The sequence below is a fragment of the Oryza brachyantha genome, chromosome 5, assembly GCF_000231095.2.
Source record: "Oryza brachyantha chromosome 5, ObraRS2, whole genome shotgun sequence".
In the NCBI taxonomy this organism is placed as follows: Eukaryota; Viridiplantae; Streptophyta; class Magnoliopsida; order Poales; family Poaceae; genus Oryza; species Oryza brachyantha.
Genome location: NC_023167.2, coordinates 10439558 through 10582480, shown reverse-complemented (window position 1 = coordinate 10582480; position 142923 = coordinate 10439558). Strand labels below are relative to the sequence as shown.

General features: G+C 40.1%; 12 protein-coding genes and 1 long non-coding RNA gene across 22 annotated transcripts in view; 8 read left to right on the top strand and 5 right to left on the bottom strand.

Annotated features, from left to right (window-relative positions):
• LOC102710409 (DNA primase small subunit) overlaps window positions 1-1266 on the top strand; it is a 5569-nt gene extending 4303 nt beyond the window's left edge. For both annotated transcript variants that reach the window (XM_040524279.1, XM_006655167.3), the window contains exons 15-17: window positions 76-124; window positions 221-300; window positions 588-1266. In XM_040524279.1, the coding sequence (XP_040380213.1) occupies window positions 76-124; window positions 221-300; window positions 588-650 (192 nt within the window). In that variant the 3' untranslated portion in view covers window positions 651-1266. The remainder of the gene's footprint in view (window positions 1-75; window positions 125-220; window positions 301-587) is intronic.
• A 7022-nt stretch (window positions 1267-8288) lies between these two features.
• On the top strand, window positions 8289-9652 carry LOC121054537. Its single transcript, XM_040524550.1, has one exon. The coding sequence runs from the start codon at window positions 8510-8512 to the stop codon at window positions 9020-9022; it is 513 nt and encodes a 170-aa protein (XP_040380484.1). The 5' UTR covers window positions 8289-8509; the 3' UTR covers window positions 9023-9652.
• Window positions 9653-17141: 7489 nt separating this feature from the next.
• Window positions 17142-20638, bottom strand: LOC102722014 (epoxide hydrolase A-like). The gene is made up of 3 exons (XM_006654234.3): window positions 20070-20638; window positions 18292-18527; window positions 17142-17601 (listed from the first exon to the last, which is right to left on the bottom strand). Exons 1-3 carry the CDS (start codon window positions 20553-20555, stop codon window positions 17343-17345), a joined length of 981 nt encoding a protein of 326 aa, XP_006654297.3. The 5' UTR covers window positions 20556-20638; the 3' UTR covers window positions 17142-17342.
• Window positions 20639-25510: 4872 nt separating this feature from the next.
• On the top strand, window positions 25511-30897 carry LOC102721735 (protein DEHYDRATION-INDUCED 19 homolog 2). Of its 2 annotated transcripts, none has more exons than XM_015837625.2 (5): window positions 25511-25728; window positions 25879-26039; window positions 29288-29365; window positions 29504-29851; window positions 30345-30897. In XM_015837625.2, exons 1-5 carry the CDS (start codon window positions 25653-25655, stop codon window positions 30396-30398), a joined length of 717 nt encoding a protein of 238 aa, XP_015693111.1. In that variant the 5' UTR covers window positions 25511-25652; the 3' UTR covers window positions 30399-30897. The 2 variants fall into 2 exon arrangements, with proteins under 2 accessions (XP_015693111.1, XP_006654296.1); XM_006654233.3 differs by having other exon boundaries at window positions 25521-25728; window positions 29504-29772.
• Window positions 30898-34293: 3396 nt separating this feature from the next.
• On the top strand, window positions 34294-39084 carry LOC102710127 (lysophospholipid acyltransferase LPEAT1-like). Of its 2 annotated transcripts, XM_015837624.2 has the most exons (9): window positions 34294-34898; window positions 35750-35869; window positions 35976-36013; window positions 36424-36488; window positions 36935-37003; window positions 37399-37532; window positions 38118-38258; window positions 38387-38450; window positions 38752-39084. In XM_015837624.2, exons 1-9 carry the CDS (start codon window positions 34377-34379, stop codon window positions 38769-38771), a joined length of 1173 nt encoding a protein of 390 aa, XP_015693110.2. In that variant the 5' UTR covers window positions 34294-34376; the 3' UTR covers window positions 38772-39084. The 2 variants fall into 2 exon arrangements, with proteins under 2 accessions (XP_015693110.2, XP_040379759.1); XM_040523825.1 differs by having other exon boundaries at window positions 34298-34898; window positions 38387-38765.
• A 1623-nt stretch (window positions 39085-40707) lies between these two features.
• Window positions 40708-43938, bottom strand: LOC102721448 (CAAX prenyl protease 2). Its single transcript, XM_006654232.3, has 8 exons — window positions 43530-43938; window positions 43372-43434; window positions 43067-43258; window positions 42686-42797; window positions 42444-42512; window positions 41636-41698; window positions 41196-41276; window positions 40708-41100 (listed from the first exon to the last, which is right to left on the bottom strand). Exons 1-8 carry the CDS (start codon window positions 43779-43781, stop codon window positions 40967-40969), a joined length of 966 nt encoding a protein of 321 aa, XP_006654295.2. The 5' UTR covers window positions 43782-43938; the 3' UTR covers window positions 40708-40966.
• Window positions 43939-49299: 5361 nt separating this feature from the next.
• LOC102721163 (developmentally-regulated G-protein 2) lies at window positions 49300-55269 on the bottom strand. Its single transcript, XM_006654231.3, has 12 exons — window positions 55157-55269; window positions 54193-54323; window positions 53674-53741; window positions 53402-53478; window positions 52337-52517; window positions 52183-52239; window positions 51688-51762; window positions 50760-50879; window positions 50512-50682; window positions 50188-50301; window positions 49936-50106; window positions 49300-49806 (listed from the first exon to the last, which is right to left on the bottom strand). Exons 2-12 carry the CDS (start codon window positions 54260-54262, stop codon window positions 49711-49713), a joined length of 1200 nt encoding a protein of 399 aa, XP_006654294.1. The 5' UTR covers window positions 54263-54323; window positions 55157-55269; the 3' UTR covers window positions 49300-49710.
• Window positions 55270-61136: 5867 nt separating this feature from the next.
• LOC102720878 (nicotinamide adenine dinucleotide transporter 1, chloroplastic-like) lies at window positions 61137-64985 on the bottom strand. Its single transcript, XM_006654230.2, has 9 exons — window positions 64535-64985; window positions 64333-64428; window positions 63132-63238; window positions 62865-62913; window positions 62673-62782; window positions 62246-62340; window positions 62061-62149; window positions 61807-61901; window positions 61137-61705 (listed from the first exon to the last, which is right to left on the bottom strand). Exons 1-9 carry the CDS (start codon window positions 64656-64658, stop codon window positions 61457-61459), a joined length of 1014 nt encoding a protein of 337 aa, XP_006654293.2. The 5' UTR covers window positions 64659-64985; the 3' UTR covers window positions 61137-61456.
• Window positions 64986-81217: 16232 nt separating this feature from the next.
• On the bottom strand, window positions 81218-87161 carry LOC102720327. The gene is made up of 11 exons (XM_006654229.3): window positions 86852-87161; window positions 85777-85945; window positions 84579-85260; window positions 84401-84485; window positions 84019-84106; window positions 83325-83509; window positions 82760-82892; window positions 82505-82641; window positions 82305-82379; window positions 81539-81652; window positions 81218-81457 (listed from the first exon to the last, which is right to left on the bottom strand). The coding sequence occupies exons 2-11, from the start codon at window positions 85922-85924 to the stop codon at window positions 81416-81418; spliced, it is 1689 nt and encodes a 562-aa protein (XP_006654292.1). The 5' UTR covers window positions 85925-85945; window positions 86852-87161; the 3' UTR covers window positions 81218-81415.
• A 545-nt stretch (window positions 87162-87706) lies between these two features.
• On the top strand, window positions 87707-90855 carry LOC102720145. 7 transcript variants are annotated; one of them, XR_001550251.2, is made up of 7 exons: window positions 87707-88473; window positions 88585-88661; window positions 88731-88838; window positions 89032-89112; window positions 90053-90128; window positions 90316-90416; window positions 90505-90855. It is a non-coding gene; the product is annotated as an uncharacterized LOC102720145 (long non-coding RNA). The 7 variants fall into 7 exon arrangements; XR_005811759.1 differs by having other exon boundaries at window positions 88588-88661; window positions 89032-90128; XR_005811760.1 differs by having other exon boundaries at window positions 88741-88838; window positions 89032-90128.
• Window positions 90856-95668: 4813 nt separating this feature from the next.
• Window positions 95669-96940, top strand: LOC121054463 (U1 small nuclear ribonucleoprotein C-like). The gene has a single exon (XM_040524285.1). The coding sequence runs from the start codon at window positions 95834-95836 to the stop codon at window positions 96284-96286; it is 453 nt and encodes a 150-aa protein (XP_040380219.1). The 5' UTR covers window positions 95669-95833; the 3' UTR covers window positions 96287-96940.
• Window positions 96941-105030: 8090 nt separating this feature from the next.
• LOC102709847 (protein trichome birefringence-like 33) lies at window positions 105031-107038 on the top strand. The gene is made up of 3 exons (XM_040524331.1): window positions 105031-105309; window positions 105402-106038; window positions 106128-107038. Exons 1-3 carry the CDS (start codon window positions 105069-105071, stop codon window positions 106660-106662), a joined length of 1413 nt encoding a protein of 470 aa, XP_040380265.1. The 5' UTR covers window positions 105031-105068; the 3' UTR covers window positions 106663-107038.
• A 26982-nt stretch (window positions 107039-134020) lies between these two features.
• Window positions 134021-135482, top strand: LOC121054434. The gene is made up of 4 exons (XM_040523956.1): window positions 134021-134061; window positions 134644-135003; window positions 135148-135255; window positions 135341-135482. The coding sequence occupies exons 1-4, from the start codon at window positions 134021-134023 to the stop codon at window positions 135438-135440; spliced, it is 609 nt and encodes a 202-aa protein (XP_040379890.1). The 3' UTR covers window positions 135441-135482.
• The last annotated feature ends 7441 nt before the right edge of the window (window positions 135483-142923 follow it).

Below are 142923 nucleotides of genomic sequence, written 5' to 3'. Positions count from 1 at the left end.
GATCAAGTTTATCTACCATCATTAAAAACAATCATTATGCTAAACTGACTCGTTGAAACTATTATAATTATCCAGCTTTTGGGTGAGCTCAATGCAGCTGGTCATCATACTGATTCTGAAAATGGTGAGTGATAAATTCTGCACTTTTAGAAATCTTGGTTATTTCATTTTAAAATTTTCAATATTCTTAAGGTTTTGATAAGCCTGTAATGGACTGCAGATTGGGAAAGAACATCCCTTGAAAAATCTGTCAGATTTTTCAGGGCATCATTTCTGCAACCACTGCTGAAAGCTTGCAAGGTTTGTAGTATTTCCTTCTACAATTATATGGCAGCATTGATATGCAAGTTGATGATATGGATAAAAGATTGCCTGAATTGTGATTTGACCTGTCCCATGAAAATTGGACACGCAACATGCTTGTTTAGTTTCCAGTCAAGGTCTTCCACTTCATAAACTGAATGCATTGAGCCCTATACTCATCTCCTCTCTTGCTACAGCACTCTACCATCAAGAAATCATCTGTGTCCTTTACGCTACGTCGTTTTCCAGGGTCAAATCTCAGTTTTTGCCGTCTAATATTGCAGGAGGAATTAGAAAGCGCATACAATGCAAAGCTCCAGCAGTCCAAGAATACGTTGACTTGGTAAAGTCTACTCTAACCTTCCGGCTGTTCTTGCCAAATACCAACTAGTACCCCATGAAAGCTTCTGCTCCATGAGACAAACCATTGAACCTGGCATTGGCGGTGTACATTGTTAAACATAACGATCTTGAGATGAGGGGCGAAATATTCTGCAATGCTTACGTGATCTTAGCTCCAAGGAACTTGCTGCGAGTTTGAATGGAGCAATCGTAGAATTTCCAGTGACCGTGTTAGAGTCAGCTTGGTGCTGGCTTGAACCTTTCATCTTTTCATTTTGAAGATTTGATGCTATTAGGATAAACTCCTTACTATTGTAAAATGGTTGTTATAGGATCCCGTTTAGTCGTTGAAAAGAATTATGATGGTTAAATGCTTCTATTCGTTAACCATTTCGTGTGAGTTGTGATTATCAGTGTGGGGCGCATGCCTTGAGAAATGGCCATAAACATCGCGAGATTGGGAAGATCGTCTAGAACATGTTCGGTTTGTGGTGGTTGTACTGTGTTGAGGTTATCTGAGTTGACATTGGGGCCCCATTACCTAATGCCGGATGGATTTTTACTCTATTAAGAAGGTATTTATAGTCTAAATGTTGTACACATGGGTATATAATAATTAAGCAAAAGGTGTATCCATCGGGTGTGCCGGGTATGAGTACATTCCCTCACTGCCTGAACCCATGAACTCGGGGGTGTAAAAGCCAAGTAGCCCAACCCCTTCTGTAGTTTTGCTAGTTGCTGGCGGTTGACCTGTGGCCTGCTGTTGTTCGCCTGTTCCAACTTTATCCGTGTGCGCGAGTGTGTCGTGTGCGGCTACGACTATGGCAAGTGCGACGGTGTGTGTTAAGAGTGTGTTTGGTTGTTGCCGGTTGCCGTGAGATCGCTGCAGGCTGCCGTGAGATCGAGAGGGGACCACGCCCACCGCTAGGGTTGAAAACGGTCGGAAAGCTATCTCTCCCATTTCCATTTCCATATTTTTTTTTTTAGAAACGGAAACGGAACGGTACAAATGGAAATGGTATCATCAGAATTCCAAAAACGGTATCACCGGAACGGAAATGTATCGATAGCGGTCGTAAGCGGAAATCATGTAAAAAATAATAATATATAACATTAAGAAAAACCGCACGACAGATTAATAGTACCAATTGTCCATTTCATACTCACATCGGATTAATTAATACCATACTAAGGATATGAAGAGTCAATGACCACGATAAGTCTATAACGACATAAATGAGTCATAACTTCATGAGACAGTACAAATATCAACATCACATAAGTACACGAATACGATAACATCATAAGATGACACCACAATTAGCATTCTTCCCTCGTAGGGGATAGATAAAATGATTAGAAGACAACCATTGAAGTATTGAACCATGAACCATGGGGTTGGAGTGATGGACTACCGGTCACAGGTCACTGCCTTTCTCCCATCAGTTCAAAATTTGCAAGCTCCTCAAGAGATATCATGACATCGTCAGTTGGGCAAGCCACATCATCGTCATCATCATCCTATAATTAAAATACTTTGATCAAAAGGTGACAGTAGGGCAGTAGGTAGTAGTAACAGAACTTGAGCATTGACATTAGTAAGTATAATGTAAGTACTGTTAAGTATAGGTTGTATATCTTTGCACTTGTTTCGAAGCCAATCTTGTGAGTATATTAGAGCTTCTAACATCTTTGAAGTGAGCCTTCTACGATGCTCACTAAGGACTCTTCCACTAATGCTGAAAGCCATCTAATGCAACTGTGCTAACGAGAATTACAAAGATTTCTCTAGCTATCCTCCTCAAAACAGGGTACCGACTTCCAGCCACCTTCCACCAATCCAAAAATTAAAGTTCCTTGCATGAATGTCCACCAGTTCATTATCCAAGTGGTGGTCAAGCTTAGTTTTATACTCCATGGATGTTGGCCTTTTACTTGTAACATGTGCACTAAAGTTGGATAAAAAATCATTTGTAGTACTAAGTAAATATGTCGACGATTCTATGTTACCTTCATCCTCATAACATAAGCAATGCTAGAGTTTTAAACCGAGGATCAAGAGTAGTTGCAATTCACATTAGTCCTTGAGTCTTAGATCAATGCTTGTCAAACTTGGCTACCATGGAAAAGGATATGGCTTGAACTAATGGATTGTCACAAATTGACCGTTGTGTGATGTTTTTTCTAATCTCAACAATTTTGGTGAAATAGGTAATAGTAGTGACATAATCAGTTCTATAAAACATCTCATTTATGTCATTAAACAATCTAAGCCTCTCCACAACATCTTCAACAAATTTCAATTCTATTTCAAATGGCAAAGACCCATATTGTTTGTCTATGATGCTTGTTGTGGTGAAAACAATCTTATAGGGCAATGCAATGCTTAGTATTTTAAAAGTAGAGTAAAGTACATGGTCGGTCCTTAAACTTGTGGCGCGGTACCACTTAAGTCCATGAACTTGGAAAATGCACGTTTAGGTCCACGATCTCGTTTTAGTGTACCATCCCGGTCCAATCCATGCTTGACCACGTCTAACCACCAGCGTGGCGTGTCATGCAGGCAGTACATTTGCATCTGCCCCCCTCCCACAACATGTAGTAGGCACTATGTCGCATTGTAGTATATCAGAACCCCAAAATCCATTTGGACGATAAGCGATGGCGAGGTCACGGCGAGACATGGCCTAGTGTAGCGTCAAGGGCGTGGCTAGAGGCAGCCTAGTGCGGTGGCGAGGTCGCTGAGGGAGATGGCCAAGTGCAGGACGTGCTCCCCATGGCTTCTAGCACAGCCTTTCTTTTGCAGTCGACGGAAGAAGGTACAAGTGTCGTTGATCCTCTGCCCATTATAAAGGATAAAACCATCGTTAAGCGCAAATCAAAAACCATTGCTAACCTGACCATATTTTCTACACTCAACTCAGACTCACCTCGTGATCAGAGCAAGTATAGAAAATACGGTCTTCGAAAGGAAAGTGCCACGTGGCCGAATAAAAAGCCCACAAAACCTCTGGCTTGAGAGATAACAAAGCTTAGTTTTTGTAGTCATGCATTTCTTGGCTCAAGTGAAGAACAACACGGCAACAGGTAGACAAACCTGAAGGCACACCCACTTTCATGCCTGTGGTACTAACAGCACGTTGCATTCCTTGGAAATAAAAGGTTAAATGACATTCTCTTCGGTGTCCGTTCACAATTATCTACTTAGTCATATCTAGATTCAGGTATATATTTGTATATGTATGTCTAAATTTATTGTATCTATATAAATCTAAGTAGTACTAGAAAAATCTTACGTCATCAAACGGAGGAAGCAGTAAATAGTAGTGTTAATTAAGCAACCCTGTTATACCCTGTTAATTAAGCAGCCATGTCTCTGTCTGATCTGTTATGTCATGAATGGAATCATGTGACCAGGGTATGATGTAAGATGGCAAAATAGTTGTCTCTTAAAAAAAAAAACCTCAAACACAGTGACAAGATCGGTAAGAAGAAACAAATAAAGGAATTGGAAAACGATCATAGTAGGCCAAAAGGGGCTACCCGGAGTATCTCAAAGGAATCCATTTAAGCATGCATTCAGTTGATGCTCTGTTTTGGCTGGGAGTTTCTTTTTTTTGATCAATCCATTATTTTTCCAAAGGATATATCCTCACCACATCTATGAGAAAAAAGACCCAACACTATATTGTGTTTTTGTCTTTCTACGGTATCCCACTGGTAGGCTTTCAGCTTATAAAACTCAACCAAAATTTGAAATTCAAATTTAGAGTTATTTTTTCGTTGGTTCCTACTACCTTTCGACTCAGTTTTTTTTTCACCGCTAAAGGTGGAAGTATAATAGTTTTACACTAAAATCATTTTTATTTTCTTTGTTTATCTTTTTTTCTCGTTTTATAAACTGCAGTTCAATTAATGGGAGCTGAGCTACTTGGCTGAGATATGAGTGTATTTCATTTCTTAAAAATATCCTTGTCTTGAGAGCTAGACTGGACTCATAATGCTTGCCCATAGTTCCAACACGCTATCACACAGTATACCAGTGCTAACCATTGTGATTGTTTGAGTTTTTCTTTTTATGAAAAGAGTCAAACGGCATATTAACAAAAAAAAAATTGTAAATAAAATTTTTACATACATATTCTTAGTAATCTAAAAACCAATGCTGAAAAATAAATTTTGCTAAATGACTATAAATTTAAAGTTGAAAGAACTTAATTTTTAAAATATAAACATAAACAAAAACAAAAAGACGAGAGACAACCTCAGCGATGCGTGTGTACTGTATTATCAGTGAATTTACACAATTATTACATAGTAGTATATACAAGCATACATCCCATCCGGCCATCACTACTTAGTGAAGTACGAGTACTTTGGAGGTGTACAGTGTAGAGCGTACATGTGATCCCATGTGAAAATATCAGGCCGATGATCCCCTGATCCCATCTGGACGTACGCACCTCCGTCGGCATGCACCCGGCTGGTTGGTACATTCATATAGACCCAATGCAAATGTATTTAGATATATAATATTAATGAATAAATTTAAATAAGAAAAAAAACTTTCACTGATTTTTTAATTGACATCATTGACTTTTTGATTTACGTTTGGCTGTTGGTCTTATTAAAAAATTTATCAAATATTCAAAATTATAAACAATACTTAAAATTACTTTAATAAATCAAATGAAAGCAAAATAATCAATAATTATATATTTTTTAATAAGATGAAGGGTCAAACCTAGATTAAAAAGTCAACGGCGCTAACAAAAAAAATAGAGACAGTAGAAATTAAGCAAAATCAGATGTCATTTCATACCACTGAACGAACGAAGTTAGTGGTAAATCATTTAGCTGAGGGAAAGTCAATGGTACGTATACACTAGTTTCTCTCCCAGAGAAACTCCCTAGTGCTATATACATTAGATTGTCGCGCAGAAAACTTGGATACTTGAATCCCTGCGATATTCTTTTTGTATTGCTCTGTATTTTCTATCGTGCGATTCGAATCAAAGGGTGCCTTTGTTACACTCGCACCGTGTCACGCCACGCACGCACGCACGGCGACGGTGGAAGAAGCGGAACACATGGGGGTCGTCACAAAACAAATGCAGCTAGCCTACGCGGTTGACTGCGCGTGTGCGGTCGGATCGGATTCAATTGATTGAATGCAACGCAGATGGGGTTGGTTGCTTGCAGTGGTGGAGCAGGAGCCGGTGAGCTTCTTCCGGGATTGCTTCCGCTACCGCGCCTACTTTCGGGCGCATTCAACGGCTCAGCTGCCATGCCTTCTTTATTTCTGCTCATCATGCGTACCCCCCCACATCTTTCTTGTTGGTTCTTGTTCTTATTCTTTTTTACACAAGGTTAAAAATCTCGAAGATTTTTCTTAAAAGAAATGGACTGAATCATGTAGTACAATTTTTCAGTTTTTAAAGGGACTCCTTTTATCGTGGGAAGGTTTCATGAGGCCTTGTTTTGGCCCCAAAGCTCCGGCTGCTAAAGAACAAACATGATAGAGGGGATAAGAGGAGCCTAATCTTTTATTATATTTGAGATGCATCCACCATCACTGCTATCACATAGATCTAGCAAGCCAGGGGCTAAATCTAGACGGCCTAAGACCAAATCTGGTGAGCTCAGTGGCGTAGAGTGGATATTGTCGCGTCATCGGGCAACAAGAAGGAGATGCAACAACTCTGACAGAGGAAGAGGAAAATGCGACACCATTGGAGGGGGGAGAGGGAGAGTAGCTTAGGCAGAAGGAAGGGGATAGGGGGAGCGGAGTAAACAGACAGAGTGACGGAGATGGGGAGGAGAGGGGTTATTTTCTTTTTAATCTTTGGGTTATGTATTGTAAATTATTTGAATTCTCTGTAAATTAAAAAGAATAGGATTGAAATAAGAAATAGCACGGCTAAAATTTAAAAGTGAAGACGTAACTTAAGCCACTTTACACTATGTTTGAAAAGGTGTCCCTTAGCCTACTCAGGCCGTGTTCGGCTGGGTAAAAAGGAAGGTTATCCGGCACGTGAAACATAGTAATTTATATGATTAAATAATTATTAATTATAAAAAATCATAAAATAGATTAATATTATTTTTAAAGCAACTTTACTATAGAAAATTTTTCACAAAAAATATACAGTTTAGCAGTTCGCGGAAAGCGTGCGCGTGAAAAACAAAAAATTTGAATAAATAGAGGGGGTGCCGAATGCGGCCTTATATGTTCTCACTCCTTGGGGGCCACTAAGGCCATTTAGGCCGCGTTCGACATGAAATGAGATAAGAATTAAGTTACTTGGCGTGGAAAAAGTAGTAGTAGATTAGTATATGTAATTAATTATTAATTATAAAAAAATATAAAATAGATTAATCTGTTTTTTATGCAACTTTTTTATAGAAATTTTTTTCAAAAATACACCGTTTAGCAATTCGAGAAGCATGCATGCGAAAAACGAGGGGAACTAGGTAACTTATCTGCCTTGCCAAACGGGCCTTATTTTGTAACATGCCACTTTGAGTCAGTAGCTCACGGTGCAAGTAGCCTCAAGTGACGTCTTTAATTTTACACGTCAATACCTAAAGTTTTCTAGTTTTTTCCTTATATTTTTTTAATTTACATATGAATCCAATTTACACTTATGAACCACCTAGAAACCAAAAGGTACTATTAAATCAATCCTAACTCATTACAATCCCCATCTTGACAAATCTGGACCCTTGTCGGCTCACCGTTGCTTAGCCCTCTCATTCGCATCGTCGCCCCACCCCTCCCTTACATGCTTAGTTGCCACCACCACCATCGCTAGCTTTTTCCTTCCCCTCCATTTCTCTCCCAAGATTTCCTCAACTAGGTTGACGACCACTTACAAGTTGAAGTTACGAAGAAGCTGATTAAGAAGAGGCGGGACGGGTCCAAGGCATTGGTTTGTTGTCGTTGTCTTTGGCCTTACATGCACCATTGTCTCTCTAAACAAAGAAACCAGTGAAGAGGAGGCAGTCACCATGCCAAGACGTACTCCTCGCTCCTATTCCACCGGCTATCAACCTCCCCTTCTCTTATGGTGGTCACAACATCTCCCCACCATATTTCCTGAAGCTTAGTGCAGATCGAGCTCGGGTGGCCTAGATCGAGCTATGGTGGTGAGGATCTAGCTATAGCAGCCTGGCTTAGATCAACCCACCACCTTGGTGGCACTCGTGAGTCGAATGTCGTGGTGGTCGTGGCTCTAGAACCATCGAATATGACTTTCACCTCTTTATTTTCTTAGTCTACTCTTTAAAAGTCTTGTTCGAATCGTCGTTGTGTTTACTCTCTCTCTGGCTTTTTCTTTGGCATCAAATGACGTAAAGAGAGGATTGGACCACATGCACCTGCATGAGGGCACACCCTCTCTCCTCATCAATGAGTGGATGACACCACCCTAACAAGCTTTAATGAGAAATCCATGTCCTCTAGAGGGCGCAGAGAGCTCGTCGAGAGTATGGGTCCGACTAAAGTTTAGACACCACATTGATATGGTGAGTCAGAGCCACTCGTCATACTGGTGTACCGTAAACGGCCATATAAAAGTATATTTTTACTATGAATGGTCTTAGAGGATAAAACCTTAAAGACGATTTTATTTGAAGGGCAGATACATGGCCTTCTAGAAGACAAAAGGGAATCAAAGCTGGAGTTTACCAGGGGTATCATGGGCTAGACTCTAGTACAAGTAGTGCAGCTACGTCATTGCTCGCTGTCCTCCCCATTTTTATACGCCACGCGAGAGCTCAGCTCGCCACCCACAACTCCACGAAGCCAACCTCACCTCCCCTTGCCCAAGAGAAGAAACCAACAGACGCCACCGCGCGCGCCATGGCCGGAGCCGGCGGCGCCACCTACAGGGGCGGCATCAAGGCCTACTGGAAGCGCCGCGGGTACGGCCGCCTCGACGCCGCCTCCGCGCAGCGCCGCCCGCGCCTCCCCACCGCGGAGCTCGGCAACGGCGGCGGACGAGCCCGAGCGGCGGAGCAGCCGGGGGGGCCCCCGCCGCGGCGCGGGCTCGGGTGGCGCGTGCGCCTGCGCCACCGCGGACTCGGGCGGCGGATCCTCCGCGCGCTCTCGCCGCGGCGGCTGCTCGCGCGGCTCCGCGACGCGTACGTGGGGGCCATGCTCCGCCTCGCGTCCTCCGCCGCCATCGCCGGCGCGGCGCCGTACGGCCCCTCCGGCGCCGACCCCTTCGCGCGGCCGCGGCCGCTCAAGGAGTACGACGAGAAGGCGCTGGTGGAGATCTACCGGTCCATCCTCGCCCGCGGCGGCGGGGTCATCCCCGTCGCCGGCGACGCCACCGCGGTGGTCGCCGTGGCGCGGCTGCCCACGGTGGCGTGACCGCCGCCGTTTTTCCAAAGCTTTGTCACGCTCTTTTTCTTCCTTTCTTTTTAATTTATTTTGCGCCCCTTAAATTCTATCATGCAAGACTTGTGAGGCAGAATTTTCGTACTGGTGTCCTAGTCGTGCCGGTTAACTAGAATTTTCCTTCAAGTTACACTTCGATAAAAATCTCAAAATCAACTTTAAATTTAAAGTTGAAAATTTAAATTTTAGCTAATAAGCATAAACGTAAACGAAACAATGGGACGAATGTTGGCACCCATTTACAACTAAACTGCTCAAAGCTACTACTAATTATAAAATGGAGGTAATTAGCAGCCGCACCCATTTACCTTTCAACTCAATTACGTAAGTCGTCACATTATTTTCGTGTGGGCTGTAAAATAAAAACGTAGACGCTTAAAATTACGGTGTATGGTCTGAGGTATTGATCTATGTTGTGGATCACTGGATGTGTGCCCAGATTATTTATTTAAATTCGACGATTCATAAGTGAATTTAGGTGTCTATTTGCTTTTTAATATGAAGTCACCTAATTGCGCTTGGATGTTCCCGTTGTTCATGTTACTCAAAGGATCAAAATCATCCAAACATTCCTGAAATTTATTTTTCAACATTGCTTTTTAGATCACCAAGTATACATATATATAAAAATTGTTTAAAAAATATTTTTAGTTTGTAAATATGATGTCACCCCTGTTGATTTTTTTCTTATGGTGGGACCTTATGTACTTCATCCTAGCCATATACATTATGGAATCTCTCATAACTATTACCACTAGAATGGATCCTACTCCCTCCGTTTTCTAATGTAAGACTTTCTACTCTTACCTCTTTACCTAGATTCATATGGATATTAATAAATCTAGACATATATATAAATTATATACATTCATCAATTGATAAATTTAGTTAAGACTAGAAAGTCTTACGATATGAAACGGAGGTAGTACACACTATTACCAAAATCCATCATATACATAATTGTTTCCCTAGTGGTTGGGCGAGCTACTTCCTCGATTTTTGGAAATATGAGCCGTTATATGATGTGTATTTTGTAAAACCTTTTTATTAGTATTTTTAATAAAATTTCAAATTCATCTTTCAACTCAATAGTATACCACACTTAATTAATATGACTTAATTAGCCATCGCAAATGATGATCTGCTAAGCCATAAGTTAAGTTGAACGGGCCTTCATCACGCTAGTCTTGCACCCCATCCGTTCTAAAATGTAGCTACTGAGGCTTAGAATGGGTCAAATCTCATCCTATGTAGCTATGAAGGGTACTTGTTTTATCCTTTGGGTAAAATGACCTACTTGTCCACAATTCGGACAAATTTCCCAAAATAACTGACTATTTTAACCAATTTCAGACAAATTACTCCTTGGGTAAAATGGTCTACTTGTACATATTTACTTATGTTTTCGGTGATGGAAAGATATGCTAACATTATTCTCCAACATGTGCAATAACTGTACATGTTTATATTTACTTTGACTTCTTTTCTTACAAATCTAAAAGTATTTTCAGATAAAAGTTTTGGCCGAAATGATCACTTATTTTGGGCCAGACAAAGTAAGGTTCTTTATTCTCTCCTCTCTTACTGGTGGCTAGCACCAATATCCTGATATCAGTTTATTCCCAAACTCATCAGTTCTAATTGGTTTGTGCTATGACTGATATATGCAACAGAAACATAAACGAAGTAACTAAGAATAATTCATCAGTTAAAGTTCTATATTTATATTATTTATGTTTTAGAGGTCAATGTTGATAGAATAAACTATGATAGAAAAACCTTTAAATCAATTGTAACACTGAGTTTCAAATTCTACAATTTTGTTGCGGCTAATAAGCTTGTAGGTCATGCAAATATATTTAAAATTTTGTTGCGGCCAATAATCTACGACCCACACCTCCAACTCCACATCCACCGTGGTACTAATTAATCCGATGGTGATTACTGGAGCATGGACACTAGAGGATCACATTAATAGCAAAAATGGGGTTGGAGAGGCTTGGAGCACAGTCATGTGGCAAACTAGAGGTGTAGGAACTACCCGTGTACCCACAGCAATTACCATGAATTAAACACATATCCTCTCTAATGGTTCTCTGTAGCCAGTAGAAGTCAACTCAATGTTTCTAGAGCGTACTTAAGGCGCGATGCCTTCTCAGGTTTATTTTAATTAAACTAGCAATATACCTGTGCTAACGCTATGATCTAATTTATAATTTAATAATGTAAATAAGATATTATAGATTCATTATAATGCAATCATATATAAACCAAACATTCGAATTTATTTGTCTACGACCATTTGTTAATTTGATTATTTAAAAAACTGACAATATAACAGCAAACCGCTAGTTAACAGTGACTATTATAGCTTTGTATAATTAATTATAGGTCGGACCAACTTGTAATAAATTAAAATTTTTCAAGTTTATACAGTAATTGCAGAACCTGTAATTACTAATTTCATAATCACTACAACATCAACAAATTAGAAGGATAATTTTAATGTATTGCAAGGATAATTGATGCACTAATTTTAGAATCACTACAATACAAAGTTTATATATTGCAAAGATAATTTTAATTAAATAATTTATTCACATTATCTAATATTAACATAAAATTTAAACTCTATAAAACTAAATTAATGTAAATTACTTTATACAAACATGAGTTGCATCCCATACAACTTTTTGCTTCCTATAATAAATGAAATTTTGCTGATGTTGTATATATAAAAAGTATAAAACAAGTGTACAACTCTTGAGTTTAAATTTATTATGAGTTTCAAAATAAATTTCTTCTTGTCTTTATATATTACATGAAAAGATATTTAATTAAATATTAAGTGATCATCTAATTCCTAGTAATTTATCGCACAAGTTCTTTGTATTTTTAAAAAATACATTGATAGTTTAAAAATTCAGACTTAATGCATTCGATTTAATGTGGGGGAAGATAGATGGAATGTACGTGCAGTTTGGGGAGCTGATAAATGGAAAGAGGGTAGATGGAACTTGGACATATGATTTGATACAGATGATTTGAGTCGTTAGATTTGTCTAATGAGTAAAACAAGTTTGTGCACTATAGGATAGATAAATTGAGCCGTTAGATTTGTCCAACGAGTAAACCAAATTTGTGCACTATAGGATAGAATATATTTTTAAAACACAAAAGAATACCATTTTTTCATGATGTGTATTATGTATGGCAATAGTTCCGTTGGGCAGATAAATACTACTCCCTCAATTTTATTTTATTTGACGTGTTTAACTTTTGAATATATATTTGATCAATCGTCTTATTTAAAATATTTGTTTAAATATTCAAAATTATAGGTTATGCTTAAATGCTTTTAGTAATAAATAAAATCATAATAAAATAATAAATAATTATATATATTTAAAATAAGAAATGATCAAAGGTAAACCAGAAGTGAACTATGTTAAATAAAAAAACAAAAAGAGTAATTTCTCATGACATTTGAATTCGTTCTCAACTCTCTCGCGCAGAGTGTCAGTGAGCATCTTTAAAATGAAGTGAAAATTGGCGGTTGTCGCCGAGTTTTTTTCTCGTGTGACTACCGAGGAGCCTGTAAAAGTTGCAGACTCGCAGGTATTGCAAAATCATCCTCTCCATTTACGCCCTTTATCCATACTGTCTGATGGAAAAGAATAAAAGGACTACAAATATACAAATAAAACCAGTTTCATATTGACAATGCCCCGTCTGAAATAACAACATAAATAAATTTATTGACCTCTTTCTCTAAATAAATGGATATAAAAATGATGATTTTGAGCCATCTGATGGAGCAGATTCCAAGACACCAAGGGGTTTATTTGGCAACTGTTGGGAAGGGGAACGACAGTTTAGAGAAGCATGTCAATGGAGAGGTTGGTTACAGGGAGTTTCATTTTTTACTCTCGGTATATTGTTTGGAAGTAGAGATACGAATAAAGAGAAGTTTATGTGAGAATTGGATTTTTAAATAACGATATATAACTCGGATTTATTCAGAGTAGGAATTTCCACCCAATTATCATCCCTCACAAGGTATTGAAAAGGTAGTAATTTGCTCCTACCCCTCCCCACTCCCAAAACTGCTACACCCACCCCGTCCTTCCTTGTTCTTTTTCTCTCTCTTTCCATTAACAAGCAAGCAAACAGTAGCAGCGCTAGATAAGCATACAATTTAGGTAACCTAATGAATTAAAATTTGCTAACTCAGTGCTAACTGCTTGTTATTATTATGTAGACATGAGATAGTTGTAGTACAAAACTCGCATCTCTTCTAGTATAGCATTGCACAGACAGCTCGACCGGATGGATGGCAGACCGGCTTGGGTCGTAGCAGTTCAGCTCTAAGGGCATACACCGGTGAGGTATCGTGTGGTTCACCTGAAAATGTCAGAGATTCCCTCCAGCTCGGCTCAACCTGTGCCCTGCAGAGCTCCTCAGCAGTTTTATTATCTCTATACTACTTCTTATCTCTTGGATTCCACTGCCGGACATAGAATGCCACTCTTTAAAATGGAAAAAAAAGAAGTAATCAGCTGTGACACGAAAAAAAGCACGCTTGCCTCGTCAAGGAGCGTAACTTTTGTCGCCGAGGGGAGAGTCCATCGTGTTAAGACGCCATCGGGAACTCACCGCTGCCACCGAGACTCCAGATCCACTGAGGGAGAGCGCTGCTGCCGGGACGCGCCGCCCCGAGCTCCGCTGTGGGGACACTAGATCCGCTGCCCCCGAGCTCTGCCGGGATGCCGCGGCCGTCGAGGGGAAGGGGTTGCCGTCGGGACGCGCCGTCCCGAGCTCCGCCATGGGGACGCCAGATCCGTCGCCTCCAAGCTACGCCGGGACGCCGCCGCCCCCAAACGTTGCGCTGGGAAGCGGCTGCCGCCGAGATGCCGCTAGGACCACCGCCAGGAGAGAGGGAGATGGAGAAACGAGGAAGAGGGAAACGAACGAGAGAGAGGAAGACGCAGATAAAGGAGAGAAAGGAAACTAGATATAAAAAAAAGTTTAGGTAGATTCTACTGGTGAGATAGCTGTCCTGTAAGAGTAGTATCTTATTTGTGTTTCATCCTATGTGATATTTTTTTGTTGAGACCACACGGTTGAGCCCTAGCCAGGGCCTATCTCGGAATGTTCATTTATTTCATCTAACACGTGAAAATCACTTAGTAGCCTAGTCGGGCCAGTAGCTTTTACAGGAGCCAGGCCAGAGATTTAATTCCAGCCCGAAAGAAAAGAAAAAAGGAACGCATTTAGGCTTCGTTTAGAAGGAGGGAAAAGGAGGGAAAGGGAAAATCGTCACCATCGCGAAAGGGGAAAAGGGAGGTGAAAGAGGCGAGGAGGAAGGTAGTGCACGAGGGCTAGGGTATTGATGCGATTCGACGCAACTCTGTAGCCATGAATGCCGGCGACGCATGGGGCCTCTCCTCCTCCACCTTTTCGATTGTTTGTCTTTTTCGTCAAAGAAAAAAACTAATTTTGTAAATGAAAAATAATTTATGAATTATATATATATATATATATATATATATATATATATATATATATATATATATATATATATATATACTCTTAGAGATCCAAAAGCTAATACTGAAGAAGTAAACTATAGTAAAAAACTCAATCAAATTCAAATTTAAAATTTAAAATTCAAAATTCAAAATTTAGCTTATAAGAATAAGCGGGAGCGAAGAGATGGGAGTGTATAGTCGTGCTATCAATACAACAAAAATGAGCCGTAGAGATATTTTGCAAATACTATAGAGACATTTTTTAAATGTCTCTACAATAATAAGACACTTTGAAAATGTCTCATATAAATTGTCACTATGATTTATGGCATATTTACAAAGACATTAAATTATATGACCACTATAACTAACCATTATAGAAAAATAGAAAAAAAATCCTTGCACTGAACTCGAGGCTTATTTGACATCAGAGTTCTTTATCTATCATTTATCTAATCATCTTGCTCTTAGGTAATTATTTATTTATCAATATATTGTCTTAACATATATTTAGTTATTTAGTACATATTAACCTGCAATTAAACATTTAATGGAGGTTAAAATGTCTCAATAAAATATTGATATATATAAGGCAGGTTATAAAGCACCACAAAGATACCTATATCTACTGTTATAAAAAATAAGTAGTGCTTCTAGATAAATGGATAAACATATATCTAAAAATCAACTGCGTGAATTTAAAAAAAACGGAGGGAGTACGATCCTACACAAAACATTCATCGTCTGCGCACGAAGGCCATGCAACCGACGAGAACAACACTATGTCATCCAGGAAGCCGTGTCAAAGCCTGCCTGCCCAGTTGACGAGTCTAGCAACATTCAAACATGGGTCTGGATGCTTAGTACTGCCTCCTTTCATAATCTTATATTCATAATCTTATATAATGTAAGTTGCTTAACTTTTTTAGTTGCAACATTTGACCATTCATCTTATTCAAAAATTTAGTATAAATATAAAAAATGATAAGTCGTGCTTAAAATTCTTTTAATAATAAAGTAAATCACAAGAAAATAAATAATATTTTTATAATTTTTAAATAAGATAAATGGTCAAACATCGTAAGAAAAAGTTAAACATCTTACATTATTTATGAAACTTACATTATTTATGAAACAGAGCTAGTATTTGCGAAACCCTCGTGGTATGGGCTGGCTTCAGCGTCCAGTTCTTGCCAAGTGGAAAAGGTCTACTGTAGACCGCTCAATTATACTTCGAGTTTCTTTCACAACCCTCAACCAGGGCCGTCTCTAACAAATTTGGGCCAGATGCTAAATAGTGACATTAATGTTTAAAAATACTAATTGTTTGATAGACTAATATTATACCTGCTTTCGTAGTATATTAGGATAACTCTCCACTAATACTGGTTTTCTTTTGTTTTAAAACTTATGTTTCAAATTATTTTTAAATTTACGTAATTAAAATTAACTTGACCTAGTGCAATGCATGGATATTTTTTCTAGTATAAGATTAATTTAGCAAATTAGGTTAGAAAATTGCCTCTAAAGTGTCTTTAGGGTAAAAACATTATAGACAATTTGAAAAATGTCTCTAAACAATGTCTCTAGGGTATAGGAGTAGTGTTTTTTTTAATTTGTCTCTAAAAGATATCATTACATAATATTTTTGTTGTAGTGTATGGTACGCATGATATTGAGGGTGACCTATTTCTCTTTAGCTCGTGGTTTCTCCTAGGCCTATTGAGTGATTGATTTATAATTTAGTTATATTCTGATCATACATGTTTCTTTAGGGTGCATTTGGTTGGTGGTCAATGTGGATAGGATATGACCATCCATTTTTTTAGGGATATAGTGATTCAGTTTTATATTTGTTTGGATGGATGAATATGAATGGATGGGGATATTGAATTACTAATAAATAATAATATAAATTAATCATCATAAATCTTGGTGTAATTAATACAAATAAACATATATATATAGATATGATCACTAATTTATATTGGTTAATTACTAATTTATGACAAAATAGACTAATTAATACTGAATAATCACTAATGATCAATGTTATCGAAGATAGCTGAGCTTATCCACCCAATTCGGCCGGCCAGATACACTCATCTACATTTTCATAAAATATTCTCTTCCTGGATCGTCATATCTAGCTTCATGCATGAACCAAACGCATTAAAAAACTAAGCGGACATCAAGGGATGTGTAGCCATCCGGGCACAAGTTTAGGTTGCCAGGACCAACGGGTGCTGATTTCAAGGGGTTTGTTTCAGGTTTGATATGAACAAGGATTATATACAACCTGCTTGCGAAAAATTTCACAAGCTATGGATAGTGTTATCTCGGTCTTTAGGATAGTGTTTTAATTAATTTTCTTGTTATCAATCAACCTGTGATATGTAATGCACAATTATTGGAACAAAAAACTTTCTAACAATTGATTGTAGCTTTCTGAAATAAAGGTCAGAACATCAAATAAACCTTGGTTACACTTGGTTCGTATGTTAGGCCTATCCAGGCATCAGCACCACCGTTCATATATGAATGTCATGAGGATCAATTGATACTTCACAAGACAATTATTAACTTGAAGATGTGTACAATTCCAACCAGAGAGAGACACTTCGAATGCAACCAAACATGTACTAAAATCATACACTGAAACATATGCATGTGAACTTACAATCAAGGTGACTGAACAATCATAGCGGGGGCACCGATTTCTCCACCCTTTTATTTCATCCCCTAAATTTCATGGTTGGTGATCACTTTTCAGCTGAGAACTTGCTTATGAAGCTGATTATATGCTCACTAACTTCCTCTGGTTTCTCTTCATTGATGAAGTGGCCGACACCTTCCATGACCACCACATCATCCAGTAGTGGCACGTATTTCTTGAAGCCACCTTTGTGAATAAAATCCTGTATGCCTGGAGTATGGTATGTCAAATCCAGGTCCCCAACAATGAACTTTGCTGGTACCTTTATCTGAGCTCCTGTCCAGGGTGCTGTGAGCTCCCATGTCCTGAAAAAAAGAATACAAAATATAAGAATTATATTTGCAATGTTTCATAATTAGTATATGAAAATTTTTTAAAAAAATTCAAAGTTCTTTTGGAAATTGAAATGGTTTATTTTTTTGTCGCAAATTTGACTGAACCATTTGAAACAGCTTAATAGTAATATTGTACTACCTCCCTTCCAAAATATGATACTTTAGATTTCAAAATTTTATATCACAATGAAAGTATTTGTATGCTAAATTCCAGTAACTCCAATCATTTATACACCTCCATCCTTTAGCTTTTGCTAATATTTATAAGATTTATATTTTTAACCTTAAATTTAGAGTTAATTTTGAGTTTTTTTCATCATAGCTTATTTTTCGGCCTTGGTTTTTAGATCACTAATTCGCTATAAACATATATATATATATATATATATATATATATATATAAGTTTTATTTACAACTTATTTTCCATTTACAAATATGTTATTTGACCTTTTTATTGAAAAAACAAAAAAAATGCCCCCCCTCCCCCCCTAATTGACCATTGCCACGCCAATAGGATGATTGGAAAGTGAATCTGAGCATTTTAACATTCCAAAATTGACCACTGAAGTGATCGAAAAGAAAAAAAAACTTTTAAACAAATTAAATAATCTAAAAGAAACTTGTAGTTTGAAATGTTTCCAAAAATAGTGGTGGGTTACTTGTTGAGGGCGCGGTAGTAGTTCAGTCCTCCGGTGAAACCAGTCTTGTCGAACATGCTTGTGTAGTACTTGATGTCGTCCTCGGTGATCCAGCTCGGCAATGGCACCTCGTCGTCCGGCGAACCCCACCCGCTCTTCGGCATCATCAGCGGGCCGGGAGTCCGGTAAGCCAAGAACTTCCTGAGCACCAGCTCCGTGCCCAGCCGCGCGAACTCAGCTTCGATCGCTCCAGGCTCCTGCAAATCAATAATCAGCTACTACTTGCGGCGTGTTTAGTTCACAAAAATGTTTAGGTTGGGTACTGTACGTCATAAAACTATTTCGGACACTAATAAAAAATAATTATATAGGGTGTCACAAAACTACGAGATGATTTTTTTAAACCTAATTAATCTGTTATTAGCACATACGAATTATTGTAGCAGTTATGATTAAGGGTTAATTCGTTTTATGCCATTTCAAATATAACTATTTAAAAAAATATTATTACAATTCACGTTTTCTCAAATTGGATACATGTCACTGCCATAGCTTTTTCCATCCATCTGCCATCTTCCTTCCGTTTTCCTCCCTCTCCTCCTCCGTTTTCCTCCCTCGCCTCACCGCATACCCGTGTATCTCCTTCCCCTTCGCCGGCGCTGCCAGCATGGCCCACCCCGGCAGGAGGATCATCAACGTGATGGCGTTCGGCGCCACGCCGGTGAAGCCGTCTTCTTCTTTCCGCTGCATCTCGCGGACGAGCTGGAACACGTCGTTGACATCGCCCTGGACGACGCAGCCGGTGATGAGGGTGTTCCTGGACACGACGTCGGGGAGGTCGACCATGGTGAAGATCCGGCGCGTAACGTCCGTCTCGCCGAGGCGCGCGTACATGTCCATGAGCGCGTTCGGCACGAATTGGTTGTCCGCCATGCCGCGCTTCACCACGTACCCGTGCACGGCCTCCTTCCCGGCGAACGCCTCAGAGCGGGCGCATGGTGGTCTCGCAGGGCAAGGAGCCGGCCTCGGCCTCCATCCACGCGAACAGCTGAAGCGACGTGGAGGGCGGCAACGGCGAGCAGCAAGGCGGGGTGGGGCGGGAGGTCCACGGCGGGGCAGGCGGAGGTCGGCGGCGAGCGTGCATGCAGGACGGGCGAAGGCCGCCGGCGGGGCGGACTGGGCGTGCGGAGGCCGACGGCGGGCGGGGCGGAGGCTGACGGCGGACGTGCGGGGCGGAGGCCAGCGACGACGACTCCCGGACGGCGACTCTCGGACGGTGGCGGCGACCGACTTCTGGTCAGACCTAGACGGTGGAAGCGGCGGCCTGGCCGGATGCGGCGGCGGCGGTGGCTGGACAGCGGCTTCGGCGGCGGCCGGACGGCGGCTTCGGGTCTCGTGCCTGGGAGTCTCGGAGGGTGCGGCGACGTGATTGGAGGAGATGACGTGGACGAGGGAGATGACGCATATGGATGGTAAAAGTCAAGGTGGGATCCAATTTAGAAATACAGTGAAGCCACTCATCTAAATACATGAATTATAATGTTATTTTTTTGTTATATTTATAGTGGCCTAAAACGAATTAACCTTATGATTAATTATGGACTAATTAGGTTTAAAATATGTGTCTCGTAAATTCCTTCCAAACTATATGATTAATTATTTTTTTAACTATATACATTATACAAAGATTTGATGCGACGGGTGAACGAAAAAAAATTTTAAACTAAACAGGGTCTTAATTACTATCAGTAGGAGTGTTAGTTTAGCTAGGAACAGCCATGGCGAGGTGTGCTGGGTACCTGGATGCGGCAGACGTAGTAGTCGTCGCCGTAGATAGTCCTCAGGCCGTCGACGGGCTTCCTCGCGGGGCTCCGGGGGGTGAAGGCGACGCTGAGGGCGACGAGCGCCCTCACCCGGTCCGGCCGGAACAGGCACAGGTTCCACGCGGTGAGCGCGCCCCAGTCGTGCGCCACCACGAACACCGGCTCCCCCACGCCGACGACGGCGTCGAGGAGCGCCACGAGGTCGCCGACGACGTGCATCGCCGTGTAGTGCTGCTCGGAGGGGGGCGCGTCGGAGCCCCCGTAGCCCCGAAGGTCGGGGGCCACGGCGCGGTACCCCGCGGCGGCGAGCGCCCGCATCTGGTGGCGCCAGGCGTACCACGCCTGCGGGAACCCGTGCAGCAGCAGCACCGCGGGGGCGCCGGCGCCTGGCGGGCCGGCCTCCGCCACGTGCATCCGCAGGCCGTTGGCGTCGACGGTGCGGTGGGTGATGATGTCGTCCATAGCAACCTCGTCGGCGGCGGCGGGCGGGGGGCGAGGCGGCGGCGCGCGGAGGCGGCAGCAGCAGCAGGAGGAGGAGGAGGTGGAGACGGAGCAGAGCTCGCGGAGCCAGGCCAAGGGCATGAGGACTGGCTGGCGCGAAGCACGAGGTGTCGAGGTGGGTTTTATCGCGACACCTCGCACGCAAAGCCGAGTGTGTCGTCCGGTACAGTTGGTCAGAGGCCCCGTGTTTCGCATGCCACACCCATCGATCGCACATGGAGGGTGGCCTAGTCGTCCGTTCTTCTTTCTCTCTCCAGCTTTGTGCTCTCTTGATTTCTGCGCCCACTCTCTTTAACAGTTAAATAATAAAAAAATGTAATTAGCCGATAGACACCGTAATATCACGAATTTTCTGTAGAACATCAAAAAATATGGTAATTAGCTGGTAGACACTTCGGACATTATTTAATTAATTTCGAAATCAAAAATTTTAAAAATGATGAGATTGCCCTTGGTGACCAAACCGTTATACTGATTGGGTCCAGTCGAACCAGATACAATCGGTCTCGGCACCGCACCCTAGCCTATAGGGTGACTGAGTAGGCGGCGGTGGCGGCGCCCCAGCTGCGGTGAGGGCGGTGGCGACCCAGCCACCGAGGGCAATGTCATCATTTTTAAAAATTTTGACTCTGAAATTAAAAAATAATGGCTGAAATGTCTACCAGCTAATTACCATATTTTTGTGGTGCCCTGCAACAAATTCATGATCTTACGGTGTCCACCGGCTAATTACACGTTTTTTCGATGCCCTTTAGCAAATTTTGCCTAAATAATACTACATTCGTCCCGAAATAAGGTCATTTTTCAGTTTTTAGATACAAAGTTTTAACTCTTCATCTTATTTAAAATCTTTTTGAGATTAATATTTTTTTCACTACTAGATGATAAAATATGAATAGTACTTTATGCATGACTAATTTTTTAAAGTTTTTTATAAATTTTTCAATAAGATGAATGGTCAAAGCATTAGGCATAGAAATCGAAAAATGATGTTATTATGGGACGGAGGTAGTATGCTCTTTTACTCTACAAATTCTATGTTAAAGTTTCTTTTTATAAAATCTTTACGATATAATTACGATGATGTAATATGCTTTCCCTCTGATAGAACAAAGTATGATGATGGAACGAGCGTATTTGAGTTTTATAATAGAGGTGGATGCTGCATATAATTTTATATGTATAAGCAACTAACTAAGTAAGCTGTGACACATATAATATATCACCACTGTATCGTATGTGTACATTAATTTTAATCATTGATCAACCACTCTACTCTTATTCTTTCTCCCCTACTCTTAGAGATAGTAGGAAGGTTATCTATTATATGAGTTGTGGGCATGTGGCTCATTCCTTCTCTATTCTCTCCCCTGCCTCATGAGTGGCCGATATAGTAAAGAATACTAGAGAGATCTGAATTAACTAAATAAAGCTTCATCCTTCATTTCTATTGATCTCTCACAAGAGAGACCTTGGGATCTTCTGGCTAGTACCACAGGATGTTAGACTAGTTGACCCGGGTTCGAGCCTCGCTCTCTCCTTAATAAATATAGATATGGGAGCCATTTCTCCCATAAATCCAGTGTTTTTATTGATTTTTGACATAAATTTTATGGGGAGCCTACTAGGGCCCATAAAACTAACAAGGGTACTGGGGCTCGAGTCCTTACCGCTCTCATACTATATCTATACACACCTTATTATTTAATCTTCCATTATATTTTAGAGTTTGTATTAACATGCTTATAATACTTGCTCTTATGTTTGATGGATGGATTATTTAAGGCTGGATGCATAGCAGGATTATTCTTAGCTGGCCTCTTACGGAAAGGCCAGCAGATCAGCTGCAACTTTAATCACCATGTTGCACAATACATATATAATTGTTTATTTCACATGTCCGTTGTCTATGCATGTGAAATTGGATGCTTTGCTTCATGGATGTGCGCTATTGTGTATATATAACTTAATTTTTATGGTTTTGTGGCAAGGTTCACGTGTAAAAACATACCCCCTCCGTTTCATAATGCAAGATATTTGACTTTTTTCATGTAATATTTGATTATTTTTCTTATTCAAAAAATATGGAAATATCATTTATTTTACTTGTGACTTACTTTATTATCAAAAGAACTTTAAGCACGACTTGTCATTTTTTATATTTGTACTATTTTTTTAATAAGACGAATGGTCAAACATATTTATCGGTGCAACTAAAAAAATTAAATATATTACATTATGAAACGGAGGTAGTATATACTCGTGAGTTATGACCACTCGGCCTATTTTGTGTATTATCAGAAATATTCGAAATTCATCATGGGTGAAGCGGCACCGTTTGTTTGTGAAGGTTTGGATGAATATGGCATGCCACACCAAACGAAATGAGCAATTAGCACATAATTAATTAAGTATTATAGCTACCCTAAGTTTCAAAATAGATTTACTTAATTTTTTAAGAAACTTATATGTAGATTTTTTTAAAAAATATACCGTTAAACTATTTAAAAACTAAAAAGCGTGCTAATAAAAATGAAAGAACATGCACCCTCCGTTGAGAAACGAACAATTCCCCTTGGCCGGCACCTCCCAGTTTGGCATAATTTATCGCCCACATGCATCCCTGATACATGTGGAGTGGAGGTGTCAGAATTTGTGGTGCTCGTAACACCGGTAGATTACACAGATTTAATATTTGCAACATGGTGTGTCTCACAAATATTTTTCTGACACAGATAAAACTTATGCCAGAATAATTAACGATCTGGACCCAGTATCCAGTATGAGCATGAGCTGGCCAGCTAGTCTGGAATTGAAGCGACGACTTCAGCTCAGGCGCCGTTACTAATCAGCGGAAGTTTGGGTTGCTGTGTTTGTTTAGTTATTAATAGACAGAAATTATTAAGACTTGGAGAAGGTGGGCTTAGGTTGCCCCTGTGTTTGTTTGATCAAGTGCCATGAGGATCACGAGCAGTATGTACGTCTTTAGAAAAGCCACCTATGGCTAGTTACGCATTTCGTCGGATTTAATTAAAAGTTTAAGAAACAGAATTTAAAAATGAACCAGACCTTCTTTTATAGAAAATACACATGCATACTCCGTATGTAAATTAGGCATTGGGATTTGCAGATAATTTCTTAGGACCTATGTGTGTATCTATTATACCTGCTTAATTGGTTACGACAGTGCAGAAGTACCAATTGGTTTCCTTGCTTTGCAGGCGATCCATGTATAAGTCAGGCTGTCTGGCCTGGCAATCTCATCGACCTTTTCTATGCCTGTCTGGCATGCAAGTTTCTCAGCCTTGATACTCATGTTACCAACCATACGGACCATATGTAAACCCATTCTTTCTCCTCTTAACTTGAGACGAGGTGTACATTGTTTTTGTCCTCCGTTGTAGCACTTAGTTTTATAACATAAGACTTTTTAGTCTTACATAGATTTATATGGATATTAATGAATCTGAACATATATACAAATTATAACACATGGATCAATGTATAAATCTAGACTATAAAGTTTTGTAATGTGAAACGAAGACAGTATTATATTGTCACCTGAGCTGTTGTCTCACTAGGGCTCAATTGTTTCTATTGAGATATATATGCCCTCTCTCTCCTCGATATTTGTAATATAGGGATTGTTTGGTTGCTGCATAGCCCTTGGCTTGCATGACAGGTCTAACAAAAAGGGTTGTTTGGTTGTTTAAGTTAGTGGTATAGATTGGTTCCGGCATCTTGACTTAACCTCTCATCTTTTTACTTATGTTTATACTTATAAGCCAAAATTTTAATTTTAAACTTAAATTTACTGTTGATTTTGGGGGGTTTTCATCATAGTTTATTTTTTACCCTTTTACTTTTAGATTGCTAATGCCACACATATAAAAAAGATTTATCCATAAATTATTTTCAGTCGGTTTTACTTAAGCTTTTTAAAAGCAAAATGATGAGGCCCTTAAAAGAGATGCCGCCGTCAAGCTTCATGCACGAGGACTATAGGATGCAAGAGCTCTGCATCACACGCGAGTAGCACAACAATAACACATGTAGCCTCTTGCCCATGATGTGGTGGGGTCACCACCTTGCTCCTAAGGTGTCCTTTAGTTATGTTGCTCTTCCTTGTTCACTCTCCTTCCATCGCCACTATTCATCATCCTCCTCCCCTTCTTGTGTAGCCACTATCGAGGCCATGGCACCCTTCCGTCACAACCACTGCATAATCCTAGAGGTGATGCCACCATGGGAGACACATAACTCGACTCTATTTGAATGCAACATTACAATGATGTATTTTGTTTTGAGGAAATGGAATTGATTTTGACTTTAGCATAAAAAACCACTAATTATTATAGAGGTGGTTGATCGAATGATTGCGAATTACAAAACTACAGCTTTATTAAAAATAAACTGCTTAGAATAGTAGGAGATAACACTTCCATCACGAGTTAAGAAATTGTAGGCCCGGCCCAAGATTTCCAGCCCCGCCCTAAAAAAATCGGCCCATTGATCGTCCCGCGGGCCCAGTACTTTTTCACGGGCCCGTTGACCCAAGTCTACACTCGGCCCGGCCCGCCTGACCATGAAAGGAAAAAAAGAAAAAACTCATCCAGCCTCCAACGATCCACGGACACTCCTCATCACACGTCCATCGACACGGCGCACCGCTGAGAACATCCCCGGCCCCACCAACCCCCATCCACCAGCAGCATCACTGACAACCAGGTCCCACCGAACCACTACCCCTCCCTACACCCGGTCCACCACCCCCGGGCCCCACCCGCGTCCGTCCGTCCTCGTCGTCGTCGTCGTGTCGCACCGACCCCAACCGAAGCGGTACAAGCCAACGTCCACCACCACACGCACGCGCGCGCGCGCGCGGCAGCAGCGGCGGAGAGAGAAGAGAGGGAGAAAGGGAAAAAGGAAAAAATCGCCTCCACCGCGAAAGGGTGGAAAAAAAAAAGGCGAGGCGAGGGGAGGGGGGAAGGGAAGGAAGGTAGCGCGCGCGGGGGGGCTAGGGTTTCGATTCGGTTCGACCCGACTCCGCAGCCAGCCATGGACGCCGGCGACGCCTGGGGCCGCTCCTCCTCCTCCTCCTCCGCCGCCGCCAGGCGCCTGCAGTCGCGCTACGGTACGTGCGATGATGTGCCGCCTGTTGGAGGATGGGCTATGTTTCCCCCTCCCCTCCCCAGCTCGCGGTTTGTTTTGTGTTTTGTTTCCTGATGGGCTTCGATTTGATGCGTGGGTGGGTGATGGGACGTGGTGCGGGTCTGGTCTTCAGATCTCTACATGGGGTTCGACGACGCGGACGCGGCGGGAGGGGAGGAGATGGAGGCTCGCAGCGGGGAGGCCTACAACTGCCCCTTCTGCGGCGAGGACTTCGACTTCGTCGCCTTCTGCTGCCACGTCGACGACGAGCACGCCGTCGAGGCCAAGAGCGGGGTATGCCACATCCTGCGATCCGACACCCCGCGTTGTAGTTCCCCTTTTTCTGACGCCCATTTTAGCTGTTACTGTCAGATTGTTGTGTTTGCCGCGATTGGTTGGATACTTGGATTGAGTATTTGCTCGCGGAAATGGGTAATTTTTAGGTGGCAGTGCAGATTCAGGTTTCTGTTAGGACGCGATGCTCCGCTGGTGGCAACAAATTAGAATTGTGACGGTTCAACGAAAGTTTTCTGGTTTGAGCTGCTGGGAATTTTTTGAAGGGACTTGTTGGTTGGAAATTATAGGATTGAGTTGCTTTGGGGTTTCGGTAGGTGTCTTGGTGTGCTTGATTGGAGAAATATAATTTGTGGTTACGCTTGTCAGGGAGAATGACTGCTTTAATTTTGGGAGGTTTGTTGAGAGAGTTTTTGTGTCTTTTGGATGAGTTTGGTTTGAGACGTGGTCTAGGAGTGGTGGAAAAAAATTTTATGTTATTTTGTTCATACGAATCATTAGCCCATTACACTCTACCGTAATTTATTTATATTCTTTCTTTTTCTTAGCACACATGTCAAATGTGTTTTAGTACAGCTTCCATCACTGTAAATTCACCTCTCCTCCTCCACTCCCCCTCTTTTACCCATAACTTTATCACCCTGTAACACTTCATTTTAATCAATGAAATGGCTATAAGGTAGAGCCACCTCTACCTTCTTACGTTAAAAAAAAACGAAATGTGTTCTCTCTGATTCTTTTTTTGGTAAATTACTGGACCTTTTAGCAGTTTTTTTGGTAAATTCCTACTCTATACTCTCTAAATTGTAGAGTACATCAGCACGTGTTTTTCTTGAAAGTGAAACATCCATGGCGAATTGTTGGTTTGTTTGAGGTCTAGCTAGCAGGCTAGACCATACATTTTAGCAATAAGCATTTGCGAATCAGGATTATTATATATTTTTATTGAATGTAACAATGTGATGATTATTTTTGGCTTGGTGACTGGGGTTGCAGTTATCTACAGAGGAAAAGAGTAGTACTAATTATTCATCAATTGCTTTCTGTTTTGTGATTGAGACTTGTTCATGACTCGTAGTGGGGTGCAACTTATTACATGATCCATTATCAATCGGTTCACCATTTTCTTTGCTTGCATCATAAAAATGGGCATAACTCTTCTTTGTTTTGTGTTAGATCATTAAGATGATTGAAATTGCAGCAATTTTCATGTTTTATTCTATACATAGGATCATTCACACTATATTTGAATTTCTGAGATATATCCTTTTGTTTAATATTTGAAATTATGATAATGCTTGAAATGAGGGAATGGAGTTTAGTGGTTGGTAGTATCATTTTCATTGGTTCTGGTTTAGGAAATTATCTTTTTTCTATTCGTATTTTCCAAGATGATTTTCTCTGCTATTGGTTGTTAGTTCTGATCATCTTTTGTAAATTAAAATAGCAACCTTCATCTGTGGTATTAGAATATCTGTCTGTTTAGTGACTTGGTGTTGATATTGGCATCTGTATGTTTTTTAAATATGCTAATATTATGTAGCTGCCAGGCTGGATACCTTTTGGATTTGTGTTAAGAAATTAGGATTCATCTTGGTAATGGAGTACTTTAGTATCTTTTTTTTTATTATTTGCACGATTTGTTTCATCTATATAACCATGAAAGCTTTGTCGATGTATGCAAATCAGTTTATGATTCAAAGTGTTCCATTGTTAACATTTTCATGGAAGTTGACATGTACATGTTTCTTGTAATGTTAAATATGTATACCTTAGTTGTCTTGAACTGAATTTCTCCTCTTCCATCTCTATTTAGGTATACCATTAGATTCTTTGTATAAAAGAACTATATTATTTGGGAAGCTACAATCAGAAGATACTGTACCAGATACTCTATGCTTCAGAATTAGTGAATTTTTTGTATAACCATATGCAATTCCCCTTGGATAGAGACTATTTGTCTTTATGTTAGATCCAATCAGTGAATTGTTATATGCTGCTAATAGAAATTATTTGCTGTATATTATGAGGCAACTAAACAGTTATATTCCAATTCAAAGCAGAAATGCCTTAAACTCGAGTTTGCAGTTCTAGCCACAATGGGCAAGCATCAGACATCTTACCACACTGCAATTACGTTAACATAAGTAATATGGAGTGAATAGCATCATGCAATACTGTAACTCATACTTCAGAGATAAGATGGTCTATTATATAGAGGAGTTTGTTATATTGGTCTTATATTTAACCTTGACATTAAATTGTTAGATTCTAGTCTACATAAGGAAATGCAGCGTACAATTCAGATCAACTTAGAATTTAATGTCTCTCTCTCCTAATTATTTTATATTATCCTAGTCTACAGTTTCCTCTCTATCCGAAAATACCCTTCAGCCCCATGTTGTCCTGGCCCTCCTTCATGTGTTGTTTAACTCTGGCTATTTGTAAATAAGTGTTTGGTTCCGTATCCTTTAAACTCCGTTGCAATAGCTTATGTAGTGTACTATGGTAGCAGTCTATATTCTCATTTAACTAGCCTTTGCAGCAAAATTTACCTTGACTAACTTATACAATGATGAAAATCTGACATTATTTATGGTGATTGAATCCATGCCTTTCCTCAGCCTTGGCTGCATGTGAGAGCTTTTTTCTTTTTTACTTTGTGTTAGGCAGGTCTTGTATAGTTCCTTTGGTATACTGAAATACTTAACCATCCGAAGTTTCTTATTGATTAACTCTACCTATTTGTTACTGGAGATAAGATGATGTGCTCATGGGCTCATGGCCATCTCCCAAGTCCCAATAATTGGTGCTGCAAATCCTTCTTTTCCTTTTTATTCTATTCTTGTTTTTTGTAGTTGATAATTCTTCTATCTAGAAGATCAATTGAAAAAAATTTAAATCACATGCTCAAGCAAGCAAGCATGTCCATAAAGTGTTTAGCTTAGGAATTCCTGTTGATCAAATTGCATTTAGACTCTACTGTGTTCGAAATTTCCTGTGGAGAAAACAGTAAGTAGTAAATTCTTTAGGGAATACTTTTAAATAGGGTGTTATGCTGTGTTGCTTGGAATAATGTATGGAATGCTGGAAAGAGGTATCTGAAAGACCGAAGTGAAGTAGTACCCACTCACATTAGGACTCATTTAACTGCTTAAGGATATTTCCCACTTTAGTTCCTTCTTTTACTATAGCATAAAAATGAATTGGCGAAAGTACTTGTGGAACTTGATTAACTACCCTTTCAGGTATGCCCCATCTGTGCTACAAGGGTTGGAGTGGACTTGATAGGTCACTTGACGATGCAGCACGGAAGTTACTTCAAGATATCCTTTTTTCTTCACTCTACTGCTGTGAATGAACATATACAATTTTACTTTTTTTACATTATGTTCAGTTGAAGATACAATGGCCTTCTTGGTACGTGGAAATAACTGCACATGACTTTCCTTAATGAATAATACATGCAACGCAGACGAAGAGTCCGAAAAATATCTTCGGGGTCCCATTCTTTGCTTTCCCTGTTAAGAAAGGACTTAAGAGATGGCAGTTTGCAGTCCTTTCTTGGTGGATCATCCTATGTATCTAATCCTCCTGCTGCTGCACCAGATCCATTTTTGTCATCTTTAATTTGTAGTTTGCCTGTGGCTGAACCATCGAAAGATTTACATTCCGACCCATCTGACAATAACTTTTTGCTAAATAAATTCCCAGATGAAAAGACTGTAGAGAGGTATGTCACCTCAAGCTTTGCTCTTTCTGCCGCCTCACTCCGCTCCCTCTTTGCCACAATACCAGTACCACTGTATCTGGTCAGTGGAGGATAGTTTTGGCATTATATTCAGTTTTGTTTTATTTTATATTTCCCTTGTGCATACTTAATTATGCTTTTGCTGCTGTGGCACAGTACTGAGCTAGCACATGTTTATGTTCTCAAGAATCTATGCATCCAGAAAACTGTCAGAAACTAGTGCATAGAAAAGTAGAAGACTAACTTCCTGTACAATCTGCATGGTTGAGCAAGCTCCCATTTTGTTCATCTTTTTTCATTGAGGCCTCTGAGCTATCAAAAGGACAAATTCCATTATTGCTAGCTGGTTGATTGCATTGTCACTTAGCACCTCTAATGGTTTAGGAGGAAGGTGAATTTTTAGATCTGGCATGTGAAAAGTTTTAGTTGAACCTTTAGAAACGATGCATATTTTTGCCACAATGTAATGCTTCTGCTAACGTTTTCCCCTATGGAGTAGTCATAGATCATTATTTACTGTCAATATTGATTGAATATCTGTGGTGATCTTACAGAGCCGAACCATCTCTGTCGGAGAAGGATCAGAAGGAGAGGGCTCGAAGGAGTAAATTTGTCCGTGGGCTCGTGCTCTCGACAATATTTGAGGATGATAGCTTGTAAGGGAGGTCATCAACCTTAATCTAGCAGCGGCATGACAAGGTCAAGGAACAGCATTACATGAGAACCAGCAAAAGCCTTGTTCATACCGCCGCCGATGCTGCTTCCAGCCTTCGCGACAAACTGGAGGCCAAGCATCATGTTTATGTATGAACGTAAGTATGATGTATGTCTGTCTTTCCTGCATTTGCTGAGAGGGGTAGCGGGAACCAGCATAGTAGTGGAGAAAGGTCTCTGTGTCCCAACCTTCCACGTCGAATAAACGAGGACATTGTTTGTGTTCCTTGAGTGGCTTTGTGCATATATGGAGAGAGGATAGCTACTCGCAATGTATTAGGTTACCTCTGTGTTTATTTAATCAGTGTAATGTAATAATAGGACGTGCTGCACGATTGTATTTAATCCCAACGGTATGTGATACTGCATTGGATCTATACATGCCAAGAGCTAGAATAATACTCCCTACGTCTAGATGTAGGTGATATTTTATTATTTGGAAAGATTGACTAGTATGCTCTTATTATATGACTAGTATATTATATATGTGTTCCAACAGGATTTTATTAAAAAATAGTATTAGTATCTTATTAAAGTATAGTTAATAAAAATTGTTTGATAAATTATTTTTTATTTCAACAATAGAAAAGGGCAGTTGGCGGATTTATCGTAATCACTATTTTTTTATAGGAGTGGGATCTTTTTATTGGAGTAGGGAGTGGTGCTTGGGATGGTAGGGTAGTTGAGAGAGAAATTTGAATAAAAAGTAATAGATGTGATAGATAAGAGAATACTATAAGTGAAAGCTTAAAATCTCTTATATATTTGGATGAAGGTGTTAGCAAATACTTTTCTAGTTCTTTTAATGTTTTGTGTTGTTGATTTTTTTTATCAATGTTTAACCTTTGCTTTATTTAAAAATATATAACTATTATATAACTATTACTTATTTTATTATAATTTATTTTATAATTAATGAAACTTTAAAAATAACATACAATTCTACATATTTGCAAAAATGAATAAAATGAAAAGATGAGTGGACAAAAAAAATTTAATAAACGAATGATGATTTAAGATCGGAGCGAGAGAACGAGGGAGGAGGTCAATATTCAAATGACTTAGCTCTTAATACGCTCTATGTTGTGATTGTTGGTGGCAATCATGTGTTAGATGGGATCTTGCTCTCAGAGGGTGATCGAGGCCGGAATAATCAAGTGGCTCATGTTGTGTAAGTAAAACCTAATGTGCGGTTTTGGTCATGCTTGGTTTTCAAAGAATGATTATACTTGATTTGAGGCATAAACTATGCCCTCAACTACTATAACATAATTATCACTTGGTTTCATCTATATACCTATTGATGATACATTTGGATTTTCTCCCCTTAGAACAAGCTCAATAGTGTACCCTGCAGCAAGCTTCACCAAGTCCATGCCATTTGAAGTTAATGCTATAGGAACTAGTACAATATAAATTAGTTATCATATTGACCACATCAAATTATCTATTATACGAGGTAGCATTGAGAATGGTGGCTTCTTACTAACTAGTTACCTGCACACTGAGACTTGCCAATCATCTGGATGCAGTGGTTCGACTAGTAAATCTGGAGTGGAGAAGAAGTGATTTGGCACGTGAAGGAGTACTTTTGCACCACGAGCTAGTAGCACAACTTCTAGCAAGATGTGGGCAAGTAGAAGAGCAGAAGCACCAGAGGTGGGAAGACAATTTGATGGCGCGTGGTGGCACGGTCATCCGGCACCGCCTGTGATGGATACGAACTGAAAAAAAACACCAAGTAGGCCAAGGCGAGATACCCATGCTTTGTTATGGATAAAAACGAACTATATATTGTTTGGAACAAGTTAATTATAAGGTTTTTTGAAACAATTCCATCTCCGCAGATGTCTTTGCATATAAACTTTTTATTCTAAAGATGAAATAAGGTTCTAACCATATGTGGACTATTTTATAACACTAAAGAACATGAAGTAGCTAGTAAAAATATAACAATATAGGTGGTGGGTGGCAATTTCATTGTCACCTCCGTTGCCTTCTTATAGATTTGGTTTTTTATTACAATATATGAGTGCTTTGTTAATTTGATGCAACAATAGATTGTAAAGCAACACTACAATCAACATGTAAGCAAGTATGAAAATCAAATGGGTCACCGCTCCACTTGAGTTACCTACCTGATCCAAATCCAGCGCTCCCTCTTCCACCCCTAGTCATGTCCCCTCTTCTCCCATGAATCGCTAAGAACATTATTATTATGCCATCCTCAAAACTAGGTTTAGCCAAGGTACTACCCCGCAAATGGATCCCACTCAAATTTCATTCTGAAGCAGCAGTTGCAACTTATAATATCGTATACTATCTAAATGGACAAAAGTGTCTCTCTACTTCTTTTTTACTCTAGTCCGATGATAAAATAAGACGAAGGGCATAAGATGATAGACTTTGCGAGCCCCAACATGATGACTAGTCTACTCTAACTCTCAGTTGAGCTTGGCACGATCTCCTCCAACTCCTACACTACCATTGACCATTGTCTACTCGAGCTACCGTGAGTGGCCATCCTCCTCCAACTCTTGCTTGAGCCCAAAATAGTCGTCTTGAGCCAGCCCTAGGGCAGGAGTGTGAGGATGGTGAAGAGGCTAGTCCTAGGGATGGACACAAACATTAGGAGTCGACAATCGGTGGAGATATGCATGATCTTTGCCTCACCCGCTCAGTGGTGATGGTTTTCTTCCATAGGCTCCTTTGTGGTAGAAGTGCAGGGAGCAGTTAGATTAGGATAAAGAAGCGTACAAGTATGGTACATTGATTGGAAGTGGAGCATATTGCTATTTTAGTGAGGTTACTAGTATTTTCTAGCCTTATCGTCGGTGAGCTAACGTGATCAGAAGAAAAACCGAAATGATTTTATCTAATATGACATTCTAGCATATAAGAGCAAGTATAATAAGAAGCTAAATTGACTCAAAAAATTGTCACATCATATTTGTGCTTAGTTGGAAGAGAGAGAAGAAGAAAGAGAAGAAAAGCGGGCTTTAGATTTACAGCCATCTACACATGGGCTCCAGAAAACTCTATGGGAGAGAGAGGTGTGGGGCATGATCTAATTGTATGGAAATTGCTATACGTACGATGAAATCTCCATAGCAGCGAACCGATTTCAGCCACTGTCACCGTGATTTTTTGCCGCACAGCTACACACCGCTACCCGCCGCTATGTGCACTGCTACATGCACTGCTACGCGACGCTGCGCTCCCGTTTACTCATACGTATAGCACTACTCTTAATCTTAATTGTATAGTGCACATATATAGCTAGCTATTGTATCAATAAACTATTAGATGATGTGTTAATTTTTAGAGTTAGTAGCTGGTTGTAATATTGGAATTTCTCTATGCTACTGTTTAAGAATGACAATTTAACCAGACACATCAATGTAATGATATTGTGGATTTTTTATTTTTTAAATCATTTTAATAAATAATTTTATTACCAAACCTCGGTGAAAAATATTTTTATTGGATGAACTTTTTGGTCACGCCACCAACATTAGCATGGCGAGATAACGCTGCCACACGAAGTATTTTGCATGGTTAGCTTGCCACGCCAGTGTCGACAATGCTGCCACGCCGATGTCGGTGGCAAATTCTATGTGTGGTTATCTTGTTACGCTAGCGTGACCAAAAGGTTCATTTAATGAAAATATTTTTCTCCGAGATTCAGTAATAAAATTATTTATATTAAAAAGGTTTAAAAAATAAAAAAATGATATGTGAGAGAATGACATAGTCCCAATTCTGTGCGTCGCCATCCATCTCCTATTCTCGATCGTCGCCGTCTCCTCGTGCCGATCCACCGCTGCTCTGCTGGCGTCAGCGCCTAGGGTTTCCCCTCCCGCGCTCTCCCCATGGCCCTCCGCGACTCCACCTCCGAACCCGATGACCGCGGCGACGGCGACGGCGACATGAGCGGCGAGGAGGAGAAGAAACTCGCCGCGAAGCCGCTGCTGTCGGGCCCGGGCCCGTCCCCGTCCCCCTCCGCGGAGACGCAGGCGCAGGAGAGCGTCGAGGAGCTCGACCGGAGGTACGCGCCGTACGCGAGGCGGGACGCGTACGGGACGATGGGCCGGGGCCCCCTGGGCGCGGCGGAGGCGGCGCGGCTGGCGGTGGGAGCGGCCGTGCTCTTCCCGCTCCGGCTGGCGGCGGGCGTGCTCGTGCTCGTCGCCTACTACCTCGTGTGCCGCGTGTGCACGCTGCGGGTGGAGGAGGACCGCGAGGACGGGGAGGGGGAGGGGTACGCGCGGCTCGAGGGGTGGAGGCGGGAGGGCGTCGTGAGGTGCGGCCGCGCGCTTGCTCGCGCCATGCTGTTCGTCTTCGGCTTCTACTGGATCCGCGAGTACGACTGCCGCTTCCCTGATGCAGCTGATGAGGTATTAGGCGCCTCCGAGTTTTGTATTTACTGTTTCATACCTCAGCAATGGAGTAGATGGATATTGTGACCATTTTTATTAAGAAAATTGATAGCATGCCACTTAGGTAGGCAGTGTCTACCACTCAATGGTGGTTTTTGTTCTCGGGCTGTTGAAATTGGAAATACATATTAGAGCCATTCTGCAATTTACTTTCAACTTCTTGGGTGAGGGTTGGGTATTGTTTGTTTTTCGAAGCATAGGTGTTTTCTGGATTGGTTCACTAGTGGTTCTGAAATGCTCTGATGATCGATAGAAAGGAGCATTTGTGTTTCTAGGAAACGAAATAATGTTCAGCTCTTGGTGACCTTTGAATAAAGTGGCACCTTCAAATAGTATGATAGTCTAATGTGATGATAACTGGATCAGTTGGTAATTTTGTTTCATTGCTTAGTTCAAGAATATGATGACAATATGCTGGATGAGGCGGTGGTTCAATGCCCTTGGTTATTTGTCTCTAGTAAATGAAAATAAGATGGACAAGGATTGAGTGTTGTATTTGTGTTTCTAGGCAACGAAATCATGTTCAGCATTGTTCTGAATTATATATACACCACTATGACAGACTGATTTTGATTTCTATCCAAGATGGGTATAGATATAGATTTTTGGGATGATTTGGTTTTGCTCTAAGAATGCACCTATGGTATTCCTATAAACAATATTTCAGTTTTTAATGATATAGGGAATATTATTAAATAATGATAAGTCTCCATAGCAGTCCAATTTTATTTTTCTTTAAATATAGAATGTTTTAGATCACCGCATCTTGTATCTATCTTATATTGAACTGGATACTCTGTTTTCATCAGGATGAGCATCAGGAACAGGACAAAGAATTGGGAAGACCGGGGATAGTAGTATCTAACCATGTATCTTATGTGGATATTCTTTATCACATGTCATCTTCCTTCCCAAGCTTTGTTGCCAAGGTACTGCAAATATGTTGTAATGTTGTTTTTGTACTTGTAATTTCAAAAAAAAAAAAAAACTTTGTTACTCATTTTGATGTGTCTTTTACACATATCATTTTTGAAGAGATCAGTGGCCAGATTGCCGATGGTTGGTCTCATAAGGTACTGGCATTCTCATTTGTATTTGTGTCTGTTGTACACATACTTTTGGTAAAAAATAGGGAAAAACATATTACAATATTGTCCTGTATTCCTGTCTCTAAATAAAAATCATTATTCAATGTTGTTTTGACCATTAATAAAATTCTATATTGAATAACCAGTGTGACATTAACTTCACTTGCTTTGTTTTGCAAGCCTGTCTTCTGTCTATTCTTCTTATAATCTTCTCTTAATGTTTCATGATATAATTTCCTTTTCTACCATAGTATGAATGTATAACAACATGGTATACCTTAAATAAAAACAGCCTATATCTATTGATGAAGGGAGTACAGACAGAATGGAAACTTAGTTGGGTTTATTCTGATGCCACGTGAATTGATTTACAAATGACTTCTGTATTCATGTAGCAAATGCCTTGGATGCATTTTTGTTCAGCGGGAATCTAAAACCTCAGATTTCAAAGGTGTTTCAGGTACTTTCTGATGTCTATAGTTTTGAGTGAATATACTTATATTGCCTTAGCTTCAGGTCAGAACATCATCTTTTTCGATTCAAATCTGAAATATGACTTGCGGCATGAGCATGACCACTTAATTTGACTGAACTGACAACATAGTATATATGTGCACATCAGACTGGTGAAACAGGTAAAACATATAGGGGCTTTGATATCAAAGGGTACATTTACTTCATATCATAATGTCCAAAAGTTCACAGTATTGAAATCAAAATAGTGTGATGAGATATTACAGTGCAATGACTGAACTAGATTACAGCACTTGGTGCACTTCTACTTTTTAAAACGTCTACTTCGGTGTTGTATAGATGGATTAATTTTCTGTTGTCATGAATATTGTTTACACTATTGGCTACAGTATTCAATGTGGTGTTGCTTTTGCTAAACCATATAATGCACAGGTGCTGTGACAGAGAGAATCCAACGGGCTCATCGACAGAAGAATTCTCCAATGATGCTACTTTTCCCAGGTTGATTCATGATAAATTCTTTGGACCTTTTGAATTCACTTTTGGTGCTAACTTTGAATATGGATAATATCAAACCATCATCCACAAACTGTCTAACTTTAATTGCAATGTGATTTTTTTAACCTAAGGAACATATTGTTGCTTTTTCACTGAATCCTCTTTTAAGAATTAAAGGTGTGTTAGGCTGTATCCATGTCCTAAATAATAAATGATACATAATGGAGCATATACAACACAATTCAACATTTTACTGAAAACTAAAACAAGAATGTGGATAGTATATGATCTGAACACATATTTACTGCAGCACTCTTTAGCTTGCTTCACTTTTTTATGTAGTTTTGATTTCCTTGTGTCATATGTAAATACTTGACTGTTACATTCTACTATTGCAGAAGGCACAACTACAAATGGTGATTATCTCCTTCCTTTCAAGACAGGAGCTTTTCTTGCAAAAGCACCAGTGAAGCCGGTCATTTTAAGATATCCTTACAAGAGATTTAGTCCAGCATGGGATTCGATGTCTGGGGTGAGTACCAATGGCTTTTATATCTTTTTACTTCTATATTCTTAAAATGGCTAGTGTTTGGCTTGAAAGCCGCAATGTTTGCCTAAATTCGGTTGCTTTGACTTAAGTTTGGCCCTCACTTGTTTTTTGCCAAATTCTTTTAAGGTTTCTTTGACATTGGCTCTGTGTTCTTTTGGTGATGTTTGATGAAAGATTATCTTATTTTCGTGATAGCTATTTAATGGTATAAACAATGCAATTAACTACTACAAAGTTGAAAATATACTTCACAAATGTGAGATGGTATAAACGATGTACTGTTTAGTAGTTTGGGAAGCATGCACGCAAAAGAGATTAATCCGGGGAAAAGAACACAGCATTCTCTTTTGATAACTTGGTAATGATTATTCAGTGGCATGCACCATGCCACCTATGCGTTTTTTCAGAACTTTGTGCAGCTTGTTCTAAACAAAGCTTAATGTCATTTTTTACTATCCATATGCTAAACAATTATAGGTTGTAGCTCCTTTATCTGTTTAACTTGTCTATGTCTCATGCAAAACATGTATCTGTTCAACCGTACTGAATGTCATGAAAAACTTTCAGGCTCGCCATGTCTTTCTGCTCCTTTGTCAATTTGTAAATTACCTTGAGGTGGTCCATTTGCCTGTGTATTACCCGTCTGAGCAAGAGAAGGAAGATCCTAGGCTGTATGCAAATAATGTACGGAAATTGATGGCAGTGGAGGTACATGCATTTATCTTTCGAAATCTTAAAATTGGTTTTTACCATTCACATTTTCTTTAAAATGCATTACACCTGAAATCTTATGTTCCATGCTAACTACTGTATTTCCCTTTCCTTTTTGTTCTTAGGGGAACTTGATTCTTTCTGATCTTGGGCTAGCCGAGAAGCGTGTGTACCATGCAGCATTGAATGGTAATAGTCTACCTCGTGCTTTACATCAGAAAGATGATTGACATGCCTTGCCGCCATGCTTCTGTATACTGATGTTGAGTGACTTGCTTGTAATCCGAGTACAGTGTGGTGATTCCTCTTGCTGAGAGGAGATATGTTAATATCCTCCAGTAGAAAACTGTAAAAACTTGTGTGGTTCAGTAATCATGTCAGTTATACATTCACATGTCTGGGACACACTTCACCATGCAATCAGTCGATGTGAGCTTTATAACTGCTACTTGTTCCAGAAACTGAATCATCTACTTGGTCTTCCCTGCAGGATTATTATGTCAAAGCTAATCTGGACATGCCTGCTGTTAATTTTCCTATTTGTCCCTGAAACATTATTGTACATGATCTGAAGTCAAAGTTTGCCATTAATTTTTCTCACCAAGGGATCCTTTGTAGATGACCACACAATTTTGCAGCAAGAATCAGCTAGGTTTTAAACCACAGGAGTTAATACATAGTGTTCAAAGGGGTTACCACAGAAATTATAGAAACTTCCGTTTTCCTACAGCACAGGATCATGTTTAGTGTTGATGTGTCATCAACCATGTTGTATCTGGTGTACCTTCCCAACTAGCGAATGTAATAGTTTTTATGGTTACCTGATATGATTTAATTCCATTTTGATAGCTTACACCATTTACTAGATTAATATGTTGATTGGTTATTCACTCATCTTGCTCGTTATAAAGGCAGAACGCCCACCCTTCACTCTTTGCATATTCAACACGTGCTGTTTACCTTTCTACTTACAATAACAGATCCCTTGCAGTAATTAATGCACATATATACCTTGCTAATTGATCTCGTGGATGGGATCATGCATATAATTTTTGCCTTTGGATCGTATACTGTTTATATCTGCTATGCTATCCAGGTTCACAAAACCATGATTATTGTGGTGATTATCGCGATAATTGCACATTTGTCAAGATAATTGCACATATCCTGATCGAAGCCGTGATTATCATCGTTCTCAAAATCGCCACGATAATTGCTCTAAACCGTGTGTTAATTGTGTTAAACCGTGCGGTTTGACATCTAAAATCGTTACGATTTTTTTTTTTGAATTTTTGAGTTTTGAATTCGCACGGTTTTTTTTACAATAATCACGGTTATCATCGCTCCGCCTAGAACCGGTTTCGGCTTCTTCCGTGATAAATGAATCCTTCCGTGATAAATGAACCCATATGATATCTACCACTATGAAGGGGCGATATGCTAGTTCAGGGTAGAAATATTTTGGATTCGCTTCCCGATTCTATTTTGGCACACTACGGAGCAGTTACCAGCAAACAAAGATGTTGACGCGTACGGACGTTTCATTTTGACCTTCGGCTCTTCGTGTATATCATGTTCGTGAACAGTTCTTATCAAAAACTCCGGCTGTTCCTTTTGTGATGTTCCTTTTCAGCACTACTGATTAATGTGTATACTCGCTATTGAGAATGCTGCTCCTGGAAATGTAGGTATGTCTCAAATTAAAACGCATGATTTTTAGAAATTTTATAGAACTTCCATATGATACCTGCAGTGAGACTGCGCTCCTAGGACCTACCTAGTACCTACCACACTAGACGGGGGATTGTTTTGGATTTTTCGTGAAAAACGCCAAACGACATGTTTGTAAACGAAAACTAATTTGCGAATAAAACTTTTATAAAGCTAAAGCTGGAAAATAAACTCGACAAAAAAAATCCTAAAATTAACTCTAAATTTAAGGTTAAGAATTTAAATTTTGGCTTATAATCAGAAGCATAAGCGAAAAGATGGGTGTGTTGACCTGGGAAAAACAAACAATGAAATATAAAATTGTTGACGACGCTTCATGTTTCTAAAAAATCATCCTAGTTTTTTTCCTTGAAATTTCTTCATCTCGATCATCCGGCGAGAAGCAAGCAAAATGCCCTTGCGATGAAGCAGGCCATGGGTTCATCTCCAATAGTTGCAGAGAATGAATAATAACAAAGGCCTTTGGTTCCGTGCTCCTACTACCGGATGATAGTCCCTCAAAATCCAACTGAAAACTTTGAAATCTGTAGTGAACAGTTTATTGACATGGACAAGCCAAAGAAATTGAAGCTTAATTTGCTCTAAGCATGGAAATTCCATGTAATCGACAGAATCTACGGAGCCAAATTAGATTTTTATCAGGCAACACATTAGCAACCTACAATATTGGAAATATAGAAAAGTACATGAAGAATAAGTAACTCTGACAGCTTTCTAATCTACACTGCATGTTACATGTGATGAAATGTAAATTTTGCAAGTATGACCCATGAGAAGGGCAAGGAATCCACATCATAGTTTTACAATCTCGCTATAAATTTCAAATGACCAAGGAAGACCGAGATTGGTATCAGCTAAAACCAGAAAAAGAAAACTGAGGGAAGGCCACTACCATCAATTAGGGTTAGCCTTGCCAGTTACTTCATGACAGCATCAGGAAGCCTTTCAGCTGTTGCCTCCAATCTAGTACTGTATTAGCTCCATCTGCAATATCCATGCCAACAACTGCACTGATCTAACCTAGCGTTGTACAATTTAGGGATTGTTGCGGGGAAAAGGAGACAGAAAAAGGACAATGAACCAGCCAGAAATGCTACTGATGCCACTCCTGGAACACACAAAGCACCAGGCAAACCAATGTAAGTTGAACATTTCTATAACATAACCATGTTTTGCTTTCTTGAAAGAAATCAAGATACACACCTTTTGTCCGCGGCGATGAGAAAACTGGCAAACCCATGATGTTACAAAATATGTGAGCAACAATTGGAGAGACGATATGCCCTGCAGTATTTTTTTAACGAAGTGATTAACAACCATAGGTTGTCAGAACAACATTAAATTTCATTCAAACAATTGAATTAGGTAAGCACGGAGGAACAACGATGAAAAGCAGATCGATGTATTCAGGAACTTGCTTTAAAAGCTTTGGTATTCTAGAAATAGGTTGCATACTGGTAACAGTGAAACTTATTATGCAAATACTACACTCAATCACAAAAAAAAAAAAGATGACATCTCAAATATAGCTACCTAAGTTATAATTGGATAAGTCATTCCTAAATAGCAGCAGAATAGTTGGAAGCAACAAAAGCACAATGTCCAATTTCCAAGAGAACACCAAAAATGGAAAAGAGCAATACCTGTTCGGATGAACAAAAACACTGCATACCACCCAAATATCACAGTGTAGCCTAACTGGATACCTGTGAATTTAAAGGCAAGGAGTTAACACAGGCCCAGCAAATGAAGCAAAAGGTAGTAAGGTACTATACGCAAAGTCATATTACACTGTTTCTAATGCTATGTTTTGAGAAAAATAGTATGTACCAAACAGCAGAATAACAGAAATATGAGGAATACATTGCAAGGTTTCTCAAGATAAGAGAAAATCCAAGAAATGCCGTCGACGAGTGCGAGTTCCATGAAATGCCATCGTACAAGTGATTTTATCTTAGAAATGTCATCGCCGTTAGGGGTTCCATTAGCAGCCCTCCATTAAGTGTTGTAAGATGAACAATGCATTTAACGGCGCAAGATGGGCAAAACCCTAATGACTAGCATTTCTAGGAGTAGGAGGTCATTTGTACGATGACATTTCTCGAAACTCGTGCTCGTCGATGACATTTCTTGGACTTGGGCATTTGTCAATTGCATTTCTTCGATTGTCTTGTCTCTAAAGAGAATGAATATAAAAGCTCTACTAACAAATATTCGTTTAGTTGTTTCTTATAGACAGATTTGAAGTTGTTACATCACTCTAGGTTGCAAGTCACATAACATAAGTAGTGAAATAACTTCATAAATCAATATATAAAAATTACTTTAATTTTACATGTTAGAAATAAAGTAAGTTAAATGTAGATCAAACAAATTTACTGTAAAGTGATAAAATCATTACAGGAAGATGCTAGAATAAAGCATAAAAGTACAAAAAAGAGAACAAAATACCTACAATCAGGAGTGATCTCATAAAATTGCGTCCCTGTTGGTGTAGTTCGAACAAATGGTTCAGGTGTGCTGTTGACAGAAAGGCTCGTTACAAATTAACAGAACATAATATTAATGTAAAGGTAAAACTTAATACAGCAATGACAAGTTAGATAAGGACAAACAGCATAGCAAGAATCAAGTTTATAATACCAAGGTGGATCACTAGCAATGAAATTTTGGTACGATATCAAAGTTATTACCTAGGCTGAAGAAAACTGGACTCAGAAATATAATGTTATATATTTTGAATCCTCCACATAGAAGAAGAGGTACCATGCAAGCCCGGAAAACCAATTCCTCTGTAATTGGTGCCTGATCAAAGGATCATACTCAAATAAATTCACTATAATATATAAAGGAAACCATTATTTCAGTAGTAACATTTGTGGCATAGCATGCTAAAGTTTTGCACAACTGGTTCTTCACCAACTGTTATTAGGTGGTAACATTGTACTCCTACATATGGATCAGATTTCATCAGTTAATTCAAACAATTCCTCATCCATCACTACGCCACAATAATATTCCATCACCAATTTACAAGGGAAAGCAATTGCATCAAAGGCAATGAGAGAACAAACCACTACGCAATTGCGCCAAACCATCACATCTCCTACAGCCACACGGATCCAGTGAGCAAGCCTCTGCGCAAATCCGACCTCCAACTCACCGTCATCTCTGCCAGACGAGCTTGCCAGTAGCCAGAGTCCCGCGACGAACGAACCGGCGTACACTAGCGATGTAAGGAGAAGGGGAATCGCCACGGCTTGAAGCTACACCAGCACACCCAACGATCTCAGAGTCGAAGCATCGCCAATTAAGCTCAAACCTGTCACTCTCTTGCTACGCGTGAAGCACTACACTAAGCGAGGTTGCTTAAGCTCACCAGGTGATCGCTCCGAAAGCCAAACACGGCGAGCGCGTCAGCCGAATCTCCCATGCTCCACACCTGGGAAGGAGGAGACGAGGGGACACTGGGGATGTGAGATTCGGGGTCCAAACCTAGAGATTTCGAGGGTTTAGGGTTTAGGAGGGGGCGCTCACGCGGAGGAGGGAGGCGGTGGCGAGGACGGAGGCCGCGGAGGAGACGGCGGCGCAGGCGAAGCGGCGGTGGAGGAAGGCGCGGAGCGAGGTCGGGGGCGGGAGGCGGAGGACGACCGTGGGGGCGTAGAGTACCGCGACGTAGGATACCGCCATGGCGGCGGACGCGGCCACCGCCGCCGCGCCGGGTATCGCCGGCGGCGGCGGCGAGGAGGAGGAGGAGGCGAGGTGGTGGAAGCTCGCCGGCGTCGCCATTAGCTGCCTCCAGCGAACCTGTCTGGTGGTACTCGGCGCGAGGATACTGCGCGGGGTGCAAGAGGGGAGCCGTAAGGAGGGGAATCTCAGCCGTGGCAGGGCGGCGGCGGTGGCGGTGACGGCGGACGGCGGCGAGGACGCTGGACTGGACTGGAGAGGGAGCTAGTCAGTTATTATTAGAACAGGAAGTATAATATAAGATATTTGACTTGGTGTTAATGTTTGACTATTTATTTTATTAAAAAATTTTAGTATAAATATAAAAAATGATAAGTCATGCTTAAAGTTTTTTTAATAATAAAGTAAGTCACAAGCAAAATAAATAATATTTCTATAATTTTTTGAATAAGATAAATGGTCAAACAAAAATAATCAAACATCTTGTATTATGAAATGGAGGAAATATTGTTTATATATGAAAAGCATATAATAGTTGGTTATGGGTACCATAAATAAGAGATACTCCCTCTATTTCATAATGTAAGATATTTGATTTTTTGGTTGTAACGTTTGACTATTTGTTTTATTCATAAATTTAGTATAAATATAAAAATGACAAGTCGTGCTTAAAGTTATTTTGATAATAAAGTAAGTCACAAGCAAAATAAATGATATTTTCATGATTTTTTGAATAAGACAAATGATCAAACATTGCAAGCAAAAAAGTCAAACATCTTAAATTATGAAACGGATGGAGTATATTTTATTAATATATTTTTAGCTATGTATTTATATATATACTAGAAAATTGCCCGTGCGTTGCTACGGGTGAAAATAGTATTAATTGTACATGGTTCAGTCTTTAAAATTTGTTGTAGGGTTAGATGTGTGGGTATGTATTTACAGAGGATGAGCGTGCCACGTCAAGAAAAAAAATTTAAGCATGATTTATTATTTTGTATATTCGTATTAAAAATTTTGAATAGGATGAACGTATATCCAAAAGTTGATTTTGTTTGTATAATTGTCTTCACGATGGTGTGTCTAGTCACTCTCGCCTTAAATTTTATTAACCGATTACCGATTAATTACTCAATCACGCAGGAAAACGGACAATGTACGAAAAACAGATTGACAGCGAGGCGATGCTGCGGCCCATAACGGCTCAATCTATATAGTGAGCTTAATTAATAGGTAATCGCTCCTTAAATTTTACTTGCCCATTAATCGCTTAACCACGCACGAAGATGGATGACGGACGAAAAAACAGGCTAAATCATTTTTTTTAATAATAGTAGGGATAGAGATGTATTATAGTTTATTAGCTCCTCAAGAACAATCCATCGTCAGTACAAATATGAAAGCACGAGCTTCGAGCTCTATCAGATTAGTTTCAATAGCAATTAGTTACAATAGCAAACTATAATCTAACTATAAACATATTTTAAGAAAATAAGAGAAGATAGAAAATCACTAAGTTACAGATTTGTAGCCAGCTATAGCACGGACTTCAAGATAAAATATGTGTATAACATCTAAAACATAGTAATATATGTTTGTAGGTAATTATTATTATATAAATTAGATATTAAATTGACATGGGAGGTAATAAGTTAACTATACTATTAAAGACTACAAACATAATGAGATATGACCGACCACCCCTCCTGTATTACTTCCCAATTCTGCCGTGTCGGCCATTGATTCGATGCCCTCCCGCGCAGCAAATCAGAGATGGCCATGTGGCCTGTACGGCTGCCTTTCTCCTGCTCGCGGCCACGCGAGGTGCGGTCAGGCTCGGCCACGCTTCGTCTTCGTCGTGTGCCAAACCAGCTCCTGCCATGCGTCGTACGGGCGATGCCGCTCTTGCCTGAGACGCTGCCAGAGCACGCGCGTCCTGACGACGGACGAAAAAGCAGGCAGAATCGTTTCCGCTTTTTATAATAGTATAGATTGACCTATCACATATATTGACGATGGATCTTGTTTTTTACATTCGTGGTCAGCTTGCAACTGTTCAGTAACTCACTCAATCTCTTTCATCACCTCTATTTTCTGCCGAGACATGCAATTCTAAGTGGCATTCTTATAGTTAGTATATCTACCTTTATTATACTTGCTCTTAGTGTTTAGTGTTTACAAGGAAACAATCATGCTTGCAAAATTTTGACAAGTTGACACTTGTCAATTTCCAAATATTATTTCATAAATGAATAATTCATGCCAAAACCAATTATATGAACGTATCTCGATGGAGCTAAGCTATAACACCTCAGCGCTATTAACATTGGTGTTAAACCCTTCCCCAAGACAATGTGTTTAGCGTAGGGTATTGATAGCATAGGTGAAGTGTTTTGACTTTTTGACTGAGGCCCTGTTTTCTGGTTGGTTAAGTAGTCGACGTGAAAAACTTAGAAACGTATTAGTATATATGATTGTTTAATTATTTGATATAAAAATTTTCAAAAATAGTCTGATATGATTTTTTTAAAGCAACTTTTCTAAAGGAAATTTTCGCAAAACAAAACAAATTGTTTAACGGTTTGAGAAATGTGCGTATGAAAAACGAGAAAATCTAGGTTATAAATGCTTACAAGCAAACGCGGCCTGAGGGTGAAGTGTTCTGGTTCTTAAATCGAGGCCTAAGGTTCAAACCCATTTTTTAAATCTCTAGTCATTTAGACATTTCAAACTATTTTGGATTGGTGCCAATTTGCTACCACCTTGAGTACCAAGTTTTTGGTATTTTCAATAGTACTCTTAAGTGGTTTGGATTGAAGCCAATGATTTGGCAATATTTTGGCTTTTGTTGATTACAAAGAAAACGTGATCAAGCCAACTTGGATGAATGTAATTGTAATTAATATTGCAAAGACATGTCTAGGTTTTGTCACTTACTCCCTCCGTTCCTTATATAGGGCATAACTCCCTCGGACACCGATACTAAGGTAGCACAGTCGTTTTATTGGGCTAGCGCAAGCGACGCTTCGCTCCGCCTGTGCAAGACTTTGCATGCCGCTGCGCACGCATGCATGCATACGGTTTCTGCTGGCATCCTGCCCGTGAAAATATTTGCATGCATGAGTTTAGGGTCGATGCGTAACTAATTTAATAACGCTGGCTTGTATGTGCATGCGCCTTGTATTCTTGTACAGTTTGTAAAACCAGTTACGCCTATATAAAGAAATGGAGAGAGTAAAAAATTTGGTAGGTAGAAATCCAAAGAGCCCTTCAATTCAACCTTTTGTCTACCTCCAATAGAATTGACCCATGCGCCATGCTAATATAGTTATACTGCTGCATAGTCACATCAATTGTCATGGTATCAATACCAGTATAATCGTTTCAAGGTTATTTGAATGGATTTTTATAATTTATGATGAAATACCTACTTGTGTAGTAATTTTCAAGCTATTTACTTAAGACTATATAGGCTTGTTTGGTAGATAGAATAGGAAAATAATATCCCATTTTCTGAATGGTAACATTGCATTTCTTCTCACACCTCATTTTATTACTTTATCCATCTGCCTACCCTATCCAAACATGCGTAACCCTACTCAATCCCTATTTTTTATGTCTTGCACATTGTTAATATTTATTGTAAAAAATAAAATGTATTTCTAAATATACACCCTTTGACCATGCTATTATATTTGGCGTGGCAAGATAATATCACCATGACATATTTTATTCTTATGGTAGTATTTTTAGTCATGTCGGTTTAGTTGACGTCCTTAGCTTCTAAGGATGATAAAAATAGAAAATGAACTAATGTAGGTAAAAAAAAATCCAAGAAACAGGTACTAAGGATTCACGAGCTATTTGAGGGGATTCAGAATATCACATACTTCATTCGAAAAGAGTTTACGCTTGACTTCTTTACTTGTCTCGTAAAGATTTGCACCCATATCTTTTCACTTCTGCTTATTTTTATAAGCCAAAATTTGAATTTTCAATATTAAAGTTGGAGTTGATTTTGGAGTTTTTTCACCAACTAACCAAAGTTTATTTTTAAGTTTTGCCTTTTTTATCGCTAAAAATATGTATATAAAAGTATTATTCACATTTTTTTCGTTTAAAATATACATCAACCCCTTTATTTATATAGCAATCATTGTATTGTAGTTATTAATAAAAGATGAGAACAAGTTTGTTGGAGTATGAGAAAGTGAGGAACCAGTGAAGAATATTTTAGTCTTTTAATTATTTTATTGATAAGAGTAGAATAGAAGTATTTTTTAAATGGAGGCAGTACTTGCTACCGTCTCCACTGGAAAAAACGGGATCCTCTGTGTGTTTAAGAACAGAATGTAGAGACGCTACAATAATTTTGCATTAGCCCATATTTTTGTACATCCGATCTCCATCAAACGACTAAAAGGCGACACTATAATTCTGTGTTAGTATAAACCGTGAAATATAGTATGACTGCGTACTGTTAGGGCACTGGTGCTACAATATTTTGCTACTGTTCTAATATAAATCCCTGTAGCACCAGACTCATATCACTTTTCAAACAGTTTGCTCTGCTCTTACTGAAGACTCAAACGCCTCCGCGGGCAATCTGCATGTACCCTAGACCAAAGTTTTTTTTTTTTCCTTGCCTAGATACAGTAATGCCTCCGCTGGCAATCCGCATGTACCTTAGACCAAACCTTCTGTTTTCTTAGCTACAGTAAACATAGTTTCATACATATGTCTACCTAGGGCTCGTGACAAGTGGAGGACCTAGGATGGTCGCCCCTAATGGCTAATGCCCTATCCTATGATCGGTCCTGCCAGCAGGTGGCAGTGTTATCCTAATATGCCATTGCCAATGACAGCCTCATTCTTTTTAATTAGTAGAGCAAAACATTTTATTAGCGACTAAAAAATAATTTATAAGAAAAACTTATATACATGTGTTTTTAGAGATCTAAAACAAAGATAAAAAATAAATATAATAAAAAAAACTCCAAAACCAACTTTTAATTTAAGTTTTAAAATTCAAAATTTACACCCCCATCTGTTGGCTTTTAGCATAAGTAAAAAATTTAAATTTTCAACCTTAAATTTAAGTTGATTTTTAAGGTTTTTACCAAAGTTTGTTTTTCTACACTTGGCTTTTAGATCCCATGAATACATGTATAAATGTTTTATTCACAAATTATTTTTCGTTTGTAAATGTCGTTTGTCTTTATCCTCAAAAAATAAAAAAGATGACCCTCTTACTTATAATCATAAGCAAAAGATAAGGGTGTGAGATTGGTTCAGCTAAACACTGCGGTTTTGGAAACGGACTTTACTCCGGTTGTTTTTCTAAAATAAATTTTAAACAAGTGATAGAAATAAAAAAAAATCCAACCCAAACGGCCCCAAAGGTGAAGTAGATGAATCACTATCCAGTAGACCAAAATCGTTTCAGTAAAATTACCATTTAATAAAAATACAAATAAATTTTGGTCAGTGCTGGCTAAAATGGACTTGCAAGGATCCATGGCAGGCAAAGAGTTTCACCAATTTAATTAATTTAGGTAGATGCAAACTTCTGGGATACGTCGTTGATGATCAAGTAGGAAAAAAAAAAGAGCCCCAATTTCCATTAGCCACCATCCGTTTTGGATGAGCGGTCCAGAATTGATCAAATCCCAGGCTCCTCATATATGCATTATTAAGTTGCTGATTGCACTGCAGTGAGCATCGAAGTCCACATTGGACATCAACACATCTAACACAGCCGCAGTACATCCATTTGCCGTCCGTGTTTGCCATGGTGCATAGATACAAAGCATACACAATGATGTTCATAGGTTGCACGGCAATGGTGTTCTTCAGAGAGATACAGGAGGCAAGGAACCGGGTGAGTGCTCAAATATGGCCCTTTCTGGAGGCACGAAATAGGCCTGCACATTGCAAAAAATAGCGCACTGCTCAACCAGCTTTACATGATCCATGATACGCTCTATTGATGATGGAACTGCCGGCAAAACTGCGGTTTGTGTCCTGATCAGGTCTTCAGGGGAGCTTTCTTCTCCCTGTCGGATATGCGAGTGGGTGCATTCGTGTGCGACTTGAAGCGGCCTCGGCCACCCTCCTCTTTCTCCTGGAAGTTTCAGTTCACAGATTTAGGCAGTTATTAATAAAATAGTTGCATGCGCAGCTGTTAAAAAGGAAAATTTTCTGCACAACTTAAGAGAGATGATTTTGTTGTTTTAAAGAGTGATGAAGTAACCTTCTTCTTTACTATCTGGACAACATCCTCATCTTGAAGAACATGGCCAAGCCCACAGTGTTGTGGGTAATGTCTTGCACTGGTTCCCCATACAAGTACATACTTCACATCCTTCAGCAAACTCCTATGGATATGGTTGCAGAAGTCTTCAACTGTGCAGCCGCCTCTATCCTGATGACACAAAACCGAAGCCATCAAGCATATTGCAGTCATCGAAACATTAGTGCAAGCATCGGAGTGAAAAAAGCTTACAGTAGATAGAACGACTGGATCTGTGAAATCAGGCTGCTGTCCCTGTGGCTTTGTATACACTCTCACTAGCCCCATTTCCTCCCACATTCTTGCCAGTAGCCTGTCCAAGTTTAGCTGCAAAGAAGATATAATTTCAGTTACATCCAAGATAAAAATAAAACCACAAAAAGGAAAAGACAACAAATTGGGGACACAAACTGAATATTTCTGCATGCATGGCGATTTTAAAGATGCTCACACAACAGTAGTGCCAATGGAAATACCAAAAACAATTTTCGAGGATATAAAATTCAATAGAGAGAAAGCAGATAAGATATAACATGCCTGCAAATTGCAGCTGATCACAAGCGAATTTGGTTGCCGAGCAAGATTATCCACATCATCGATACCAACAACATCAATCTTGTTATATACATAAACACATTTTATGTACTTTCGATTTCCTTCAATAACATCGATGAGATCATCCACGGTAGCATCCTCACGGAATAACACCTAAGGAAAACCAAATAATTGTGTTAATCATGCACGCACACGCGCGTGCACACAATCATATGAGCGCACATGCACACCTCTGCGTTGTGAATTTTGTACTCATGCAGTATCTGATAGCAGAGCTTCTCATCAACATGAGTCAAGGGAATCATGCTGTTGAAAGAAATTCCACCAGTCTTCTTCCTTTTGAAATATATCTATTGGTACACACGGAAGTGATTATTAGACCAGGAAGAATAAACAGTATAGATACATATGAAATGATTCATTAGCAACAGAGCATATAGATTACAAAGAGCAACACCAATTGTATGCACAGGACTATGTAACACCGTATGTAAGACTCAATCAAGGAACTAGTCAGCAGTGTCCCTACATCTCTTTGACATCCCACTGTCCAACTATTTATTGTGATTTTTGTTATAGCATATAGTATACAGTTCTCATTTGTAGATAAGCCAATTTCAACAGACAATATCTCATTTGAATTAGTTCAACAAATAGTTTCACATGAGATAATGTTCACTGTGCAGAACCACGCTTTGCCTCTACAACATTGGGCTTGCTTGACATATATATTTTACGTGGGAAAACTATTCTAGCACAGAAAATACATTTATTTTTAAAATAATTTAGTTAAACCATTTTCATATTGGCTCACTTTTGTGCACGGTCAGACAGACAGATCTATGTGGGAACTAACTTACCACTGCTATGTTTACTATCAGTGTTCAGTAGTTTGACAAATTATCTGGCAGAGCAAGGGAAGCTGCAGTCATCTGTTTCACGCACTGCTTTTTATGAAGGCAGGCGTGTACTTTTCCTAGATGATAATGTAGACCTGGAATTAATCTGAATCATTCCCACAATGCTTACGATGTCATGCACTTCTGTTTGTTCATTTGTTGGGACTTAGAACCAGATGACATCAATGTTGTTTGAACGCTGAATGGGCGGTCTGTTTTATGTTTTCATTGTTGCATCCTAAACACCCTAAGTGTTTACCTGAGGAGGCCTTTTGTTCAGACGGAGTCCAACAGCTTCCAATTCTCTAGTTAATATTTGGCGGTGTCCTTCACTCTGAAATGAAAATCAGAACAAGAATCCAATAAGCAAAGAGCTCGCTTGGATCATGTTCAATCACATATAGAAGGGAAAAGATTGAATGCAATTGTAATACTTTTATTAAGAAAAGAAAAGGAATTCCATCAAACTCCACCTCTTGATCTGCAACAATCTAACCTTATGCACTCTCCACTAAAATCTTCAAAGAACTTTCCAGTAACTAAGAAATTGACAAATTCATTTAAAGACGGTTTATAAAAATTCCTCACTTTATGGAACATAGAAAGATTTTGTAGTTCATCTGAGACTATCAAACCAATAAACTATACAAAAAATTGGAGGCTCCGAGCCTTTGCAACAAAAAGAGAACTCTTCAACAAAGTAAGAAAGGCTACAAAAGCAATGAAGCAAAGCTTATACAGTTACACTACTTACCTTCGAGGCATCCAGAACCATGAGCACAAGATCTGATGACTTTGCGACAGCAATGACCTAAAATGATTAACATAGTAAGTAATAATACAATTAATTTTGGGGTAATAAAAAGCCAATACATATCATGATAATAAAAAATAAGAACAAAATTTACCTGTCTACCACGCCCCTTGCCTTCTGATGCACCTTCAATGATACCAGGAAGATCAAGCAGTTGGATTTTGGTATCATTGTAGTGGATAATACCAGGGATGCAAGTGAGAGTTGTGAACTCATATGATGCAGCTTCAGAATGTGTCCCAGTCAACATAGTCAAAAGAGTTGACTTTCCAACACTGCAATATGAATTTTCAACACATGAATCATAATGATGTAATAAATCTAAGCAAATAAAAAGACTGTGACCTTACAGTATTTAATAGATTCTTGAGGCATAGATGTTTTAATCTTAAAATTGAATTTAATAAACATCATACTCACATGCATAATATCAGATGCTAGAAAATATGAATACATGGATTACCATGGGTCATCAGATACTTAGATATCCAATTACCATTATATATTTAAGCTGGTAGTTGTAAGAGTTACTACCTCCTCCTCAGCATACTACTAAGAGCATCTCCAAGAGAATGGCTAAATTTTGACTCTCCAAATCGAAATTTAGACATTCATTTTAGTTTTGGCAACTCGAATTCTGATAGCATCTCCAAGAGACTCTCCATCCCCACTCTCCAAATTTTGGCAAGGGGAGGATGACAAGATGATCCCACCCACGTGGGACCCACGAATAGCAATTTTGCTAGTGGAGGAATAAGTTTCCAAATTTGGCAATTGAGGACTCAAGTTTAGCCATTCAAATGGCATGGCAAATCAAATAGTCACTCTCTTGGAGGACATTTTTTGTGCAAAATTGCCAAATTTAAGTATGGTAAGTGAAATGGCCATTCTCTTGGAGATGCTCTAATAGTCTAGTTCAAATTTGAACTAGAATGGTAGTAGTATTTTGAGATGGATGTAGAAGAAGACAGGCATGCATAAGAATATGATACGAGGCAGACAATAATATATTGAGAAGATTATATTACACCAGGTTCTTATACAGTTATACTAATCATAACAGACTCCGTGAATTATAAATTTATTGCTACAAACTGAAGCTTAAAACACATGTTTTTAGGGTATTCAATTTGTAGGGATTGTAGGCGAGGAGAGAGACCTGGGAAATCCAATAAGTGCAACACGACCATGCCCAAATTTCGTGACTTCAAAACCGTCTCCTCCGCCAGCAGAACCCTATATGACCAAAATGCTGTAGATGTCACAACAGAAATTCATGGAATCCCATTGACTATTTCTCCTTTGTATATTACCAAAAAGAAGACTAACATGATATACGTCAAGATGAAATACGAAAAGAAGACTAACATGATATTTCCTACCCTATTTGCGACAAAATATTTCAATTAAATGCTCCAACTTCATAAATACCTTAGGGGGCTCTAATAATTGTGTCCTCAACTTTGCTATTTTTGCTTTCAGTTGTCCAAGATGGTATTCTGTAAGACAAAGAAATAAAAATTATTCCCAGATAACAGTATGCAAGATATTTCTCAGACAAATTGAGTATCAATGTATCAGTTGTTAATAGCAACTTCATTTTCAGATCCATAAATTTCATATATGTAGGTGCAGAAAGTCACAAACAAGTACCCCACTGGCAATCATTAATCAAAATGTCCATACCACTGAGTAGCAACATCATGACCAGAAATTTTAGCAACAAAATAAACTAGAAGGATGAAAATCGTCAATGGTCAGTAAAACTAAAGAAGCAAATGATGAACCAAGAAGTCCAGAAAATTAGCATGTACTTGTGACGCTCATTTCACATCCATCCAAACCACCAAGTTAAATCTTAGACCAATCATTGACCCAGTGAAACATACCTTATATAATGAAAGAAATTAAAAAAATAATATGAAGAAATGAAGATGAATTAAACACAACCTGTTGCTTTGTTTTTTTGCGTCCGAGCCATCTCGGCTTCAATCTCCTTGATCTTCTCAAGGATACCCATCTTTTAACTTGTGAGTATGCAAACTACTCCCAGGTAGGTGAATGAACTTGCAGCCAACAACCTGTAGCAGAATAAAAGAAATGAGAGTCTGCTAAGAATTAAGAACTTAAGGTAAAAGGAGAAGGGCACAACCCTGGCTGCAAAATGCAAATTATAACGCAGTAATTTGTGCAAGCATCTGAGACGAGCTACAGCTCTATCGCCAGACCCCAGCATTGAAGGCAGAGATGGCAAGGGGAAGATGGCCATCCCTTAAGATTAATGGAGAGAGGATGACCATCCCACATAAAGTGGGACCAATTCTGGTACTTAACCCCTCGGAAGAGGGATCAAACTTTGGCATTACCATTTACGACTACTTCCATCACTACCACTATTCCCACTAATAGGTGATTGCACAACGCTTTTTCTTGCACATTCAGCCTTTTGAGTTTTGCTCCCTATAATTTAGAAACAGTTTCAATGCAAATTATACTGAATTTCAACCGGCTGTGATTGAACTCAAGTGTCAAATTGTCTGTTTAAATGCCATCCGGCATCCGATTTTCCATATATCCAATTTGTACTAGATAAGGATCAAGTTCGCGACCGAGCATACAAAAGTAGATATGCAAGAAACAAATCTTCCACAGTAAAGCAGATACGCAGCGAACTTCCCCGTTCTGAAACAGGATTGAGATAACTAATCGGAGGCAAGACAGCTACAGAGCACTGAGACGGGGAGCCCCCCATTCACGCGCCGAGTTCCGCGGATTCAGGCCAACTGATCTGGAGTTTCCTATTTTCTAGTGGCCGTGATGCGACGCGCCTTGCAGCGGCGGTGCCCGAGAGGAGTTAGCCACGCGGGAGACCCCGTGGAGGAGGCGGAGGACTGCGGAGGGAGGTGGCACTTACCCTGGCGGCGCGGTGAACGGCGAGGTCCGGAGCCGGCGGCACGAGTGGAGAGCACTGGCGGCGGCGGCCTCTCAACCCTAGTGGACAGCCCAATCGGTCGGAGAAGGACGGAGCGACGGTGTTGCCCCGCGCTTGGTTGTGCGTGAACTGCCACGCTCCGCAACTAGTTTGGTCCTCCTCTTGGGCCGTGCGTTCCCCACCCGTGGAATAAGTCAATTTGAGGTATTTCAACTTTTCACTTAGTTTGATTTTCGTCCCTACATCGTAAAACCAGATGTTCCTTAACTTGTAAACCCATTGACCCAATACAAACTAGATTTCTCAGCAGTATTGTCGCTGGTTTTGGTAACATGACGTATATGTGGCCTCTTCAACTCTGTCTTCATCCTACGTGGCTTTGACAGGATCAGGTTGCATCATAAAATCAGAAGGATTATAAGTTTAACATGCCTAGTGATCACTGGGCTAGAACCATGGGTATGCATTCTCATACATATCTGAACAAAGTTGAGAAATCCAAACAGAAACATACATAGTTGAAGTGAGTAGCTACTGGTACTTACTACTTACCAAAACGCAGTATAGCTGAAGAACTCGATGCCGACGGACATGAATAGCAGGGACGCCGACGAGAAGACGGCATGCCCGATGGGAGAGCGGTGGACCTCCTCGCACTCAGGTCTCGACAATGCCAGCAAGCTTCATCGGCAGAGTACGGCGTCGCTCCGGCTGCTGTTGCTACTGCCTCGGCGCACGGGTGGAGCCTATCCTACACCAGCGCGTCGTGCCTGACGGCGGCAAGCATCGTCGTCCTCCTCCTCTACCTCACGCCCGTCACTCCCCTATTTGGCCCTCGCTGGCGCACATCGTGTCAGCGCTCCCGGCTGCCTTAGCCTCAACCAAGTGTTCGGCTAGCTCCGCTTAGCTTACCTGTGGCCCCCCTGTCCATCACCCTTACCCAGAGGACACCGCCGCCGCCCTTGCGTCGATCGCTTGTTCGGCCTCCGCCGGCCGCACGGTGTGTTGTCGCTCCTATCCACCTTAGCCTCAGCAAAGTGTGTGCCCAGCTCCGCCTCACCTCCCTGAACCTTCTTGGCCGTCGACCTCACTGGAGCTCGCCAGAATCGACGCCTCCATGGCCGTCGTCGCCATCCGAAATCGGCCGCCACCGCCAGCCTCCTTGTCGGCGTTGCAGCTGCCTCCACCTAGAGTAACGGGTTTCCCTCGGCTCCCTAATCTCAAAGACGGCCTCCCCTCACCGGTCCACCGCCCTCCTGGCCGTTGGTGCCCTTTCCTTTTGGCTGCACAGGGAGAGAAAAAAGAAAGAAAGGAGGAAAGAGAAAGAAGGAGAAAAAAAATAGAGGAGAGGGTTTTTATTTTTTTTCTCTATTTAACTGACAAGTGGGTCCTTACAAGGTTACTAGAATGCCACGTCTAACATTTCTAGTATTAGGTTTATAGACGATTTTGAAACTCGGTGTTAACATAAGGGACCAGGAGTAGAGTTAGATCTAACAAATAAGTTTACTTCAGGTCACTTAACTTAATATCGAGATTTTTTAAAGTTACTTAACTACAAAACTAGAAATATATATCTCTAAATTTATTTAAGCTGTTCAAAGGGAGGTCCCATGATAGGATTGACTCAATTTTTGTCCAGGGATTGACAGGACACCCTAGTCAGAAAAATAATAAAAATGTGGGACCCACGTGTAAGCGACAAAAAATATGGAGTCAGCAATCTCCTTCTCGGCGGCGTCGGCGAGCGAGCGAGGCTGCGGAGCGTCCGCGGTGGCAAGCGGCGGGCGAGCGGCAGCTCCGGGCTTGGGAGGAGTAGAGGGACTTGGGACGCAGGGGCGCGTCTTGATCTTTCATTTCCCGTTTCTTGAAGGGAATGATGGCCCGTTCTGTCGGTGCTCGATTCTGTCTCCTCGCCTCCGCTTCTTGATTGTTGTTTTCCCGTTTCTTGAATTCATGGTCTTTTCTCTTGCTGCTTGACTATGTCCCCTCGCCCCCGTTTCTTGATTTTTCTTTTCCCGTTTCTTGATTTCATGGTCTCAGATTTCTTGACGATTCGGCACATGTGTAGGCAAGAGGTTCCTGCAGGCTGCCATGAGGGAGACAAGAGTGGACAAGAAGGTGAAGGGCGAGGCGAGCGATGAATTGCTGGAGGAGATCATGCAGCTAGCTCTCGAGTGCTTGCACATGTGCGGCAGCGACAGGCCAGCCATGAAGGAACTCACCCACCACTGCTCTTGTTTGTCGCCGCGCTCGCCCGCCACCACTCCGCTACCGCTCTCGCCAACCGCCGCTCTACCCGCCACCCATCGACCGCTGTCGCGCTCGCTTGCCACCCGCTGGTGGCCAGCCCGCTCTCCACCGGCTGCCGGCCTCCCTCACTGGAGAAGAAAAGAGAAGAAAAAAAATGTGCAGCTAACATGTGGCCCATGTATTTTTTTAATTTTCTTTTTTCTGCCACAGTAGCGAAGCCATCCATCTATACTATCATTATGGTTATGTGAGTTTAATGGTACATATTTCTGTTTTTGGTAAAGAGATCTTAAAAAATCTCATTGGTAAGTTGAGAGACTTCTGGTGAACTTATTCCTAAGTCTAATGTGCATGAATGAGAAAAATACTATTTTTGCCACTCACCTCACCGGACGAGCGAGTTTGATTTTCGTCCTTTAACCACAAATCTTAACGGGGCACTGATATATACGTGGAATGTCTGTAATAACATGATGTATAGGACATGGACACAATGGTCTTGCTCTAGGATGTCGTCATCTTCCCATTGCCTAAACCAATTATTAGTAAACTTTCATGGAATTCAGACAAGACATCCTTGTGCAAACATTGGTATCTGATACATAAAACAAATTCTAATAACCTTGCTTAATGTTATGTCTTTCATAATGAGGTTGCTATGCTTTCTCAAACTCAGCCCAATGATAATGTTTACAACTATTGTCTTAAATGAAAAGAGACTGCTTCAGCCGTTTATAGACAAAACATAAATGTCTATACTTTACGACAAAGACAAATAACCATGGCTAGTACTAGCAAGTGTCTCTACAAATTCAATCTAAAAGTTGTATTTGAAATTTAACATGGTCATAATTAAAAATAAAGACGTTTTCCTCGTGTCTATGAAATTGATTTTAATTTTGAGTTGTGTAAGTAGTAGCTGTGTTTGACCATGTTTAATGACCATATCTAGATATACACACGACTATTTAAACCGTCTTAATTTGTTTGACACGGGAGCAATGGCATCGACTATAAGATGGGCGCTAAAACTGTCTCTATCTCTACTAGGGGTGGATATAGCAGTCTCTATAGCACATAAAAACCATCTCTATATGTTGTTTTTGTTGCAGTCCAGAGAGAGACAATTAGTGGACACCTTTCGATAAGAAGGCAAGGGGTGTGATGGTGGTGGCTCCGAAGGAGCTGGTACCTATGGCGAGGGCGAGCTCGGACAGGAGCAACGTTACCATGGTTAACACCTGCACTACCATCCCTAGAGGCAGCGTCGCACCCTCCACCACCGACGACACCATCGCTAGGGTTGAAAATGGTACGGAAATATCAATTGTAATGGCTGCAGTTTCCACTTACTCCCGATCATTTTAGCCGGTAACGGAAATTCTTGAAAATGAAAATGGAAACATTGAAGTTGTCTAGAAACGGTAAAGCATTTTTTCAACCATTTTGTCGGAATTCCGTACTGGATCGGAAATTTCAAAAAAATATTGAAAAATTTCCAAAAGCCCACAAAAACCCTAGCCTAGCCAAGTCTCACAGGCATAGCCACACAACCCATCAACTCATCTAATTCACTAACCATAAAGAACACTTACTCTCCTGTCAGTCTATACTTAGTATGACATTAATTTATATGACGTGAGTATGAAGTGGTATTATTATGTACCTATCTTTATAGTGAATATGTAATTATATATATATATATATATATATATATATATATATATCTTTATTTCGACATGAATTTCCATCTACCGACCGATATCGATATATTTTCTACCGGTGGTTTTGTTTCTGGAATAACGATGATTCCAATATCGTTTTTGATTTACGATTCCAATATCGTTTTCGATTTTGTCTCTACCGTTCTGTTTTAGTTTCCGAATAAAAAATATGTCAATAAAAATCGGAGAGATAGTTTTTCGATCGTTTTCATCCCTAGCCGACGCCTTGGACAACACCTACATCTCCTGCTGCTGCACCATTGACTACTTGCCACATCTATACCATTAAATTTGAATATGAATAAGTAGTGTTTGTATCAGAAAAGTAATGTCTAGTATTATACTCTGTATGACATGGAGGATATATGTATTACATCATGATTGCTCTAACAAGGCTGGGTCGACAACGTGGAGGCCTTCCTCAACCATGCCTTTTGGACGCCAGCTTGAGACCAACGCCTGCAGGATTGACGGTGAGACTAGTTCTGTTCATGAATGAAGAGGCTATACAGACCTCAAGGACCACCTCGGGAAAGGACGGTGCAACTATACTCACGTGTCGTGAATTAGATAGGGAGGGAGAGAAGGTGGGAGAAGCATGACTCAGGTCCTCTGTAGTAAAAACAGTAACAGCAGAGGACAGAGTCTTGCGCTACAGGGATTTAAATTAGAACGGTAGTAGAATACTGTAGCAATCGTGTCCTGGCAGTACATCACCATACCGGTGCAATGTATCCCGCTGTTTATACTGTAGCGCTGTTTTTAGCTGTCCGTGGAGATCTACGTCCAAAAGATGGACCAATGCAAATCACTCTAGCACCTTTGCATTTTGTTCTTAAATGCAGAGGATCTTATTCAGGGAGAAGTAACGATGGAAAGAAAAGAGAGAATAATCAAATATGAAACCGTTTCGTATGGTAAGTCTTTAGCTATACCTACGTTCATGTATTGATCAATGTATATTGTTTATAGATTTAATAGTATCCAAATAAATCTAGACAATATTAAAAAACTTTATATTATAAAATGGATGTAGTAGTTAATACTAGAGTCAGTGATGTTGCTAGCCTAATTTTACTTTCTAGTCTCTTGCTGAGCTGGATGATCTAGGAGCTTATACCAGGCTAACCTTCGGTGCTCTTATGAAGCACACGATTGATAGACTGAAAAACACAACCAACAAACAGAAATGATTTTTTGATTGGACCGTAAAGGAAACATAAGATTTTTTTAAAAAAGAAAAAAACTCAAAGAAAACTATCCATGAGGTTGGACTTTTCCGTATAGTAGAACACATTGGAATTTCATAGGATTCAATAGAATACATAGTCTATGTAATTAGAATCATACAAAATTCTTATGTTTTTCATTCAAAGAGGCTTTAAACTCGCCCTAATTGCCTGGCAGCGTAGACACTTGTTGGAGACAACCCTGATCTGTCGGGTCCACTCAACTCAACGGTCTCACTCAGCGCGGCACCAAAGGAAAATGAGCTGCAGCCCGTATAGGTGAGGTAGAGTAGGGGCGGTAGAGATGGGGCCAGATATACAACGATTTGAGTTTGCAACTTTTGCAAGGCCCGTAATAGGCCTTGAGGCATTCAAGCAAGCCCAGAGAAAAATAATACCAAATTAATTCTACAAATTCTAGGTTAAAAAAAATGGACCAAAACATATCTCTTACGTGCTTCATAGAAAATTTTCAAATCCAACACAAGCCTTTGGAGGGCGATGGTACCACACACAAACTTCCATGACATGAAGGGAACACAGTGCTGGGGTGTCTGCTCGTGGCAAAACAACACCCATGATAGATGCCACATCACAAAATTCGAAGCATAAAAGTGGGGAAAACTGCTAAGTTGATCTCGCGTTGTAAGAGGTGAGCTTATTCACACTTGACCACTGCAAATACATATCACAAAACTGAATCTGCTACAAGGCATGTTTGGGTTCAGTATAACAACAGATCACAAGAGAAAAAAATAAAATGAATGGAGCAATTATTGTATCCACCTGATATTATTATTTTTTTCATCATCATCATCGGACAACATACCCATCAACTACCACCATGTCCCCACAGCCCTAAACCCATATACCTCCCCATTGCATGCTATCAAAAGTAATAATACATACAGAAATGCTAATTCCTGTCCTACACTATATTTTGTGCTTTCAGTGGTAGCTACCTGTTGCATTATCAAAATTTCTCTTTTAGGAGAGCCCTCTAACAAGGTAAATGCGGATGGTTTACTGGGTTTCTACTCAACAGTGACAACATGGATAGGAGACAAGACATACAATCAATGTTTCAGTGGTTGGGGTCGCTGGTCAGGGAAAGGAGGGAATACATCAAGAAGGAACCTGTGAATCATCTCAAAGCTGGTAAATGTTATTACTGCAGCAGGGGTTGTTCGCAACAGATTTGTTGCACATCCACGGTAGAAACCAGTCACACCCTCTTTATGATAAACCTTTCTGATACAGTCCATCACACCTTTATATCTTGCTTCAGAGTGTGCTCCCTGCTCTTGTAACCTTGAGCGAACAACCTGTAATGAATTATTTCAGATATATAACCAAAGTCAAGAATAAATTGAACAGAGAAAAGTTACAAGACTTGCGAACATCGTAATTGCATAGAAACAATTACCTCATGGGGATATGTCAACGTTGATGCAGCAACTTTAGCTAGAGATGAAGCAACAGCAACATCACCAAAACTTAATGCCTCCACAGTAGTATTATCTGTTAAACCATGACACTGTCATGTGTGGAAAAGGGCACAATATGGAGTCTACAAAATGTAGTAGACATGGTACATGTACATGCATAATTGCACATGCATTTTGTGGTGTATATTTTCAGAAATTGTGCCCCCTATTGCTCAATGCGTTGAGAGATTACCTCGCTCAGCCAGATAAGCTTTGATTTTCTCATATGCAGGAAACTGAATAGCAACATGACTGATACCGGCCAAGGCAGGGACAAGTCCGCTTTTCAAAAGAAAAAGGAATCAAGCAAGTATAGAAAACATATAATTATCAAACAGTGCAAAATCTTTGTATCAATACATTTCCATGGAAAGCTACCTGTAAAGTCCACGAATGCCTTCCTCATGTGCTATTCTTTTCAAAGCAGAGAGTGTACTTTTGTATGGGATCACCCCAGCTCTTATTCCTTGGGTCTACAAAAAAGGTATTGCAGCTGTTTACATGACTCTAGATAAAAATATAAAATTGTTGAATCAACTTTTGTAAGTATAGCATGTAGGTATGGATTTCTTAGGACAAACAGGTAGAAATAACTGGGGGAAGACCTAAAAGGAATTCAACAAATTTAGAAGCAATCATAGTTAATGGTAGTTACATTTAAAATGTGTGCATTCAGTAAACATTTGGAATGAGGTAGGAATTGCATGCAGATTTTGGAACTTGCCTAATTATAGGCGAGTCAGAATATTTGGTATTAGACTCTTGGGTCTACTACTGGTCCTGACAAGTTATGGTCACAGGATACCTGAAATCTTGTCTTCACAACCCAAAGTGGATTTGTTGCAATAGTAGTTGCACCTCCAGCACATGATGCAGCAATAACATTTGCCCCTAAGGACAGCTGGTGACTACCATCTGCAAAATGAATGTATGGTACCACATGATAACAGACAATGATATACTGGCAAGGAAGTCATATGCAGGGTAAAACACTAACCATCGGAAGAAAGCAAGCTTTTAAGCTGCTCATACACAGTAAAATAGACCTGAAATTCCATAAGAATATTATTAGTTCAAGAAGAGATCATAGACATTTGATTCATTTGGAATATAGTGTACTATTACTATCCTAATGAGTGTCATCCATGGGTGTTCATACAGAAAAACTATAGTGTTATCATTAGCATCATTGTTTTTCATTTATAATTTACAAAAATCTCATCATTGGAGTAAGTGGGCCTATACTGTAAGGGTAAATACTAACCGCCCAGTTAGGCAAGAGTGCCAGAATAGTTGGGGATAGACCACGATACATTCCCCGAAAACCTTCCCTCTGAGCAATCTGTTGTAAGCTTCCAATTATCACACTACCTAGATAATAGAACAGAGAACTGATGTAATGAAACTTAGCTTTGGAAGTAATTCTCAAATTTACGCAATAGTATCTTGGTATAGTACAAAGCAATTTAGTGCAGACACAGAAGAATTTGAGAAAATATGCGAAGCATCAAATGTCTATCTACAAGGATGCCAATTAGACAGTAAGAAGTTATGAAGAAAGCACATAATCCATGCATCAATGCTGTTCTCTACATACATAGGATGACCTGCTGGAATTCTTGAGTACAAAAGGCCACACCTACTCTAGATAGAACCCATGCATGTGAGATTGAGATCTTGCTGTTAAAAACAACTTTTCCAACCAAGCATGTATGCCAGCAGATGTTGTAGGAAATTCAAGTTCAGAACATGTCAACTAATAACACCAGAAAATCCAGGCATGGAAATATTAGGGATACTATATCTACACATATGGGCATCATGAAATGAATTCCAATACAAGACAAAAAGACCAATATGCAGACAATGCCCTCGTAGAAGTTTGCTGCTTTTCTTCACATGTTCATATATCTTAATGCTTTTCACATGCATAAACGAATCCCACAACAAATAGCATGCTGCATGCTTTACTTTCATTCTTGAAGTGCATGATCTCATAAGTTCCCAACAACCCTGCTCGACACGTGAAGCTCCCAATTAGCTTGGAGGTATCAATAGAGTCAAGGTTTGAGAAACGTATACTTGATACCAACCAAAAGCCTCAAGATTCATAACTGTCCAAGCAAGCAATCCGAACTGTTACGACATCTAAAAGCATATCTTTCGTTGACGACAAGGTCTTTCTCTCAAATCCCCAAATCTTGGAAACTTCCAAGTAAAGCCACACACAGAAAAGCACAAAATTTGCTCTGGTTTACTACCAATCCCATTCATGCAACCACTGTCTATTCTGACCACCATATGCACTGGTCTGCGCCAACAGCCTGCGCAAACTCCTGCTTACTCACCACATTTCATCATGCACAGGATATAAATTGTTGTTTATAATAGATTTATGCGCAGTTCTAACTCTGCAGCAGCAAACTGAAAGTAAGTAGCAAGAATTACTCTAGAGAAATGTGCACCTCCAAATGTTCCGGTAGTGATTTTGGGCCAGCCGTGCACCTGAAACCTAGTCTTGATCACATCTAACGGACACACGAAGGTCGCCGCTACCACACCTGCTCAAAAAAAAAAAAAAAATCCCCAAATCCAACGCTTGCTTCACACAGACATCCCCGAAATAAACAAGACCAAAATTGGGCAAGAGCTGGAGCGCTACGCTACCAGCGGAGGCGCCGGCGCCGGCGTGGCAGAGGAGGCCGCGCGCGGAGGTGGCGTGGTGACTCTGCTGCGAGGACGCGGACGGCGGCGGCGCCGCCGTCGGCGAGGTCCCCACGTCCCCCGGCATCCCCCCCACCTCGACCGATCTGCTCCCCTTCAGGCCACGGAACGGAAGCGCGTCTAGGGCTACCGCTCCCTCCCCCTCTATCCGAGGAGACGCCCCGCACTAGCACGCTCCGAGGACGCCCTGATCTCGCATCGGCCCGCCGGTCGCCGGCGACGTCCGTGGCGCGCTCGCAGCAGCCGGAGCCCGAGGCGAAGGCAGAGCCCTAGGGTTTGTGGTGGGGATCTGAGGCGGCGGGAGGCGCACGCATTGGGCGGCGGCGGCGGCGGCGCGGCGCCTCGTTTTCTCCTCCGTTTCCGTCGTCACGACTCACGACATCCTCGCCTCGCTTGTGGCGTCTCCCCCCTGCTCATATGCCTCTCCTGACCTCGCGGTGGGCCCACGCGCCACGTCCCTATCTCGCTGACCGTGGGACCTGGCCCGATTCCCGGGTCCACGTGTCATTGGGGGGGTGCGGTAGGTGTATTGCTTGCCTTCCTTTTCGCCTCGCCGTCGTGCACGTGCGGCTCCCCCCTCTGACACCCCGAGCCCAGGATGCAGCAACAAACGTGGACCCGACCGGATTCCCCGGTGGGTCAGGTGTGCTGTGGCGGCGTGGGGCAAACAAGTCATTGACTCGTAGCATTTCCTTCGCGTGTGCGTGCAGTACAACTTTAGTGTGTGTCCTGTATTATATAAATTTTGATTTTTTATTCATAATGTTTAATCACTTGTGTTATTTAAAAAAATTTAAAAATATTATTTATTTTTTTATTATTTTGTTTATTATTAAAAGTAGTTTAAGTATTACTTATAAATTTTTATATTTACACTAAATTTTTAAATAAGACGAATAGCTAAAGATTACAAGTAAATAATCCCAATCCCATATAATCTAGAACCGAGAGATTACTATATACTAGTACCTAGGAAAAATGGAATCTCTCCAGAGTATGTTCGCTTATGTTATCTAAATAGTTATAAATAATTAAAAAATAGATTAATATGATATATATCACATAACAAATATGTAAATTTAAATATGATTCTATAATTTATAACAAAAATAAAAAATTCAAATTCTTTTAGTATGTGTATATTCATAGTAATAATTTGTAGAAGTCATATTTGAACATGTATATTTATGAAATTGTATATTTAGTATAAATAGATCTTTATATAATTTTTAAAGTTTTTAACTATTTGTATGATATACAATAATTGGGGATATGCTATTAATTGCAATTATAATGTGAGACACTAGTTATTATTAGATACCACTCTTACAATGCAAATACTACTAATTTATATTTTAATTTAATATTACGTATCTCTTATTATGTCTGGTTGCATGTCTCATACAATACATGATTTTTTTCCTCGTTATTTATTATTAACGTGCTTGTCACATCATTTTTTTATCCTACATAATAGCTCGTTTAATTCAATTCTATTAATATTATTTTAGTCATTAAACTGCCCGGGCAGGGGTTTTCGCGCGTATACACCGTCTTTCCGCGACTTGGGGAGGCCACGTTTTTTGAAACAACGAACCCACCTTACAGCCACGTCGCTGTCAAGTGGGCCCCTGGTGTGACCGATACTGAGCTGGGTGCATGTCGGGGCAGCGTGAGCGTGTCCTGGCGGGCCGGGGCCCACGGCGGTGTCTGGTCGCCGCTTAACCGGGTGACGTGGTGGAACGGCAGCCGTACGTGCATCATTGGACGGAGCTTGAATCGACCGGACGGCCCAGATGGGCTCCCGGGGACCATCGGCGGCAGGTACCCAATTTTCGGCCTGTACAGTTTGTGGTCAAAATTCAACAAAATACGTACCACCACAACATTACTAATTCATATCAATATTTGTTGATAGTTCCATAAACTTTTAGTCACAAAACTATACCAAATCTTGGTAAGAATATCAAATAATGCACGACCTTTGCAATTAACTTTATAAAATATTTGACAGGGCTGAATTTTGGTTTCGCCGATAAATAATAGTTTATTTTAGCAATAACTGAACATGCCTTTTTTTTCTTTTTCTCATTTCGCTTTCTTTCACCATCTCATCCACGGAAGATGTGGGAGATTAGATAAGCTCGAAGAATTTGGGGGTATCTTCTTGTTTTCCTTCGCATGGTGCGCCTGTTGCTGATGTTTCTTTCTCTGAATTTTGTGGGGGACAGATTGAAAGAAATGGACAAGTGTGTACCGTGCTTAAAAAGTTGAAGTGTTTATGTGCTTGAAACTTGTCTTTGTGTTGTATGTACTTCCTTGGCTAGTTGGTACATAGACATAATTATTCTTGTGGATTGATTTATACCACTAACTCCATTTTATAATATAAAGTATTTTAGCCTTAACTAACTAGATTTATATCGATACTAATATGTCAGACATATATGCAAATTATTTGTATTAATTAATTTTAAATATAGATAGATAAAAATAGAAAGTATTATAAGAGATAGTACTTTACAGAAAGGTAAGATCAATGATACCTTTGTCACTCTTTATCTGTTCACATCCAGAAATCCTAATCCGGCTTACCCCGTCTACTGCAGTTCGGTGTTTTTTAGCCATGCCTTTCACTCTTTTTTCTAATGTTATTACAACACCATTTCTGGTGCTAAGTGTCACAAGTGCACAATTACTGTATGTCTGTATGTTTGTATCACGCTAGTATCATGTAAATGGAAGTCAGTGTCAACTTTAAATTTAGAGTTGCTTTTAAGGTCTTTTTATCAAAGTTTATTTTTTTTCCAGCATTAACATCACTAAAAATATGTATATATGAGTTTTATTCACAATTTTTTTAATAAATATATTGTTTCGGCCTTTTCATTCCTTTGATCGGACGTGCAGGTGGATTATGGATTGTTGTGGACACTCCTTTTATTTAAGCTTTTCAAAGTTGCAATTTCTACTAAAACTTTCTTCATCAACATTTCTTTGCTAACTTTTTGAAAACGACCTTTCAACTTTGTAACAGTTGGTGCATTTGTTGTGTGCTCGAATAATTATTATAAACTCGGTTTGTGCCATCGTAGATCAACCAACCGTAGTTCAATCAGGACCACAAAACATGCATCAATGCAAGCTCACATCTACTTATTGGCAAGCACCCACAGCTAAAATTCAAAACTTGAAACTGAATTTTATAGTTGATTTTAAGTTTTTCCCCCTCACCAAAGTCTTTTTTCTAGAAATTTTCTTTTAAACCACTATTAACACACATAAAAAAGATTTTCTATAAAGTATTTCTTGTTGCATTGTTTTTTTTCATGGCTTATTTGTAGCAGTAGCTAGAACAATTTACTGGATCATATGGGACCAGCACAAGTAAAGCAAGTGTTGAATACTGGGGTTGCCCACTTGTGAGAGTTAACACCTATTTTTTTAATTGCGAACATAGTACAAACATAAGCACTTATAAACATGTGTGAATAGTCACGTAATCATGCTATAATCGCATGCGCACGCACCTTATCCTTATGAGCATATCCAAAAGATTAGACCAGTATATCTTGATATTAACAAAGTTACCATAGACGTCTCGTTGAAGATGTGTACATTGCCACAACTAAAATAATAATTAACCGTGAATCCGAAGATTCTTGTGAAGTCTAGGACTGACCCATAGTGGATATGTTCCACCATAACAAACTAGCCAGTTGAGCTATGCTTAGCCTGCTATGAACTCATATTTGTGCTAAAAAATTAGACTAAATCAAATTTTATGATTTATGAAAAGAGAGAAGGAGTAGATTTCATCCAGATGAAACCTAGTATAAATATTCATCTATATATTGGAAACAGGATGGAACTCTAAAGGTTTCATCCTATACTTTGGAAATGGAAATAAAACCCCACCATGACTAAATCGTTTCACAACATAATTCAATAATTGCTATGGCTAGCATATAAAACCATGGAATAAAAATGGTGCATTAGAAGCATTTGTTTCCATCATCAACCCCTCTGTAGATGATATGGTATTTTTGGAAACCATAAAATGAAACTCCCCTAAGATATATATAGACCATTCTGATTATTCTTAAAAAATAACTGAACGATGAAGTGGGCTTAAGTAAGGTATCTTATGGAGGAACCAGCTCACCAGGTTCAAATCCTAGATTTGCCAAGTCTTTGTATTTTCAGCTAATTGTTCCCAGTGACGAATCTTTTAAGTCTAATTAATCTATCATTAACACGTGTTGGTTACTGTAGTACTTATGGGCTAATCACGTGCTAATTAGGCTTAAAAGATTCGTCTCACGATTTCCTCCATAACTGTATAATTAGTTTAAGTGTTTATGTATATTTAATATTTTATTTAAATGTTCAAAGATTTGATGTGATATTTTTAGGAAAAAATTTTGGTAACTAAACGGGGCCTGGAATTGGCTATCGAACCCGATCCCGCACAAACAGAAACCGTCCTATCCAGTCAGAGAGAGATCTGGGCGTGGTCGGCCATGAAGCGAATCCAGTCCTAATCAAGGAAGATTGCAACATGCAACCACGAATTGATTCTTTGATGCAAAGAAATTGCAAGGGAAGGGCGACAGCAACGCAGCAGCAAAAGGGAGAATGACCGCCTTCAATTCCGAATGATGCCCCTAATCCATCATTTTTACACATTGTCTCGCCTTTTATGGATCGCCGCTGATGGTGTTCGTAATGCCACGTAAAGAGCGAAAGATGGCAGTGCAGTTGGAAATAATTCGATATGATTATAGGTCCCTGTCACACATAATGAGAGAGGTTGCCTTTTTAAGCTCGGGACAATTTCGTTCTTGCCCTTATTCCAAAGTCTAATAGTGATTTTACCTATTTTTTTTAGTTTTCGTATTTATCCCTGTTTTTTTAATTGAATGAACTGGTTGACCCTCTTTTGGATGGAAGTTATGAGACGGTTAGTAATGAAATGTAACTAGTTAAAAAATAAAAGATTTAATTTCTGAAATTGTAAAGGACAATTTTGTCCCTGTTACAACTAGAGAGAGAGGGGAACAGTTTGGAGTGGCATCTTCCAAATCTGAGCACGACAGCTTGGGAGGGGGGGGGGGGGGGGGGCGGCAGGGCTGCAGGCAGGCAGCGCCTAGCTGGGAGGGGCGTGAGTCCATATATATTCATATATATTGTTATGATTTAGAATGGAATAACTAAAATAACAAGGGTAAAAATAAAATTATCGAGAAAGGGTAAATTAGTACTTTAGCATTTGAGTTAACACAGTTAGTACTTTTATCCAAAAAATGGGCAACCAGTTCGTTCAGTTAAAAATAGTAGGGGCAAATACGAAAATCCTAAAAAGAAGGGAAATAAAATCAATATGAGAATACGAAACAGGGGCAAGAACAAAATAGCCCCTTTAAGCTTAGGTCACTTGAAAATAAAATTACTCGAATATTCAGAACTCTAGATTCCTTGATACCTTGCAGGCGACATATGGAAATTAACCGTGCTAGCAATATACTCGTGGCAACGCTACAACCTAATATAATAATATAAATAAAATATTATAATTTTAATGCAATTATATATAAACCAAATATTGAAATTTGTTTGTCTATCAAGAATTTGTTAATTTTATTATTTAAACAAATTGTGACCAAATAGCAACAAACCACCCGTTAACAGTGACGATTAAAGTTTTGCATAACTAATTATAGGTTGGACCACATCGTAAGAAACTAAGAGTTTTCAAGTTTGAACAATAATTGCAGAACTTATGAGACCGTGTTTATATGTTAATTTTAGAAACATTACAACAATAAATTGATACACTAATTTTAGAATCACTACAATATCAAGTACACATATTTCCATAAAAAAAATTAGTTAAATAATTTATTTATATTATCTGATATTAACATAAAATTTAAACTATATAAAGCTAAATTTGTGAAAACCACTTTATACGAACATGAGTTGCATCATATACAACTTTCCATTCTATATATCAAAAGTACAAAACCACCATGTAACTCTCAAGTCTAAATTTATTATGTTTAAAAACAAATTTATTTGCGTCTTCTTATATTATATAGAAAGATATTTAAATCAAATATTAAGTGATCATATAATTTATAGCAAATATTTATCACACGAGTTTTTTTGTAGTTTTAAAAAATATATGACGGTTTTTAACAAAGTGAAATTAGTAATGTTATTTTTCATTAGTTGTGTTTCCAGTTCATTATTATCAGCAGGTGCACATTTTTTTCCATGATTTAAAAATATTTTACAATGACGCATTATTTAACAGATCAAGAAATTTACTTATTTCACATAAAAACATAGTGCAAACAAATAGAACACCGGATACTCATTTCTATTTTATCAAATATTTATATGATATTATTGTTAGTGATTTGACTATTTAGGCATCTAATAATAGTGTTATAGAGCTTTGGTCAATCCTATGTTTAGCATAACTGTTATATGACATTGATCACGAACTTCATTGTATTGGTATCATTGTCGGTGTTCTAACGGTGTGATTAAAAAATGTGAATGAACCTTGATTTTAAAGATATATTGCATATTTGCAAATATTTATGATTAATTTTTTTATAATTATCCTTATATAAATACTAATATATAGAAAATGTTTCTAATTGGAAAGATATTTTCTAACGTATGTAAACTTTATAATTGATAAGATAATTTCTAATTTAGAAAGTCATAGATATATGAAAAGTCTATGTAAATAGAGGTAAAGTATGTTCTAGCCATCTGATCTTATGAAGATGATTTTAGTCATTGGATTTAAAGAATGATAAATAAAGTACATAGGATGAGTAAAAGTTATTCATGCATGGTATGAAAGATGTGGGGAAGATAAATGAAATGTGCACGTGATTTAGGGAGTCGGTAAAGTGGAGTCGCATATTTGACTGTTGGATTTGATGCATTAGATTTGATGTGGGGAGGATAAATGGAATGCGCGTGTGATTTGGGGAGCCAGTAAAGGAAGGAGGGTATATGAAACATGGACCGTCCGATTTAATGCAGATGATTTGAGCCGTTATATTTGTTCAATGTGTAAAGCAAAGTTTGTGCACTATCCGGATAGATAACCACAAAATTAGGCTCCTAAAGAGCTGATTTGAGCAAGTTAGGACTCACGGTCCAAATTTTAGTTAGGTAATAAAACTTTAAGCAGTGACGGATCTACCAAACAATATTAGAGATGTCTAAACAAAAATATTAGATGGGTCTAAGCAAACTATATAGAGCTTCAACCCTCTATTTTTATTAATCATTAACATAATGTTACTGAGCCTAGTGGGGCTCCTATAATTTTTACGGGATGGGGGGGCTCATGCCCCCATCGCTCTAATGCTATATTTGTCCCTGATTTCAAGGGTTTCCAACCGAGCCATTTCTTGGTAGTAATTTCATCAACATGTATTTCTTTCCATGCTTTCTTAAAGTAAGGACCGTGCTGTTTTAAATATAAGTAGATGTTGATTTAATTTATTTCACAAATAAATCATGACATTAAACAGTAAAAACAATAGAACCATTTGAGGTGATCTAGCCATATAAATCAAAGCAGTACACACAAGTAGATCGAATATAAGAAACATCGTTGAAACGTACCGATGATTCAGAATTGGGTTTGAATTGGAGCATTCGTAGCAGTACTACAACCATTGAGAGTGCTGCGATATGGCCGAATAAGGATGAGGCACTGTGATGGATGAATAGGGAGTAGTAGCGCGTAGCACTTCCCAAAAACCATATTCGCTCTCTTCCTATGTAGGGCATTGGCGGCGACGGCTATAGAGACCTACTCTCCTGATTTGCCGGTGCGTGCTAGCGAGTGGGGCGGAGTAGGCGACTTGCGATGGTGTGGTACAGTAGAGGTAGCACACCCTAGATGTTTTTTCATGTATACTGAGTGGAGGCTCGACTAGATATTTATAGGGAGATCAGGACGTATGTATTACTTCAACAACTTGTAACCGAATCGGATAAGTCACGCATAACTTATACGGACTCCATGTGAACAAGATAATCAAGAGAGGACCAAAACAAACTCTACATAAATCTGATAAGGTTTGTGTGCCTGTGCCAGGCCGGATGAGCGAGCATGCTTGCGGTTCTCCAGTTCTCTCACACCATTGCTTTAGGATAACTCTCTTATAAGGAGGTCTCTATTTCCTAGAATAAGCAAGGTGGACTAAACTTCACATGCATATCTTCCATGAGGTGAGTTTTTGAGATTTTCTTAAATTATTTCTCCTGTGGCACATGGCCCATAACCTAATTCCAACAATCCCCCACTATATCTCAAATACTCATAAAGATTTGCTTGTTTCTAATGTTCTGTTTATACACTGGTGTTTCAACGGAGACCAGTTAAGGTTGAACATCCATAAAGAACTCTGACCTACACTCACTCACAACTTGAACAACAGAGTATGCTTTGAATTGCAAGTTTTGTGCAAGCAAGCTTTACTTGATGCCTTAACTGATACTAGGCCGTTAGTAGCCCACTGTTCGGTTGGAGCGTATAAGTCATACTTCATGTTCTTTCATAAGCTTCTTAGATTCACCCAAAATCTCCATGTATTGTGATTAACAGTCAAGCTTATATAGGTGTATTCTTTCAAGAATACTATATAGGACAACACCTTTGCTATTTAAAGCCAATAGAATACATAAATATAATTTGCATCCTGCCTTACAACGTAGGAGAGTACATACATCTTCATCTAAAGAGGGTTAAAAATACTCTCCTCTAGTTAACTACTAGCTTGTTCTTCTTAGGTTCTACTTTATGGGATCTCTGATCACATCGATTGTGTTTCCACCATAGCATAACTCACATGAGTCATATCCCCATCTAGTTCGATACATTATCTATCATATTTCAAGATAGCCCTTTTATGAAAAGATCTGCTAGGTTTCCAGCTGTTTAGACATAATCCAAACTGATTATTCTGGAATTTTTAACTTCCTAATAGACTTCAATGGCCTCTTCACGTGTCTAGACGATTCCATATTATCCTTAGAACTGTCCACCTTGGCAATAACAATTTGATTGTCACAGCTCATAAGAATAGCTGGCATGGGTTTTTCAACTATAGAAAGATCCATTGATAGATCTCATAGTCATTCCACCTCAACAGTAGCAATATCTAGTGCCGCCAGCTCTGCTTCCATGGTTGATCTTGTCAATATGGTCTATTTGCAAGACTTTCATGAAACAACAACACCACCTAGTTGAAAGTGCATCTAGCTCCTAAACGGAATTTTGGATGATTAATGACAATGCTAGACAAGCATGTGTACGCTAACCCTTATGATGTAGATAAGATAAGGAATCAATTTCACTTGAAGGAGTACGTGATCAATTTCGAAGCATATGCAACCCAAGCAAAGTCTTTTGGAGTTGAAGACGTTCGAAGGCAGAATTTTATTTTTCGTTTTTGAGTCGTAGGAACTCCGTACTATTAAGAGGGGTCACTGAAATCTCTGTGTGCATCCAAGAGTCGTTAGCGTCGAGTCTTGTTGAGATAGAGGCTTGTGGTGTTGTCCCTGTGAAGCAGGGACAGGACAGTCCGGTAGCCGGACAGTCTAAACCTTGGTCTGGCTCCTGTCCCAGCTGGAGTTGTTAAGTGTCGATCGGACAGTCCGGCCCCTTGGCCAGACTGTCTGGTTACATTTCTTTTCTAACGACTAAGTGACGTCTACCAGCCTATATAAGGTCCCTTTAGATCTAGCCATTGGTGAGGCTTTATGTTCGAATTCACTGGTTGCTAGGGCAAGTATAGCATCTCTCAAGCCTCCCCACTAACCCAAAACACTTCCTAGAGAGATTAATTGGTGGATCATGTCTTAGGAAGAGTGTTTAGGCTAGTGAGTGATTGAGTGATTGTTCTTGGGTGAAGATGGATGCATGTGGAGTCAAGGTGGCCTATTACTCTTGAAGATTGATCTCCTAGGCGGATAGGTGTCGTCCGCGAGCCTCCGATTCTTGTGGATCGCCCAGGAATAAGTTGTGAAGGTTGGTGCCTAACCTCCGCACAGAAATAGGTAAGATAGATAGTGGATTCTTGCGCTTCTTCATAGAGGGCTGCAACGTAGTGCGGGTTGCAACCTAGGGCTGGGCAAGCCGCCTTGATCTTGACCTTAGTGGTCGATCGAAGGGGTTCTAATCCTTAGGTGTGAATCCGGAGACCGGTGTTAGGCTTATGGAAGGAAGCCAAGAGAGGGAAAGAATCGAGAGAGATCTCGCTCGCATGAGCGCCTCAACGTAGAGTAGGATCGAAAGATCCGAACTTCAGGATAAATCTTTCGTGTCTTTGTTCTTGTGATTTCTGTGTTCTTTCTGTTCTTGCGATATTTCTGCATTTATATTCTGCACACGATCACTTCACGTTCCCACGAACATCATTGAAAAAGGATACCTTTAGGTCTGCATTTTTACTGACCGAACGGTCTGGTGTGCTAACTAGGACGGTCCAGCCAGAGCTCTCGGCCTAACCTGAGAGTGCCAACTAGACAGTCTGGCCCCTATTAACCGCTGTTGTTTCGAAGAATTTTTCAGGACACCTATTCACCCCTCCTCTAGACTGTCTCCCTGGGACTTCGCTAGTGTGAAAACATATCCACTTGTGCATGCAGCTTTGATCTCATTTGCATGCATGTGGCTTTGATCTTATTTGCATCAAAGATCTAGTTAGAATCACTGTGTCATTCTAATACTGTTGGGTACACTGCATAGTGAAGTGCAAAGTTCATCGTATCCTTCAAATAACGGATAACTCGCTCGAGTGCACACCAATGATCATCTCCCGGATTAGAGGTAAACCGGCTCAATTTGCTCATAGTAAAGAAGATACTAGGCCTAGTTGCACTTGCTAGGTACATAAGTGAGGCAATTATCTTGGAGTATTCCAACTGATTCCTAGTAAGCCTCTTGCTCTTTTAAAGCAATAGACTAAGATTATAAGGTGTTGGAGAAGGCTTACTATCAATATAGCCACAAGTAAAAACCTTTTCCCCATAAGGAGATTGCAAGAGTGTAATGTCATCATCACCTCTAATTAGCTTAACGTTTAAAATAACATTAGCTACTCCTGGATCTTTCATATCAAAGTTTAAAGATGAGAATTACTTAATCTCATTTATCACTCTAATATTTGTATGCCATCAACATACAAATACAAAATAACTCCACCCCATCGTAGTGGCAGTAGACACACTTATCTGCCTCATTGCTTGCAAAGTCGATGTAGACACTATCAAATTTCTCATGCCACTATTTAGGTGCTTATTTTAGACCATACAAAGATTTCAATAACTTTAGCACCTTGCCTTCTTGACCTTATACTAGAAATCCATCTAGATGCTCCATATAAATTTCCTCATACAACTCTCCATTAAGAAAGTTGTCTTAACGTCTATTTGATGCACAAGAAGACCATGTGAGGCAGCCAAAGAAAGTAGTACACGGATTATGGTCAATCTAGCAACAAGTGAGTAAGTATCAAAGAAATATTTGCCTTCCTTTTGAGTATGCCCTTGGCCACAAGTTGAGTCTTGTACTTTACAATAGTACCATCAGGCCTTAGCTTCTTTTTGAATACCCACTTACAATCCATAGGTTTGCACCCATAGAGTAGCTATCATCTCCCAATTCCTATTAACGATAGTAAAATTCATTTCACTACGGACAACCTTATTTCAGTAGTCAGCATCACAAGATGCATAAGCTTCTGAAATCAAATTGAGAGTATTATCCACAAGTTACATAGTGAAATCCTGACCAAATGACATAGGTATCCTTTGTCTCTTGCTCATTCAAGAATCTTCACGGTCATCCTCCTCAAGGATACGCTTGTGTATATGTTCATCACCAAAGGTACTAGTAGAAGTTTGAGTTGTACTTTGTGTATTCTTCATTGAAAAAAAGTTTTCAAAAAAAAAGTAGCAAAACAAAACTCAATAATTGTACTAGTGTTCATGTCAGAAACCTCATATTTAACTATTAAAAATCTATAAGCAATACCATGGTGAGCATATCCTAGAAAGCCAAATCAATAACCTTAGGTCCAGCTTACACTTTTTTGAAATTAGTACATTGGCTTTTGCCAAACACCCACATGTGTGCAAGTAAGAAAGTGATGGTTTTCTCCCAACCCATACCTTGTATGGTATTTTATCCATATTCCTGTTAGGATCTCCGTTTAATACATGATTTGATGTCAACAGGGTCTCCCCCACCATGCCTTAGGTAAACCCATGATATCTAACATAGCATTCACCAAGTCAGTTAGCGTGCGGTTCTTCCTTTCATCAATCCCATTTGACTCGTAAGAATAGAGAGGTGTCCACTCCTGTATAATGCTATGTTTCTTATAGAATAAATCAAATTCATTTGAGAAACACTCTCCACCATGATCTAACAAAAGTCTTTTTATTTTTGTCAGGTTGATTTTCAACCTCTGCCTTATAGGTTTTAAAATAGTCTAGAGCCTCATCTTTCAACTTCAATAAATACACATAACAAAATCTAGTACCATCATCAATCAAAGTTATGACATATCCTTTTCCACCCTTTGTAAATACTCCATTCATTTCACAAAGATCTGAATGCAACAATTCCAATGGTGCCAAGTTTCTCTCCCCGACAGCCTTATCAAACTTGTGAGTTTGTTTTGATTGCACACAATTAGGGATGAAAATGGTATGGAAATATCCTAAACCGAACCGAACCATTTTCTACATTTGAACTGATCGAATTCGTATTTTCACTGAAATTTGGAATATTAAAAATTCAAAAACGGAACAAAAAATTCGGAATGCGAAAACGGAACGAAAACAGTTTTACGCTTGTTCGATCGAATTCTATATTTCTACATTTTATTCGGAATATTCCGTATTTGAAATTCGGTTAAAACCGAAATTAACCCACCAACTTCTAGCCCAAGCCCAATACCAGCCCATAATGTGAAAACCCTATCTCCCCAAAAATCCCAATCCCCAGTTCCCCACCATAGCCGTCGGCCGCCGAGCGGGAGAGGGGAGAGTGAGGCACGAGCGGGAGGGCGACTGGGCGTGGCGGCGACCTCCTCATCGTCGCCGGTCACCGGTCGCCGGTGGCACGCGGGTCCGGTAGCCACGCCCTTCCCCCCGCGGCTCCGTTGTCCAGGCCACGTCACTCCCTCCCTCTGCAACTGAAAATTGAGGTATGTTTATTGTTGTATGTTGCCGTTTACTTTTTTAAAAAAATTAACTTCTTTGATATAAAAATGAAACAACATGGATGATACCGATATCTTATTTTCATTCACTTCGCAAATTCGTAGGAAAAGAATAAGGAGGGTGATGAAGACTTGTGGAGGACACCGAAGAAGCAAGAGACAAGACATAGAAATTGATCCTAACATGGATGATGCTAATGAACTGTAGTCGGGTGTCATAATTCTATCCTAATTTACTTGCTACTTAATTGCTTGTTCTAGACATGTATTTGTGTGTTGTCGAGTTATTATTCCGTATTATTTTTTCGTATACCGACCGTGTTTGACATAATTTCGTTCGAATTGTTTCGGTTCCGAAATTCTTGATATTCCGTAAGTTCGTGTTCGTTTTCGTGTTCAAGTTTACCAATTTCGTTTTCGTTTTCGTTTTCAAATATAGAAGTAGAACACGGTTAAGATGTTTTTCGATCGTGTTCGACCGCTTTCATCCCTACACACAATGATAGAAATTAGAACCTTTAACAATGGAAAAAATTGGAATCATATTCATACTTAAAAGCCAAGACATTAAACCAAAATTAACATGAGATAAATATGAGTGGCAAACACTGGTTTCGTCATCCACATGGCACAAATTTGGTTCATATACTTATTATAGAAATTAGAAAGAGAAAAAGGAAACAAGCCTCCACACTGATAGCCTTTACCAATAACATATCCATGTTTAGATACAACTACTTTATTAGACTCAAACACCAAATTAAACTTATCTTTGCATAAAAAGGAACCACTAAGGAGATTCTTGTTGATAGTAGGGACGTGTTGCACGTTCTTTAGCTACATGATCTTTCCCGAAATGAACTTCGGATCTATCGTGCCAACACCATGAACAGTAGCATGCGACCCATTCCCCATTAGGACAAAGTAATCCCGAGTGACCCGATAAGAAGAAAATAACGAGTTATCAACACAAATATATACATTAGCTCCCCCGTCAACCCACCAATTAGTAGGCTGATTAACTAAAAGAACTATAGATAAATTTACCATACTCGATTCCATATCCAGTATTTCCAATGGTAATGTTGATAGACTTAGATGTCTGTCCTGTAGGTGCCTTCATTCCCTTACATTGCGAATACCTTTTGGCCAAGTGACCAGGCAAGTTGCACACAAAGCAAATTCTCTCTTTATCATTGTTGTTCCTGTTCTTCTTGAAGGTGGTACTCTATTGGGCTTTGAAATATTTGCCTTTGTTGTTCTTGTTTGTAGTCTTTTGTATCTCATTGGAACTAGGCTGTCTGTCATCGCCCTTAGATGTAGCGTCCTTTGCTCGAGCTTTTTTCTCAACATTAAAAGACACAATCAACCCCTCAACAGAGTACTCTTGTCTCTTGTGTCTGAGTACGGTAATAAAATTCCTTCATGGAGAAGGTAATTTTACGATAATGCATCCATCCACAAACTTCTTGGGTAAAGCGGACTTTAGGAGTTCGAGTTCCTTAGCAAATGGACTAAATGTTGAGAGCATGTTCAACGGTAGAATGATTATCAACTATCCTATAGTTGTGAAACTGCTTCATCACTATATATCATTGCTAGCATTATTAGCACCAAATGTAGCATTTAGTGCATCCCACACAACTCATGTGCGTCTTTTATGTGCATATAAACATCACACAGACAATCACTAAGAACGCTAAGAATCTATCACACAAAGAGGAGAGTGGTTTCCTCGAATTCTTTTTGTTTTTTAGAATCCATAACTCCTTCAGGTTTGCTCTTACTAACCCAAAATACATTTATAGTTGTCAACCACAGAGCAACCTCAATCTGCCATCTATTGAAGTGCAAACCAAAAAACTTTTTTGGCTTTAATGCATCAGTAGATCCAGCCATATTTAATCTATGTTGCCTATAATAAAGTTATTGGATTATAAAAAATACAACCAAATATAGATTTAATTTATTCTATAAACAAATCATGGCATGTAATGCAATACACGTGAATAGATCGAATATAAGAAGCATCACCGAAACATCTTGACGATTTAGAATTGGGTTCTAGACTAGAGCATTCGCAACAGTAGTAGCACAAACCCTGCGCTGCAACACACGTTGATGACGTCATACTACAACCGAAGAAGGAAGACGCGCCGTGGTGGAAGAATAGGGAGAAATCATACCTAGCGCTTCTGAAAACCTTATTCGCCCTCTTGGCACAACACGTTGAAAGCCACGTTTCCAAAAACCTACTCTCGGGATCTACCGATGCACACTGGCGAGTGGGATGAAGTAGATAGCCTACGATGGTGTAGTCCAGAGGAGATAGCAAACACTAGATGTTTTTCATGTATGCTAGGCGGAGGCTTGACCCAGTATTTATAGGAAGATCAAGATGGCTGAATTATATCAACAACTCGTAATCGAACCAGATAAATCAGGCGTAACCTATCCAAACTCCATGCGAACCAGATAAACAAGAGCCCTAAAACAAACTCTAGATAAATCTAATAAGATTTATAGCAAAACAAAACTATAAAAGAAAACCATAGTTAAGAAAGCACGGTGAGCCAATTTTGACAAACAATTTTCATGCATGTCACATGCCCACACCATCCAAGCCTAGTGCGACGAGCAAGCACGCACGTGGATCTCTAGTTCTCTTTCACACTATTGCTCAAATGGCTAGGATATTATTCTCCCTTATAAGGTCTCAATCTCCTAGAATAAACAAGATGGAACTAAACTTCACATGCATACCTTTCATAAAGTGTTTTTTTTTTGTGAGATTTTCTTGGAACCGTTTCTAATATGAACTAAGGCCTAGTTCCAACACATGCCACCAAAAAGATGGATTAAGTTCTCCTGACCTAACTATTCTTAACATGATGGCTAACACGTGAGCTCCACCAGTCATGGGTCCTCATGTCAGCGGGTGATTTAGGCCTTGTTTAGTTTGCAACAAAAATTTGCAAAAACATCACATCAAATATTTACACACATTTAAATTATTAAATATAATCTAATTACATAACAAATTTCAGATTCCACCTGGAAACCGCGAGATGAATCTTTTGAGTCTAATTAATCCATCATTAACACATGTTGGTTACTGTAACACTTATGGCTAATCACATCCTAATTAGGCTCAAAAGATTCTTCTCACGATTTTCTCCGTAACTGTGTAATTTGTTTTAGTGTTCATGTATATTTAATGTTTCATTTAGATCATTAGATGTCCCAAGATTCGATGTGATATTTTTTTGGGAAAAAAATTTGGGAACTAAACAGGGCCTTAACCTCTATCCAAAAAAGATGCAGGCTTGAATTGTGATAGGTCCGCGACATGGAAGACAAAGAACTCTAAAGCATATATAATAATATTTACACGTCACAGCAACAGCTGCTGAGATCTTCTAAGATGCGAGGAAGATATGAACAGATTGCTTCTTACTGGCTAACGCTTAGCAGATATGTTCTTGTACCTGTCAAGTACCACGAGTACTCTCCTCCACATAGTCAACTTTGACGGGAAAAAACCCTAATTCTAGAAGCGTAGGGGACTTCGTGAGTTCTTCACCCGAGAAACCTGCGATGAAGGTTAAGCTGACTCACATGATGTTCAGGATTAGCAGACAAACATGCAGTTTGATGTTTAGTTTGCACTTACGATATGAGACTTCCATTCCACTTTGCATCCCTCGGTGACACCAAACTGTGGTTGCCCCTTGACGTGCTGGAATATATGAACGAGGACCACCGCATCAAGAGCGGCATACTCTTTCTGCAGGAAGAAAGGATCTCTGTTTTTAGTCATGTCACTTTCCATCCTTGATGAACGATAGGGTATCTTGCTAACTCGTGGCTTTAGATTGATGAAGCATGTTTGACCTAGTTTTAACTAATGGTATTTACCAAGATAAGTTTAACATAATATCTGATGGAAAAGTTGCTTGTACATCAGTACATGGGAATAACCGAATAAGGCAAGGCATCCTAAGGTGGCAATGTTAAAATGTGGTACCGAACAAGCTTATTTTTAAAGCAGATTTCACTTTTTTCTTTCATATAAACATCTGGCATGGATAGAAAAGCTTTGTGTAAATGCATTCATCATGCATGACTTGAGATAGAACCTTACAACATCAAATTATGAGAAATCAATCAATCATACCAACAATGGGGCCACTCCATCTTTTCGCTTCTGCTTATGCTTATAAGACAATTTGAATTTACAACCTTAAATTTAGAGTTGATTTTAGGGGGTTTTCGCTGAAGTTTATTTCTAGCATTGACTTTTAGGTCGCTAAGAATACATATATAAAAGTTTTATTAACAAATTATTTTGGTTTTTTTATAAAAAGGCCAAACAATCACCCCTGGAATAAGGACACACGAGGACTGCTTTTAAAAACATGAAAAATAAGATGACACACCTGATTCTGGGTAAGAGGGCGCTGTTCCCAGTTGCTATTCCGTCGTGTCTTGTTCAAACCAGCTCCTAGTATTTTCTGACACGTTTTATAACATATAAAGATGGAGGAACAGATGATTAACACTCTACTATAAGCTTAAAGAAAATAGCAAAATCGGTTAGATATCAGTTAAGTGGGACTTATTCTTCTATAATGAATACCTTTGACAACCCAGATAGACCACCAGTAGCCCCTTTGAAGAGCTTCTGGATATCAAGCAGCATTTCATAGGACTGGAAACATTTCAATTCTCCATATGATTGTGATAGTTGATGCAGATCACATTGCAGGTTATATCCTTTAATTGCAATGGGGCAAAAGTAGTTAGTACTAGTTCACGTAAGAAAGAAATGTTCTTTTCAGGAAAATAAGAGCGTATGAGAAGAAACAAGTTTTTGATCAAAATAGTACACTACCCAGCTTTAGTATGTTCGAAGAACACATAATTCGCCTGAAGCAGCTATCCAACACTTTTGGGTCATCTTCATACAACTTAATCAGATCAAAGATGAAAGCTTTCTTGTCTGATGCAATTTGGATAATAGAGACCTAACAATAGAGCTAAAATCAATTAATGGAAGGGTTGACACATAAAAAATGCAAATTTATGAAAGGGAAATAGAAAAATATATCATGGGGGCTTCATGATAATAATATGGAAGTTCCAAAACAACAAATACTGTCAAGTAAATATCACTGAGATCACCTACATGGCTACAAGTCTAAAACACAGGAAACGAGATGGATAAATGAATACTAGAATCACTAAATTGCATAGAGGATACCTAAACAATTATTAGCCTATTTTATTCAGTGATGCCTTTTGAGGAAGAACAATAGCGGAAGATTTTTCATTCAGCCTGCTGTATCGCCACAATAGTGCATCATATGATTGCCATAAATTAGGAAAATATTATAATTATATAAGAAATCTTAGGAAAACATGGAAACTGCAGCTATTTAAATTAAGACATCACTTACCTTATTAGGTTTGCTGCCTTTCTCAAAATTAGGCTTCCATTCACAATCCACACCAATAATTTTACAATCTTCGATATAACTTATTGCATTAAGCAGTCCATTGATCTCATCAACCCAGATAATATCTTCCAAAATCAGTTTTTTCAGATCTACATAATCAGACCCGCAACAAATTTCCTCGGGAACTGCCCCATACATGATTAACATACATCAACAGTAGAAATGGAAATGATAGGATAAAGTCAATTACAGAATTTAAAGCATACGATTAAAATTCAGCAAACGTATCATCAAGCTGCATTTCATAACTTGTATGGTAATTACAGAATGCCAGGCTGCATTTCTTTCTCCAATCCATGATTTGTGTTGCCCCCTCATTTCCTTTGTACTAGTAAAATTTTCAAATTAAAATCCATTGTTCCTAATTAAGCCCCTCCTATGAATGTTAAAAGTTGGATGCATGCAAGAAACCCAGATTTCAAAGTTCCAGCTGAAAGTCACCAACTTAAATCATTCTAGTGGGTTAAGATAATAACTAAAAGAAATGTGAGAAGAGTTGGTCTTCAACAGTTTTAATGTAAACATTAAGGACATTTCTAATTTCTAGAGGAAATTGCAATAAATAGCTAGCAAATTAACAGAATACACATCTACAACTTAATATATGATGAATAACATCACTACTTACGCTTACCCAAAGAATTGACATAGCCTTCAAGAGAGTATCGTTGGCAAAGTTCTTCGACTTTCTCCATGTACCCAGCTTCCATAGCTAGATATACCTGTGCATGAAGGTCATGTATAAATCAATTATATTTTATACATGAGGACTGCCAGCCAAACATATAATCATTACGAAGTAGATAACAGTATGGCTTCGTAATAACAATCATAAATCCACATGTAAGAAACATAATACACCCTAGCCATTTTATCTGATGAACAAAGGTAAAGGCATATAGGAAACTGTTCAGTGAATCCAACTTCCACTGCAGAAAAAACATTCATTATCTAGGACATGTACAGACAATAAATATGTCTAAAAAGAATGTTGTGATAATGTGAATGCATTTTACCAGGTACTCCAGCAATTTTGTTTCCTTCTTGGCCCGAACTTCTGCAATATCCCAGCAACCTTTCTCAGCCAGCTTCTTCAGTATACTGCAAACACAATATAATTCCGAAATAAAAAAGATTAGTGAACATTATATAACAGAAATATTTGCAATTCACATTGGGCACAAGAAAAATTACCTCTCTTTATACAAATAGTTAACATCTGGGAACTCTTCTGTAAGGTCATGTTGTTTCACCAGCTCATTAGCACTCTTTAGCATTTTTATATCAAGATACTTTTGGATGATCAAACATATCATTTCCTTTCCCATGAAAACTGCCCACTTCTCTGCTGCCTCAAAGTGATTGTTTTCCATCAGTTTTGTGAGAAAGGACTCATCACAACATTGGATAGAAAATCGTGTAATCAAGTTCACTGCAGTCACATAGGATTCTGATTTCATTAAGCACTGTACATATTGTTTGAGATGTTCTCTTGCCTTCACTAGATCTTCATCACCCAACTCTGTACCATACAAGGCATGGGCCATATCTCTCAACTCAATATCAAATGCCTCAAGAAGCTTTACCAGTATACGTTCCTCATGGGGCACAATAGAAGCAAGGATATCAAGAATAAGTTGAGCAGCAAGATACTTTGCATCTAAGAAATCTTTTCGTACAGACTCCACAGATTTCAAATGCCTCAGGGAAGAGATCAACATATGGCTGAAGCCTTCAGCATAGGTTTTCCCCAGCAATGGTACAATATACATGCATTGAACAACATAAGTGAATGGGCCTGGCTGAGGAGCATTATGTAATGCCCTTTTCACCTGCTGCTGAAGGATCTTGAACTTTGGGGTTGCTTTTCCAGTTCCTGAATTACAAAAATAAAAAAAAAGAAGTAAACCATCAGAGGTGTCAACACTTGACAAGCATAATGATGACAGAACAGGCAAAATACACCATTCAGAAGATCAAGGGTGAAATTTATATCTAAAACAATAAAATAAAATAATAAGCAAGCACATAGCAGATCCATGGTAGAGATTAATAACAATCTTATCTCTTGGTTATGCAAAAAGTTTGAAGAGCCAAGGAGTTCAAAATCCTGTGTTTGGAATTAATTAACCAAATATGAAACTCGTATTTGATGAAATTGACCTCAATCCAGATTTCATACAGACTACTGTGGATTTAATCTGGCACTACTGACATGAAGCGTACTTTATTATTTGTGTATCACATGTTTTTTTCATTTCGTAAGAAAACAAACTAGATGCAACAAAGCTTAAAGAATGAAATATTTTATAACACAAATAATGTAGATACTAAATTATAACAGTGCCAGATACATGCAACTTGTTGGATAATATGAACAGACTAGGTATACCATATAGGTAGCAATCCTTCAAAAGGCACATAAAAGTAGCTGCAGAAACATGTGACAGATCAGAAAATGAGTGTAAGCATAGGGAGCGCTCTTCGTTATATTGATTGCTTTCAGAGTCTTCCTGAGCCTCTGCCTTGGAACAGCCCATACTTCATAAAATCGTCCCAACCTGTGTATGAGAACATATATTCCAAATTAAACCAGAAATTGAATTCCTCCCAAAAGAAATTGTCTGAGACGGATCCATATCATCATATGATGGACAATTAAGGCAAAAGATTATTTAGTTCTACTCATGCCAGTTGCAAATATTAAACTACGAATCTGCTAGAAAATTTATATGCATGTATTAAGTCAACGTTTGTTCCCGCTACAAGAATTTCTAACAAGTTGAAGTTTTTGTTTTCGCAAGAACTAAAACATTGACACCAAAAGTTCCTCCCTTCTAGTACCTCAACCGTACAAGCCGAATAGGAACAACAATGCTGCATTAAATATTAGCTATGAATCATTAAAACTAATCTGAACGAACTAATGGCTCGAGCTCCATGATCTTTGTTTTTCCATCTCTCATTCTCTCTACCACCATAACATCAAGAGAAATTTGCAAACGTGGCGTTATAATTTTGCAAAGGTAGAGATATGTCATTAGTATCTCAATGATACGTGGAACCCGCACGAGTCAATAACATGTGAAACCTGCACGGGTCAATAACATGTGAAACCTGCACGAGTCAATGACAGGTGGGTCGGGCATTTCTCCAATTTTGTAAAATTGTAATGGCATCCTTACAATTTTCCCTAACATTTCAAATATTAAGATGCAACATTTTGGACAAAAATTAGAACGGAAATGAAAAGCGGGGGCTCACGCATTCCCTCCCACTACCCCCAAACCGATAACCATGAAAAAAAAGATATCCCCACTCGAACACTCATGGGATTGGGGAACGCAGCCCAGCTCGCACAAACCATGACCCAACGGCAATCAACCCCCGGATGGAACGAGTGGCCTTCATTTTCCCAACGCTAGGGAATCGAGTGGAGGACGAAACGAAGCAAGAGGACGCCGCACCTGCCACAGGGATCCCGGCGAACTCCTCCTCCTACGCTGCCGCCGCCGCTCCTCGTCGCTGGAAGCGGCCGGGGGGGTTTTCTAGGGTTCGGGTGGGGCACTCAGAACTCGGGAGAGGAGGAGGGGGGGCTTCTAGTGATTCGCGAGCAGAGCACGACGGCGGCGGCAGTAGCACCTGGCGGCCGGCGACCACTCGCCGTCGTTGGGTGCGGGAGGCCTGGAGCATTTGCCGTTTTCAGCTCTCTTCCGCTCCCCACCTTTTGGGCTTTTCAGGGCCTCTGCTTGGCCTTTTCGGGAATGCAGGCAACATGGCCAGATTTTTTTTTCTTTCTTTCTTCCTTACTACTCCCTTCCGGATGTTTTACTTTTTCTGTTTATAATGTGTAATCATTTGTTTTATTTAAAAAATTATAGAAATATTATTTATTTTGCTTATTACTTATTTTATTATCAAAAGAATTTTAAGCATTACTTGTCATTTTTTATATTTGTACTAAATTTTTAAATAAGACGAATAGTCAAACTCGTTGCAACTAAAAAAGTCAAACATCTTACATTATAAAATGAAGGTAGTAGCATATTACTCTTGCATTGCAACGAGATCTTATTAAAAATATTATTAAAGTAGAGCTAATAAAATGGTTTGATATATATGTCTAAGTTATTTTTTCTTTTAACAAAATAGGAGGGGTTTGGTGGTGGGGTAGGTGGCAAGATTCACCACCACCACTGCTCCCTTTTATAACAGTAGATATTATTTTTTTTATCTTACTATTAGCATGTCCATGCATTTTTTAAGGTCATGCCTAATGTGGTGCCTCACTCGTGTGGTTTTACTCTTCATTAGATCAGGTCTTGTATTAACTCAATTTACGCGTTTACTCGTTGGATAAATCGTACAAAAACAGAATCATCTGCATTCATAGAACGACTGAGATCAGCTTGAGCCGCCCTCACCTCCACACGCGCAGACGGCGCCTCGCCCTTCGCCCGCAGACGCCACATCACCCTCGCCCCTCCACCGCACTCAGATTGCATTCCCCCCTCCACCGTGCCGCCCCCGACGACGCATCGTCGCCGCACCGCCGCCGCCTTCGCTCCTGCCCCCGCGAACGACGCCGCCGCGACCGACGTCGTCCTCCTCATGCACCGCTTCTCCATCCGGCCTCACCCAAAACCCTCTCCCACCACCGTTACACCCACCGCCGCCCCAACCCCATCCCCTTCCCCCACGGCCTCAAACAGGGGTGGAGCTCCCATCGACCCCGGCCGGAACCACCCCCTCCTCGTGTCGGTGTCCCAACGAGCCATTCCAATCTCTCCATCTCCAATGGTGCGGCGGCAGCAGCGAAAGGCCGGAGGAGGCGAGATGATTGCGCCTCTATGGCATCTGCGGGGCTGCCGGGCCGGCTAAGGACGGGTGGGTTACGGTGCGGCGGCGTGCAGCGTAGCGGCAGGTAGGAGGCGCAAGGCGGCAGGTGGTCGAGGTGCGGTCGCGCGGCACGGGCACAGGCAGCCGGCGGGCGGTGTCCACTCAGGCAGCCGCGCAGGACGGCAGAAGCCACTGACGCTAAGGGTCGGGCCGGCCGGCTCGTTGTCGTCCTGACCTGTACATCTGTGTGGTATGAGCTCAACTTCTCAAGAAATGATAACCTACCAAAGACATTTTTGCTTGACTTGAATAGTTCAATCGGTGTGACACGTTATGGCTCCATCTTCTCTTCCGATTTCAGCAGGTGCAGCACTGCAGTTCAGATTTCCTCTCTGAACATTGAAGACTGCAATCTGCATGATGAGATACTACAGTCAGGTATTTCCATAATCTTGATCATCAATCCCAGTCAGTATTCCAAGTTGCTTGGACCTCAATTCCAATCAGACTGATGCAGAGATAGAGACTACATGCCTTCAGTTTAAAGTTTCAGAAAAAGGGGTCGATCTAGATAGAAAGTGCAGCTAACCAGCCGATTGATGTAGCACGCACAAGGTAATCATCATTTCTGAAGGTCGGCACCATGAAACTTCATTTTTCTTAATATATTTTTATTTCAATGCTCGTTTATGTATTTCCAATTTAAATGTTAGACTTGGTATAATTGTAGCCTCATATTATTATGTAACTGATTTGATTTTAGTTTTGTACGCTTTTAGGAGATTTAAGACTGTTCAGTATGTTGCAGGAAAGAAGCAAACTGTGGAGGTGCCGGCCTTGGCTGCTCTCTCGCGGATTTTCTGCAAGTCGAGGATTAGATCATCCCCAGGTACTTGTAACTTGCATGTTCGCAATGAAATTCATGCTGATTTTAACTTATGTTGCTCTGCTCACGTATCCATCCATTTTTCTCAGTCATAGTTGATTATTGATAGCATGTAAGTTACATGCTCACATTTTCACATTAAAAAAATATTATGCCATCTATAAAATAGTTTTATTTACAATTTTAGATCTAACTATTGGTAATCTTTTCTACTTTAAATCACCAAAATTTGCTACTACAAAATGCGTTGGTACCGTGGAATAATTTACTGGTGAGATGTTTGTTGGGGATTAAAGTTGCCAGATGACTCGAACGATATAATTAGGACATGCTTAACTTACCGTCTGGTTTGTGTGGTCCATTTGGTACAAATTACGTGGATTAGAAACACGTCGATAAGCGAAATTGCAGAAGATATATTTTTTTGGAGCTTTATCTGTCGTGAATATTTTATTGGCTAATTGAGCGATCTACAATTCATATCCTATAAAAAGCTCTAGAACTTGAATTTTGTTTATTCCCCCTTTTTCTGTAACCCCACACTCTTTCATGGCCTTTATGCAATTTTTTCTATTTTAATGGATAACCTTTTGCAAATTCTCATACCAATGAAATAATGTGGAACCTTTATTCTGGTTATATTGGATCAAAATACAAGAAAACTCTACATAGTAGATCCTAATCCTCTTAATCCTATTTAAAAAATAACCCGAATGTAAGATATGTCAAAAAGTTATTACGCCTTGCCGAGCACTTCAGAAAAGCCATACACATAGAATCTCCTAGATCTAGGTGGGTTGAAGATATAAACCTTTGTAGTCAAATAAATGTTCCAAATGTGCCAATTCACAAGAGGTATGTTTTATTCCAAAATTTCACTAGTGAAACATCCAATTTATTTTTTCTTACAAATCAAAGGCATGTAACTATTGAATCTTGTCAGTGAACTATCTGGTTGTCTTGTTCTTCTTTTCATGCGTGCATGGAGAAATGATGAACTACAATTTTCTGGTTTCAAGGTTAGCATCAAAACATTTCCTTTTATTATTTGGATATTAGGAAACTTTTTCATGTTAATTTCCCCCCAATAATTGAAATTTTTTCTGAACTCTCGAATTGCTTAATGTTGCTATTGTTGCTATTAGTAAATCATAACTTATGTTTATTTTTCCATGTACATGTTCAACAAAATTATGCTCAATCAAGTTGTTACCTCACGTAGAATTCTTACCAAAACTATGCTGCCTAAAAAGGAGCCGCTACAAAGAAATATTTGGAAATGAAGCTTGCACATGGTTACAGCACAGGTATTGTTTCACTTTCACTCTCGACAATTAATATGACAAAATTTTAAAAAGTATTGTCAATTTTATTTACCTATATACATGATGCAAGATTGAAGACAGGACCCGAAATCTCTCTTCCCCTGGTCAAGAAGAATATGAACCGTATTAGCCAGCTGTCTATTATGCATTTGGGGTCTATGTTTGATATTTGTTTGCTTGAAACAGAGGTTTATAATGATGCCGTTCTTTCCATATAAAACATTTCAATTTGTTATATATTCTATTTTTTCATTAATTGCTTAAGGAGCAACACCTGATTCTTTGTCTATTTTTTTTACTTTTTTATATATGTAGCCAGCCATACCGTTAGTTCCAAAAGTTCAAGGTTCTTAATGTTTGGTGCATTGATATTTGTATACGGTACTTGTAAAAAGCACAATATGCTCGTTTGAGACACTGGATACCATTAATGATTTTCTTTGGTACTGTGTAGTTTGGGGCTTTGAGCTTTTTCAAGGAAAAAGTCAAATGATATATTTGCAAATGAAAAATAATTTATAAATAAAAAATATGTGTGTGTTTATAGCAATCTAAAAGCAAAGGCTAAAAATAAACTACAATGAAAAAACATTAAAATCAAATTCAACTTAAGATTAAAAATTCAAATTTTGTCTTATGACAAAAGACAAAAGATATATAGGAAGCTGACTATTTTAATTAGTAGTAGTGAAACTATTTAAAAATTGCGTTTTAATTGGATACACCTTGACATGAATTTTTTTAGTGTAACTATACTTGAGTTGGTTTTAAGGCATACATCTACGCAGCGGCGGAGGTGGCATGGGGGCTGGGGGGTCTTCAGCCCCCACTACCGGCGTCGATCCCATGGAGACCCCCCTAAGCCTCCTTCTAAGCCCTCCTACAAATTTTCTCCATGGTTTCGTGGGATGGGGATGGAGTTCTTCGGTTCGTGGTTGAAGATAGAAGATAAAATTAGTTTGACCGTTATGAAAAGAAACCTAACAAATTTGTTTTCTTGGTCTAGCCCACTTAGAACACAGCCATCAACATCCAGCCATTCATTTTTGTCTGTTTTCATCCAAACCGTCCATTCTCATCCCAATCCACACTCCTCCTCACCACAATACCCTAATTCTCACTCACACCCACCCAATCCCAGACGGCTGGCGATGAACGATATATGCACGGAGCGACGGAGGCGGTCGTCAGCTGGCAGCCGACGGCGAGCGCATAGGAGCGGGCCAAGCGGTGAGTGGCCTACGCACGCGGTAGGGGTCGGCAGCGGCGCGTGGCATGACAGGGAGCCTGACACATGTGGCACGGTAGAGGGCGACAGGGGCGCACCCGCACATGGCAGCCGGTTTGGTCAGCTTCCCTATGATTTTTTCCTGGATCCGTCCCTGCATCTACGAGCATTTTAATATTTTATTTAGCCCCAAGGAGTGGTATACGGGTAATGTTTATGCGTCTCGAAATAATCTCATGATATGCTTTGGTTGAAGGTTAATTATTGTTTTTATGTTATTTCCTTTACATATCAAATATGATCGTAGCGTTAGCACGGGCAAATTACTAGTGATACATAGAAGGCTTTGAGTGGTCTCATAGGTATCAAAGTAACCTCTGCACAAGAGCCTCACGAAAGAGAGGTGGCTCAAGGAAGAAAGGAAGAGAGATACCAGTTGGTGGCACCTGAAATCTAAAGACTGCACGAGGATAGCTAGATGAGGTGAGTGCCGCCACAAATCAAGGCCAACAGTGACGTCTTCGACTCTAGCCTCGATGAGCTGATGAAGACCGTACGACAGCAGAAAAACCAAGTTATAACTATGAGTATGAGTATAGAAGCGCCATGGAGCAGGCAAATCAAGCCATGGAGCTCATCGACTTGACCATTAGATTGAGGATGGACTGGGAGCGTAGACAAATAAAGAATCGAATGCGTTGGGACTGTAGATTGGATAATAATTATATCTAACCATTTTACTAACAACATTTCTCTTTGTTTTCTTAGAGGCAGTAATTGCATATTTCGTACATGGCGGAGAGGAGGATAACTATGAGAACTTATTTTTTTTTCTATTGATTAATAATGCTTGGGAATATAGAATTGTTCATGTGTAAGTGGAGAAAATATTTCTACTCCCTCCATTCCAAAATAATCCTCACTCGAGCACTACTGATATGCACGGACATAGCCCAACTGGCATAAAATATGAACCAACAGTGATCAACTGTGGTATGGAATGAGCACATTTCATATCCAACGCTAGGAATCAAGAGGATACAAAACGAAGTAAGTGGGTGCCATACCTACCACAAAGATTCTGGTGAACTCCCCTTTTGTTACGCCTGCTACCGCATTGCACGCTTCGAGTTGTCTCACAAGGTGTCAGAGTAACCTTTGCATGAGAGCCATAGGATAGAGAAGGCGGTCCAAGGAAGAAAAGGAAGAGAGAGATAGCAGTTGATGGCACCTAGAGTCTGAAGACCATGTGAGGATAGTCAAGATGAGTTCCGCCATAGATCAAGGTCACCAATGAAATCTTCCGCCCAACCTTGACGAGTTGACTATGAACACCCAACAACATGAAGATAAAGCAATGGTTGCTGGTAAAGAAATGCTATGGAGCAAGTAGATTCAACCATGGAGCTCATAGACTTGACCATCGGATCAAGAGATGGTGATGGTGGCGAGTGCACTTGGAGACGGTTGTGCCAAGTGGTGGTAGGCTTCTAGCTGCAAGGGGCTTGGACAACTAGCAGTAAGGGGCTTGGGGACAACCACCGGGCTAGTCATGGCTATATATTAAAGAAATGGAGAATTTTTGAGAGGGGAAAATTCTTTTGCGGTATTCTATAGTTTCTTTCTTTGAGTAAACAATTTAACTTAAGGTCCGAACATCAAATAAAGATGGGTAAAATATAAAAGTAACATTTGTGGGTCCATCCAAGTTAAACTTCCATTGTAGTAGTAGTAGTATCTTTATTAGTTGTGTTTAGCTTTGTGTGCCATGTCTTTTAGTTGAGACCATTGTCTAAGACCACATTTGTATTGCTCATGCCTTGACAGGCCAAACCCATATGAGTGAGGATGTGACCGAGAGTGTACATTGGACATAAAGAACCGAATGGGCATGGAGTAGGGAATGCAGATTGGATATTAAGAATTGTATTTAACCGCTTTTATTAACCATATTTTTCTTTGTTTTTTAGAGGCGGAAATTGCATATTTCGTACAATGCGAAGAGGAGGAAAACTTTAAGAAGTTAATTTTTTCTGGTGATTGATAATTCCTAGGAGCTATGGAATTGCGTCAATGTGTAACAGGAGAAAAGTTTTGCACTCCCTCAGTTCGAAAATACTAGAGGCTTTAGTTGTATCCTAATTCGAATTTCGTTAACTTTGACTAAGTGTATAAAAACCAATATCTATAATTGTAAATAACATTATCAAAAACATATCTTATGGTGGATTTAACATAACTATTTTAGTATTATAGGTGTGGTGTACTTTTTATAAAATTTAGTTAAGATTAGAGATTTTTTTCCTTAGAAAAAAACTTAGATATCTTATATTTTGGAACGGCGAGAGGATTTTTCGTAACCCATATGTTTATTTTAAATTTTACTTGCCACCGGAGAGTATGTTTTTGCATAGCTTTTGCAGCAAATTATAAACCAAAGTGATGTTGAATTTTGATAGAATTTTAAAGTCTGGTTTTGAAAAACCCTATGTTGACAAAACTTTTCGCTTGTCCTCTTAGCAATCGTGACAAAGAGCTAAAAACAAATGATGAAAAGACATAAAATTAATCCTACAAATCAAAATTCTAAAATTCCAATTAAGATTCACTAGTAGATTATAATCCGAGGATTTACCAAGCAGCAGGATCAGTGATCACTACGAGCCATGAGAGGAACCATTTTACTCCATGCAGTAGCGTGTTGTTGTCCCCAACGTGTAGGAGCTAGCTTTCACTTTTCAAAATTCCCACCACCTTCTATGATTCTCATTGCCTTGTTGAAAGGAACCTTCTAGAATGCTTCTAATTATGCAGTCCAAGTTTTAAATGCAAAGACAAATAAAATCTTTATCCAAGTGATACTAGTATAGTATAGCCTTGCACAACCAGCGGAGACAGGAGAGGAAATTAAGGAGAAGAGAAGGTGAAATAGACGTGATATTAAGCTTTGGAGCATCACCATTCACCAAGGTTTTCAAGCATTTCAGCACCATAACAGGAGCATGTGGGCGCACACAAAGCATACTCACAAAGAAGAAAAGAATAGGCCAAGGAAAGAAGACAGCTGCTGCAGAAGCATCTGTAGCTTTTGATATTCTATCAATTTTTTGAGTGCTATCCTAGTCACAATGCCTTTAGTAATCGTGTGGTATATCCCGTCACCGGCCTCAAATATATAAGCATAAGTAATTGGTTATAACTTTTGAATATCCAATATGATAGATAGTGCAAAGCTAAACGATGTTACGTGACAACACTGTGATTTCCTCAAATACACAAACTATTGTTTTTCATGTCTTTTGTTACTCTTAGATAAAATGACTATCGTTTAGCCCAGTTCGATAAATAGTCTTTTATATTAAAGTCATTAACTCTAGGGTACACATTTTAAGGGATTCTCGATTTACAATGGAGGTCAGTTGGAGTGATCGCACAACACGTTAACATGTGGGTCCTTAAGTGAACGGTCTGATATATTTATGCCATCCCTTCATCATATCTTCTTCATCTATTTGTAATATAAGTAAAGAAAAAATCCTTGTGATAAAAATTATGTTGATCTAAAATATCATGTCATGATAGTAAAAAAAATATAGTTGCGTCAAATTTAGCTCAAAACCTAGTTTTCAATACTTAGTTTGTTACGGATAATATAAAACTCGAGGCGACCGAGAAATACCAAAATATCCACCAAAATGCTCCTATTTGTTCAAAAGAAAAGGCGGAACGAATTGTTTGCAAATAAAAATTTACGTGTTTATAACAATTAAAAACAAGTATTATAAAATAAATCATAATTAAAAAATACTGTAAAACCAACTTCAAAATTAAATTCTAAAATTTATTCATAGTTTACAAGCCAGTTGCACAGTCGAAACAAAAGGATGAGCATCAATGCTGCACCCATGAGAGATACTTTTCTTGGTGGCTGCATACTACCACCCTACTCTACTCTACTCTACTCTCGTCTCCTCTCCTTTCCTTTCTTTCCCCTTTTGTCGCTCACCATCCGCCAACACAAAACCGAAGAATTCTCGCCATTTCCTATCTCTCCGTTCTCTCCTCTCTCTCTCTCTCTCTCACATACACACACGATCTCTACACACACACGTTCTCTCCTCTTCTCTTCTCTCCTCACACACACGCACGCACACGCCCTCCCTCCTCACCCATGGCCGACTACCACCGCCCCTACCGGAGCGACCTCGACCTCGACCTCCGCCCGCCGCCCTCCTCGGCGCCCCGCTCCAACGGCTACTTCTCCTCCTCCTCCCCCGCCGCCAACGCCTACTTCACCCCCGCCCCCAAGGGCGCCACCGCCGCCGCCGACCGGCGGATCGAGATCTACACCACGGGGCCCCCGCCGCTGCCTCCCCCTCCGCGCCTCGCGCTGCCGCCGCCGCCCGGGAGGAGGGACGGCGGCGGCCTCGGAGGAGGTGGGGGAGCTGCCGGAGGAGGAGGTGGCGGTGGCGGCATGTGGTGCTTCAGTGACCCGGAGATGAAGCGGCGGCGGCGAGTGGCGAGCTACAAGGCGTACTCGGTGGAGGGGAAGGTCAAGGCGTCGCTGCGGAGGGGGCTGCGCTGGTTCAAGGGCAAGTGCTCCGAGATCTTCCACGGATGGTAAAAACCTTGTGGGGTTGTGATTGCTCTCCTCGCGCCATGGCTCCTCTCTTCCTCTCTTGGAACGGAGGGGGATTCCCAAGAAACAACCTAAAGCCCTCGAAAACGTTTGCATGCTAGATTTATTTTTTTCCCCTTGGAGAAGGTAATGATCCTGATATCTCTTCTTCTACTACTACTAATTGGATGATGGGTTTGAGATTCTTATGAGTGTATATTGATGAGCTAATGGAGAGTGGGAGGGATTTGCTAAACGGTCGGTGATGCGTGTGCGGTAGGCAAACTTTGAGGATTGATACGCATTTTGTTGTTGTTGTTGTGGTGGTGGTGGTGGTGATAATAACTAGCTGTGATGTGTATCTTTGTTACTGATCAAATGCTTTAGTAGTAGAGTTTGTGTGGGTGAATGTATCTTTGTTGATCCATAAAAGAAATTCTCCTGCTGTTTTGGAGGCCTCTTGAGGCATTTTAATGTTCAACTCGATTTGGTATTGCTAACATCGATTATTTGTTATTTCGGGTACTGAATTGGAGATGGTGTAATATTTACTTGATAGATGTAAAGATGTGTGTGATGGTGAGTTTTGCTTTTATTTTCCCCCTCTTGTTCAATATTCACCAATATTTTTGGTTAACTGTGTGGTACTGGTGTTCATTTGAGTGGCTGATCTGGAACAATGAATTCAAAGGTTGATAAGTTGATTGATACAAGTACCAATTAGGTACTCTGATGAACTTGCATTTGAAATGCAAAAAAAAAATATTGGTCACCTTGACAGCTTAGCTTCAAACTCTTTCTGCACATATATATGGCAACAACAAGCTAACCTTGTCTGTTAGCGCTATCAGCAGGTAGGCAATCCATTATATAGTGCCATTTATGTCCTTTAATATGGTAAATTGTTCTTGCTAATTTTATCATTTCTATGGTAAATGTTCAGAAAAGCAGCAGTAGTTAAGATGACATGCTGTCTAACTCTTCCTTTGTTTTACTGTGTTTGGTGTGATGTGATTTTGTTCACCAAACACCCCTCAGTGTCTATGTCAGATCAGCATTACGCTAGTGATTTATAGCTTTAAACTTTTGTTTTTGAACATGTCAACCAACTAAGAATATATATTAACAATTGCTTCTTCTAAATTTGTGACCCCTATGTTTGTTCCAAGAATTCCATTAGTTTCTTTCATATTATATCAGCATAATCAATTCAGTGATTTGTAAACTTGTGGAGACGTCGTTGTCTTGATGATGTACCTTTTGTCCATATCATATTAAAATACTTAAGCCAATGATTAACAGAATTGTTTGGCGCTATCACTGTCTATATGATTGTGCCATTTTCTCCTGAAGTCTTGCATGATGTTTTGGCACAGACATGATTTTGATAGGTAATACATTGTGATTATTAGCTGAATCAGCGGTAAATGATTAATGAAACATGGCAGTAAATGTTTTCAGCTCAGATTATTAGCTGAACCATTCAACTCGATCAGCTAAATTTATTCATCATAATGTCATAGGTCAAAACCCTTGTTCCACTTTCTCCTTATACATAGACCACCAAAGAACTATATGTGGTGTTGAAAGTTGAAACTACCAGACAAAAGTGTTTTTCATTGATCTGTAGAGGGGCCAAACATATGCATGGCCCTACATTAGTGATCTGTTACAGGGGAGAAGCCAAGATGACCCTACATTAGTGATCTATAGGGGACCCAAACATGACCATGCATTAATGCTGGTGTTAAAAGAAGACTGTACTGATTGAGCATTTGAGCTGTTGCCAGGGAAGGCACCAGCCACTCATCCTCCTTTTAGTTCCTTCTATGTGCAATATGGCACTGATTGATCATTAGTGTATTTTGTTTCCTAGTATACATTTTTTTTATTCATCAATCCATGATGTGTGGTTATCTCCTATTGAGTGAACAGTTTCTTTCACTTGACTGGTTCTTGAGAGGGCAAAACTGAATTATGAAAAATGGTACGACCTGAGTGATGCTGGTGCATTGTGGTCACAGTAGGCTAAATGCTGCCTTGCTGTGCTTACCTGTGGCCTGTGAGCGGTACAGGCTAAGTAATGTCTGCCAGGGGAGGCCATTCAACACATTTGTCCTCTACTTGATGCTGATCGTGGAATCTTTGACTGCCTGGTTATCTCGGGAGAGAAATGAAGGATCCTGACATAGCTCACGTGTTCCATTACATGAATTTCATGTGCATGTACCCACTCGGTCACGAACATGCCTTTTTTTTTTCTAACATCAAATTGGTCACATAATGTAAGTTTATCACTGAATTTAGACACAATTTTAACACACCCAATCTAAGGTGGTGTTTAGATTGAGAAAATTTTTGGGATAAGTGTCACGTCAAATGTTTGACCGGATGTCGAAAAGGGTTTTTGACATGAATGAAAAAATGAATTTCACGGCTAGCCTAGAAACCGTGAGACGAATCTTTTGAGCCTAATTAATCCGTCATTAGCACATGTTGGTTATTGTAGCACTTATGGCTAATTATGGACTAATTAGGCTCAAAAGATTCGTCTCAAGATTTCTTACATAACTGTGCAATTAGTTTTTTAGTTCATCTATATTTAATGCTTTATTTAAGTGTCTAAAAATTCGATGTGATGTTTTTGGAAAAAAAATTTCGGAACTAAACGAGGCCTAAATGTGTAAAAACCTGGTAAGCAGGTACAGAACCTTTTCGGACTCCCAAAACTCGATCAATTTACCTCTTCGAGTGGTTTGCACCTTTGTCTTGTCCCAGGTGATGCTTACGTGGCAGTAGAACAAGTGGTTGGTGGTGACGTTTGGGATGCTAGTGATGTCAACTACAGGTAGGGGTGGTAATGAATAAGGCCCTTGGGTTATTTGATAATCCTATTTAATTCATAAAAGAATTTAGCTCAAAACTCTATATAATTTTATTTTCAATTCGTTTTAAACCTGGCCTTTAAATTTTATATGTAAAATAGTTGGGTCTATTACCACCCCTAGTTACAGGCCTTGGCGATGCCTCCATGAATCCAAATGTTGATGCGGTAATGATATTCAAGGTTGATGTGGTCATGTTGGGCTAGAGGTATTTGATACTCCAGGCGCAACCTCTGCCATTGTTTATCCTTGGTCGATGAGTCTCACCCGATGGAGGGGATGGCGATTGCAAGATCAAGGTTGAACTAACGAACTCATACCTAGAGTTGCGGTGCCGATCTGGTTTGCATCGGTGGCAAAATCCATGGTAGAGTGCTCATTGGTCCATGCCACTCCGTCGCGGCGCTCGAGGCCAACCCATCGACATCACACACCATGGCATCTAGCTCAACCTCGCCACTGTTGTCATGGCGTCACCACGAGAGCGGAGCAAGGAGAGAGATGGAAACAGAGGGATGACACATGGTCTCATTTTATTTCTTCTGACTGTAATGCCACACAAGCGTCATGTTGGATTAGACCCAATAAACGTGTGCCATGTAGAACAAGGCCGTCCTATAAGCCACTATAGGAGGCAAAATGAATTGGTTTCGATACGTGAGAGATGCGATATATTTGGTCTTACGATGGTGGGATGTATATTAGACTTGGTCTATAGTTGGGGAGACCTAATGTACCTTTTCTGTCAGTATGACACAAAATGTATAGGCCCATTGCATTTCCCCTGCCCAGCCCCGTGTATGTCTGGGCCTCCATAAAAGAAAATGTAGGATATTTTACTGTGCATTCTTTTACCACCAGTTAAACGTCTCCCCCCTCTTTCTCTGTCCCAAATTTAAACTATTTCTATCCCTCACCCTTTATCCCAAAATAAAGTTATTTCTTTACCTACCTCATCATTTCAACCAATTACCATCATTCTTCATTTAATTTTCTCACATGCATTATGTCATCTACTAATCACAACCTTTATCCGATTATTCTCATATACTTTGTTAATCCCCATAGTTAGCTTTAGAAATAATTAAGAATTACTACTATTCTAGGAGTGGTCAAGCAGAATGGGAGAGTGGGTCTCCGGAATCATTACCATCGACATCTTAGAACCGGGAGAAGACAAATAAGTTTTTCGAAAATGCTATTTGTGACTGCTGCTTTCCATCACGTCGCCTCTTACTCCCCACAGTCACAGCGCATCGTCATTAACATACGGTGTTGCACAACATCCGCTTGTTAGGCACGTTTCGATTATGTTTTGTATTTTCGAACAATTCATATGGTTCTCGTTAGTTTTACATAAATCTGTGTTCTTATATTTCAACACTACGTTGGTTGGGAATAAGCACCTATGAACCAGACAGAGCCCTATAGATTATGATTCGTATGAATCCGAGCCCTATAGATTATGATTCGGATGAACCTTGTTATTTCCTTCATTCTATATTATAACACTTTTTAGGTTTTTTTATATTTATCCATGTATCCATATATATATTTTATATACATGTTTAAATTCATTAGTATAAAAGGTCTTATAATATGGAACGTAGGGAATAGTAAATATTGTGAGTTCGTATGTCGTTATAAGGCATGTCTGAACTAATCCATCACCATCATCCTTTTCTCTTATACTTATGATTATAAGTTAAAATTTTAATTTTCAAACTTAATTGAAGTTGATTTTGAGTTTTTTAATCTTAGTTTATTTTTTAGTATTTTCTTTTAGATTACCAAGAACATGTATAAACAAATTTTACCCACATATTATATTTTAATCACTGATAAGTGATTTCACTTATAAATAAAAAAAGCAATGAGGCTGCATGATTGACAACTTCAAAAAGCTTAGACGTGGCCCCTGCTATATCGGCTCGCCACAGTGTAATAATGGTGATGACCATGTAGCGTGGACACACGGGAGGAGGGTGGTGAGGGCATGGATCCTTAGTGGTCGTGTGATATTTCATCTGTTTCATAATACACGTTCTCGTAGTTTTATTTAGATTTATATGGATACTAATGAATATATATATATATATATATAAATTATATACATTGATCAATTGATGAATATAGACAGACTTACAATATGAAGCAGAGATAGTACGTTGGTTGAGAAGGAGCGCATCAATCACAGGATTATGCTTTGACTGTGCCTTGATAACAAATTTCGTATGTTGACTGAGCCCTATATATAGAGTATGTGAAGGTTAGTCATTGTTCCGTTATATTGGCTAATTTTTATAACATGATCGTATGCTTTTGACTTACGGTTACATATATAGAAGGCACACTTGTAGGAATTCATGAGCACGCTCCCTTAACACAAACGGTTAGTAGTCGTAGATAGCCTACAGATTTAATTACTGCTAAAAATGCATCAGCGTGGGCATAATAGAGCCGTAGGTAGCTGGTGGAGTCGTGGGTGGAAATGCGAAGTCATACGTCTTCACCAATATCTCAGAACGGTGCTTACTTCATACATCAATATTTAAAAGAATATTCACTCTTTTTTTATATTATAATACCGTGAACTTTTAATATGATAGATTGTTCGTCTTACTCAACAATTTAAATATTCTCATGACTTAGAAGACAATAATGGTGATGACACTTAATCTATCACCTTTACCAAGTTTATTTATGGTTTTTTTACAAACAACTCTTCATATGTTATATTATTACAAAATAGTACTATAATGTTTTAATCTTGTTTCATGATCAAAATACAAACTTATCCTGCAACATATATAGGGAAGAGTCTATAATATTTTTGCAGGAAAAAAACAACAGATTTATCCATAGCAAGACACAAGTATATAGTGAATGATATGATTAAAAAAACTTCTAAGTACTACTTAAATAATATGTAAATAAAACTTTCATATACATATCTTTATCGATGTACAAGCTAATAGTAGAAAATAAAACTAAGACAAAACCCCTAAAATCAACTTCAAAAATCAAGTTTCAAAATTCAAATTTTAGCTTCTGTTTATAAGCTAAAAAGCAAATGATGGAAGCATAAGACTTGCTCGAACAAAAACACGTCGATTTCACGTGAAACAATCCATAATGTCCACCAGGCCCCAGGTAAATGTCATGTCCTAAGAAAGAAAAAAAAGGCACTATACTCTGTTGGCAGTGCCTGCTAGGTCGGATTGACTCAGGTCATCACTCATCAGGCATTTTCAGGACGAAGCTGGGGTAATGGTGGTTGGAGGAGCAGTTACAACCATTGTATAAAGCTGAAGGCGATGAACCTGATCTGATATTTGACACCATGCATGGTGGTTATCGTTTGTTTTTTTAGGAAAAATGAAATGATATATTTATAAATAGAAACATAATTTATGAATAAAACGTGTTTATATGTTTGTTTAGCAATTTAAAAGTAAAGACGGTAAAATAAACTACGATAAAAAGTCTAAAATCAACTCTATATTTATGGTTAAAAATTTAAAATTTAACTTATAAATATAAGCAGAAATGAACAAAAATCAGGCTACATGAATTCATGCCGAAAGAAATAGGATCCCTATGGTTTCCCATCAAAGGTGTACCAACTACCAACTAGCAGTGTCAAATGTCATAGATCGTTCGTTGAGATGATCACATCTTCCAGATATAACGTATCAGGTATGCTCAGCTCCTAGGTTTTTCTCCAGCTATATGTGAATTTAAACGAGTACCCTTTGTCTGATCCGCAGGTCTGAATATTCCATCTGCATTCTGCAAACTTTGGGTAATAAGCTGGACCAATCACCTAACCTAGTGCAGTTCTTGCTTGCGAGTCAAATGTGAACCAAATATTAGTAGCTATATATGTTGTAGTATTATTATTGCATCTGGCAAGATCGACTGTTGACAATGATAAGGTAATCTGAAATGAAATGAACATCCATCATCATCATACATACTTTCTGAGGCTCTTATTATGGTTTAATTGAACGATGTATAGTCAAATAGAGGCAATTAAACATGTTTTTTTAAATGTTGTTTTGCTCTGTTTTCTGTCATCTGAAGGAAAAATGGAATAGCTGATAATGTGCTCTCTCTCCCATGAATTCTTGCTGATTGGCATATACTTTCTGAACTTCAAGCAAATTTCTACTAGTATCTAGTATGTAACCAATGATATTGTACCTTCAGTGGGCCATATGGCTACAAACTGTACTGACAATACTTATCACACTCCAGTACATAAGTACACTGTACTGACAGAAAAAAGAAGAAATGAAATGCAGATAGGACCAAGGGGAAAAAGTTATATTTGATCATTCATAACTTCTCAAATAACCCATTGATAGTGTTGGCCTTGCAATTCCATTATAGAGAATCTGGATAATTGACACTTTTCCACTGTTCTGTACTCCATAATTCCCAACTAGCCATTGAGCAGGTTTTGTGCTTCCTTGACACAGCTTTGTTAGGTGCTTGATTTTCCCTTGAAGGACAATGCCACCAGTAAACTCCTATGACTGAACAATCAGCCAGTCATGTATTGTTGAAGTGTCACTAGGAGAGGGGAAAAAACAGATAAAAAGGAATATGATTAATAAAGTTGATGAACAGGCAAATTCCTGATGCCCTTTGCTCCAACCAAAAGATGAGAACAACCATTCTGACATGACCTAGGAGGGGCATACCTGATGCTCAATTTATAATGTCCTTTTGGGAATTATGTGATGGTTGCAGCTCTTTCCAGCTCTCTTGGCTTAGTATCCAAGAAAAAGATAAGATTATCAGCAATTCAGAATTACTTACTGACACATGAATCACCAACTACCCTTGTGCAGTAAGCATAAGCATTGGTGGTGATTCAGTTGGAATGGTGGTGGCCTAGTAGGTTGCATTTCATTTCTTTCCTTTTCTGACACCTGTTTTCGTATTTTTGATAAGGTCAGTTAGGATGAATTCTAACTGTCCAAAATCCTGCTTAGCTGGAGCTGGGCTATGCTGCCAAAATGAGGAAAAAACTGCCTAAAAGTTTCCAAGAGGTTTTTCTTCAGAACAATTAACTGCTGAAACAGAATTGACCTTTAACAATAATAGATGTTACTTGAATTTTTAGCTTGCCTTTTAATTAACACCATAGTTGATAGTGGTTAGTACTCAGTACCAATCCATATTGCATCCATGTACAGTGTATATGTTGGTTTATGGAGGGATGAAACATACACAGGGGTACAGATTTAGAAGGATCACTGATGAAACAGACCAACCTAACCGATCTTTTTATAAAATTTTCGCGCAAGGAAAATAAATACATTTCTTTCTTAAGAACAATTAGCTGCTGCAACAAAATTGAACTTATGTAATGACAGATAATGCTTGCATTGGTAATTGGTTGCTTACTTTTTAATGGACAGACTAATTGACAGTAGCTAGTTAGTAGTACCAATCTATATTGCATCCCTGAATATTGCTGTACAAGTGTAGATGTTGTTTCATGCTGAGATGAAAGCACATACAGGTAGAGATTGAGCAGGATCACTGATGAAACATCCCAACCTACCTAATCTGATACACCTATCTAAGGTGCCAAAAATTATTCTCATTTACATGTTGATTAACCAAACAATAGATTTCACAACCTTCCATAAGCTCTGAATTGGTGCAAATTAAGCACCTTTCCTTACTCCTGTAGTCAGAATACTGACAGTGATTGTCAGGTAACAAATTAGCTCAAGCATCTGAAATGTAAAATTCAGATAGTGACTAAATTGGACCAATTAATTAAGAAGTCATAACTTTGCACTAATTAATTATCAAATCAAGCCTATATATTGCCCGCCAAAATTGGACACAAATCAAGATTGCAAGCCAAGCCATCGCCGGAGATGAAGGTGCCGCTGCCGCCGCTCCACTCGCCGTCGTCGCCGGTGGCCAAGAAGGCACGCCTCTCGCCGTTCGTCCTGTTGCTGCTGCTCTTCCTCCTCCTCTTCTCCTTCCTCTACGGAGAAGACCTCAGGGAGCTCGTCGGACGGCAAGCACAAGCGCGGCCGCTGCTCCAATTCAATGCCGCCAACGTCGTCGGCGGCGACGGCAATGGGATCGAGATGCCGGCAACGGCGGCACCCGGTAATTTTAAATAGCATCATCTCGTCGCAGTTTGTAGGCATAAGTATGAATTGTTTGAGGATTCGGGTGTGACCTGTGTGTGGTGGGAGCAGAGGTGGTGGAGGAGGAGGAGGTGAGGAAGACGAAGAGGTGGCGGGGGCGGCTGCCGTTCGCGGCGAACGGCGACGACGAGGACGAGGAGTGCGACGTGTTCTCCGGGAGCTGGGTGCGGGACGAGGAGGCGCGGCCGCTGTACCGGGAGGCGGACTGCCCCTACATCCCGCCGCAGCTGACCTGCGAGGCGCACGGGCGGCCGGAGACGGCGTACCAGCGGTGGCGGTGGCAGCCGCACGGCTGCACCCTCCCGGCGTTCGACGCGGCGGCGATGCTGGAGGCGCTGCGCGGGAAGCGGGTGATGTTCGTCGGCGACTCGCTGGGCCGGGGCCAGTTCACGTCGCTGGTGTGCCTCCTCCTCGCCGCCGTCCCGGACCCCGCCGCCCGGTCGTTCGACATGTCCCCCGACCAGCAGCACTCGGTGTTCACCGCCGTGGAGTACAACGCGACGGTGGAGTTCTACTGGGCGCCGTTCCTCCTCCAGTCGAACGCCGACAACGCCGCCGTGCACCGCATCTCCGACCGCATGGTCCGCCGCGGCAGCATCGCCCACCACGGCCGCCACTGGGAGGGCGTCGACGTCATCGTCTTCAACACCTACCTCTGGTGGTGCACCGGCCTCCAGTTCCGAATCCTGTAAGCAACGCAAGAACCTCGAAACCACACGCATCATCAAGCAAATTCACCGCCATTAACGGCGACGACACGACACGACACGCATGCAGGGACGGGCCGTTCGACGTCGGCAGCGGCAGCGGCAACACGTCGGAGACGACGGCGACGTCGACGTGGGTGTCCACCGAGGAGGCGTACGCCATGGCGTTCCGCGAGATGCTGCAGTGGGCGAGGGAGTACATGGACTTCGACCGCACCCGCGTCTTCTTCACCAGCATGTCGCCGACGCACGGCAAGAGCCAGGACTGGGGCGGCGCCGGGAACGGCGGCAACTGCTACGGCGAGACGGAGATGATCGGCGACCCGGCCTACTGGGGCTCCGACAGCCGGCGGAGCGTGATGCGGGCCATCCGCGACGTCCTCGACGGCGACGGCGCCGACGTGCCGCTCACCTTCCTCAACGTGACGCAGCTGTCGCTGTATCGCAAGGACGCGCACACCTCCGTGTACAAGAAGCAGTGGACGCCGCCGACGCCGGAGCAGCTCGCCGACCCCAGGAGCTACGCCGACTGCGTCCACTGGTGCCTCCCCGGCCTCCAGGACACATGGAACGAGCTCCTCTACGCCAAGCTCTTCTACCCTTGAAGAGAACTTACTAGAACCTTCTAGAAGAACAACATGTATGACGCGATGTAAGCATGCACGCAGCTAGCTACTAGCTAGCAGTGTTCAATATTTTTGAAAAGAAAAAAAAACAACATTCAAGGAAATTTGCGCCTTTTCTCTAAAAAAACATTCAAGGAAATTTCAGAAATTTCAAACAGGCAGTTTGAAATTTGAACAAATTTTCACTGAATATGAACAGAGTTGTGCTATTCTTTTGCTGAAAAAGGGAGAAATTTTAGTCGAGAATATTGAAACCTGATATAACTACAAGAAAAAGAAACAAGAAGAGCACATTCTATAGCAACTTGCTGTGATTTGTTTTCCTTTTGGTTTGATCAATTTACTACATGTCTAAAACATTGTTTGTACGTAGCAATGTGTTGCTAAAAAGAGAAAGCAACTAGTAGAATTATTTTATAGTTTGTCTAGCCTTGAGATGCTCCTCTGAGATGGCATACTTGATAAAACGACATTGGAGTTAACCACGCTTTAATCCACCTAATTCCGCCGGTGTCTTAACTTGAATGACCAGCATAAATAGCATATTAAGTCAGTCTAAAAAATGTACAGTTTCATAACATAGTTAGTTACTAAGACTAGTTTAAAAATAAGTAACCATGTTAGATGAGTTTCATGGGAATAAAACCTTTTCATGAGATCTCATGAAAGTCCCTTATTTAATAATCCTGGCCAAGTCAGCAATTTTGTTGATGTAACAACCTATTTAATGTATATAACAATTCCATGAAATATGCATTGAGATTGGCCTCAATGGCAATGACCTCTCTTTATCAGCTATTATTTTTTAATAAAAAATAGCAAAGTCTTGAACCAACGTCTACGGACATGTTAAAAAATAGAGTCCAATATTCTCATAGATTTAGAGACTATTCTTCTATAAAAGCTATAATTATTAATGCACCAAAATATTTTTTATCATTATTCTTTCTTTTTTTTTTCATCTCTCTCTACAGCAAAAGGTCCTTTTATCTCCTTTCCTCCCTGTATTCCATCTCGGTAAATTTACTTATTAGGCCAATCTCAATGGGCAATAAATAGGGTGCCATGGAGACATTTTTAATGATGTGACAACGTATTAATGAAGAGAGAAATGAAATGAGTTTTATGGAGATAAAATCTTCTATGCACTGTTACCTAGACAGTTTGTCTTGCATGTAACTTAGGAAACAACAATAAATAAAACCGAGAGAGGGGTGTTTTATCTTAGTTTCAAACTTTTTAGATAACATGTCACTCTAGGTAATTGTGCCATAAAACTTATATTTAGGAAGGCCTTAATAACTTTGACACTAAATTAAGGAGTAAAGTTCTCCGACAACTTTGAAGTTCAGAAAATCGGCCGATCGAACTGCATATATATAGTAGATTAAACGTATCTGGCTTAATTTCCAACAAGTTTAAATGCTTCCAAGTATATAATTTCTTCGATAGGACCTTGGAGCAACGACATGTTGAGGATAACTTCGTCATTTAAAATATATGTTGGCTAGGTGTTTCAAAAATACTTATTGCTGAGGGTAGCACATATGCATGTTTATAGGAGTTAGGACACTTACAAAGACTCTTATTTTTTTTCTATCGCTGCAAAAGTAGTTGTTTTGGAGTCAGCAAAACATCGACTCTTGGGGCATAAAACGAGGACACAACCAGAAAATCTGCTTTGTACATGTGCTAACTCTAATCAGAAATGTTGATCAGTTGAAATATAAATAAAGAATTAATTAGCTTATAATTATGAAGAGTCAGCTTAAAGGACTATCTTTTATATGAGGAGTTTTTTCTGCTGACGTGGCTTGAGATAGAGCCTATAATGGGCTCTACCATTGAACATGCCCTTAGTGTGAAGTCGGTGGTCTAACCGATGAATGCTTATGTGCCCACTAACCCGCTTGAATGATTATATATGTATATATATATATATATACACACACATATATATATATACATATATATAGACAGTTTATATATAAAAAACTTTATATTTTTTGTTTGATTGTATAAAAAAGGATTTATGGAAAGTTTTTGTTAAATTTATACATAGAAACAAATTTATAAAAAAAGTATAAATTATCTATTGAAAATATTATCTTAGAAATTAAGATACATATACAAAGATTATATATACACTACAAAATCTGTATATAAAGTTTCTATACAAAATATCTATATATAAAAATATAGAAAGTTTATATAAAATGTTATGTTTATGCGGGTTAACGGGTGTGTGACATTCACCCGTTGGCCTTTCCAGGAAGCGTGTGATTGATATCGTACTAATTTCGTTGTGCTATTTGTGATTAGAAATATCGAATTGAATATAAGAATATCGAACTCTAAAGACTTCCATTAATGCACGCACAAACCAAACACAAATCACGCAGACACGCACATGATATATCTAGTAAGTACTCATTAATCTCTCTCTATTTATTTATTTATTAATCACGCAAAACATCTTACGTGGTAGCTAATTATATATAAAGCATCTATGATATTAATTGCACGCATATAAATGTAAGTGAATATATATCGTAATTAATTAAGCTTCTACGTACGAGGAGCCTAACTAGTTATGGATGGGGCTCTCGCCGCCGCTGGGACGAACACCAACTTCGTGCCTCATCACGGCCGTCTCCATTGCCGCCGGCGAGCTTCTTTTGTACGGAGATGAACCCCAGTTGTGCAACGGGTTCGGCCCGCTAGGGACGGAACGCTTCATCGCCGCCGCCGCCGCCACCGTCGTCGTCGTCTTGGAGTGGTGCTCGTCGCCGTCGCGCCATCTCATGGCGGGAGGAGTAGCCGGCGGCAGGTGGTTGTGCACGGGGCTCGTGCCGCTGGGAACGTCGTGCCTCATCACGACCGCCGCCGTCGCGACCAGGCGGTGATCTCCGGGAGAGGAGGAATGAACGGTGAAGATCGCAGTGCCGGATCCGGCGCCGGGGACAGATCGGGCCGCTGCGCCCGTCGCCATGACGACGACGACGACGGCCAATAGGAGGGGGCAGCGGCGACGGTTAGTGGCGGCGCCGATGGCCATTGCTGATGACCGACGTTGGTGCTGTTAGGGAAATCGACATATAACCGAGAAGCAGAAACCCTTGCGGGAAAAAACTATAGACGCCAACCGGTAATAACCACTATGAGATGATGATTACAATAGCAGGAGAATACACCGGGCAGTCGCACCTTTCCAAACACTAGCTTGTATAAGAAAACTCTCATAAGAACCTGCCATATGCTGAAACTGATCTTGTCATCAAACTTCTCAATGCCTAATTTTGGTAAAAGACTTCGAGAAAAATTATAGATAAAAAAATATTATAGATTCCAAAAGAAAAGAAAAGTTTCTTGGTACGAAGGCTGATGTGCACGTAGAAAATCCCGCAAAAAAAAAACCTTTTGACACTTCAAGACGAAACAACTGCTTTGCTGTTTGCTGCTGTACTGCTTTAAGTGCACGACAGGTATTGGACGGAACAGCCACCGCCGATCGTAGATACACGACGAAGAACGCTGCAAACCGAGTAGATCGGATCTTAGTTCTGATACCACTTGGTAGGGAAATCGACATATAACCGAGAAGCAGATTTAATGTGGAAACCTTTGCGGGAAAAAACCACGGGCGCCAACCGGCAATAACCACTATGAGATGATGATTGATCTACCGGTGAGCAGTACAGCAGCAAACAGCAAAGCAGTTGTATCGTCTTGAAGTGTCAAAAGGTTTTTTTTTGGCGGAATTTTCTACGTGCACATCAGCCTTCGTACCAAGAAACTTTTTTTTCTTTTGGAATCTATCATATTTTTTGATCTGCAATTTTTTTCGAAGTCTTTTACCAAAATTAGACATTGAGAAGTTTGATGGCAAGATCAGTTTCAGCATATGACAGGTTCTTATGAGAGTTTTCTTGTACAAGCTGGTGTTTGGAAGGGAAAAACAATTCACCGAGGAGATTTTGGTTCCTGTTTATCACTTTGATCAAATTTCCCAAGAGATTTCCTTTGTTTCGCTGTTCTGTTGGGTTCCCCCAATTTATACCAACAATTTCAGGATTTGATCCTACGGAGAGTTTTGAAGTATTCAATGCTCTTGTTTTGATCGCGTGATTTTAGAGGAACTGCTATGAGCACATGACCAATTTTTCATGAGGTTTATCAGGAGATTCAAGTACTTCGTTTTGGTTCGCATCTCTGTTGGGTTTCACCAATTTATACCAACAGGTTTAGGGTTTTATTCCCATTGCAACTTTGAAGTATGGCTCACTGCTCCTGTTCAAAACAAAGCGAGATTCTCGCTGTCCTCAAGTTTGGTTCGTGCTTGCTATAGTCCAAAAGACTATTTGTCGCAAGGTGATTTTATCTATATGAGGTTTCTGGTGATTTCAATTTTTATGCTACAAGAGAATTCGTCTCAAGGTAGAGATTGTTAGAGATATGATCCGAATTATTATCTGTAATGTATTTGGATTATATTACTAGTTTCCTACTAGGTTTCTTGTAACCGTTTCCTACTTGGAGTAGGAGTAGGATTAGTTTCCTAATAGGATTCTGTCAATCTTTTCCTATTAGGACTCCTTGATTTCCCCTTATATATATCTCTTGTAAGCTGCACGGGAAGGGTGCGACGGCCCGGTGTATTCCTCTGCTATTGTAATCATCATCTCATAGTGGTTATTGCCGGTTGGCGCCCATGGTTTTTTCCCACAAGGGTTTCCACGTTAAATCTGCTTCTCGGTTATATGTCGATTTCCCTAATAGGTGCAATTAAGATGCTTGCAAGCTGCAACGACGACGACGGGTGGAGTAGTATACGCCATGGGTGCACCCATGGAGCTATATATATATATTGTCGCGCTTAGGTTTTTGCCGTCATTGAAAAGTACAATAAGAAAACAAAAATTATAGAAATTTTAGTATATACTAAATTTATATATTAAAAAATATGGTATCTTGGCTTATTTTTTCGAGCAGGTAAAAAAGCTTATATTAGAAAGACGTACGCAAGATAATCTGTATATGTATATATATATAGCATGTGCATGGTAATTGGTACTTTTATCGCGTGCGTTCGTACGTCTCCATCGTTATGGAATTCTTTACTACTCTAAATGGCGTTTTTGTAAGGCAGCACTACACGATGGAACACAATTTATGGCACCTGGCCGACCTGTTTATGTATATATAGGTTTTCTTCTAGATTATATATTGTACTTAGGGCAAGTACAAAAGGCTTTAATTGCCATCTCTATCGCAGCATGCTCAATGACGTAGAAAAGAGAGACGATAGGAGAGAGAAAATTGGTTGTTTTGTATGGAATCGGCAAAACATCGACTCTTGGCGTATAAAACGAGAAGACAACCATAAAATCTGCTTTGTATACGTGCTGACTCTATTAAAGACGTTGACTAGATGGAATGCAAACAAGGAATTCATTAGTCTAGAGTCAGTTTGAGAGACTGTCTTTTGTACGAGAAGTTTTTTTTACTGACGTGGCGTAAGATAGAGCCCATAATATACTCTATCATTGAACATGCCCCTTATACTACGTCCTTTCCTCATGTTGATTACCACTACGCAAGAGCCAAGAGGTACTACCATATATATAGGCTACCGTGCATCTTGACCTATGTTTTCTTTCTTATTTTAGTTTTGGAAGGTAGGGTTGTGAAATGTCTTTTTCCGAAAAAATGGCATATAATTCGGCACTTGCTGAGTAGGATTCGATAATGGATTTGAGTGGGTCTGAGGGGTGATTTGAAAACTTAGTTAACTTTATCTCCAGAATCTCAATTTAAATTTGTTCGTCATAAATGATGATATTAGTAAAATCGGAATGCTCGTTTAAACAGGGTATCACCGAATCAAGCACAGTTTCTTACCAGAACTTTCTTTCACACAAACTAACGTCACCACACACTACGGGTGAGATTAGAGATATTAGAACATCTTTAAAAGTAGAGCTCACTATAGACTCTTGACTGGTAGATGTATATCAGCAACAAGAACACTTTATAATAGTACGTATAAAGATAGTCATGAATAGTTTATTAATTAATACAGCAAGATATTTTTTTATTACACTACTATCACGCCCAGAAATTGCTCACACGAATTTCTAAACTTAATTGTGTATTAAAATCCCTGTCCAGGACCAGCCAGGGTACACAAAAAGACAATGTTGATTACATAACCATCGTTCTTAGAAACAACTGAAAATAACACTTATTCTAGCGGAAATGCAGCGGAAAGAGAAAGGTAGACTAGCTCCAGCGGGTACGGCTCCAGTCCACAGGCAAAGCTTCGACGGTAGATCAGCTCACTCCTGAGAGACACCTCCATCGGACTCAACTTCTAGCTCAGAAGGGGGAAAAAGTTGGGCAAGGCTGAGTACAAACCACCGTACTCAACAAGTGACACGGAAAAGAGGGTAATAAATGATGCATAAAGATTAACAAGGGCAGGCTAGGGTTAGTTGCCATAAAGCAGCAGTTAAACAAATAACAGAGAGTAAAAAGAATAAAGGTAATTGAATACAGTAAATGATAAGTAAATAACAGTTGTAAAATACCACAACACTGTCCAACGTTACACCACGTTGCAACAGGCCCAACCGCTACTCAACGTTATACCACGTTGCAGTAGTCCCGAGTGAAAAACCAGTTTACTCAAGTTATTAGAGGTTCACTAATCACAGTGAAGCTGGGAGCTTGCCCGTAACCGTGGGTACGGCTATTCGAATAGATTATACTCTGATCAGAGGTGTATTACTGTACCCACAAGACATGGCTCCACTATACTTGAACGTGCGCCGACATACCACCATGGTATACCGGAAAGGAGACCGTGATAGGACCCGTCACATAACCCTCCCTATTTAATCGCACCACACTTCAGGTTTCACCCCCTCCTTTACACCAAGTCGGGCAGTCCCCTCCTGTGCCTTGGTAGATCTGGAAGCAGCAGAGGCTTTCGTTACACCACGATTGCCCGTCCATACTCCATCATGCCTACCCTTGTCTCGGTACGTCAAATAGTTCGAAGTCATGCTCCAAATCCCACCTTACCCATTTCGGCATGTGGTTAGCACTTAAGTACTTCCAGGGTTTCCCGTGAACCGGTCCTTAATTGCCATGGGTGCGACTCTCAAAACCATGCACCCACAACCCTCCATTATCAATGTTTTAGTTGACAATAACCCGAACCGGGTGACGAATCATTATCTCAGCTATTCAGGACTAAGCATGATTAAATGTGGTCCCATGTGCTACTTGTTCTAAGCACGGCTAAGCATTAACCTAGGCCTAACTCTAATCAAGTTACCCCTGCTCTAGCAATGAATAAAGTCGGATAATCAACGGCATAATAATAAGGTTTACCCAAAAATAACATACAGTAAATACTTTAATTAAAATAATGCATATTTGAATAAAGAAAGCAGGGAGTTTGCAATAATGGGTTCAATATGATCAAAGATGAGTGTCACTTGCCTTGCTCTGGCCCCTGGGGAACTTCGGCGACGATCTCGAAGTAAACCGGCTCTTCGACGGGGTCCGAATCTAAGCGACAAAGCACAAAAATAAATAAAACAGGCACAAACTCTACTGAAACAGCAAGAGAAAGTATTTTTAATGGATTTTTGACAAACTTATGAATTTAATGAAATTTGAATGGACCTAAACGGAGACTAGATGAATTACTTATAAATTTTAGAAGTTTTCTGGGTTTTTTAACTAAACAGAAAAGTCCTAAATCAATTATTACGCAATTAATGGGGCTGCTGATGTCAGCGAGGAGAGAGGAAGCGCTGACGGCTGATAGGTGGGGACCACCTGTTGATGAGGGAGAGGGGGAAGGAGGGACTGACACGTGGGCCCGGGGAGGAGAGAGAGGAAGGGCGCGGCGACGGCTGATGGGTGGGGCCCGTCGGTCGGCGAGGGAGAAACAGAGAGGGGAGCGGGGAGAGCGGCTCGGCTGACGGCGGCAGCCGGCGGCGGCGGCGACGCACGGCGACGGCGCGCGGCACGGCGGCGACGGCGCGACTGCGGCAACCGGCGTCAGGCGACGGCGCGCGGCGCACGACCGAGACAGCGGCGCATGCGGCGCAGCCGGGCAAAGGGGCGGCGACGGACCGGCGCGGCGACGACGACCGGGCGACGAGCGCGGGTGCGGATGGGCGCGTGGTGCGGCGGCTTGACGACGGCGTCACGAAGGCGACGACGACAGCAGCGGGCGGCGGCGACGACGAGCTCCGCACACGTCCGGCGACGGCGTGCGGCTCGGTGGCGGTCGGCTGGGAAGGAAAAGAGAGAGGGGAGGAGGAAGGAGACGCTCACCAGCGGCGGCGACCGTGCGGGTGAGTCGGCGACATCGAGGCGGAGGTGGTGATGCGGTTAGGTGCGGTCGATCGGCGATGGCGGCGGAGATCGATCGGCGGCGGTGAGGAGGTTGGGCGCGACGACGACTGGGTGGCGAGAGGATGCACGGGTGCTGGAGATGCCCGCTGGCGACGGCCGGGGCGGCAGCAAGTCGGTGACGGCGAGGCGGAGGTGATGACGCGGCTGGGCGGCGGCGAAGGGCGTCCGGCAGCAAGATCGAACGGCGGCGGCGACGAGGCAGCGCGGCGGCGGCTCGGGCGGAGAGAAAAAAGTGGGCAATGGCGCGGCGGCGGTGGGGATTTATAGTGCGGGGAGGCCGGCTAGGGCGGGGCGGAGGTTGGAGACCGAGTCGGGCGCGGCGAGGACTCGGCGGCGGCCGTTGCGGCGATGGCGGTTGCGGCGCGGCGGCGGACTCGGACTCGGCCGGCGCGGCGCGGTGTGGGCTGGCGAGGGCGCAGTCACTAACAGGTGGGCCCCACCTGTCAGTGGCGCAAAGGCGGAGGGAGGCGGCACGGACTTCGCGGGCGAGCGAGCTAGGCCGAGGCGGAGGTCGGGAGGAGGCGTGCGCGCGCGGGAGAGGAGCGGGGGGCCGACTCGGCTGGGCCGGCCGAGCAGGGAGAGGTGGGCCGGCTCGGCTGGGCCGGCCCGGGAAGGAGGAGAGGAAAAAGAAAAAGGAAAAAGAAAAGGAAGGGGAGGAAAATTGGACTTCGGCCCAATTTGAGAAGGAAGGGAAAAAGAAAGGAAAAAGGAGGGAAAAAGGAAAGCCCCATTTTTGCCGAGTTTTAAATTAATTTGTTTGGCCAAATTTTATACTTCTGCATTTGAATTTAAATCTAGTTAGTCGATTTGCGAGCCTCGATTTAATTAAATTAGGTTCTTTTAGAGGGATTTTTCCTGAGTTTATTAAGCTGATTGTTATTTACGGATTTCTTTCTACGATCTTAGGCTTAGGACAAAACTCCGATGTGACAACTACTTTTTCTTTTTATCGATCCGTTCTCATACAACAAAATTTCCTTTTAAAAATGCTAAGAATTGACTCTAAACCGTTGTCATACATAAAAACGACTTTTCTCTCTCCTTCTCTCTCTTTCCTCCATATCACCAAACTTGCTTGCGTGGCGAAAAAAGAGTCAGCCAATAAACACCTTTGGAAGTGCCCTTAGACCTAAATGCACATGTAACATGCAGTTCCACTAAACACATACGCACCCTTATCTAATCTAATGCATGCAAGGGTGACCTGATCTTTCGGTGAGTTGAGATAACTACGATTTTGGAAAAGACGTGGATGGTCTGACTACAACTGTATGAGACATTATTGTGTTGTGCCTTAGCGATCGATATAATTCTTCGGGGTTGTTGTTGATCTTGCTGGTGCAGATCAACCTTACTTCTGCAAGCAATCGAGAGCAAACAAGGACAAGATAAGATAAGCACTGATTTGCGAGATAAAAGTGAAGAACAAGAGATGGATCTTAATTAAAAGTGGGGTTTCCAAACAAGTAGACGGTCGGTTGATCCAACACGCACGCTACAAGTAGTTTAAGCTATACTTACAAAAGAAAACCTAACTAACCCTAAAGGAGTAACTAGATATCTAAGAAGTGGAGGAGGTCAAAGGGGCATCCTCTCCCTATCTAGGGTGCAACCCCCATTAGGCCCCTCTTGGGCCAAGGTCCTAGACGAATTTACGTACCTATAGTCCCATAAAAGGTGAGGCAACACCTTGTTTTTGTGATTGTGATGACTCGGAAGGAATTTTACAATGATACCTGGATCCGTTAGAATGAGGACTCCGAAACCTTTCCATCAAATACTTGTAGGCCTAAAACGGATCTCGTACGTAGATTTGACGTTTGATTAAAATTAGCACTATTCCGGAAATCTGAAGCAGTATCCAGAACTCGGATGACTTGACCTCAATATCTTCTTTTTGGCATATGATGTGAGCATTGGTTATACCCGTGGTTGCCATGGTCATATCATAATAGGAACAAACCCAAGCGGGAGTTGGACTCATGATCAGTGGGTCGCTCTCCAGGTTACCATCAGATCCATCATTGCGTTAAGAGCGCATCAACATTCACCATACCTTACCAAAAATTTACTGACTATTTTGATCAAAAAATTTACCGACTATCTCCTGTTTGGATGATTGCCCATATTTTGGCCCAAAACCAACATAAATTTTGGGTCTATGAAATTTTCCAACTTGAGTTCCTCTTATGTGCATATGCAAGTTAACGGTTTGGGGCTAAATGGGCCAAGCGGCCTGGTTTTTCAATTGAAGCAATTTTGGATGGCGAAAAATGGACTGCAATGCAATTGGGCAATAGTGGTTTGGTGTGTTGAGAAAGCAGTTTGGAAGCAGTCACTATGGTGACCCAAATGGAAGACTTCCTTCTAACTTTCAAAGGGATCTTTTTGTTCAAATTTTTGTCCCATAGTGACTGCTTTTATACTTATTGACCCTACAGCGCACCAACTGGTGCGACTCGTTACTCATTGCCTCATGGGGCAAATTTAATGATCCAGAATTATCTAAATCAATTGAATGACTCAGATTAACTCTACATCTTTCACTGGCATGTATGGACAAATTCTTTCTATATATTAGAAACTTCCTATAAAATATAAATATATACACTTTCTATGTATATATCTCCTATAATTATGCTATATATATTATGTGTGTATATTTATAAAATTACCAAAAGTGATGAAGTTGTGGCTTGTTGAGTTTTAGAAATTTAGAAGATTAGTCATTATACACACAATTAGATTTCTAAATTTCATATGATTAAGATTTATGATTAAGTTTTTCTTCTTCATAGCCTGTGATTTATAGTGATTTCTGTTAGATTGTGGTAAAAGAACGTTGTTCAATGAAATTATATGAATTTGTCTAAATACTTTATTTTACATGAATTAGAAGATATATACCAATTGCATTATATTAAAGAGTTATACACACTTCTTCAAAAGATTCAAATTTAGCACATCTTTAGTATACACATGCCTTAATAGCATGATAGATGGTATACATATAGCTATAAAATTCTTTTGGTTAAATATGACTATAATAGATAAAATTGTGCAATGTTAGAAAAATAAATTTTTCTTTCAATTAATTAATTTTAATTATCAAATATCATTATTCATTAGCACATGTATGTTCGATATATGACTTGAATCAAATTAAAGTGCAATTAGACCTATTTTTGGAAAAATAATAATTTAACTAACATAAATAAGAGAGGATAAAACATGTTTCCATGCATCTGGAAATCATTAGGCATGCATGCTTGTAAGGTTATCGAACCTCCCAACTAATGCCCTTGTTAATGAATAAATCATGCGCACAAAACGTATGTACAATGTACAAAGAGCAAAAGTTATACACCATATTCAATACTTCGTTGTAGCAGAGATGTCAAGCTATCCCAGTTATTTCTTTTGATAGCAAGACGAAGCGAGCAGCAAGTTAGCCGGCTCTATCTGCCTGTGACGATGAGATCATTCTAGCAACGGCTGGGGAAAAAAGGAAACAACAAGACGATGCAAATCAGTTGCATATTTTTCTTTTCGTTTTCCCATTACAATACTCCAGATATATCTGTACTTGATTTAAATGAACAAATCAATGGCAACAGAATTAAGAGAGGATAAAAGCATCCCCAACAGCTCATTTATCCCATCCTCTATTATGAAAATATAGCATAAAGAGTACAAATTGAGCTCCAACAGAACGGCTATCCTATCATCTATTTTTTTTGATGTCATCCACATTAGGAGAGAAAAGCTTCATATTTAGATGATCTCTCCATCCTCCAAAGAGATATAGAGTATGTCATGTATGGATAATCTAGTGGAGTACATAGAGATATGAAGGATAAAAATAGTTTAGATGAGCTGTTGAGGATGCTCTAAAGCTAGTTTCCATCTGGACCGAATCACGAGGCATGCATGTTCCCAACTAATGCCCTGCGGTGCTAGAGGTGGAGATAGGGGAGAGAAGAAATCGTGGCCAGGAGGAAGAAGAAATTAAAAACGGCTTCTCTTCGAATAAGGGCATTGATTACATGTGCAGTATATATTTTTCTTGGATTGTATGCATGCACAAGAACAATGTATATTGGTACTTTCCTTTGTTGGTTAATGTATTTATGGTAGGAAAGAAAATATTTTTTTGAAAAAATAATCTATCCAAAATGAAAGGCTAGGATTTGTCATAGTTCTCTATAAAGGTAAGACGGAGCAGCCTAACAAATCTCAAACTAAGTAACAGTGGGTGGAGAAACATTTCCTGTTAACAAAGAAAAATATGGGTTAAGATCGATACATAGAACATGCGTATCCTAACTAGGAATTTCATGTTGTATATTATATGCTACTCCCTCTATCTCATAATATAAGATGCAACTACCACTAACATAATGATCGAGAAAGACTTATAAGGGCACGTACAAAGGTACCTATTAGCAGACTCTCTTAGTCGCCACGTAAGCAAATTTGGTGATGTGGAGAAAAGAGAGAGAACGAGAGAGAAAAAGCTGTTGTCATGCATGACAACGGCTTAGAGTTGACTTTTAGCATTTATTAAAGAAAACTTTCTTGCATGGCAATGTATAAAAAGGAAACTAGTTTAATAAAAAATATTTTATTCAATTAATGAAGAAACCACACCTGACTTTACCTTTATATGTATCATTATAAAATAGACTCTTGTTGCTGACATAGCTTAAGATAGAGCCCACAGTGAGCTCTACCGTTGAATATGCCCTAAATACCCCGTCATTTAGATTACCTAGGTGTAGTATATAATGTGGTTGGGCGTTTTGATGGTGGACAACGGCTAGTTAATGCATGCTTGTATGCAGTCCTTATATTATGGGACAAGGAAAGAAACTAGTTATGTTTTATATTATGAGATAGAGGGAATAGTAAATGCTTTTGTCTTGTTGATCGATAGGTAACATGCAGTCACTCTATTAACTTACAGCATTTCTCCTGACCATATCAAATTAAATAAAATAAAAAACATATGTATATTTTTGTCGTCTTAGGCTGTGTTGGGAAACTTAGTAATCTGTAAAGGTTGTGTTTTTTACCTTCCGACTTTTAATTTATTTTCTAGATCATGCAATTATATGTTCTTAGAATATGAGCGAGAATTTGAACCGTTTGAGAAGCCAAAGAATATGTAAGAAACTGCAACTAGCCGAAGTTCCCCAAATAGTCCCTTACATACATGGGTCCTGAATGGCCAACACCTAATTTGTTGCTTCTAGGTCACAAGATTGGGGGTCATGGCGTGTACGAAGGTCAAATTGACGTGAGGAGAGCCATGGGTGCATGGCTATTGGTACCAAGCGATATATGCTCACCGATGTTGCGATTGTTACCTATTTATCTTTGTTTGTAGACTGGGTGGTGTCCAACTCATCGCTGGCTGCGTCGATGATGAGCCTTGAGCGCGAGCTTCCGCACAATGGTGGAGCAGCTAATGGAGCACGACATGGCGAGGCACGCGAGGAAGAGATTGAGTGCGAGTGTTGAGCAAGGGGAAGATGATGCCGGGAGTGGTGCAACTCCCACTTCAAGGGTCCATTGATTACTACATGCGCTTAGTGTCGAATCTAGCCAATGAGGTTAGAGGGATCAGAACAAGTTAGATATAGTTTCAGTCCTCTATTATGTTGATTTTTTACATCAAATTTTAGGGTTTTTTTTATGGAAGCTCCAATAGCTTTAACGAGGCTAGCGGGGGCTCATGCCCCCACTAACATATGCTAAATCCGCCCATGCATGTGTTGTTCTTTAATTACCTTTCTCTTGACAATCCTATTATATTTAGGTTGAGGAGAATATTGACCATGGGATATGGTGTTAGAATTTAAATTTTAGATTTGAACTTAAGAAATTTTTTGGAATCAAGGTAGAAGTTCAAGGGATTGGATTTGTTTATTTTTTGGACTAGACTGAATTGGAAAGAAAACATTTGCAACTAATTAGATATGGTTTTTTATTTCATTTTTTGGTATGTTCTTGAACTGAGATTATTAGAATTGAAATCATGTTGTTAACCTTGGTTATAGTTGTAGATCTGCTATGGGGGCTAAGGGTCTCTAGCCCCCAACTACCGGCTCCCCTAAGCCAGCACTAAATTTTCTGTAATATGTCCATAAAACGAGGTACTGAAGTTCATTATAAAGGTTGAAAAGAGATATTCATCCCCGCTATTATTTTAGTTTATTTTCTAGATCATACAAGTGTATGTTCTTAGAATATGAGCGAGAATTTGAACCGTTTGAGAAGCTAAAAAATTTGGAAGAAACTACAACTAGCCGAAGTTCCCCAAATAGTCCCTTATATACTTGGGTCGTGAATTAACAACACCTAATTTGTTACTCTCGATAGCGTGAGCTCTCGGCGCGAGGTTGGTCAGCTTCACAATATAAGTTCGCGTTCGTCAAACCCATCGATCGGCTAGAATCGAACTATCTCGATTAAGTTCGATCTCCTGCCTAGCTGGTCAGCGGTTTATCTGAGTGCTAACTGTCGCTTTGATCTCTTCATAGTTTGAAGTAGTGATAGGTTCTCGATCAAGTCCTCACGAGTTGCTTTATTCGATTTGCCAATACGATTCTACTCAATTTGGTTATGTCTCGGTTTAGCCCGATCAATCTAGATGACTGGGTTTGTATTGTCAGATTGGATCAAGCTCTCATGGGGGCCTATCGCTGAAGTTCTAGCCAACATTATCTCAAGTAATTCGTCGATTTATTTATTAAATTTATCGATCTTCACATTTCATATGGTTATATCATGCTTGACTGCATACTGTCTCGGTTAGGTCCGATCTATGTACGTTAGTTCTATCTAGCTATAGGAACTTGTCTAGCAGGCTAAGATTAGAAATAGATTGATGAATTACGCTGGTCTGATATTTGATTATTCGTGCACTTCAATATTTTACTGATTTCATACATGGTTATGTTTAGATCTGAACTGTCTTGGTTAGATCCGATCTTGTAGGTCTAGCGTGAGCATGTATGCATTTGGTTATTATTGTTTTGTACTAGCAATTGCTATGTCAATCCAGTCTACCTTAAATTTCATGTTTAGTCTTCTATCGGCTGCTGATTGTGCATGCGATAAGCGTTGGATCGGTCCGATCAGCTGGTTAATCTTAAGACTATCTTGGTTAAGTCCGATCTTTTAAGATTGATTGGTTGATTGAGCTATTTGGTGATTATCCTACTCCTGATTCAACTGATTGGGCATATTTCTATTCATCATCATGAATTTCTTGTAAAGCTGGTCATCTAGCTCATCGACTAGGGTCCTGAAACGATATCGGCTTCCACCTGATAGTAGTTTTGGGTTTAACTGTTTTCTATGTTATATCCTGTATGTTATATCCTGTCAGTTACAGGATCAAACTAACTGGCACGCTCAACAATCTAAGAATTTAGGTCCTGCACTGGACTGGTCTTATAGTAACTCCCAGGCCTTCTTGTGTGACACGTTGTTGTTATTTTCTACGTCAACAACAAGTTAGGTAGAGTTTTAGGCCCCTATTCTATTGATTTTTGACATTAAGGTTTATGGCGTCTTTATGGAAGCTCCAATAGCTTTAACAGTGCTAGCGGGGGCTCGTGCCCCCGCTACCCCCATGCTAAATCCGCCCTTGCATGCGTTGTTGTTCTTTAATGACCTTTCTCTTGACAATCCTATTATATTTAGGTTGAGGAGAATATTGACCATGGGATATGTTGTTAGAATTTAAATTTTAGATTTGAACTTAAGAATTTTTTTGGAATCAAGGTAGAAGTTCAAGGGGTTGGATTTGTTTACTTTTTGGACTAGACAGAATTGGAAAGAAAACATTTGCAACTAATTAGATATAGGTTTTTATTTTATTTTTTGGTCTTGAACTGGGATTATTAGAATTGGAATCATGTTGTTAACCTTGGTTATAGTTGCACATCTGCTATGGGGGCTAAGGGTCCACTACAAGGATCCTGTTGATACATGACATTTTGCATTGGTCACAGACATGCTAAAAACCATCATAGGTAACTATCCGTGATGGTTCTGAAAATGGTCGTAGAATCATCGTCATAATCCTTCAGTGCAAGAAAAAACCATCACAGACTCACTACATCAATGACATCTATACTCGTTATGGAATAGTTGTTTGGGAAGTTTAGATATAGCACACAGTGACAAAATGGAACGTCATGGATATATGCCACCTCAACACTGGCATCTCAGCATGGTGACAAGGAATCTGACGTGGCTGCCTCTACCACGTCAGCTTTTTTTTCGATAGGCTCTGTTGGGCTGGGCTTATTCAGCCGTGGTGATTGGTCCATTTTGGAGAATTCACCATCATGGTTTTTAGTAGAATGCAGCCCATATTTTTTTGGGTGAAATCAGAGATTTTGTGATATATTATACTTAGCCTATCATACGTTTGTTTTGGGACCTACCCATTCTGGTCGACTAATGGGCTAGCCCAGCTAAATAGAGCAGTAACCCACACAAATGTAAATAGAACAGATTCAAATTCATCCACATAACATTCAACAACTTGACATTCATCCACATATATAACATTCAACAACTTCAAATTCATCCACATACGTCTCTAGCCCCCAGTACCGGCTCCCCAAGTCACCACTAAATTTTCTGTCATATGTCCATAGAACGAGCTACTGAAGTTCATTATAAAGGATGAAACGAGATATTCTCCCCGCTATTATTTTAATTTATTTTCTAGATCATACAAGTATATGTTCTTATAATATGAGCGAGAATTTGAACCATTTGAGAAGCTGAAGAATATTGAAGAAACTACAACTAGCCAAAGTTCCCCAAATAGTCCCTTACGTACTTGGTTCGTTCCAACACCTAATTTGTTACTTCGGGGTCATAGGATTGGAGGTCATGGCTTGTACTAAGGTCAAATTGACGTGAGGAACATGAGGAGCCATGGGTGCGCGGGTATCACTACTAGCCGATGCTCGCTGTCGTTGCGGTTGTTACCGGCTTATCTTTATTCGTAGACCGGGTGGTGTCTAGTTCGTCGCTTCCCATGGCTATGCTGAGACTTGAGCGCATGCTGCCGCACAATGGTGGAGCGGCTAATGGAGCACGACATGGCGAGGCACACGAGGAAGAGATCGAGTGCAAGTGTTGAGCGAGGAGATGAAAAGGATCCCGGGAGTGGTGCAATTCCTACTTCAAGGGTCCGTTGATTACTACATGCGCCCAGAGGCGGATCTAGCCAATGATATTAGAGGGGTCCGAACAAATTAGATAGAGTTTCAGTCCCTTATTCTGTTGATTTTTGACATGAAATTTTAGGGGGTCTTTGGGGGAAGCTCCAATAGCTTTAACGGGGCTAGCGGGGGCTTGTGCCCCGCTACCACATGCTAAATTCGCCCCTGCACATGTTGTTGTTCTTTAATGACCTTTCCCTTGACAAACCTATTATATTTAGGTTGCGGAGCATATTGACTATGGGATAGGATTTTAGAATTTAAACTTGGGATTTGAACTTAAGAAATTTTGAGGAATCAAGGTAGAAGTTTAAGGGGTTGGATTTGTTTATTTTTTTGGACTAGACTGAATTGGAAAGAAAACATTTGCATGTAATTGGATATGAGTTATTTTTTTATTTTTTTGGTATGTTCTTGAGCTAGGATTATTGGAATCATGTTGTTAACCTTGGTTATAGTTGCAGATCTGCTATGAGGGTTAAGGGTCTCTAGCCCCCAGTACCACAGTAGCCCCCAGTACCGCAATACCGACTCCCCTAAGCCATCACTAAATTATCTATCATACGTGCATAGAACGAGGTACTCAAGTTCATTATAAAGGTTGAAAAGAGATATTCCGCCCCGCTATTATTTTCTTTAAGATCCACCCCTTCGTGGATATTAAAGGATCTGACGACTAATTTAGATCAATTTGGTGCAAACGTAGCTACTCTAGAAAAAACAATTTCTCGCTAATATGTTTTTCTAAATTCATTCTAACTCCACAAGGAAAAAAGTGGCTACAAAAGCACACAGGATGTATATTAGTTTCTACCCTAAGTTATTTTTCAGCAATCATAAAATTTCTCATTTTGCATTCATGCTTACTCGTATGAAGATATTGCGGAAATTTCACCAAGTCTGAACTCTAACGCTCTCACTCGAACTCCCTGAAGAATATACTGAAGAACTGAAATAGGCACTTGGGCACGCAGCAAGCACCGAGTCCAGCGTGGAAAAAAAGGATTGCAAACAACAAATACGACCGAAAAATATCTCAGGAAATGAAATTACACGACAAACAAACCCAGAGGGTTGGAGTTTGATTGGTTGGTGTGAGGCACTTAGGTTTTCCACGTGGCACGTGCATAAACATAACAGTAAGGAAAAAAAATCAAAGTAAACAGCAGGGACATGCAGAGTTATTGCATCCGTTGAAAAGTAACATTAGTATTATCTTTCCTTCACCAAAAGAATAACATTACTACGGAATAGGCTATTTGTGGCATGTGTTAAAAGGTACTACCTTGTCCCTAAATGTTTGACGCCGTTAATTTTTTACACATATTTGACCATTTGTTTTATTCAAATTCTTTTGTACAATATGTAATGTTATATATTTGCATCAAAGTATATTTGACAATAAATAAAATGATATAAAAATAATTAATTATTATGTGAATTTTTTTAAATAAGACGAATGGTCAAACGTGTATTAAAAAGTTAACGGTGTTAAATATTTAAGAACGGAGGAGTATTAAGTATCCGGTATGGATTTAAGTTCCGCTCTGGGGGAGACTGATGATGTCACTGCTGCCACCTGTGGGAGAGGCCGACAACGACGCCGCTGGGGGAGGCCGCCGCCGACACAACCATATGGATGAATCAAGTAGATTCATAAGGAAAACTCTGTAAAATAAAATCATCAAGTCTGAATGTAAAATGTCCACCTAAAACAGCGAACAAACTGAACGAAAACGACACTCGATTTCGTCAACCCGGAAAAAAAAAATCCCCCATGAACTGTAACCATAGAGACCATTGATGGGACTCACAATTGCATGCAGGGTATAGTTGCCATCAACAGGGTTTGCAAAACCGTGAAAACCCTTAGCGGTTACCGCGGTAACCGTGCTCTCCGCGGAGGCACGGTTTCGGTAAGCCGCAGTAACCGAGTTTAAATTTAAGGAGAATTTAAAAAATTTGAGGAAATTTAATGAAAAAAATATATGTGGTATATGTTGATATATAGTGTAGTTTTGTCAAAGAAATTAATGAAAAAATGTATTCCCAGCGTAATTAAAAATCATAAACGAGTATTTCGGGAAACAAAATTAAAAAATAGCCTATTGCAAGTAATATTTCATAGGAAGGTGGTCAAGAATATTTTGTGTTGAGTCATTATTAATTTACACTAGGCACTAGGGTACATAATGTTAAAATACAAATATACAACGATGGATATATGGAAAATATGTGTTAGTACCGGTCCCTCCTTCCCATCCTATTCGCCCTAAAGCGAGCCTCGAAGACATTCGGGTATCATGTCTCCGTGGCATGTTCAACCAAGATGCCTTGGTTATTCGAGTATCATGCCTCTGTGGCATGTTCGACCAAGATGTCTTGGTATTTGAGTATCGTGTCTCCGTGGCATGTTTGACCAAACATGCCTTGGGTATTCGAGTCAGACACTTAAGCGCCGTTAACACCCCCTCAGCGGTCCGGATCAAGTCAAAGTGCGGAGGCTTGCTCTTCATGACTCCGAGAAATAGTCTTGTCAAGGTGCTTGGGGACCAACACTCAAGTGCACTCGAGTACTGAAGACAGCTGGCATGATGGTCCCAAGAAACCATGCATTTTACCCTAGTACCCTTAGACTCTATTAGTAACTACCCATAGGTATTTGGGTCACTGTACAAGGGGTTTTCCGAGACTATAAAAGCCCATACCCCTACCCTATAAAACTCAAGGTTAATAAGATATACAGTGCCGAGGCATTTTCGAACATCGTCTACTTGAACTTCTTGTGCGTATGTACGACTGAATTTTTCGTAGTTGCATATACGTTCTTTGTGTTCGTGACGCGAGGTCACAACAATATGTATAGAGAAAAATTATACGTGCATCTTAGTACGTACATAATAGTTTTATTTGTAATAATGGGTTGTAGGTATAGTTGTGACGCAACAATTAAAATGAAGTTATTATTACTTGTTATTGGAGTGCATTATTTGGTGAAGGGTGATATGCCGGTGTATGTTTATATGTTGCAATATTAAGAATTTAGAAAATGTCATGCGAAAATTTTCTTGTTTTCCCTATAACCTGTCCTATTGTCATAGATATAGTCATAAAATATTTTCCTATTTTTCATGTATTTTTTTAGATTTTTTAAAATTTTTTTTGCATTTGACATCACACCCGCGGTCTCCTCGCGGTAACCGCGGTTTTCTCGTGGTAACCACGGTTTTGGCTACAAAAACATCACGGTAAGCCGCGGTAACCGCCGTTCTCATGTGTTGTTCCAGCAAGTAGTACCGCGGTTTTCGTGGCTTACCGCGCGGTAAGCCGCGAAAACCGCGCGAGTTTAAATTCAAATTTTTTGGATTCAAATTCATCCCGGTTTTTACGGTTAACGTGCGGGACCCACGGGAGTGTGGTACTGCGGTTTTGGTGGCTTGCGCGGTAAAGAAAACCCTGGCCATCAATAACTGCAACAGTTAGCCATGGTAACCGATCAAACTGTGGTGGTATTGTTCGAATGAAGTTTGGTCAATTTATTTTTTTTAAAAAAATGTGAAGAAATCATAAAATTTCATGGTAATACGTATAGGGTTGTAGAGCAGATTATGATAAAATTTTGCGAAAAAACATAGGTAGGATCAAAATCTTAGCCAAAACTAATTAAATAGGGCAGAAATGAATAAAAGATGATGAGCGTGCTACAGTTCATTGAGGCCCATGACCTGTCCATCAAATGATTGTTAGTAAATTACCTAGAATATTATGCAATAATTATTAGTAAAACTTAATACGAATATGATTTGCGTAGTTGGCTTTGGTAGGATGTTAAAGCAATGTACATTTAATTTGATATGCTTAGTTAGTTAATGTTATTGTAGGACTATATCATTAACACAATAATATTTTGTATAATGCACATTGTAACATTTTTGCTATTGATATTGTATTATGGATCATTCCTGAATTTTAAATATTTGTATATTGATTGCTTATGTAGAAATTGGCATTATTGATTGTTCGAATATTATACCAAAATTTTTCTATTTATCAACTAATATGTCCTACATGTAAGATCATATTACTTATTTTCTATTTTATTCATAACTTTTTAAATATTTTATGAATATTTACCACTTTTATTCTCCTTAGAATTAACTTCCATGGTTTTTGGGCAAAACCGTGCGGTTTTTACTCCAAAACCACGGAGAAGACGTGGAGACCATGGAGATTGAATTCATTTTTTTCAAACATGTTTTTATTATAGTTTTCATATACTGTGGATGGACGGTTTCGGTAGAGAGCTGGTGTAGAAGGGAATCCTAATTGCATCCACCCCCGTACGTGATCGATAGATCAAACGAGCGTCACCAAAGCTAGGCAGTAGCCAAGCAGTTCATTGTTTTCCCCACACCCAGAGAGAGATCGGCGAAGGGTTGGTGCTTACACCTGAGGAGATGGAGGTTGACGACCTCACCGCTGTCGTTGCTAGGATGTTCGGACTTCACCCTAGGTTCCGGGCCTGACCAAGGCGTGGCTGGACCACTTCCGGCGAGCTTGTTGCATGCTGAGCCTAGCTGCAGCGATGGCACCACCACTCCTGCTGCTCGTCTGGGCAATGGCCCAAGGGGGCTGCCCTAGACATACCATTGGCTATTCATTACCCATACTCTACCCATTGAAATTTTGGGTATGAAGATGGTCTATATTACCCAATTTATCAATTTTATTCATACTCATTTAGCATGTATAAATCCAGACCTAAAATTTTTAAACTCACATTCACACTGTAAAAATTTATCAAATATGACTAAAATTTGATACGATGAATATGTATAAGAGCAACTTTATGTAAATGTTGATCAGTTTCTACATGTAGGACCCACATATGTCTCTTCCCTTACCCATTGGTTACTCGTACCCATTGATTAATTTAGTTTAGGTATCAGTAATTTTTCTAAAAATAGGTATGGATAAAACTAGGTATGGATAATGTAGGGACTTGGGCCGTGCTTTCACGGGCCAACCCATGGCATAGGTAAAAGCACGACACGACACGTGTATGCGTCGGGTCGACACAGCATGCACGTGGGACGGTCTCGTGCTCCGTTGGCTAGCACGACGGGTTGCACGATATGACCTGACTAATGGGCAGTGCCTACGCTGCCTCAGTGCAAAAAATGGCTTCATAAGGGCATTCCCAACCCATAAGACTAGATGTAGTTTCCATAAACTTCACATCATCAAGAAACTAGTACTAGACACTACTCTTCTAATGCAAACACCACTATTTCATACTCAATTTAATGCTACTTATCTCACATGATATCTTGAATGTTGTGTAGAAACCATGTCTCATGCAAGACATGGTTTCATTCTCTTTTCTCATTTATTCACTTACCACATCATCTTTTATCCTAGATGGCAACTTATTCAATGTTATGGACACCATCCTAGTCATTAGGTTAGGAATACCCTAACGCGAAAAATGGCTTGATAGCATGAAATCAGGTTGTTGGGCTAGGTGTGTACCTAGGCCATTAGTGGCTAGGCCGTCCGCCAGCACCGTCATAATTGCCGGTAAGTCCGCACAACGTTGTTCCATGGGGAGGAGACGTTTTGCCACCACCATGACCATCGTCTCCCAGTCGGTCGCTCCTGGTGCTGACGTCGCCATGTAGGCGGCTATAGCTAGGGTCGTGTCGGACCGCGGCTTGTGGCATCCTCCTCCGTCGCTGGGATGTCACGCCGGTGCATGACAGGATGAGGATGCTGTTGTGCGGAGCGCCAAGGTAGCTCGCATTTTCAGCTTGAGGGCAGAGCGCGCGGGGCGCTGCTGCCACTTCTCCAGCAGGATTGCACCTGTTGCCTTCTGCCCGACACGTCAAACTTCACCCACACTAAACACGCCACCATGCAGCCCATGCCCATGCTTCGCTAGCGCCGTTCGCTTAGTTTTAAAGGCAGGGGAAGGGGAGAAGTCGAAACACCGCCACCACCGAAGACTATAGCTAACACAAGAAAACGACTGCTTCACGTTCACACGGGCGGTAGACTAGCAAACACGGTGACGCGGTCGGGACATGACCTTGTGTCGGCACTGATGTGCCCTCACCTAGTCGTGGAGTCACCCTCGGCTGCTGTCCTTCTTGCTTCTTAGCTTTCGTTCATTCATCGCCCATCACCACCTCGCATCGCTCATCGGAAGTCAACTGGTCGCCCATCAGCCGTTGCCTAGACCCGAGAGTATAGCTATAAGACGGCCGCACATCGAATGCCCAGTGCACCAATGTAACACCCTAGTCCGTTTGAAGCTAGTAGTAGTGCGTGTTTGGTCCATGTGACCCAGAAGTGGATGTGTAATGATGGTTTAATACTACCTTAGAAGTTTAGGTGGGTGAGAGCCCTGCTTATGAGCCTTGGTGCTCCAATCATGGTATTCTCGAGTTAACCCTTTTACATGAAGCAAGGAGGAAAATGTAAGCGGGATATCATGTGAACGTGGGTCCACTCAACGTGTAGAGCGGACTAATGTAGATTTTGGTGGCAGGGTGTTACAACCAAAGACCAGAAGTCTACAGAGTACATACTGCATACTGCAAGGCCAGCTACCAACATGCTAGTTCATGTTCATTGTTCACATGACACTACCACAGTGTCACCTATTCAACTTGAGCTGACCTCTCATTATATAATTTGACCACATCTTTTCAACACAAATGCACAAGACACATCCTCTCTTCTCTCATCCTCTTCTAGTCTTCATTCTCTAGATAGAAAATAAGAGGTGGTACCCTTAAGGTGTCGACCTCATCGTCATCGAGACTGTTAGAGAAGTTTCGCCAAGACTCTCCAACCAATCCTTCCCATAGGTCCACCAATGCCCGCCAGCTATCTCCGGGCATGAAGGACTACGGGACGGATGATTGACATATGGATGGTCTAGAGGGAGATGAGGAAGGTTAGCTCAGCCAATCCACTATCGAGGCCAACATCTCCGCCAATACCAACGACACGACTTTGCCCACACCACATGATGAGGCCTAGCTATCTGCCAGAAGGGAGGAGTTCAAGGTGATGGTTGAGGGCAAAATGGTACTTCGTGGCTTCGTGCTAAATGTAAATATTGTGATATTTTTCTGTCTATAGCTTCTAGTTCGGGGACATGACATCTCGACCAACATTACTTGATGCATCTCAAGGAGAAGGCACTGGCGGGAGCAAAGCAGACACAACTGAGCTTTGGCCTTGACGGTTCAGTAAGTACATGGATATATAGACATCCAAGCAACAATGAACATCTTATCCTAGTGCTGTTGTTCATCACCTTGACAACAATACGCTAGTAAATAAGATAATTGTAGGATTCAAACTCCTGGTGTCACATATGGGATAAGCCATTACCACAACAATCCTAGAGATGTTGCAAGGATTCAATTTACAATATAGGGTTGTGTCCATTATTCTTGACAATGCATCAGCAAACACGATGGTCGTGACTATTTTGGAGCCACAACTGCAAAGCTATGTTGTGGGCTATGTTATTCATCAAAGATGCATTTGTCACATGACCAACCTCATCATTCAATTAGGCACTAATGTCATTAACAACATATCGATAATAGTGCATGCAACCTATTGATTATTGATTTTAATGTATGTGATCTATTTGTCATGGAGGTATGAGTGTTATTGATAACTTGTTGAACAAAATTTCCTGAGTTGTTTGTTTCATTGGAGGTATGAGTGTTATTGATAACTTGTTGAACAAAATTTCCTGAGTTGTTTGTTTCATTGGAGGTAACACGGTGGTGAAATTGAGGTTCCAAGAGTACTACAAAGCAAAGAATAAACCACGGTGAATGTTTGGAATTGATGTCAAACATAGGTGGAACACAACATACCTCTTGCTGCGTCAGGTGAAAGGGTATGAGGAGTTAATTTCTACTTTCATCAATTCGATGCATGCCAGAATGAGAGATGCCGATGAGGACGACAATGGTGAATTTTTTATTCTCACATATCAGGACTAGAAGATCGCTATTGCATTCAGTTCAATTATCAGGAATTTACTATGCTACATCTTGTTTGGTGCTTGAATGGATTTGGAAGTTATCACTTGTTTTAGATGAAAACCGGTCTAAATAAATCTTATCTACCATTGTTCAACCCATGGAAGAAAATTTTCTCAAATACTTTGCTGCTATTCCACACCTTTATTGTTTTGCTTTGATACTTGATCCTCATAAAAAATTGAAAATTATGAAGATTGCTTTCGAATCAATTGGTGATGTAGCGGGACTCGATTATTCTGAAGCTTTTCCATCTATACCGGACCAAGCTTGGTGTTACTCCTCAAGTCCCTAAGCAAACCACACAAAAGAAAGCAAGCAAATCAAGTGCCTTAAATTTGTGGAAGAAGTTTAAAGTTAATGACCAAACCTTTCCATCCTCAGAGAACAGATCAAAGTGGAACTCAGATTCAGAGCTTAACCACTACCTCAACACCACACACACTGATCATGATCTAATGCTTGATGGCGATGATGTCAATTTCCTTGCCTGATACATTCTACTGGTTTCGGCATCCTCTATCTCTTCATAAGAAGCATTTAGCGCAACTGGAGGAATTATTCAAGAATGAAGGTCATGCGGTCATGCCTGACACCCGAAACAGTTGAGATAATCTTTTTCTTAAAGACTAGAGGGAAGCTGATGAATGGATGCGGCAGCATCTACAGATCAAGAGCTGGCTGCTACAATGGTGGCAAAAATTGGTCTCATCAATGATGATTGTGGTCCATAGGGAGTAACTCATATTATATGTAAACTAGGTATACTCTTTTTTCCTTACGGGAACCCTAACCTAGAGCTAGCATAAGGTTTTAACGAGGCAACATCTATATATTCTGATTAGTAATATATTATTTCTCACAATTTTGTGTCTCAATCTATTTACAGTATTTACAATTTGTTTTTGGTGTTGATAATGCAACTATTAAAATGTATAATAATTAAATCAAATTGAACAATGAACATAATTATCTCATTCCTTGTGGATGTGATACTTCAATCATATTTAATAATTATTTTATTTTTCTTTTTCCTCTCACCTTTTTAGGTTTTCCACCTTATTTTTATTTTTCCCTCCTTGCTTCTTGGTTTCCTTTAACCATTACTGCTTTGCCCCAATGGCCGACACGACGCAAAAGGCGGCGACGTGGTGCGCCAGGCGGTGCAAGAGGTGGTGCCGGCGGAGGGCCACGTCATGGAGAAGGCAGCAGTGGCACAGAGCAACATGCAGCACCAGAGACAATGACAGCTCGCGGCGCAACGAAGGCGGAGCAGTGACCCAGTGACCCTACAGGTACTCTACCACTACACATGGGCCGTGCTTGGGCTGGCATGGCCTGAACTGGCCCAACTTGCTTTTGGGCCATGCTTGGGCCTCGACACTGCCACCTGCATGCTGACATGGCTCAGCACATCCTGAATAGGCACGAAGCACGACGGGCTAGGTCGTGCTAGCCTAGCATGGCGCAAGTCCCACCTCTAGGTACGGATATAGGATACCAAATACCCTCCCCAATGGTAAGTCTAGGTTGCTCTCCCATTGGCGAGTGCAGAGGGCTGGAGGAGCCACCGTCATGGTTTCTGGTAATCGGCCTTACCGTGGAGGCGCGGTACGGTATGTACCGCGGTTTTGAGTTTAAATTTGAGGAGAATTTAAAATTTTGAGAAAATTTAATGGAAAAAATATATGTTGTATAGATTGATATATAGTATAGTTTTGTCAAAGAAATTCATGAAAAATATGTATTTTCGGCGTAATTAAAAATCATAAACGAAAATTTCGGAGGAAAAAAATTAAAAAATAGCCTATTACAAATAATATTTCATACAAAGATAGTTAATAATATTTTGTTGTTGAGTGATTATTAATTTACACTATATAAATGTTGTACATAATGTTGAAATACAAATATACAATGATGGATATATGAAAAATATGCATAGAGGAAAATTATTTGTGCATGTTAGTACATACATAATAGTTTTGTTCGTAATAATGCGTAGTAGGTATATTTGTGACTCAGCCTACTAGGGAGGCGGGTCAGCCCGTTAGATCGGGCGGGTTGGCCCCAAAATTTGATGCCAAAAGGTTCTCGGGCCGACCCATTAACTTCTAGGGTAGAGTGAGGCCAGATCCATTTACAGTTAGGGCATAGTGACGCCTGGCGCTGAGCACATGCGAGACGGCTGTGGCTAGTGGCTACGGCGAGCGACAGCGGATACGGCGGGCTCGACCGATCCGTGCTCGACGGACAGCGGCGGCGGACGACTGCGGCTGCGCGGGCGGCGGCGGCTGTGGCAACGACGACCGTGGTGGACTGCCATGCGACGCGTCCGTGCTCCCCGACTGCCTCGACCGGTCTGTGCTCGGCGGACGGCGGCGGCAGGCTGCGGCGGTCGATTGCTGCTGCGCGGGCTGCTGGGGTGTGGTGGAGGAGAAGGCCTGTCCACCGCGCGAGCCCGCTGGGAGAGGTGCTCGCCCGCGCCGGCCGCAAGCTCACTCTGGTGACACCGCGCCGGCCGGTGACCGTTGTCTCCCCCGGCTAAGCTACCATCGGTAAATTTCTTGTCACTAGAAATTTTTTTTCGATGAATCATTTGCTTCACATCCGGCGAAAAGATGTGCTACGCCTTCTTATACTGTTTCACACATTTTTATTCAAGTTTTTGTTCATTAATTTTTTACACAAATATGGAGAAGTCGGAAAGGAGACATGCATGAAGTTGATGAATCACTGCGAGAAATATGCCATCTTTATGATGCCGCGCAAGTAGATTATGATGAAGAGAAGCATCCAATAGAACCAAGGCAAGTTTTTCTTTGTGAGATTTATTAGTTCTTCCGAAAACGAAATGTTGTACTGTTTCATGGTGCTTACAATGCTTCTCTTCAGGATTACCTCTTTTGAAGAGGGTGCAATTTTCTTCCACTTATACGGGAACACTTGCCATCGGCTGCTGAAGAAATTGAATCAGATATTATTTGTATTGTGAGCATTTGTTTGAACTGGGTGGTACATGCCATTTTGATTTGGTTTGAACTGAGATGATATATATATATATATATATATATATATATGCAAAATTTGCTATAACGCATCGAAAAAATATGTAATTAGCTGGTGGACACCGTAAGATCACGAATTTGCTGTAGGACAACATAAAAATTTTGTAATTAGCTGGTAGACACTCCAATCATTATTTTATTAATTTTAGAGTAAAAAATTGAAAATATAACAAGATTTTCCTCAGTAGCCAACCCGTTATGACGACTAGGTCCAGTCGAACCAGAGCCAGTCGATCTCGGCGCCGCACCCACCCAAACCCTAGCCTATAGGGCGATTGAGTAGACGACAGCAGCGGCGACCTAGCTACGGCGAGGACGGCGGCGAACCAACCACCGAGGGCAATTCTATCATTTTTAAATTTTTGACCCCAAAATTAATAAAATAATGGCCGGAGTGTCTACCAGCTAATTACCACATTTTTGTGGTGCCCTGCAGTAAGTTCGTGATCTTACGGTGTCCATCGGCTAATTACACGTTTTTTCGATGCCCCGTAGCAAATTTTGCCATATATGTATATATATATATCAATGCAATGCAATGATACTATCAGTATCTACGATCTTGTAATTTGCCTGCTACATTTTCTTCAGTGGTCAGTAGCTACAATTTCTTCAGTTATTTTGGAACTTGCATCACAGTATCTAGGAACCTACACGTTCTGAGGACTTGTATTTGTTCTGAGGAGAAGAAAAACACTTAAATTGTTGATAAGCTGTGGTCTCCAACATTGGTTTTTTCTGAACAGTATTATGTTAGCAATAACTCAGTTTTTGTTCCTAGTGACATTAACCTCACTAATTCAGTATCTTTTTTCTAAGCGATCTAGATAAGTCTGCATCGGCCATGAGAACGCTAGTCGTGTTTGCTGAGCAGTGCAGGCTGTGAAAATTTTGGAATTTTTAATTTTATTTATTAAATTATTTACCATTTTAATTTTCGGTTTCAAAAAACCACAAGACTAGCCTCCTGCCGTCCTCCTAGAGGGCGGAATGCTGATGTGGCGCATGGCGCGACGCCCGGGCGGGACGGCCGTTAGGGCCGGGGGCAGATTTTTGCACCAAGCCCCCTTCCGCCCTTACGGAGGGCGGGAAGGGGGTAAGTGCAAAATCCACACGGCCGGCCGACGCGCCCGCGGGGGAGGGGGCCTGGCCATTTTGCAGGCGGCCTCCTGCCGCCCTCCGTAAGGGCGGTTTAGGTTAGTTTGGCTAATTACTGTTAGAAAAAGGGTTAGATTTAGGTTAGTTTTATGCTATATTGTTTAATGTTATATTTAGTACTAAATTAAGGTAATATTTTATTAAATTGGCTTTGTATATACAACTTAAAAGAAAATATAGAAAATATGTTCCGAATGTCAATAGAAGTTAAAAGCAAAGTTAAAAATTATGGAGGTTCGATTTAGGAAGTATTGTTTAATGTTACATTTAGTACTAAATTAAGCTTCGTATTAAATTGGCTTGTGAATTAGTACTTGTGAATGAACCAGCAATACCGAAGTCATATATCTTCGAACTCCATGTGTGATGTATGGCCTCCTTCTTGAAATAGGGAGACACATACATGCTCTCACGTATGCCGCACTCTGTACAAGCGGCAATAACATGAGAACAAGGTCTGTGAAGACGTCTCGATTTCTAACAAGTGCATGCGCATGTCCCGTCTTCCTTAAGAATGCACTCATGTGTAACCCTTGTACGGTATATGCCACGCCTGGACCGATCAGCACAATGAACCTCAAACCTGTGCTCCCGTGTCTCTTGGGGAATGACTCGATGGTTGCTTGCTTTTATACCTCTCTTCTCCAACTCTTCGGTAATCACCTTGCCGAACGAAACACTGGGGTTTGTCATAAATGGTCCTATGGCTCTGAACCGCTCCTGAAAATATTTGCAACTCCCATGCATTATGAACTCAACGATTGCAACAAGCGGTAGACCTCTCACACCCCGCATCACCCAATTGTACACCTCCGCTATATTTGTCGTCATTATCCCATACCTAGCCCCACCTCGGTCATGGAATAAGGACCATTTCTCTTTAGGTTCATTCTCTATCCAATGTGAGAGAACTTCCTAATGCCATTTGCACATCTTCTTCTGATGGTAGGTTCATCACCGGGTAGTGCACCTAAGGCTTGCGGCGCTTCATCTCCAGTAAGTACTAGCCTTGTTGACCGTTCTGAACTATATTTCGTTGTAAGCTCATCTAACTTTCTCCATAGTTCATTGAACTTTTTTTCCTGATTCTACGCACAAAGCCTGTTAAACATATCCATAAGTTGCTTGTTCTTGAATTGACGGTAGAAGTTAGCACCCATGTGTCGCATGCACCACCTACTTTCCACATCTGGCCATTATGGCGCCAAACCCTCCTCCAGGCTTCCATCTCTCAACAACTCAATAGCACGAAGGAGGCCCGCATGCCGATCATGAATAAGGCAAACACCAGGCCACATCCGAACAACCCCATCCTTGACGTGCTTTAGAAACCCGTACCAACTATCGGTGTTCTCACTCTCAACAAATGCAAATACCACTGGTACCACCTGATTGTTACCGTCCACACCGATTGCGGTCAAGATTTGACCTCTGTACTTCCCAGTAAGAAATGTACCATCGATGCAAAGTATGGGCCGGCAATGAACGAATGCAAACATACATGCACTCAGTGAGAAGAACACACGTTGAAGCACAGCCCGAAGCGGATTTAGAGTCGAAGGGAAGGATTTGATATCATAGAAGCTTCCCGGATTTCTCTGTAAAATGACAGCTAGGAGTTTTGGAAGATTATCATATGAAGCTTCGAACGTACCAAACCGACGCTCAATAATCTTCTGCTTTGCCCTCCAAGCCTTCGAATATGAGATTGTATACTTGTACTTCTCTTCGATGTGTCGAATAATTGACTTTGGTTCATACCCTAGGTTGTTCACAACAGCCGTTCACAATAGCCCTGTACATTTCAGCGGCAATGAATGTAGATGTCATGTTCCTGTGATACTTCTCAACACCTAGAATATGACAATTGTGTCTGGTCACAATGGAGACATCCCAGTAATCCTTCCATTTACCCTTGTAAGCATGTATCCTCCATGGACAACCATTATCTGACTATCCACACTTCACTTCATACACTGACTTGCTTGACTTCACCACCCAGTACTCTCTCCGTAATGATATTGCCCACTGCTTAACTGCCTCTGTCAAATACTCCTTTTCCCGATACCTTGCCCCTTGTATGATCTCATTATCCTTGTACTCCCAAGGCACATGGTTCCCTTCTCTGATTTGGAGACCAAAAAAATCCTCGTTCGACCATTCTGATGGGTACACATCAGCACATTCTTCATCTATCGAGTCATCATCATCAACCCTCTCATTCTCAGAGTCTTCCCTTTCCATAGCCTCAACTATTTCAGAATGCACCTCCCCTTCATTCGCTGCTCCAGTCGGACCCCTGTCTTCTCCTTCCTCCCCTCCACCTTCACTACCGGATTCAGGTTCATCTCCTCTACGACTTGGTCCCTCCTGCTCTTGGGTACTCATTGTCTGAGTTCCCACCTTGTTACACACTGCAACGTGGATGACGTGTGGCCATCCTCGTTGCATTGCATTTTGTACATACGATCTCCATGTGTCTGTCGAGGTCACCGGCATCAATTCCCAAATATTACCTTCTTTTGCCCGGCTTATTACCACTGACAAGGTTATATCTTGTGTTTCTGGGTCGTATCGAAATCCTCTCATTAACCAACTATGAATAGCACCAAATGTCCTTTCAAGAGGTCTATCAATGCTCTTAACGGTGCATTTGAATTGAGTAAGATCTATTCCATATGGACCATACATGACATTTTCTTCTCCATAATACAGTTGAAACTGCACTTTATTGGCCATACCTACAACGGGAATGCACTGTTTTTTCAACACATCTTTTACGACACTCATTTTAGTGTTCTTATGAATACATATTGTTCGTACGAATGATATTGTACTACATTACATCCTACCTATAACTATATTTTTAACTATATCATTAATTTTTAACAATAATAAGTCCACGCAATATTTGATTGTAGGTTTGATTATATTTTACCTATAAGCGATAAATCATATTTAACTTCTAATGTCAATACTTCGGTACCAACAAGCAATCATTGTATTTTAATTACCTTTACATTAACTTAAATATGCTTAGCACTGTCCTTAGCTACAACATAAATTACTTTCATTTTCTATTTAATGTAATTATGTCTTACTTATAGATCATTTTAGTACTCACTAAGTTATACCATTACTAAGTTGTATCATCGCTAAATCAATTATGCAATAAAAAATTTTCTATATTGTACACTACAAATACACTTTTACTAACTAAATTACCCAATGGCTACATTAATTATGTATTAATTAAATCTTTTGCCATACCGTATCAATACATTACATACGGACTAAATTATATCGTCGCTAAATCAGTGATCAACTACTAAATCATACATTGACAACAATAATTATGTACTACAAAAAAATCTTAATTATACACTCTAAAATGATTTTTTTCCAACAATATAATACAATCGCTAAATAAAACACATTTATTGAACAAAACAAATATTTTGAAAACTTACTGTACTCCACCGAGAAATTTCAGCATGGCTTCGCCGCTCCAGAGCCCTCCCCTCAACTCTAAGTGAGTAAAGTGGGGAGAGAGAAATGAGGAGGGGGAAGGGGGCTGGCGGCCTTATATTGGCCGCCGAATAAACCGCCCTTACAAAGGGCGGAAGGGGCCGCCTGCAAAATGGTCAGGCCCCTTCCCCCTCCCCCGCGGGCGCATTGGCAAATTTGCACTTACCCCTTCCCGCCCTCCGAAAGGGCGGAAGGAGGCTTGGTGCAAAAATCTGCCCCCGGGCCCTAACGGCCGTTCCTTCCCGGCGCCGCGCCGTGCGCCACATTATCATTCCGCCCTCTAGGATGGCGGCAGGAGGCTATGCAGAGTTCCAACTGGGCCGGCCCGGTTCTAAGTGGGTCGGCCACAGTCCCTACAAAGAGGGCAGGCCACAGTCCCACATGGTAAATGGGCCAGAGGGTACAGAGTACGGGTTGGCCCGCCCCACCCCTCTTGCAGGCTGATTTGTGACACAACAATTAAAACAAAGTTGTTGTTACTCGTTATTGATGTGAATTATTTGGTGAAGTGTGATATGACGGTGTATGTTTGTATGTTGCAATGTCAAGAATTTAGAAAATGTCATGTCAAAATTTTCTTGTTTTCCCTATAACATGTCCTAAATGTCACAAATATAGTCACAAAATATTTTTCTTATTTTTTTCTGTAGTTTTTCAGATTTTTTAAAGTTTTTTTTTTGCATTTTACATCTCACAAATTTTATTGTTTTCAAATCTTCTTCTTCCCGTGGTTTCTTCGCGATAACCACGGTTTTCGCAACTGAAACCACGTGGTTTTACATGGTTTCCGCCGTTCCCATGCCGTTCTCATGCGAAACCGCACGGTAACCGTGTAAAACCGTATGGTAACCGTGAATATCGCACGGTTTTGAATTCAAATTTTTTATTTTCAAATTCATCGTGGTTTTTACGGTAACCGTACTAATGGTTACGTGGTAGGGATGGTAGAAACAGAAAGTGGAACCCTGGCCGCCGTCACTTCACTCATAAGACAAAGGGAGACACAGAGGAACAAACAAGAGAGAGGGCGAAGAGGTAAAGAGATAAGAGTATAAGACAAGTGGGAAGTAAATAGATGTATCGTGGTTATTTTACATGCGTACTTTGAAATAGGTTAAAGTAGTCAAGTTTAGGATAGGGAAGTATGTAGCAACAAGATGTAGAAATGGGCCCGCATATGAATTAATTATAAAATTACTCTCTATGTAACATGCTATAAAACTTTCTATGTGTGTCTAGATTTATCCATGTATAAATGTATATGTTGTATATATGTCTAGATTTATTAGCATATATATAAATCTAGAAAAGACAAAAATGTCTTATAATAAGCAACGGAAGAAATAATATATTAACATGCCAGGTATATAGTATCTTAAGGAGGACAATACCATAAACCAATAATACTTCAATACGTGGTAGGTATATATAGTGATCGCAAATGTACATAGTATCAATTATTTTCCATCCATGCATGCATGAGGGTAAACCACACTGTCAAAATATTGCTATCTTTATTTAGATTTATATAAATGCTGCTAATATATATATATATATATATGTACAACACTTTCAAAGTATTTTTAAAAATCTCTAAAAATACTTAAAAATCTCTAAAAATAAAAAAATTGCGTGCTACGAGATTTTGATACAAAGAATCTAGTGAGCCATATAAATCAAAATTTAGAGGTAATTTGATATGTTTTTGGACCCCCGTGAGTTGCAACTCACCTAGACTATATATATATATATATATATATATATATATATATATATATAGAAACAATTTTTACAGGACCAAAGATTTTGCTAAAACAATTGTTTATGCAGGAAAAAACACAAAGAAAAATTCAGTGTTGCAACCAAAGATAGTGTAGCTGGTCTTTGGCATTTTTAAAAATACATTCTGAGGAAGAAAATTAAGGGACCAAATAGCATGCAGGGAAGACAAACAAGGATCACAATAGTTCGGTGACATTAATTAATTAAAACACAAACAAAAAATGACTGTGAAGGAGAGTAGCTAGCTAGAGAGACACGTCACACATAAATATATCTAATCAACCAAACGGTCAACGAGGAGAAGAAAAAGAGTATACTCTGGTTCTTGACATTTGGATCTCCGTTTAGTAATTTTCCTTATCTAAAATTATGTGCAAATATAAAAATATAAGTCAGGTTTAAAGTTTATTAAATTATAAATCAAATCATAATAAAATAATTATATAGTTTTCTAAATGCAAACATAGATCAAAAGTTGATCACATCAAATTAAAAAGACATGAAAAAGTATTAATCGTCTCCACGGTACAAAACTATATACGCCATCATTGGTACAGATCAGACCAGCAAACCACGCAACGGCCAGCATGAATCATACCATCTCCCGCTGGACTGTGCCTCGGTGGGCCGTCCTCGCCCCCCCCCCCCCCCCCCCCCCCCCCTCCCAGCGCTTGGGCCGCGCCCGCAGCCCGTCTCGTTGATGGGGCGACGTAGCAAGACAGAAATATTTGTATCTTTTAAGTAGTATAAAGATTAAAAAATATACAGAGTATATTCATATATTCATTCATGAATATATCTAGAGCCAAACATCTTATAATTATCGTATAATCTCTTTTAGTCATCGTATATCTTCTCAATCGCTTTTTTATTGAAATTAAACTCATGACAACAAAACTGGCGTCTGTTTTCTCACTTCATGCTAGCTGAAAACCCGATACA

Coding starts and splice junctions, on each gene's coding strand:
- LOC121054434 (XM_040523956.1), top strand. CDS start 134,021: ATGGTTTCTGGTAATCGGCCTTACCGTGGAGGCGCGGTACG. Junction 134,062..134,643: donor TACCGTGGAGGCGCGGTACG/GTATGTACCGCG, acceptor GGCTGTGGCTAG/TGGCTACGGCGAGCGACAGC. Junction 135,004..135,147: donor CCCCGGCTAAGCTACCATCG/GTAAATTTCTTG, acceptor AATATGGAGAAG/TCGGAAAGGAGACATGCATG.
- LOC102721163 (XM_006654231.3), bottom strand. CDS start 54,262: ATGGGTATCCTTGAGAAGATCAAGGAGATTGAAGCCGAGATGGCTCGG. Junction 52,240..52,336: donor GCAAGGGGCGTGGTAGACAG/GTAAATTTTGTT, acceptor TAATCATTTTAG/GTCATTGCTGTCGCAAAGTC. Junction 50,880..51,687: donor TGAACAAAAGGCCTCCTCAG/GTAAACACTTAG, acceptor GTGTACCAATAG/ATATATTTCAAAAGGAAGAA.
- LOC121054537 (XM_040524550.1), top strand. CDS start 8,510: ATGGCCGGAGCCGGCGGCGCCACCTACAGGGGCGGCATCAAGGCCTAC.
- LOC102709847 (XM_040524331.1), top strand. CDS start 105,069: ATGAAGGTGCCGCTGCCGCCGCTCCACTCGCCGTCGTCGCCGGTGGCC. Junction 105,310..105,401: donor GCCGGCAACGGCGGCACCCG/GTAATTTTAAAT, acceptor TGGTGGGAGCAG/AGGTGGTGGAGGAGGAGGAG. Junction 106,039..106,127: donor GGCCTCCAGTTCCGAATCCT/GTAAGCAACGCA, acceptor ACACGCATGCAG/GGACGGGCCGTTCGACGTCG.
- LOC102721735 (XM_015837625.2), top strand. CDS start 25,653: ATGGACGCCGGCGACGCCTGGGGCCGCTCCTCCTCCTCCTCCTCCGCC. Junction 26,040..29,287: donor CCGTCGAGGCCAAGAGCGGG/GTATGCCACATC, acceptor CTACCCTTTCAG/GTATGCCCCATCTGTGCTAC. Junction 29,852..30,344: donor TACCAGTACCACTGTATCTG/GTCAGTGGAGGA, acceptor GTGATCTTACAG/AGCCGAACCATCTCTGTCGG.
- LOC121054463 (XM_040524285.1), top strand. CDS start 95,834: ATGGCCGACTACCACCGCCCCTACCGGAGCGACCTCGACCTCGACCTC.
- LOC102710127 (XM_040523825.1), top strand. CDS start 34,377: ATGGCCCTCCGCGACTCCACCTCCGAACCCGATGACCGCGGCGACGGC. Junction 37,004..37,398: donor AATGATGCTACTTTTCCCAG/GTTGATTCATGA, acceptor CTACTATTGCAG/AAGGCACAACTACAAATGGT. Junction 38,259..38,386: donor GGAAATTGATGGCAGTGGAG/GTACATGCATTT, acceptor TTTTGTTCTTAG/GGGAACTTGATTCTTTCTGA.
- LOC102720878 (XM_006654230.2), bottom strand. CDS start 64,658: ATGCCGGGGGACGTGGGGACCTCGCCGACGGCGGCGCCGCCGCCGTCC. Junction 62,783..62,864: donor AAGCTTGCTTTCTTCCGATG/GTTAGTGTTTTA, acceptor TTCATTTTGCAG/ATGGTAGTCACCAGCTGTCC. Junction 61,902..62,060: donor AGCTTATCTGGCTGAGCGAG/GTAATCTCTCAA, acceptor ATGGTTTAACAG/ATAATACTACTGTGGAGGCA.
- LOC102721448 (XM_006654232.3), bottom strand. CDS start 43,781: ATGGCGACGCCGGCGAGCTTCCACCACCTCGCCTCCTCCTCCTCCTCG. Junction 43,435..43,529: donor CCACCGCCTCCCTCCTCCGC/GTGAGCGCCCCC, acceptor CCTCCTTCCCAG/GTGTGGAGCATGGGAGATTC. Junction 41,101..41,195: donor CTCATCGCCGCGGACAAAAG/GTGTGTATCTTG, acceptor TGTGTGTTCCAG/GAGTGGCATCAGTAGCATTT.
- LOC102720327 (XM_006654229.3), bottom strand. CDS start 85,924: ATGGGCTGTTCCAAGGCAGAGGCTCAGGAAGACTCTGAAAGCAATCAA. Junction 84,486..84,578: donor AACTATTTGTATAAAGAGAG/GTAATTTTTCTT, acceptor TTGTGTTTGCAG/TATACTGAAGAAGCTGGCTG. Junction 84,107..84,400: donor CAAAATTGCTGGAGTACCTG/GTAAAATGCATT, acceptor CTTCATGCACAG/GTATATCTAGCTATGGAAGC.
- LOC102722014 (XM_006654234.3), bottom strand. CDS start 20,555: ATGGACGACATCATCACCCACCGCACCGTCGACGCCAACGGCCTGCGG. Junction 18,528..20,069: donor ACTACGTCTGCCGCATCCAG/GTACCCAGCACA, acceptor ATTGATTTGCAG/GAGCCTGGAGCGATCGAAGC. Junction 17,602..18,291: donor TACTACCGCGCCCTCAACAA/GTAACCCACCAC, acceptor TCTTTTTTTCAG/GACATGGGAGCTCACAGCAC.